Consider the following 144,179-nt stretch of genomic DNA (forward strand, 5'->3'; position numbering starts at 1 on the left):
TGTTCCAAAAAGTGAATATACATTCTTGATTTTCTATAGCAGAAATAAGATCAACCTGTAGAGTATAATTTGCTAGATAAGTCACACTTCAGGTGGCAATTCGAATTCTTATGAATCAAATGGACATTCTGTACAATTAAAAATGGTCCGAATGAGGTCACATTTGGACTAATTTTCATAAAAATATAACGAAGAATGCTATCATTCTTATATTGCATTAACAGTTGATACACGCATACATTATTCAGAACTGCTTTTTCAAAAACCTTATAACATATGCCTTGTTAATACTTTATCTTGTTCATTCTGGAAAATCCCATGTGGCTGAGAGATTCCACAAACCATAAATAATTGCACCACCATTCATAAGTATTTGGACTCTTGGTAGAACCTAATCATGTGTCTTTTATCATCATTCTAGTTTGAATGCCTCCTAATATAATTACAAGAATTAGTGCTATGGGTACTATATAAAAAATGAGACATATTACTTTGTAGTTGTAATAGTAGTTTTGCAACTGATACATATCCCAGAAAACCACTCTTTAATAATTGTATCTTTATCGTTGTCATTTCAATAGAATCTAGTCTGTCTTCATTCATTTTTACCGCAAATTCTGGCATCCTCAGACATCTAATACGTTTACTGAGTGTTCCAACATTCCTTTCCAACTTATCCTGGGCTCTGCTTATTGCTACATAAATCTTTATTCTTAAATTCAGTAACTGCATACTGCACAGTGGAATTCAGAACATTTAATTTGGCCGTCCCTCGCCAATCTTTTGTTAACATTATAGTAGAAAAACATGTTTAAAACGCTAATTATCTTTTCCAGTCATAATTCTAACCAATAGCACTGCTGAACTCATTTAATGCAGAGGAAAAGCTTGCACTATTGTAACTCTATATTTCTCACTAATAAATGACCAACCCTATCAACTGTACAACATACATATATCAAAAGCATTTGAAAACTCATGTAATTGTCCTATGACTCAAAACATCTATATAAGTACCTTTAGAAGATCGGTTTTTGTTCAATTTCAGTTATTGTTCTTCTATTTAACCACACTCGGCACAAAATATTATTCTCATCATTCAGTATTAACTGTACATGACAGTATGAGATTAAAACAAGAGGCATAGTTACACCGAAGTGAATTAGATGTAACATTAGATTACTGCAAAACTTCTGACCCTTTCAAAGGTTACGTTAAATAGCAGTTTACTTTTATTAGAGATAGTTAGTGCTCTGCGTTACACTACATTTATCAAGTAGATTTTATACTTTGTGGATAATATTTGTACACTCAGTTTATCAATGCATAGTACTTTTATGGCCGGGAGCTCCTAAGTTGCCGACGAATCACATTAGCTGGTGACAAAGTGAGCGAGCAGGACACACGAGATCAAGTGAGATAGAGCGATAACAGAGTAGTCACGTGGTAATGACGTAGTAATGACGTACACGCCCTTACAATGTTAACCATTAGCCGGTGAGATATCACTCTTTCTCCTATGCCATTCAGCTTATTGGGATTCGGCAACTTATCAGCATCCAACTATACTTCGTATTTTGCCAAGAAGTAACGGATGAAATTTATGCAGCAATCTAACAACACAGTATATACATATCTTCCAGGAAGGTGTTCAAATACTTATGGACGGCAGTGTCCGTACTCAGACTCAGACCATTGTAAATTAAGCAACAACTATTCAAAATCGCCCGCACTTTTAGGGGATGTACTGTAATTGCTTCATGTCGCTCAAAATGAACATAATGGCGGTGCGAACGAACTGGGAACGCGTCGTGAAAAATTAATATATTTACATGCACGCACGCGCACACTATGGGTACGGAGGTATTAATCTGTTATTTACAGCTCGAAAAGTTCATAAAATTCAGGTTCATCATCACAGAAAAGCTATATATATATATTGTATATACATATAATGCCTATTTACATGAATGTTTTTTTACCGAAGGCGATTGGAAAAGTAAACTGGAAAACGGCTAAAACGAGCATGCTTGCGCTCGTCATTCGATCGACCACGCTTCTTTTTATTTTCTCTTGGTTTGATCGAAAGAAAAAAAAAAATAAACTAAATACAAATATATACGCACGTGTTTAACGAAACACGCGCGTGCACGATGCGCTCAGGGCGATGAAAGTGGCAGGCACGCGATCTCCGCTTCCTCTAACACGATTAACAACAAAGTCAACAAAACGACGAAAGTAATTAAGAATATATTATTTAAAGTTACACCTCAGTGGGGTACCTCTCGTGATACGTATTTACAGTGATATCTTTGGCGTTATTTCTCGAATAACCTGTCAGATTATACGCGTAAACGGAACGTAAGCGAATTTACGCGAACAAAGGGACGCTCCAGAAAACAAAGGGAACGTGTTGACTGACGGTACAACTGAAAAATTTTAGTTCGCTCAACGCGCAAACGCACTACGCGTAAACGTTCACAAAACGTATTATTTTCAACGATCCTGAGATTCAAAATATTTTTAATGTTTAACGATCGAAGGCAGAAACGAACATTTTCTGCAAACGATGTTCAAACTCAATCACTTCGAACTAGGTAATTTCTCTTAATTCGCGTACATTATTATGAACGCGTGGACACCTTCACTCGTTAGTACATTGTAAACTAAATGGATGACTTCTCTTTCAAGTTTAACGATCGCGTTTCACGATTTCCAATGGCCTTTCTCTACATTTCCCAATTCCACTTAAAAATGGCTTTACTGCTTTGTAAAAGGGACGATGGAAAATGATATTACACCTTTTCGTAAGTGAATCGCTTCGAACGCCTTAATTAGTCTCGCACGTACCTGTAAGCTCGCTATTCTACGAAGGAACCACGAATGTTTAATTAAATGTGAAACTGGTGACTTTTATAGCGGTACGCAGGGGAAAAAAAGATGGCCGCCGCGATATTTCAAACGAACAACAGACGGCGGCGGCGAATTGCAATTCCTTCTTTTTTTTTTTCCATTGGAAGTGTTGTTTTCGTAAATTCCGTTGGATCGATAATAATATATCAAGCGTATATTTGGTACGTCGTAGGTTACAAATTATTCTCTTCCCGAATCGATCGACGGCTAATTTAAACTGTGTTCACGGTCGAAAAAGCGCTATCGGTCTCTTCTTTCTTCGATCCGTTCACGCATTTGCGACACAGGCTAATTAAAGGCATCGCCAGCAGCAGCGCTCCGCTCAGCGCGATAAAAAAGCCGGCCAGGTAAAAAGAGAGATCGTACGTCCCCGTGATATCGTATAGCCACCCTGAAACAATTAGAAAACTATGTTTGTATTTTCAGCATGTTCAAAAACATCGTTCGAGATTGCAACAACAAAACAGGATGACCTTTTCATCGAATCTTAAGGGGTTATTGCTACCTATAAATTTTCTTACAGTACATCATTTTCGAAATATTGTGTAAAAGTTTAAAATTGATCCGACCAAAATTGGAGGATTTGGAAGTTTCAGAGCAGATATAAGGTGGTAGAATCCCTTTCTAGGGGTGCGTGAGTCATGAATACTGTGCCCCAATGCAATTTATGATTGTTAGTAAATACACAAAGCTATATGTAGCCGTAATACTAAGAATAATTATATATAAAAAATTTGCATTGATTTGGTTGGAAACTGACTTGAAACTTTAAACGTGTTTTTCTCAAAACCACATTTTCAGAATCGGTGACCAAAATATCTCGAGAAACGCTGCACCAAACTGATTCAGCTTTGGTGGACTCATTCTATACATAAAAATCTAGTGCCTGATCTTTTTGTATTTCATTGCGTAGTTTTTATTTTATAGATCAAAAATGAACGATTTTTTTGGCGAAAATCGATACTTCGATTTTGAACAGCCGCCATTTTGTCGTAAATTAAATTTTCAGGATAATGAACGATCGGGCACTAGATAATTTAATATATTAACTAAATTTGCTCGGATTTTTTATTTTGGATAAACGAACTCGAAGTTACAATGGTCAACGGAAAACGCCTAATACGGCCGGGAAATCGCTGATATTTCCCCTATTTATTCATATTTAGCATTGAAGAAATTACTATAAGCGCTTTAAAATGTACACTTTCGAATACAGTGACGTATGTTTAAAAAAAGTCTTCAAGTTTCAAAATGTGTGGTGCCGGTCGGACGATATTAATTAACTCGTACAGTACCTATAGTAGTCGACGAAATGGGATTACTGCTATCTACATTGCGGTCGTAGAAAAGAGCAACGAGTGAAAAAGAAAAAGGGATTAGTTCCTCGGTATTACATCTTTTTGAAGACAATAAACGGACGCATAGAAATCTGTTTATGGCATCTACAATACAATGAATTTCCATTATAGAACGGGATTGCTTTTCTTGCTCCATTGTTACATTCATCCGATGTTTTATTATTTAGAATTTTTTTAGAATTTATTTGGAATTTATTTAGAATTTATTATTTTTAAATATTGGAAATTTTTAATTATCGTAAAGTTCAAATACGGATCTTCTGTAGCATTTACAGCTCAGTGTGCAAGTTTAAATTTCCTAAATATTGTCTTGAGTTAAACTCGTTATTCTGTATTTTAGCACAAGATTCAAGGTATGCAATAGTTTTTTTATTCATAGTATGATAGCGTTTGTTGAAACGAATTCAACGATGTTTCACATACTGTTATTGAGCGTAGTAGAAGGTCGTAATTAGTGAAGCTCGAAGGAATCTGATCAACGTAATCACAGCTCGTGTGCTACCAAACTCCACGTAACCGTGCTACGCTACGGGTCGCAGCAAAGCCGCGACTCGCATTGATCTGACTACTTAACATCTCGCTAATTTATGACCTCTTAGTAAACTCAACGACCTTATATGACACATCGTTGAACTCGTCTCAACAAACACTATAATATTTCAATTTCATTAAAAAAAAAAACTAACTTGACCTTGAAATCTCCTCCATTACTCTACCTACAAACAGTGAGATATACCAAATTATGTCTCCCTTATCACTAGAACTACCAAACAAGTCAAAATGACTTGTCAAAATACTCTTACAACGACAATTAAAATGTTATGACAATACATTTTCTCAGATCTTTTGCACCTCTTATTACGATATGAAAGTGAAGAAATTAGTGAATTTCTAAATTTTCAAAAGTTTTCACGTTTATCCACCGATCGAAGCAAATATGCGTTTATCGTCGGTAGTTCTAGTGTTAATACCAAACACTTTTTGTCAGAACATCGTTTTTTATATTTTTCGTTTATTACGAGATATTCCACTAGATTCAGTTCAAACAGGCGCCCTGCGTATGCTCCGCTATTTACCGTCATATGAATCCTACATCTAAAATAAGTAAATTTGCAAATACCGTATTTTCAATCTTTATCACGACACTTACGTGACGTCCGAAAAATGCGATGATTACTGATGATACAAAGTATCATAAACGAACACACAGTGTACTTAACCATAACTGCAACTATACAGCTTTGACCAAAAGTATTAGGCACTCCATGAAATGTGTTTTTTAAAAAGATTTTTGTACTAGGAGGAAATAAAACTGTTGAAATGTAAAACGAACCATTTTTTATTAATTTTGTCAATATTTTGCTGGGCCACTCTTTGGCCTAATGATTGACAATCACAACAATTTCTTTCTGATTTTTACCCTGTTCTTTATAGATATACAGGGTGTCTCAGCTAACACTTTATGAAAATTTTGAGGCGTGGAATTTAAATATTTTACCTTGACATTTTTTGGATGCAATGACCTATTTTTTGTACCATAGGTCGATAGAGTATCAAATTCTGAGTAAAAATGTGTTGACCTTCATGCGTCCTAAACCTAATAGTTACCGAGATATTTACAAAATAATCACTGTATTGAAGTTGAGGGACATCAGTTCGAGCATGTATAGCTTCCAGATAGTAAGTACGTATTAAAAATTATTTTATAAACATCTCGTTAACTATTAGGTTTATAACGTATGAAAGTCAACACATTTTTACTCAGAAAAAATTCCAATGTTTAATATATGTATATTATTTAAATATATAATTTTTTCGCATACTTTCTTATGTGACTAAATTTTCCGTTCAAAACATACAATTTAGAACAAAAGAACTTTTCCCCTACTCCCTCGAGTTTCCAAGATATTCGAAGAAATATATTTTCATCCCCCAAGTTTGGGGGCTGTTATCACCCCCTTCACAGGAACAACAACCGATAAAAAGAAAATACGTGTCAAATATTTTTTTGGAGAACTATCTCCCATATAAATTTCACTTAAATCTGCGTGTGCGGGTTCCGTATGTTCCCCTGTCAAGCTTGTTCCGTACGAAAACAATTAAGCGAATAAACAAGTAAATAAAAAGGAATAAGTACAAGTGTCAATTTTACATGATGTAACGTAGTACGACTTCGTTCGAATATGTAACCAACCAGATTAACATTATAACCAAGTCAATAAGCGCTCGGTGTATTGAAGGAAAAGGGACTTACTCTCCTTTGTCATGATAAGACAATTATGAGACTGAACGTGACTTACATAACACAAAAACGACACGGTAACCCGTTAAAAAGTATTCTGTGTACAGTGCCCACTATAATCGGATCAAATTCAATTGACCGCTCAAGGCCACTTCCCCGATTGTGAATCATGTCAGACACGATTCTTATTATGACGTCATGGGCTGGCTTACCTCCTTGTTTACCAGGCACACAGCGTGCGAGTCTAGATTCGCGTGAGACGATGAAGGAGGCGACACTATTCATTCGGTGGCCTTGAGCAGACAATTGTATTCCGTATGACAGACGAAATTTTGAAACATCGCGGACCAGTCGGTTTTATCGCCAGCTGTACTTTCGATACGGTCATATCTGCTGAAAAACGTATCACACAATAGAACTGTACGAACCGCACGCGTACTTTAGAGCAACACAAAAGTTAGCAATGCTTCTATATGCTTAGATATTGGTAGATATTTACAATAAGGGAGCCACCTCCGATTTCAATGATTTTTCCATATATTGTCTAGGTCATCACCCTGAGTAGTATTGTAAAGGTTTTAGTTGGAGGTCGCCGTTTATAAAAAAATTATTGCCAACAAAACTGTAGCTATATCCTTATTTTTTTTTTTTTAATTTTTAAATAGTTCCCCGGTATAAAAACAGGGCATTTATTTAAAACAATTGCAAAATAAATGGTTGAAAAATATGTTTTTCCAACTGAAATAATTTTTATTTGGTACTCTTATGTCTCCGCTGTAAGTACCCAGAAAGCTCATTTCAATCAGTTTTTTTGTTCAGTAGGTATGATTTATTGAAAAAAGGTTGACCCTAAATTTCAAACAGCTATAGAAACAACAACTTTGAAAATTTTCAAAAATCCTTCGAGATACGTTCATATATCGTTGAAGACTACAACATATCCAAAGTTGAAGAAAATCCGAAATGGTGCTCCAAAAAGTGTCCAATTTCGCGTGGAATGACCCGTATGTTCCATTCATTACATAATGAGAATTTTATAACAACGTTAGAAAGTAATTTTTCCCTTACCAGCCAGCGGAGGACCCATAAGATTAGCCACACCCTGAACCAAAAGCAGCAGGCCGTAAGCGTTCGTGAACCTCTCCAGCGTGATCAGTTCGACGAGGATGATGCTGGTGAGACTGTAGTTCGCCGCGATGAACAGCCCGAAAGCACCAGAGATTGCGCACAGTGAATAATAACTGCTGACCACCATGGGTATCAAAGCTGTCACTGCACCGCAGAGAGCCATGCACACCGCGTACACGATGGACGCGTTTACCCATGCTCTGTCGCCTGCCCAACCGAGAAGAATCTGAAACGAATCATCAAAATTCTTCTGAATTATTTGTTAGAACGAAAAATTAAAATAAAATATCTTCTGTTTTAATAATACGTTTAATTCATCGGAGAGTCCATATACAGTGAGTCATAGAAGTATTCGTACCCTCGAAAGTTTTTAATTCGAATGATTAATATTCTTTAACAATATACACTCTGGAACATTTATCGATAAGGATATGTTGTGCAATAACTAAGCTTTCGAATGATGTATCATTAATTGAAAATAAGAATATACGTAAATGGAAATTTAAGCAAATCGTCGAAAATCTAATCTCATAAAAATATTCTAACAAGGGAAGGCACGGAAGTGTCCCCCTCCAATTGTTATGAAAATTCGGATGTCTGTTAAGCAGTCAAAAATAAGGGATACGTATTTTTTTTTATCGGCTGAGACGTGACTTTAAGGGGTCAAACCACCCCTCAAAGTTTCGATCTGAAATTTTTGTGACATAAACAAGTTATATTTTATTTGTTAGTACCATATTATTCTACACAAAAAACAGCAAACCTCGTCCATTAGAAGTTTTCATATATCTCCTCTGGTTTTCGAGATAGTACTTTCGAGTCGAAACTTCGAGGGGAGGTTTCACCCCTTAAAGTCGCGTATCAGCCGATAAAAAAATATACGTATCCCTTATTTTTGACTGCTTAACAGACATACGAAGTTTCATCAAAATAGGATGGGGACACATCCGTGTCTTCCTTTGTATGTCGTACAATTTAAGGAATTTGCAAATATTTACAAATATTTTGAACTAGTATGAGTACGAATATTTTTGTGAGTTTTATTTATATTACAGAGTCCTCTCGATTATCGTCTGGCTTGTTCTAGACACTCATTGTCCAAGCGTTGTCCCCACTACGGAGGGGGGAGGGGGGTAGGACTTGTCAAGCGCATACTTTGTTGTCCCTCCGCTTTTGTTGCCGAGGCTCGGGAATTGGGCTTCAAGCAAAGAACGAATTTCCGAAGGTCCGAAACCATTATGACATGTTAAAATTGTCGTTTTTTACTTTGAATCTTATATGTTAATAATTACATTTAATCAAACAGAATTTTGTTTATTTTTATTTATAAATGTATTTCTCTTAAATGATGATTTTAATACAGAGGCTCCGTAATTGGGACACATACCCCAATACGGACGACGTTTACGGAGCTTCTCATTTTAAGGGTTGACACAGATTCAACGATGTGAAAGGTACACTTTCTTCCATAGAATCGATCGTTAACGGACAAACGTTCCGAGAATTACTTCTATGTTAATAATCCCACCCCAACACACACAATGCACACACACTGCAGATAACACTCGCGTGACGTAAGCTCAGGGTCAAAAGGAGTTTACAGTCAAATGAGATCAGAGAGTGTGAGAGGAACTCGACGATGCCGCCCGCGTCACAGGGTGCTCTAAGACGGGAGTGACGTAGGGTATGTGTCCCAATTAGGGAGGCTTTAAGTCAGTTTGCGCAATCAAGTATTTATTAAAAAAATACTGCTATATAAATTTCATATTGTGAAAATCAATGTCAGTTACTAAACAATTCCCTTTTATAAAGGAATTTTTTTGAAATAGAAAAATTAAATCTTTGTAATGTATTTAATTAAATAATGTAATGCATATATTTTTTTTCTAAGTGGAGGCGTTTCGGAGATTTGAAGGTTAACTTCGTTTTTTTAAATGGAATATTATATTTTTTATACCAAAATATCTAAGAGCGTTAAATTTTGAGTAAAAAAGTACTGACCTTTATTAGCCTAATAATGAACGAATAATTTCACTTTGTTTCTTGAAAATGGTCTGTGTGTAATGTCAAGTTGGAGATTCAATACCAGCAAAGATTTTGTGTAAGACCGCGGAGTTTACGTGACAATGTTTATCAACATGACCGATTCTGCGTATGAAGTCGTAATCGCCTATTCCGTTCATGATTCAGTATTCAAGTTATCATCAGTGTTTATACGTGACTATCTCGGTAAGATAAAAGCAAAAATAAAATTTAGTAATTGTGAAAAAGTGGATATGCTTGTAGTTTATGGTGAGTACCATAGAAATGCAACAAGAGCTATAGCTATGTATGTCGAAAGGGTCTAGCCGGGTAAGTATGGAAAACTAGCTCCAGCACCAATTTTAGTATTTATGTTTACCAAATAATGCTCTTTGCCTAAAAAACAACTGTGAGTAATTTCAAATCTCTATCCCCTCTCGGAAGGGAGATATGAGGATAACAACCCTAAACTTTACCATTTTTTTTTTCAACAACTAGTTAAGATATTTGAATGCTTCAAAATGCAAATAGTAGGTAATTTTTAGCTCTAAAACATATTTTTCCGAAATTGTAATTATTAAAAGTAGAAGTAAAAGAATTAATTTTTTGGGGGTGGTTTTTGCAAACATCCCTTCGAGTGACACCTACGAAAAAAATTAGAAGTAACGCGTCACTATTTAGTTTATTATCTATATAAGTTGCAGAAGGGTTGGTTTGGTGGAACATATTAAAAAAAAATAAGACCAATATAATACCTCTCACAAGGGGGGCCGCATGATCAATAGGAAAGCGAAAAAACATGCATCTTTAGAAATTTCTTTTAGACTTTAGACAAACCTAGAAACCACAAAATTTTAGCAATTTTTTATCCAATAGAAGTTATTCAGGGTGAACAAGTTGCGTGGACCACCCTTTATATATATATATATATATTATTATTATATATAAAATTTATTATATTATTTGAATATATATATATATATTTTTAAATAATATAATACATATATATATACATATATATTATTTAAAAAAATTCCACATAAATAATATTCATGTCGTTCCTAAATATTGTCACACTGAGAAATAATAGGTGTATCATTCTATTAACAAAAAATTATATCTATATTGGTACCATCGAAGAAAATGATCAAATGATCGTGAAAAACATTTCTGCTACATCGTGTTTCGCCCCTTGTAATTTTTACTAACACAGGAAGTTTCCCAACCTCAAAACTTGTATTTTTGGACTCTACTTGTCGAGTACTGTTAGAGACTGTAAGGATCGGTCAGAAACTTTTGATGCTCCAAAACGTAGTTCAGCCTACATTTTTCTAATATAGGTGTCACAAAAGACAAGGTTGCCTGCTTCTAATAGACCACACTGCATATTTCTGTGAATGCTTGTATTTCGCCAAAGCACCGGCAATAAAGTTGCAAAGTGTGAACAAACAGAAATACATCTTTTTTAAATCATGTCTTCAATATCACTCTACCGAAGAGTTTCGTTGTTAACTATTGAACGCTAATTGTTTCCAGTCAATTTACTCAAAATATAAGTAGAAGAGTAAACTGACAAGAGAAAGAGTTACGGTGGCGAAATTTTCAGAAATTTCATTCGCTTCGGTGAGCACACCTTTCAGACATTACGTGGCGGTGAACTGGCAGGTGGAAATAACGATTCTTCAGCGGCCGATAAACAGCAGTGAAGCGAACTAATATCGGGGCCACATAAAGGAACAAAGTCTACCACGAAGGAGAGGCCCGGTGAACAATGAACGCCCGATATTTGGAAATATCGGCCTGTCAACGAACCGACAAGCCCCAACGTTAAGTCAACGCGAGCTGTATCGTGTTTTTATTGTCAGACGTTAAGGGTGATATACGTTTCTACGAATGTTGTGGTCATTCGGGCGAAATTTATTATTCTTTTTACTAATGATATAAACAAATTAATCGATCGGCTGAAAAAATGTATATCCACTGTTTTCGAGGACTACAGTATTGTCTCGATGAGTGCCATGAATGCTCCGAAGCGGATCCAAGTACGTCGCACTCATCGAGACATTACTGTATTCTGTTTATTTATTTTCTTAAACAAAAAACAATCTTTAGAGTTGGATATATCAATTGTTGTAAATACAGAATCATATTCCTCGGTGATAAAAAATAAATAAATGAAGATACAGGTGAATCCACACTGACCCACTGAATGATAAAATTTGGCAGAAAAATCGAAATTCAATTCTAAATATCATATAGACATTATAAAATATTAGAATTAATTTACAGAAAATAAAACTAACAATTAAAATTTTTTTTTCTTTTTATTTATAAGTAATTGAAAATAAGTGATTCATTTGGTCTTTCTTGTGGATTTCTAAACACAAAGTAATTATCATTATGAAGTAGTTCTCAATGACTAAGTTATAAAAGGTCCCGAGTTACCTAAGTAGGAAAAAGTTCCATTTAAAATACATAAAACTGACTGCAGCAGTTTATTGCAGAAAATAAATAGTATCAAACTCTTAAAATGGAACAAGTAGAGGAATCGAAGAATATTAAAAACCCAGGATATGTTTTACCAAATGATAGGTATGTACTCCAAGGGTTAAGGCTCTAAAATAGTGACGGATAACATGTTACTTACGATTTAATTTACGATCACATTAAAGGCTTAAAGGTAATCCTCCTATAACACGGTTAATTCGGACCGTTTCATACGGAAATGGTATAAACCGACACGGCGGCGCAGTAACACTTTTATTATTCGTACAAACGGAATCCCCGCTTATGAAACCGTTATAAGTCGGCGTTATGAGGACTATGCATGTTTATTACGTTGTATTACATCGAGTCTGTCTTACGGATCGGTCTTATACAATTTTTCTACCGTATTATACCGAAAGCTTTTGTTTAAAACAAAAACCGTCTAAGAATACCGCATTATAGGAGGATTACCCGTATCGCTTCACCGACTACGTTCTTTAACTACAAAATTGTGTACACTAACGGTCAAAAATATGTTACGAGCCCAGGCCGTAATAACCCGGGAGGCTGGCGAGTATAGGTTTTTCAAAGAATATGGTATCAGTTTGTTAGTAAAGTCGCGGACGAATCTGACGCGGAGCCAGGGAGTCGCTAGGATGTTTGAAAGCGAGGACGAACCTCATGCAAAATCAGGGAGCCGCAGGATTGGCCAAGTTTTTTGGACGAAACCGATGCGAAATCAGAGAATCAGTGGGTTAAAAATACTCTTGGATAAATGTAATGTACGGACGAACCTGATGCGAAATCATGGAGCCGCAGGATTGGCCACGTTTCGTGGACGAACCCGATGTGAAATCGGGGAGCCACTGGGTTAAAAATACTCTTGGATAAATGTAATGTACAGACGAACCTGATGCGAAATCATGGAGCCGCAGGATTGGCCACGTTTCGCGGACGAACCCGATGCGAAATCGGGGAGCCACTGGGTTAAAAATACTCTTGGATAAATGTAATGTACGGACGAACCTGATGCGAAATCATGGAGCCGCGGGATTGGCCACGTTTCGTGGACGAACCCGATGCGAAATCGGAGAGCCACTGGGTTAAAAATACTCTTGGATAAATGTAATGTACGGACGAACCTGATGCGAAATCATGGAGCCGCAGGATTGGCCACGTTTCGTGGACGAACCCGATGCGAAATCGGGGAGCCACTGGGTTAAAAATACTCTTGGATAAATGTAATGTACGAACGAACCTGATGCGAAATCATGGAGCCGCAGGATTGGCCACGTTTCGTGGACGAACCCGATGCGAAATCGGGGAGCCACTGGGTTATAAATACTCTTGGGTAAATGTAATGCACGGATGAACCTGTTAGGAAATGTTAGTTTTACTCCCTCGTTTACTTGAGAGATAACGAAAACGTAAGGGCGTTTTCCTTTGCCGGGTGCGAGCTCAGACTATTAGAGCGAGAGGTATGAGAGAAAATTCTTCATACGTAACAAGTATAAGATCGGGTCTGATAAGTAAAAAGGGAGGCAAATATTGTTCTAAGAAGATTCGATGAAAGTAATATGCTAAAACTGAATGGAAACATTTTTGTAAATGGATTTCGTAAATGTGACTAACCCCGTGAGGCGCGCTTAAAAAAATCCTCAAAAAAAGTCACTTTTTCCTGTAATGAGGTTTGGTTTGAATTTCTTTGACTTCTATTATATCCGTCTATTAGATACTCTGTCCTCATGAACTTCAGGCATTATTATCGTCGAACTTTCTTTAAAAAAAATAGGAGGAGCACTCATTCATTTTCGTCCTTTATCGAGCACTCTAGAGTTAACCTATCCCAAAAGTCCGCAGTAATACCCACACTTACCCTAGTGTATGTGACGCAACACATACGAAATTGAAAGAGATAGTAATTTGCATAAAAAAACTTAAGATAACGTGAAAAATTCTTACCTCCCCGCCTGTATTAGTGATCCCGATGACCGATATAAGAATGGACGCATCAGTCTGGTTGAATCCCTTCTCGATTGCGTTGTCCGTCAGGTAGACGTAGGGCACGTCGTACCAGGTGTGCAGCAGAAAATTACTGATCGCGAACAACAAGAAACGGGAGTCAGCGAAGTGGGAGAAATCGAGCATGTCCACGACGAGATCCCAGAATTCCCATAATCCAGCGTACCAAACCAGTTTCGTTTTCGCTATGGTGGTCATCGAGTTTCTATAAATATCCGGACAACTGGACGCTCTCAGCCGGTAACGATTTATATTTAACATGGCACCTCTGTAGGTAAGGCTGTGTCTATGGACTCTGATGTCCTTCAGATAAGCGGTTGGCACCCTCTTGGAGTGTTCCTGAGTGCTGGACCGTCTCACCGCGCTATCCAGATTGGTCTTCTTCGACCACCACAAACGCCACGCGGCGTCCGACTGCTGTTGCTGAAAGGTCGCCTGCTCGTCGTTCGGCGAGGCCTTGTTCTTGTTCTCCTCGACCTTCAGCTCGGACAACGAGCTGGGTGTGGGCGCGAACCTCGCCGACGGGGTGCTAAGCTGATCGTGAAGCGCCCCGGAATCGCTGAAGCTTCTCGATGATATCAGCAGGCTCGGGTAATTCTGCAGCAGCACATTGTAAACATTCTTCCGTGTGCTAAGCAGCTCCAACACCTCTAGCGGGACCCTCTCGCCGTTTTTCACGAAAGTCGGCAAACTGACCAGGCTCGAGAACAACTTTTCGCCGTCCTCCTCGTCCTGTAACCGAAGATTCTCCATGATCGTCAGTGTGTTCAGGGAACTATTCGCGGAGACCGAGTCCGCGCTGGAGCTCTGTATCCTGCTCCGTTTCTTCTCTCTGTTCTTTCGCCTCTCCTCCGTTTTCGCTTTCGCCCTGATGGTCGTCCATTCCAGATCCCTCATCAGACACCCGCACACCGCTAAATTCAGAAACAGACCGGCCAGAATCAGCGTGGTCCCCCGCCAACCATACTCGGCGAGCAGATACTGGGTCACCGGTGCGAAGATGAACGTCCCGATACCGCTTCCGCACACGGACAAACCGGTCGCGAACGATCTCTTCTTGTCGAAGTAATACGCGACGATCACCACCGCCGCCACGAAACATAGGGACAAACCGAAACCGGCCAGAATACCGAACGTGAACACCAGAACCTCCATCGAATTCGCGTAGGAGCTGATTACGAAGCCGGTCGTCGCTAGAATACTTCCTGCTATGGACACCCGTCGACAGCCGTACCGATCCGTTAAAAAGCTGGCTACCGGGCCCGATAACAGGGGCATAGCCATGAACAGACTGCCGATCCAGGCGGTCTTCGATTTCCCTTCGCCGAAGTAGTTCAAGAATTCGACGTAGAGCACACCGAACGAGAACGTGATCCCGTCCGCTATGAGATTGACCATAAATGAGGCGACGACCACCACCCAGCCCCATCCTCCATCGGGCGGCGTAGCCTCGCATAGCTGGTCCAGGCTGGAATTATCATCTGTACTGCTGGTCGCCGACGTGGGTATCGAAGGACTTGGCTGTGAACGATCGTCCCGCGTGTATTGCTTCTTCGAGTCTTTATTGAACTGCACATGGTGTTGTTGCTTGTCGTCCCTGAGTGACTTTCCATTAACCAGCTTCTCGGTGCTCTTCTCGGAGGACAAGCGACTCTTCGAGGACATAATCCTCGGAGGGGAGCCGAAGATTGAATTCCTTTCCGTGAACATACTCCTGCGCTTCTGTGGGCTGGAAGCATCCTCTTTGTGCAGACTGTCCAGCCTTTTTACGGAGTTCTGCGACAGTTCGTTCAATTCCTGCCTAGCCTCGTGCCGTATCTTGGAGCCAGGCTCGTCGTAGCTGTTGTACGGTTTCTCTAAACATCGTCCATCCTCGTCATCCTCGGATTTCTCGGTCGCCGCGTCGTTCTCGAAACTCTGATCGCTCAAGGACTTCGACTGTTCCTCCGAAAGAATACCGATCTGGTCGGAATTCTTCCGAAACCGCGGCACATCCTTCACTATCAAGTTCAGATCTGTCAACGCGGCGTCGCTGCTCTTACGGTGTTCTGTTTTACGGGGATTCTCTTGCAGCGTTCGGCTCGACGAACGTTTCTTTTCGATCAACAGCTCCTCGTCGCTCTTTCGCGGCGCTATCTCGTCGTTGTTGGCGTCAACGCGCGATTCGGCGCTGTGATCAGTGTCGCCTCTGATACTTCCTCCACTTTTGATCGTTTCGTTCGATTCGGTCAGCTTCTCCTCGCCGTTGAACTTGGTCCACTCAGCCATGATGACGATGCCAAGGAGGAGGAAGAAGAGAAGGAGGAGGAGGAGATGGCTGCCCTTTTAAACACAATTGTCCGATAACCAACGTGGCGACATTGAACCCACTACTACTCCCTTTCTTTCGTTGACCGTTTAACGATCCTTTGGGATTTCTTTTTCTTACAGTATACTCGTGGACTTTCGTATTTCTTTTCTTTTTGTTTGTCGCTATCTTAATAATAATAATATAGGTTACCTATAATCTCCTTTCGTACTTTCTCTTTGCTTCCCTTCGATTCTAGATATTCTCGTAGCACTTTGTAACACGCACGCACCCCATTAGATAAAAAGTTAAATCGCACGAATAACCGCGGCGATGGCTGAACCGAACCAGAGTCGGTCTAGTTTCGTCCTTGATTTAAACAACGGTAAACACGGCCATTCGTACAGCTGTCTGGTAAACTGACGGCGTAACGGCAACAACGACGCTGGGGATTCGGACAATATATAGTTCTTTGAAGGCTGGCTGATCGCACCTGGACCGCCACCATCGCAAACGTGGCCCAGGATACGCGAAGTTTTCCTTCTTCTCGGGCCCTGGTTAATCGGGACCGCCTCCTCCTCCGCGTAACGATCGTCAACCCAGGCACCCATACGGCGAACAATATGGCTTCGGATCTTGCGGTGTATGCTGAAATTAAAATACAGAAATTTCGTCAATATGTTTCATTCATCTTAACTTCTTCAAGGGTGAATTTATTAAATCTAGGGTGACGAACGTGAGTCACCTAAAATCCAGACTTTAAGCTCATCGCTATAACGTATGCTAAAACGTTGAATGAAATGTTTAAACTGTTACGTCCCACCCGTTATAGAAAAACTTCTGATATAAGAAATTCCGTCGCCACTGCCCGGATGTTGTCCTGTACTCAGGTTGCATAGTGTCAGCGAAGACAATATCAGCGTTATACCGCGGATTACCATCAGGGCATTCAACCTCTTTACTTCCACTAACTTGTAGAAATTATATACAGGGTGTAACAAAAATTTGGGGGACCCGGAAATGGGTGACTCGTGAGGTGATATGAAACAAGTTTTTCCTTAGCAAAAATGTTATCCGAGGCTTTGTTAATGAGATATTAACGAAAAACCTGGACCAATCAGAACGTGAGTCTGCCGGTCGAGTTCCCGCGGTAACGTTGGCTACGCGCTGCGATTCGTAGCCAATATTACCGTACCAATATCATGATAATTTTTTATTCAAAGAAATTTATTCGGCGGAAAAAATATCACATTTCTAAAATTATAAATGTAGGTTCATGCTGTGAAAAAGATGTTAAAGAATATGTACATGCAATGCTGGGTCAGTTGGTTGAATATTTTTTCAGTTATTTATTTCGAAAAATTTATTTATCCGTGGTGTTTCGAATAAAGATAAATCAAGTTATTCGAAGTTAGGAATAACAGATATAGATAAATTATCTTTTATTTGAATCGTTATTTAAATAACTTTTTATCTAGATATTACCCATATCTGGTCAAAAGTGACCCAGCTTCGCTTTCCATGGGTCAGTCTTCCGTGGGTTAAGAAAAAAAATATTTTTTCTCTACTTTTCAGCTGTATTTGTTAAAAATATATTGATAAACATTGACAGCAATCAACTGGTAGGATCTTTTTTTCGTTGCAGAATTTACTAATGACTATCTAATCACAAGAATGTTCATTGTATTTTCATGATTGAAAGAGAACCTAAAGGTGCACAAATGTGCCAATATCCTTCAAAAGGTTGATGATTTACGACTTAACAAACTTAACACTTCTGACTATTATACTCACTTCAAGCATAATCTCCGTTGGGCCTGAAGCTGATAAGCACGCGACCGTATTGATAGTACATGCAATGAAGTGACAAAGTAATCTGTATCAATGAAAGGATAGTGGAGTTTATTTCTCGTTTATCGTCTATCGACTATCAGACGACTGTCCAAAATCCAGTATAGCAAATGATTAGATAATATTTAATAGAATCTTTTACTATATTTAGTATACCTGATAGAACATTTAACCGGAGTAAAATTTTTATTTTACTCCAGTGTCCCTGAATTAGCCCTTGAAAATCTATAGTTAGCTAAACAGTCGGCCTGTTGGCAAGTTATCTACAGAATCAGTACAGACTACCGTGTATTTACTTGTTCACCAATAGAAACGGATAGAAACGGACCAACCCAAAACTGAATATGCCTTGCAGAGGATATGATGGACCTGATATTGACGACCTCGAAGATATCTAATACGATCAGACCCACCCAGGACCTAATAGGCTAATACGATGCGGCCTATCAGGAATTCGATAAACTTACTGCTGTTGATACAAAAGTCATGCGGCGAGGTAGCAGTTCGTTCGAATTCGTGAAAATGATTAGAAACCGATGTCATAGATTTCAAAAAAACTCAAAGATATTGGAAAATAGATAGGTTCTAAAAATACTGAAACTATCAGAGTAATGAGGCAATATTGGATATAATGTATTATATCAATTACTATTATTGTACGTATATATGTATTATTATTCTACCGCTCACCAATTTTATTTCTCATTACATCAAATCAGCTTTCCTAAGCAAACCACAAAACATTAAGAGAAAATTACATATTAGAAGATAAGTATAGTTTATTCGTTCATCTAGTATTTGTTAAATGTAGTCCATTATATTTTCACTACAGTACTATCTCGATGAGTGCAACGTACTCAGGTCTACTTCGGAGGATACGTAGCAAGGCGGAAAGGTTTTCAGCCCCGCATAAATTTGTTTTTCTTTTTGCCCGAAGCCGAACATCTACAGGAAACGAACGAGTGAATAAAATGAGTACAGAAATTATTTATATGTATATGTGCATTGAAAGGTTGAAATGCACTGCTGAATATGAAAGAGAAAAACGGAATAAAAAAGAAACAAAACATGAAACATAGAAATTTGTTTACTAAATATAAAATAACACAATCTTCATTGGAATGTGGGAACTATATAATAATATTAATAACTTATAATATTAGAAACTTATATCACACGGTATTAAAAGATGTTTAATTTATTTAACAAAAGGTATGACAATGGGTCATTTCACGCCAAGTGGATCACTTTTGTACACGATGTCTGGGATTTTGCACAAATTGAAATATGTCATACTTCATGTGAAAGTAAGAGGGGTTTAAGTCATCGTTTTTCTGGTTTTGGAATTGCTTAAAAAATGAAAACCCTCAAAGTTGGCAACGTTCCCCGATTTTTACGAAAACTGCCATCACAACAGAATTTTTATCTCAGTAACTATTCAAGATAAGAACTTGATTCTTCTTTCATTTTGATTGTACGCGATTGGTTTTTCTAATGAATTGTTTGCTTTGTATGTAAAGTTATTTTTATAATGCAAAAGTATTAAAAAATTTTTTGTTTTGCCAATTTGAGTCTGAGATGACAAATTTTAAATTTTGAAAAAATGTGCCCGTATTCTGTGATCGTTTCTCTTTAAAATCCTTGTTTTTGATTCGCGGACATTCTAAAATTGAAGTCATTTTTGTGTCAAAATCATAGAACTTCTGATAGAAATAAAATAGAAATGATGAATCTTTTTCGAGGTTAAAGCTAAGATGTTACATTACCGCGGGAATTCGGCCGCCAGAGTCGCGCTTTGATTGGTTTGGGTTTTTCGTTAATATCTCGTTAACAAAGCCTGAGATAACATTTTTGCTAAGGAAAAACTTATTTCGAATCATCTCACGAGTCTCCTATTTCCGAGTCCTCCAACATTTTTGTTACACCCTGTATAGACGGTATCGAAATAAAAGTACTCGTATCGAATCATACTTTGTTAATAAAATACATAAAAATAATAAATAAATATTCATTAATAAAATATATCTTCGTTAAAATCAGAAATGGGAAAATTCATTATCTAGATAAAGAGTTTAAAATGGCGAATAAAATGTGAAAAAGTACTTCACTCATTATCAGTGTGTCTTTCGGCCCCTTGATGAAGCTAGCTGCAATGTTTGCAAACCGTTGGGAACACAATTTATTTCAAAAGTATACAATTTACACCCGAAAGCCTCAACAGTGAGAACTGTATGATGGCGGGCCGTGAAAGCCTGAAATCTCTGATTTTTCCTGAAGGAGTTGACATTTGGCAAACAATTTTAATTTCATTAGGGGCATTCTTAGAGACTAATTATGTATTGGTCGAATAAAATTCTGGTCAACTTCAGTTAAAATATGCTATATCAATAAAAAAGAACTTTGTATTCAATTTCCTTCGATGCAAGTAGGTCGGTATCGATACTTTTAATGCGATACTGAGTAGATATCGATACTTCTTTTCGTTACATGTTACGAGCAAAAGTATCAATACCTTGACGGTATCGGTTTATTCCTAAATACAACGAATAATTCAGATCAATACGGAAGCCGTGAAAGGCGTCGGTTCAAAGGGAAAACTCGATTGGTATCGATGCCAGAATCAGAATTCTCACGTCGTCGGTTCCAGTTCAAGGTTCGTCCGAGAAGAAGCGTCGACGTCGAGAGATCTAGAGATCTGCTTCTGGCATTTCGTAACCAGCCCGAAGTAGCTCGAGTTAGAGTCGGCGATTATAAATGAAGTTCATTGTGTATGAGTTGCTATCAATTTAACAGTGTCCAAGACGATCACGCGCGTATCTCGCGATCCCCTGGTCTTTCCTTCCGCCAGGGCTTCTTCTTTTTTATCTACTTCGTCGGCATCTTCTTCGTCTTCTGTGAGTATCGATTGCATACCGTTGATCGCCGCAAAACGTTTCCATCAAGCATACGAAATCTTCCACGCGATATCCCGATTAATAGCGATACGTGTTAACAGATTTTCAAAGTGTTCGAAATACAGATCATTATCGACAGTCCGAAATTTGCAATAACCAATTCAAATAGTCTATTATGAGAAAGTATTAAGATACATGTCGTTGCCCGAGTTCTTAATTGTTCTAACTCCATTTTATCACATAAAATTTTCAATGTTTTTCCGATCATTGTGTCAAGCATAAATACAAAGATTTATTAGATTCCTAATTTCAAGAATTGCTGCGTTATGCAAATTATATAGTGTTATACAGAAACAAAAAATGAACCTGCACATACAGAGAGGAAAAATAAAGTTAGGTTTCAAAAATTAACAAAACTACATTATTCTGCACAGCTCTTTAACCGTGTTGTCTGGATACGAATTTGGACCATCGCCTATGTTGAACCACTACTGTAACTTGTCATGCGCAAGCAATTTACGCTGTATGATAGACAATATGCGTTGTTTAAAGACGAAGTTAGTTATTGCAATCACCAGTCATACATATATCGTCTATCAGTCAACGCAAATTCGTTACACATGACAAGTTACAGTAGTGGTTCAACCTAGGCGATGCACAGTAGAGTATTTGACCCGAAAAGTTGGCCAAAACCCCAAATTTTATCATTGTTCAAAATGAATGAAACTTTGTCCCTATGTTCCTAAGAATGAATAAAAGTAAACTGCTACTTGGTTTTTCGAAAACAGCAGTATTTAGCAACAAATTGATTGTTGAATGTCAACAATTTTTGTGCTCGAAGAAAATACCAAGAAACCTATATTAAGAAAGTGATTTATTACAAGTGTAGTGTTATGGAAGTGCAATAACAACATATGTAGGGATATAGAGGAGGATATGTAGAGTAATTTGGCACCTTGTTTCCTTCACTTTTTTGTGTGGTTTTAATAAAATAACAATTTGAAAACAGTGTTTCTTTTTCGTAAAATCAAGTATAAAACATTGAATTACTTTTTTGCACCCCAAAGCACCCCTTTACTCTTGATATATTTTTATCCTTAGACATTGCTTCATATATTTCTTAAAAAATTAGGTGCTAAGAGGTACTAAAACTACAGTTCTGTTCAAAAGTATCGCCTCACTTGTGCATTAGTGAAAAATTATTGAGATTCAATGTTCCATGCCTTTGTTACTATTTGTCAGAATTTGTTTAAATGAAAGGCAAATTAAAGCTTGAACCTTCTACTTTTTTACCCTTTCGTTCGATTTTATTTAACTCGGTGCCCAAGAGGTAAAATCTTCCCGTATAAAGATGGCCTTCAAATTGTAAAATTTCGTTCATATTTGAGAACAGATGTTCCTCATAAACAACAGTGTTCGAAATTCTGCATGTATTCCAAAAATAATGATTCTTTGCCTTCAAAACAAGCCAAACTGCATCCAAAACAGATGTTTTTTAACGAAGTTATGGCCATTTATACAAACGCCTGCCTCTTTATGGTTTCATCTCTTTCGCGCATGGCACCGTTCAATGGTCTGCGTTTCTGTAAATGACTAGGGTAAACGATACTGACGTTATTGACCAGGGTACAGAAGCTGACCACTTTACATTTCTGCCGCCATAGTCTAATGAACCATCGCGTCTCCGCATTAATGATGCACCTTTATCGGGAAAGACAATACTACCTTACGTTTCAACCGACAGTCGACCATTTCAGCACAAGCGTATCACCGTAAGATCATCGTTACCTATGTATGGTTTTGATATGAATTCTTTGGAAAATAAATTCTCGGAACGGATTTAAAAAAAGAAGTTCTGAACTCCTCGTGCTTAAAAAATTATTGAGCACCACAAATTTCGACAAGGAATTACAATCAAAAATATAAAAAGTTAAGCGGCAATCGAGTGCTTTGGCGACTGAAATGTCCCCAGATAGCACATGACGCCTTGAAGACGGCTTAAAGACGCCTTAGACCTAAAATAGCCGTAAAATGGACGTCTATAAGGCGTCATGTGTTATCTGGGTTTTATCAACTCAAAAAATGGAGTTGGTCATTTCGGCTTGCGAATAGCTAAGATAGTGAGAAGCAAAGTTTTACCAGAGGAAAACGTCGTTTCCCGCGAGGGTTCGTCATTAAAATGAAGGTTTCTCGAGTTGAAGAACGTGTACTTGGACAAATTCGATTGCGGAGGCCTCGTGGCGACAAGAAGGAAAAAGCATCGCGAGGCCATGCTCTTCTTAATTCGTCGGAATAATTGCGGGCTCAGCGGCGACCCCGATCTAGACCGCAAGGAAGAGGGCAATTTTCTTTTCACGCGAAACTTAGACTCCCTAATGACCGACACACACGTGTATCAGGAAATTCCTTTTAATCCAAAGCTGTTTGTAGATTGAACCCGTTCCTCTGAACCATTACAAAGGACCATTATTGTCTGTGCAATCAGAAAAGTTACATACAAGGTGAGTCAATAAAAGTCGTTTCAATTAATTTTCATACAGCCAATTTTAAAGTGTCCATACTTTTTAACATGTGTCCATAAAGAGGGCACATAGGGCTATATCCTCATTTTTTTTCAAACTTTTAAATAGTTCCTCGGTATAAAAACAGGGTATTTATGTAAAACAATTGCAAAATACATCGTTAAAAAATATTTTTTTTTACTGAAATAATTTTTATTTGGTACTTTTATGTCTCCACTGTAAGTACCCATAAAGATCATTTAGATCAGTTTGTTAGTTCCATAGTTACAATTTATTGAAAAAAGGTTGACCCTTAATTTCAAACAGCTGTAAACTCAACAATTTTTTAAATTTTCCAAAATCCTTCGAGTTACGTTTATATATTGCTAAAGACTTAACTTATATATTGCATTTTTTTTATTAATCGCATCATTTAATAAACTAATCTTCCTAACTTTAAAAATGAACTAAAGTCACTTGGACCAATTTTAAAAAGTTATTCTGTTTTAAAAGATGTGCGAATACTTTTTTTATCCACTGTATATCTTTAGATTATAATGTGCTTAGGTTGAAGGAACGTCTACTTTCAATTCCATGTAAACGACATAGAAAATTTCGAAATTCACTTTTTTTATAACTGAAACGAGACAAAAGACCCGATGTTACTTTAATTGCATTAAAGATTACGAGAAGATGGGAAAAGTTTACGTAACGAGTCAAGTTCGTTGTTAATCACGTTTCGGAAACCCCGTAACTGTATAAGATAGAGATTAGATATTAAGAATCTTCCAATTAAAGAATTCTTTGCAAATAAATTGACAATTTATGTATACCAAAACACAAAAGAAAAAGAATTTGTTTTCAAACCAGAATTTTGTTACTCGTAAAATTTGAAAAACGTCAGAATGTCTCCTATTTTGCATAGAAGAGTTAATAGCAACTGTTCTCCTAAATTTTCTCTTATAATCTTCAATTCTTACCAATTTCTTACTTCGTTAACAGACGTCTGTTAATACTGTGTTTAACAGGCTACTTATTTCATAACGTCACACATTTAATAAACTTTCATAATTTTACTGAAGAGTCAAGAGTTTTATACATATATTAACCTCATGCTTTCTGGCTGACAGCCCTATTATTCATATTAATCCCTGCGCCACTGTATGAGACCTAACAAAGACCTGAAGTCAATGTGCGATTCTTAATTACAGTTTTTATTACAGAAATCTATAAATTAATTTGACACCGATACCTCAGATATACTGTAATCTAGCAATAGGCAAATACACTTCCTTAATCCGATTTTAATTCAAGGAATAAGTACTAATACGATAGTTTATTGGACAGTGTACGAGCATGGGCGTAGCCCGGGAGCATGGGGGTGCCACTTGCCCCCCATGGATGAAAAAAAGTGGGTTTTGCACTACTTTACAAGAAAAAAATTGAACTTTGCCCTCCTCCCCCCGCCCGTAGGAAAAAAATTACATTGCCCCCTCCCTGACTGATAACCTGGCTACGCCCATGTGCACGAGGGTTACAAAAAACATTAAAACATATATAAATACTGAAAAATATGAATTTAGTAACTTAATACGTTTTAGTTAATAATAATTTGTAACCCCTTCCGCCGTAGATTCCATTTGGAGTCATTTATAACTCATATTATGAGCCTCAAGATTCAAGATAAGCATCGTATCGTATAGTTTAATTTTGTGTCGTTAGATGGATACATTCTCGAAAATAATACTTAAGATCGGTTTAATGAATATTCATTTTAGTTTATGATCAATTTTATTTTTTATTTTTTTTTTTAATTTTCTTGTTTTCTTGACATCCAAAAAATCAATAATACATGCAAAAATATATTTTTTTTTGTGTGTGAAAGGAATAATTCAGGTTGGAAAAAGTTAATTATGCCCAAAAGAATATTTATTTATTAACATCGTCGAATGAATAAAGAAATCATCTGTTGAATAATTTTACGGTTATCAGTTAATAACCATTTATTAAAATTGTTCAAAAGAACTTTATTGTGGGAGACTAAAAAAACTAAAGGAAAAATAAAACACGCCAGAAAACACGATTTGACTTTTAAGGGTGTCTACGACATGCGACAGAAGACCACTCTCTCTGAAGCGTTTACTTTTTCGCAGGCTACAAAAGATATTTTAATACGTTCTGTTTGAGTGAACGGGGATACAAAGGAGATCAAGTGGTTGTGCCTGCATTGCAGTGGAAGGTTTCAGTCTGAGCAAATCATGAAGGCTAGCGACCCGATGAAAGATGAACAAAAAAATATTCGTTGAATTTCGTAAATTGGTTATGATCGAAAAGTCCTTGTTAAATTTCCAATTCAAATCACTTGCAGTTACGGCTGATACAATTGATCTAACTGGGTTAGGAGTCCGTACTTAAAATATTGTTATTCGTTATGGTCATCAGCTGTACGTATCACTTGCGAGCAGAATCGACATCGCCTGACGATGTTGAAATTTTAAAACACAAAGATACATATTTTTCTATAAACATAACAAAACACAAGGACAAGCTTTAACCCTTTAACGACCAGATCCTTAAATTGTTATTTCAAAATTACGAGACTAATATTATATTTGGTATCTTGTTATGTTTAAATCGAAAATATCGATATTGAACAGACCCATTTTTTTTCATTTTTCCTTTTTCCGTTATTTTTCGGGGAAAAACTTGAATTTCTCAACTAAAACCTTGGAGATCTACTTCATATTGGATGAAACTACGGATCCTTGCTGACCAAAGTTAAACATTAACCGGTAACAAAATTTAACATACTTTTAAATTAAGTGTTACACAAGTGCAACGCTTGAAGGTTTAAAGATATTTTGCGTCAAAAAAGCAGACCAAATTTCCCTAATATTTTATTTTACACATACTTTATGCGCCCTATGCCCTGCAATTTAGGCCTAGTGTCATTAAAAAGTAGCACGTTCAAAACATATCCCCACCTTTATTGATACAATAAATCGCTGAACTCTTTCTGATCCTAAAATTTCTTCAAATTTGGCATAAAAAAAATTATTTCAAACGATAACACTAGTTTACAAAATCCACAAAATTATATGTGATCGAGACTCCGCTATAAAATTAAGGATACGTTTTTAACTTACGTTTCGCTCGATTTCGCCTAAACTATTAGTCCGATTGGAAAACAATGTATAAAAAAATTGTATATAATTTAATTACCTCTAATTTAAGAGTCGTCGCGATTAAATCGGTGGACTGTAACGCGAGATGTGGCCAAACCCGTCGGGTCGTCTTTTTAAAAAATTACCAAAATATTTATCAAGCGATATCTCAAAACCATATCATTGTTTCTAATTACTCCTTCACTTTATACGATATATGTACTCACACACGCGCGCGCACCCCACTGTCGACCGCCATCTGTAACCAAAGTTCTGATCCGATTGGTGGATCGACCGAACTACTACGAGATCCTGCGTGCCCATTGGCTCACGTTGAAGTAGCGTTTCCAGGAAGAACCTATCTCAAGACTCGAGAGACCCGTACCGCTACATTAACGTGAGTCTACTGTAGTGTAGACGCAACTTTAGAATCCGCAACGTGTTTACTGTTGATGCTTCTATGCCACCTCGTAAGTCGACTCGTCTATCCAAACGATTCTAATGCCCAATGCACAGTGAATAGTTCCGCCATTTTGTCCTCAAACGTCAAAGAGACAACCGTGCCGATCACTTTACAAGAATCACCCAACCCTATTATTAACGACGGTAATCGTTCGAGCCCCATAATTTCGTTAGCTAGAACGGGGCCGTTCAGTACGAGCAATTGAAACACGTTTATAAAATTCGATGATTCACGATCGCGTTCCAGGAAGACGATGGGAGACCACCACGTGGCCCACGTGGTACATGACAGTTTAGCCGTTTATCAAACAAGCAGAGCAACGATTGACCAGGAAACTATGGACCTTCGTTATCAACGCGAAAGGAGAACGAACTCGTGGTACCACGTGCTTCGTTTAATCATCGGCTCTTATCAATACGAACTGAATATATTGCGTGAGTGTTTCGTTGGCTCGAAAGAAAGCGGATAACTATTGTGCAACCATTTAAAAACGATCGAACTACATAATGCCGTGTTTTTGTGACTCTATTCTTTCGTATAAATGTATGTATATTCCATTGTTTTACAATATTAGTAGAACGTTTTGTAGTTATAATTTCTATGAAAATTAAAAGAAATTACGTCATAACGAGAGAGAAACGTAATATATTTAAAGAAACGTAACATAAATTTCAACAATATTTCTCATGGAAATACAATTTAACATATTTACGGTGCTTGTGAATTTTTTCGGAACAGGGAATAGAACAATAGAAACGAACGATAGAGTATGTAACAAAAGAAGCTTGACACGTAAGAAGAGTTCTTATAAAAAACACTGTAAGTGTCAGGACAAAAAAATTTGGCTTTTTTTATCGATAAATGTTCTACGTGTCAATGCAAATACTGTAGTATACGATGTAAGTGCAATTTCCGTTTATAAATAGACACCAATAGTACTAAAAAATGGCATCAGTGGTACGTCCAACATCGCCTCTACAGACGACACTGTAGTGCCAATTCAAGTGTTATTTATATTTTTGGTTTTCTATACACGTAATCTGGGAACAAACAAGATTGGCATTTACACTGTTTGCAAATTTAAATAAATTACACATTGAGTTTTCAACAAATACAATTTTCTTTCTCATGGATTTGGACAATATTAATGTAGAAAATAGAAAATTTTGTGATGCATTTGGGTTATTGTATTCTTAGTCACATTTTCCAATAAAAAGAAATATACATTTGGTAAATAATTTAAGGTCAGGCAACTTTTTTTTCTTATGAAAAATTTTATTTTTAGCTACATATTCTAGTGTTTTCTACAGGTATTCTTCAACTATGGACGAAGGAACGGCAAAAATACATTTTTTCGTAGAAAATTATAAAATAACGCGATGACCCGCCATTAGGTCATTCCAGCATTTACGGCAAAATTGAGTAGGCGGTGTGACCCACCGGTGGGGCACCACATTATTTTATCATTTCCTATTAAAAAAAGACAGGTGAAACTAACCGAGAAGGTGAAAAGATTAGAATCTGAAAAATAGCTAAGTATCCGATTATAACAAACGCCGGCACTAGCAAAGGTTTCATCGTGTTAATATTTCGTTTTAGATAGACACGATATTCCCAACGTTCCTAACAGAAGAATCGTGTTTTCGAGTACAAAGTTTTTAGATCACATTATACAAGACAAATTTAAAAGATCGGACCTGACATTTAACAAATCAGTTAATGAAAAATTCTTTAATGTCAAGTGTGTAAAATTTATGTTTCGTTTAATGGTACATATTTAATATGTTACACTACTCAAACTTGAAACAGTAACCTTTAGAAAAATTAATTTTTTTTACAAACAATTCAGATTATGCTGACAAAAAATTAAATAATTCATTGATATCAAAGATGGAAAATGTTGTCACGAATGACATCTAACAGTAATACATATCTAAATAAATGGTCGATCATCCTGATAGTAACATTGATTTTTTTGTAGGTTTGTAATAACCTAACAAAAGATTATTACACAAAGTGAATCAAAAATCGCGATAGAATATATGATGTAACTTTGTACTTCATAATAATTATAATTGCATAATCGTGCAAAGATCATTGCAAAAGTAAATTTAATTCTCATTAACAGAAATATACGCATATAAAATCTTTTAATATTTGGTACAGCATTTCGTTCATTCTACACGAATACTATTGTGTGTACAATATTATTCCTATCAGATTATTATAAATTCCTTCAAGGATCACCATATATATATATATACTGTACTACATAAAACAATTAATAAACCTCACCTCTAGATTATTCAGTCGGATAAATTAAACATCAGTAACGAGAAAAAAAATATTTTATAGTCAATATACTATTTTCTTGCGAATATCCGGCTTAATTAGTGATTAATGAAATTCAACACGCGATTTTCATATTACTTTGCGTTTGTCTACTTTATAAGCTGCTTACTAGTGCTTACACGATGCAAATTAATCTCTCAGTGAAAATAGTAGGATTAATTATTCAAATTAAGTATTTATAGCTCGAAGATTCGTAATTCATTATTTCAAACAAATAATCTAAATGTTGTAGTAACTAACTAAATTAACACATGTATGTTAGGCATATTATCAATAAATACAATCTTTAACTAATAAAACCTGAACTGTCAGTCATCGAGCAATGAAAATATGATATTGATGATCACACGAGAATTAACGATCTCATGAGAGTGTGATTATTATTATTGTCGTCAGATATCAATGATAATACACTCGATGTCATAAATCCAACAATCAAATCTTCGATAACAATATGAAAATAAAAAAGTTTTACTTTGTTTAATATAACATTTATCTAATAACCCCTTCACCCATTTAATGTGAATTGTTTTTTTTTTTAAGTATGATACTGTTGATAATAATAAATGTAATAAACCACTATCGATAAAAATCAAATAAGCCACGGTTTTATAACAACGTAGACATTATCCTTTTGTAACTTACTATCTATGTAAATACTACCTTACTATAGCAAGTTGAAAATTAGTAACAAGTTGAGTGGTAAGTAAAAAGTAGTAGTAAGTTGAAAATAATAAACTAATAAGATATTAATGATAAAACTTCAATATTCAAAATTTAATACTGATCAACAAACACCGTAATCTTATACATATAGGTACGTATGTGTATGTATGCATATGAAAATAAAAATTTTCCACCGTTACTGTCATCACAATCTTGATTATGTGCAAGATAGCTAATACATACCTTTAAAATAATGATAGGATTTTTCGAAACGTTCTCTTTCTTTAATCAAATTTATATCGAAAATATTTTACGCGCTCTGATTGGTCGGGGTTTGTCGTTAATATCTCGTTAACAAAGCTTGGGATAATATTTCTGCTAAGGAAAAACTTTTTCTCAGATCTTTTGCACCTTTTATTACGATATGAATGTGAAGAAATTAGTCAATTTCTAAATTTCTAAATTTTCATAAGTTTTTCACGTTTTTCCACCGATCGAAGCAAATATGCGTTTATCGTCGGTAGTTCTAGTGTTAATATTAAATTTTCAAACATACAAGAAACATATTTAGAACAAAGAAAAAGTGATGAAAACGTAACAAAGAAATTACGGTAGTATCATTACAAATTATCAAAAAGATTAAGCAACTTCTCTTCGCATTAGTCTATAGTGCAAGTTCTATGGTTTTGTTACACTGTTGTGATCATGATGACAATGCTATTAAATTGGCAATAAAATTATATACATATTATTGAAATATTATATATATTAAACAACAGAAAGCATACCATGTCGTTAGGTTGACACCTGTCCTATAATTCCAGAATAGGTAGCCAAAAGATCAGCGAAAACATGAATACGTTCTTCTCACGTGCCAAAACATTAACCACGCACCACGCGTCACATTCAAGTTTCACAATGTCAACGTTTCAGTATTCCCGCCAACGATAGAAACAAAGCGATTCTTCAAAGATAAATTTCACCGCATTAGGGACATTCGACATTAATCTTTTCAGGAATTCTTCTATATGTTCCCCTCTAAAATCTTATTCACTCTTTGCATATAACGGTGACAAACATTCGACATAAGTATTTGAAAAGAAACCGTTAAAAAAATCGTTATTAAACCAGCACTATTGTTCGATTATTTCTGCTCAGTTTTTCGTTAATCAATAATTTGTCCATCGACAGAATTCTCGAATTCGATTTATTTCTCTCGACGATGTTTTCTAATTCCTTTGATCAACCAGATCAATCGAACATGAACGAAATTACGAATATGTTCGGCTCTTATTTAAGATCGAGTCCCGTGGAGCGACTTTTCGACGTCCTGCGAAATCTTGTCGCCAGCATGGATGCGAGAATACGACACATTTCACGGAATATCAGCTGCCACTGATCCTCGATACACACTCGTATCCGTCTTTTGTCATAGGAATCAAGCCGAGATAAGATTTCTCAAATCGTAACCCGAGATTTTCCGACTGTTCAGTCGCGATCCGCGGTTCCGCACTGTGTTAATTTCTAACCGCGTCTATACCGTTCCCCGTTCAAGTAGTTTTCCGTTACTACTGGATGACCGGTCGAGCCGAATGTTTTGTTTATGTTCCGACACGGTTACGGAAAGGAAACAAACAAGTGTGCACAACATTCGTCGGTGAGACGAAAAAGAGAGAGATAGATAGATAGATAGATAGATAGATAGATAGATAGATAGATAGATAGAGAGAAAGAGAGAGAGGCGGAAAAGTGAAATAGAAAGAACAAATGAGAGGGAGAGGGGGAGAGAGAGAGAGAGAGAGAGAGAGAGAGAGAGAGAGAGAGAGTGTCACTCGCGGTACGGCTTCTCGAATGACTTAGTTCGAATGGATTACAGCAGCTGCGTCCGGAAGAGTTACGGCGAGCGAACCTAATTTAATTCGGTTATTTATCTTTACGTAGCGTCGCGCGGCAGCACTCTACGTATTGTTCTCTTTATGTAATATTAACAGTCACTGTAAGATGAATATTCGAAAGAATCAATATTCTATTTCACAGGAAAGAATTACAGGGAATTTAGCGACCGTTGGATATCGAAAGAAATTGCACGACGATGTGTGAAAGGGGCTATTAATAGGTCGTTGGCGTCGACTCATTATTCGATAAGAAGGGCAGTAATGATACATTAAATTGCTAGAATTATATACGGCACAATGCGGCTTGAGGTATTTATATTTAAATAAATATCATCCGAATGTTACTATCACGAGTGATTCACGTCAGGATAACCTTTGCACTACCCGGCTAGCACACGAAGTAGGTTAGAAGCAAAGAGGTTATGCGCGTGTAAACACCAAGGATACGTGTTCCTTTTCCTTTAATGAAATGGCCCGTGGCGGTGCGACCGAGGAACGGCTCTGATGCACGCGTGAGGACGGCCGAACTAATACTGATAGCGGCAATGCTCTCTCGCCAATGCACGCGGGGACTGTTGCCACCAAGATACGAAGTTCTTCGGCTCCACTGTTAACTGCTTGTTCCTCTTATATGCATAGAACCGCACTTTCTACGTACTGGTTCAGTGAGGGAGGTGGCAGGCCACGTGGAGGTGTTAAAGCTCATGTTTACATACTAAATTTCTGTATGCAAGTTATTTGAAATGAAAAATAAGCAATAATATAATTAACAATACCATACTTAAGGGGTATGCCTACCTGCGAGATCGAAAAAAAACATGTACCCTCGGAATTTATTTTTAAAAAGCTTGAAAACTTTTTTAAACATACGTCATTGTATTCGAAAGTGTACATTTTAAACTGCTTGTAGTAATTTCTTCAATGCAAAATAAATAGGGGAAATATCAGCGATTTCCCGGCAGCGTTTTTATTTTAGACGTTTTGCGGTGACCACTGTAACTTTGAGTTGGTTTATCTGAAATAGTATATTAAATTATCTAGTGGCCGATCGTTCATTATCCTGAAAAATTAATTTACGACTAAATGACGGCTGTTCAAAATCGAAGTATCGATTTTCGCCAAAAAAATCGTTCATTTTAGATCTATAATATAAAATAAAAACTACGCAATGAAATACAAAAAGCCACGATCAGGCACGAGATTTTTATATATAGAATGAGTTTAAGCTGATCCGTTCGGTATAACTGTTCTCGAGATATTTCAGTCACCGATTTTGAAAATGTGGTTTTGAGAAAAACACGTTTAAAGTTTCAAATCAGATTTACAACCGAATCAATGTAAATTTTTTATATATAGTTATTCTTAGTATTACGGCTTCATATAGCCCTGTGCATTTACTAACACAACTATAAATTGCATTGGGGCACAGTATTCATGACTCACGCACCCCTAGAAAGGGATTCCCTTTGTGCGCGACACTTTATATCTACTCCGAAACTTCCTAAGCCATATACTTTAAACGAGCGTAACTCCGCCATTTCTAAAATGATGTACTGTAAAAAAATATTAAAACCCAACAATCGATTTTTTCAAAATTTATAGGTAGGCATAACCCTTAATGCCTTCTTAACGCCCTACTTTTATAAATGCCGTTTAACCGTCAGGCAGTAGTTAGGGCTTAACCTAATATTATTAGCCGTATGCAAAAGTAATGACCGTTTCTCCGTCGTAAATCTTTATTAATATTGAACAAATGGTACATCATCTTTTACTGGTAATTATTATTCTCATTATCTGCAAATTCTTTCCATTTTTTTTTTTTGAAAAAGTTGAATATCTTGTCCATAAAATGAAATGAAACCACAATACCAACTTAAATGAAACGATTATTTTTTTCATACATCTAATAGGCGCTGGCGCTGAACTTAGCATGGAAGGGGCTCTGAACTCATTGCCATTTTACTTCCCTCATAGACGTATATAATAGACTGCGTGGTCTTATGGTAGGAATGAGGTTAGCAGTAGAATGAGAGGATAATACATGAAGTCACATACTTCCCTTTCTAATGGGGCTGTTGGTGGGGGATTCTCCTACAGCTGTGTGGAGGCATTACATGCGTACAGCAGTCTTTCCCCTCATTGCCCTCCAGTCGCTCTCTCCCTTCCCTCTGCGATGTGCGAGCGAGAGAGGAATGACTCCATCGCTACTTCTGTCCTTCGGTCTAGCTTCATCTCTACCATAAGACCGGGCAGTCTATTATATATGTCTATGACTCCCCTACAGCCCTGACCATGGCAATATAGTTAGAGTCCACTGTAATCGAAAAATTGAGAATCGGTGCTCAGGCTCACGCCACTAACAATACATACTCGCACACCTCGTAGGTAGTGATGGATAGTCGTCGTGTCGGTTGAGCCGACTCGAGTCACCGAGCCGGCCTGATCAACGCTGGCAGCCCGACGAGTCCACCATAGGCAGGAAAACTCCAGGCCTCGGCGAATCGAGATGTTATTTGATACTCCTACAAACCTCCGTCGTCATGCTTGGGTTACAGTGTAAACACAGAATGGATCACACATGAATAAAAACTTGAACTTTTACTCTTTTCAATAGACTTTTATCAAAAATGTTATGAATACATTGCGATGTTTTTTCCTTGTGAAAATAAGCCCAAACACGACATAATTTGAACTATTTTTAAGTAAGGAAAAGGTGGGGTAATTGATCGCAGTTTTGCCTTTTCGTTGAAGTAAAAATAATTATTTATTTTATTTATATCTCATTATTTTCATAAAGATTCTTAGTATTGTTGCAGTATTCTAACTTGCAAGCATTCGATAATGAAAAACTACTTTTAAGTACAGTGGACTCTAACTATATTATCTATAAATCTGTGTAGTTCATTTTGAATCCATAACACGATCCAGAAATCTGTAATATTATCGATATACTAGTTTCCTCTAGTTTAGAATAATATCAAGACCTCTAAGATCCTCTAAAATGTTTTATTTTTTGTATTTTTTATCGTTTTATACGTATTTTTCCGAAAAATTCGAAAAATCACTCTTCTTTGGGGGTAATTCACCCCTGTATAAAAAAGGGCGGGGTAGTTTTATGAACTTTTAGAGGTTTATTGTCTAGTTTTAAGTCTCACGAATAGAATCCCGTTTGAATTTTTACTTAATTTTTTACAGGACGTCTGCAAAGTGTCGCACCGATTAAAACGTGGCTTTTTGGAAGACGCCCTCTACAGCGGTCGTGGTGAACTAAAAGTGCTAGAAAAAAATTTCTTTATGTTCTTAATAATATATATAATAGCGTCCAAAAGGAATTATGTTTCTAAATATAATAGTTTTTTTATAAAGAAATATTAAAAAAGTGTCTTTTTTTTTCAATTTTGAATGAGAAAGTCCCCTGAAATGAATTTACATTGTTTAGTACCTGAATGTGCATAATTATCATCGTTACATTATATAAATTCAGTATGTTGTTGAAAACTCGGCAAGTCAATAATACACTGATGACAATATAATAAATGTATTTCAGAAACTGCAAGGCTTACAACAAACGACTTGCATTTAGACACGACTAAGTACACTATACTATGGAATTGAGTTATTACTGACGATGTTGCGAGTCTCGTGTCTGAATTTGATCTGGCCTCCGCATCTTTCCGGGGAGCTTATGTACAGTAGTATTAGGAGGGAGCCGAATGACCTTAGGCCCTTAGCAAACTAAATAGGAGAAAAACCGAACTTTGTACAAAACCAGACTTTGAAATGGAAAGCGAAGCGATGACGAATAACGTATTTGAGAAACGGCAGATGCATAGAAGTCATCAGGCTATCGTTCTGTTGATTCAAGACTAACAGATGGTTAGTCATCCAACAATGTTACAAGAATTTCTAAATATATTCTATTTTCAAATAAATAATTTAAAAAGCTCACTTTACTCCCGCCAAAATCAGATCGCGTTAATAAACTGTGTTTTATTGAATATATTCATTTTTCCGCTCGACCTTCCTACAATATGGTGAAATTCAAATATGTTAACTCTAGTGTGTTATCTACAGTAAAGTTAAATGTAGTTAATGATAACACGTGTAAGTGGTAAATTAAAACAACAAAAGACCATTATGATACTTAACGTAATCTGTTACTTGACAACGAAATTATGACAATTTTTATACTGTTGGAGGTACTTCAGGACCGCACCATAATAGATAAGGGTTAAGTTTCCTTCGTTCTGAACTGATAACGTTATTACAAGTGCTTCGAAATGACGTTGCACAGAATTGTCCGTGAATATTTAGACTGGAAAACTTTCGCTGGTCACTTATAATACACGATTTGTCACCATTGGACTTGTATCTGTAGTGTCATTTACAATTCATTGTTCGTGCTGTTCCAATTCAAAATATTTATAGAACATTTAAACCAGCGATTCGTTCAAGAAGAAAGACAAATACAAATTTACTTTATCAGCTGGAGTGTCGCTTACAAGAAAATGGATTGCAATTTGAACACTTATTGCAATCGAACACGTGAACATAATATGGTGTAATTCATGTTTTCGTAAATGACCAAGTAAAGATCATATGGAAACGTGCGTCAAAAAACTAATTACACCAGATAATGCCCCCTTTGAAAACATTCACTTCTTATCTTTATACAGTAGATAGTTTTCTAGTAATTTGCATGTTTAGTTTATAGCTGGACACCCTGTATGCCGGCGTTAGGCGTTATTCGAATAGATTTTCATTTGAATAACGAGTACAGATGAAATTTTATTCATTATTCGTTCATTCCTTGCGATTAGGGCTGCCATCCGTCTGGGTTTCCCCGGATTTGTCCTCTTTTTTTAGGGCGTTCGGGGACGTCCGGGTTGATTTTCTGTAGCGATCCAGGTTTTTCGTTAAGTTAAGTTTGCATAAGTTATTTTAAGACACAAATAAATTCTTACTTTGTACAACTATATTTTATCTTTATTTCTTGATTGTGGTTACAGTCTATACTTTACAGAAATTTTTGTCTTGGAATATTATACCGAACATAAGAAATAGTTGAAAGTGTCTGGGTTTCAAGTGGAAATGTCTGGGGTTTCAATGCTCTCTGTTCTAGATTAATGATTTTATGGATGGCAGCCCTATTTGCGATAAACTAACGGCTATGTATTTAGTAGGCCATACATTGTTTCATCAGAAACACATGAAAGAATATTTTTGTCCCTGGAAGTCTCGTTGCAGTATGAGCTATTCCACGTCAAAGCGCAGAGAACTGCGGTCATAGACACCGATTTCTTTTCAAATTTACAGCATTTGCTGATAACCATGAAAAACTGTACCATGTCAAATTTTTGGCATTTTAAAATAACTTCCTCAGTTGGCATCATTAGACAAAATAAGAGAGAATTACCTAAACTTGCAAAATCAAAAAAGGACAAAATATCAATAAGAATCAACTATCACTAATTTTAATAATACAATTGAAAATTTGTATAAAACAACACAAATTTTTAACGGAAGTTTTCCAACTTTAAATAATAATTATTCAATTAGCATAAATAATAGAATTAATAATCTTGAAGTTCAGAAACAAATAAACCAACAATTTTTTATTCTAACCACTGTAATACATTCTGTTAAAGCAGAAATTTCCGATTGGATAAATGCAATTTTATTCGCGAAGCAAAATATTTTACATCTACTTATTATTACATCAACTGAACTTATTAATAAACTAAAAAATACTGTAGAGTTTCTTCAAAAAGTCATTTATTATCCATATCCACTTACAGACATTAATGCAAACAAAATTTTTAATTTAACCACATTAGAAGTAATAATAAAGTAATCACAAATCCGTATGTATCACACAATCATATAAATCCGTAAAAACAAAATTTTTTTTATTTTGTTTATAAAAAAGTTATTATTAACAAACATTACTTAAGTTTTTATTTTTTTAAGAAAGAGGAACATTAAATACATGCTTACCAAGTGTGGTTTTGATATTCCCATTCTTACACCCAATTTAAGCTTCTGAACTGCTAAATCGGCGTTCTGGACCACTGTGGCGACTAAGCGAACTTTTGTTAGTCTCTCCGTATATGCAAACTCGAAGCTCTAATTTATACTGTTCGCATCAAGCCGATGTATGAATTAGATTTATTATTTCCACATCATGAGATTCCGAAATTTTGCGATAAACGCATCGTACTAATTTATTTTAAACCGACTCGCTAAAGGATACTTTCGCCGAAATTCAGTTACTTCAATCAGTGAACGTCAGTGAGAGTGTTCAATCGATCAACTGGAGGGTCAATCATACCTTAACCCTTTCGCCTACAATATCGTGTATGAGAGCCGTGTTATGTACAATATATCGGGCCAAACATGAGAATCACGGTTGCCGATGTCTTTTTCTCTCACAATCAGTTACGTCTTCTTCTTGGCCGCATTTGCACATTCAAATATATTTCTTAAACATATTAGAAAAATACCCTTAATAATAATGCCTTTAGAAAGAAAATTTAGCATTGATGATGACAGTGAGAATTGTGCTAGCATTGCACAGAATGATTTGATAGATATTTTTAATAGTGATAGTGACAGTAGTGATATCTTATCACCTGTACGAAAACGTTGTAAGCGACTGGTTATTGAAGAACCAGAACAATGGATTTGGAAAGAAAAAAATAATAAAAAAAAAATCTGGAATTATACGGAGACTACAGGCATTAAAGAGACAACTTTATATCAGTTAGGTGCAAACAAAAAAGAAATAGACATCTTTAATATAATATTTGATAATATGTTTTGGGAAAATATTGTAACGGAGACAAATCGGTACGCAGAACAAATAATAAAAAATAAAAATAAAAGACGAAAAATAGATGAAACTTGGTTTCCTGTAGATTGTGGTGAAATAAAAATATATTTTCCATTATGTATAATAATGGCTCAAGTTAAAAAACCAACAATTCAAATGAATTGGTCTAAGAGGGCCGTTATAGAAACGCCAATATTCAGAAAAACAATGCCATTGAAAAGATTTCTGTAAATAACTAGATTTTTGCATTTCGCAAATAACAATACGGTCGACAATACAGATAAATTACGCAAAATAAGACCTGTCACAAATTTGTTTAATCAAAGATTTAAAGAAGTGTATACAATGCAAGAGGACATTGCTATCGATGAATCACTAATGAAATATAAAGGACGTCGAGGCTTCGAGCTTCGAGTGCCAGAGCATGCAGTTCTACCATTAACGTGGCAGGAGGTCATTTTTCGTCGTGTTATGGTGTCAGTAATTAGTGGAAAATTGCTCAAGTTTGAGCCAATAAGGTTTTCCGCGAGATTTTTTTACATAGTTGATGACACGCTGCTGGCAAGCGTTGTTCAGCTGGTGCGCTGGCAGGAGGTCGTTTCCTGAATGTGTAACACAAATACTGTCGAATAAAACATAAATCATCTTTGAGCAAATGAGACATGAAAATGTGTCGCTGGCTCCCGGACTATAACCGTAGAAGAGCCTGTATCGGTGGATTTAGAAACCGGGGGATGCGATCAGGAGCCGGATTCCTTCGTTTTCTCTTGATGAGGAAATACAAATCGCTGAGATCAAACATTCGGCTTTCTTCGCCGAATATAACGTTCCCCTGTCAGTCACGTCTAATTTTCTTGTTCTTATGCAAGATATAGGAAAAGAGCCCCAAGTTTTGTAAGGCTTGAAAGTTGGCCGGACAAAATGCACCCATATCATGAACAATGTTTTATGCGTTCGCGAAACTGAACGAACGATCGGGAACTAAAGGGTATGACTGGGGTTAATGAGTGAGATTCAAGGATTGTATGTGTTATTTTGTACGGAAGTAGAAGGAAATTTAGGTCTACTTATCTTAACTAAACGGTAAGTATAAAAATATTTACTAGGTTGGAGCAGTATCCAACAGCCTTTAAATGTCATGCCAACAGAAAAATCTTCTTATTAAATTTTCTAACCTGACTACCTCTGTCCATCCCAGTGATGGGTATGTAAAATACACATAGTATAATACAACATACATGTATATTACAGTGATCCGAATCATACTGTAATTTACCTATGCAAATGATAGATGGCCGTATGGTGGTGGTATTTCTCAAACGTGACTGAGATTTTTTACTATTGCAGTATGACTGTTACAAGTCACATGCCATATACTATCTACTAATTTTACCATACAAATCATATTAGCAGCATTATCTGCGATTACAATTACTCCATAAATATGTAAATTATACCTTTCTCTTGAAATAATAATACATTCATTTACCACATCACTTAAGGCCTGTGCAGTTTCACTCAGAATACAGAAGCACCATGACTTAAGAAAATATATCTTTGATTACCTAAACGTAACAATGCTACAACATTTTTAGTGATTGCTGTTCAGTTTTTCCATCCGCCCAATAAAAGAATGGCACCTTTGATTCAATACCAGCAATTGATTGTTCAAATTCTTTGTAACCAGCATCAAGTATGCTTGTTGAGAAACTTTTTCTTGTAGAGATTTTATATAACGGGTTAAATTTAGTAACAAAATTTAAAAAATGTTCAGACTTCTCAGTAACAAATGATGTGTTGCATAAAAAACAATCTTGGCCAAGAATTTATTAATTTCATCGGCATTAGAGTCACCTTGTTCTAGATTTTTTAAAGACAATGAAACAATTATAATTTTTATAATTTTACATATTTTATAGACAGAATATAAAAAATCTGTGCATAAGTGAGATTGAATTTCTGTACTACTTATCAATAATATAACTATGTAGTATTAATTAGTAAATTGAAAATTGTACCTTCCATTGTTTGCTATGGAAGTTGCAACATAAAATACACAATAATAATAACTTTAATGCTTAAAAGTAGAGAACAACTTAAAAGCACCCAAAATTTCACTTTAAAAAATTCTTTTTAATATTTTCTTTGTGTTATAATACTTTATTTAGATTACGATAGAGTGATCTTATTTTATGACTTTGGTTATGTTAAAATTTCATTACTTATGTAATTTACCAGTAATGTACTTATGGGGATTTATCCATCACTAAATAGTCCATTTTCTAATAACTTTCAAAGAATCACTGTGCTGGACATTTACGTTTATCATAACATCACGATATCGTGCATCAACACAGAAACGTAGGGAAGAAACATTTTCTTATAAATAACATGGCTTTTTCAGTAACGATGTACGATGACGTTACACATTCAGCCATGTACGAGAGTCGTGAAGTAGAGATGAAGTTTGCCTCATTACATTCGAAAAGTACGATGGACTCCACCGTGAATAATCATTGTAAACAAAATAAAGCATCGGTCGATCAGCTGATCGTGTTACCATAACCGCAATGGCTGCTATTGATCTCGCGACCAGGTTCTTTCGCACGCGCGTGCTGCGTTAAAACTCCTTCCTATCTGTTCCTACGCACGCAATTAAATCTCGCTTAACGTGTCTCATCTGACCGCGAACAAGTATATTCGCGAATTAAATGGCTGCTGTGCACTTACTCACCGGGAATCGACCTGCCAGTCTGGAGCGAATGCTAAAAAACGGCGACGCACTGCATGGTACGCGCGGGAAACAATAACTTGTACGAGTAATCGGCAACAAAAAAAAGGAACACGTAACGTCACTGAAAAATATGTAATCACAGACGAAGGAATAAATGGCACGATATAAGAAGCGACACGTACGCCGGCACGAGGGGAACGTTGACCGACACTGCGAACGGAAAACGTAAGGTTTCGAGAAGTGGGAAAAGAAAGTAATAACGCAACGAGGAGACCGATACGTGCCGATACGTGTTTTGACCGTGTTTCAAGTCCAGGGTGAATTCTGATTAGTTGCGCATGTGTATCAACGCAACCCTTCTTTCATGACTTTCATTGGTCGCTTTCAGAGACAGGGACGGCCACGAAGTGAGACGCAAATGGGGAAAAGATAAAAACCATAATATTTATTTACAAGACGAGCCCATTAATACAGTTGTAATGGCGGTCATACGAAAGTTTAAAAGATAGGTATATCAAGAAAAATGAGTACAATGTAACAGAGAATACGCGGATTTTCTACAAACAGTAAGTTAACCGTAAAAATATATGTATGTATATATTCTGTTACTATAGTATATTAAACATTGATTTGTTAAGGATTCTTGCAATAAATTTATTATTTTCCAATGTTGTCGATTTACTTTTCTCTTCATCGCATTTTCTATCACTAGAAAAATATTTATCAGAAAGAATAAATAGACTTTTTAGATAACAATACTTATACAAAAACGATGATTATGTTCTCATACTAAATAGTTCATGCGTATAAATACTAATTATGTACCTATTAAATTTTATTCTAGTTACCTTTATGCTTAAGACGTACAAAAAAAAGTTTTTAAATGAGAATTAAGTTGCAAGGAAATTAAGTTAATAGAAACGTACGGTCTTAAACTTTTCGAAAAACCTACAGCGGCAAAGAATTTTTATTGCTATTAACGGTATTATGTAAAGAGTATTATTATAGCGTTAAAACACATTCAGTTGAAGCAATTATAAAACAGTAGAAACTTTAATGGCTTTCAATAAACAACAAAGAAATATTGACGAAAATGTTTCATTTGTATAAGTTCACAAAGCATCTATAGATAATCAAAAGAATGATCATATATTGATAAAGTGGTCAGTATAACATCATAATTATTTATAACATACGATTAAAAATGATATTTCTTATACTTGTGTTAGTGACTATTATAAAAATGTAAAATTAATCAATTTTCCTTAGCAAAAAGTGGAATTGAATAACTGTACATATTTACTAGCGACATCTGTGATACTGAAGTTCTATTACAGTCAATTACAGTAAATAAACGTGAGCAAACTGTTGACATCGTATGAAAACAATGTAGAAAAATATTAATTGACTTTAATTACAACGTATTATTAAAATGTCAGACGAATCAGAATACGACGTAGAGCCAGAAGAGTTTGATGTTTATAAACGAAAGTACCAATTGCTACTAGATAGGTGTGAAGTTCTGCAGCAGGTTTACACACAATTTTTATAAACTAAACTTCTCATAATTCCTCAATGTTTTCGAGTTTTCTTGAATTGTATTCAATTGCAGGAAAATGAAAGATTGGTTTACCGAATTCAAAGAGTCAGGAAACTTCTTAAACGCACAAGAAAGGAAAAAAAGTTAGTTTGATTCCTAGGTTATGTATTAAATACCATTGTAGTGTTATTTGTTACATTTGTGACAACCAAAATTAATTTTCATTTGTTTAATGAATGACTGTACGGTATTGTTTTTATATGATCTGCTTCAATGAAATACTTCATACATTACAGATTTTTAATCAATCGTTTGGATCAGCATGGTGATCGCTGGCGAGAAGCACCCATGGGAGTCCTAGAAGAAAATAATGTATTTCAGGCACCGGCTAAACAAGAGAAGGGTTCAAAGGCGACTGTTCAGAATTCTAAAGATGAAAGGACAAAGAAAGGAACAAAAAGGAAAGGTGCAAAAACAGATCCTAATGCACCAAAAAGGCCAGCGAATCCATTTTTCCAATTCTGCCAGGAACAAAGACCTCGTGTGATGGAACGTTTAGCTGGTGAACCAGAACCAAGCAAACAAGAACTTACTAGACAACTTGCAACTACTTGGAAATCTCTTAGTTCAGAAGATAAAAAAGTATTTGTTAAAGTAGCAGTTATTTGTGTATCCATTCGAATTTTTGTAATTTTACCACTGAATTTGTTTTCAGGTATATTATGACATGTATGAACGATCCAAAGAGAAATATGTTGCTGAAATGCAAATTTATAATAAAAAGTCGGAAGATGCACCAAATCAAATGTCTTTAAATATAACGTAGTATTTGTATTTAAGTAAATATTATTTGTAAATACATAATTTATAATCAAATATTTGCACATATGCCAATATTTATGTATAGCAGTTCAAAATAAAATATTATAAATAAGATTAATAAAAATCTGTTCATGTATGCTTGTACTTGATAAGGACCAAAGTGTTATTAGGAAGAATATTCTGTATTGTTAAACAGAGTAATGTGTAAATACCACTGTCCTTTTTATAACAATAATAAACTTATGCTTTGAAATTATCTTTCTCCCTTCTAAGGAATGCCATGGTCTGGATTGGATCTCTCTGTTCAGTATGGTCCATTACAGGTTGTTCGTGTACCCGCATAAACGGATTTGTTAATTTTTCTTCCTGAATAGTACTGGGCACAGTAGGATGTAACTTTTCACGTTGTATACGAACTGATTCAATCTTTTGACGAATAGCTTCATTTAGTGGCTCTACATGCCTTCCAAATTTTAAGTTACTTTCTGTATACTCGTGGCCGCAATATACTTTCTGTGAAGTGTATCCAAGATGTTTTTGTTTTTTATAAAAATATTTCAAATATAAAAATAAATATAATTGTATGCTTACTGTTTCATTGGGTAACAATCCCAAAACCTGTATAAGCGCTTTATACATTTGATCTGCAGTACCTTCAAAGAACCTACCACAGCCACCAGCAAAAAGTGTATCTCCTATTCAGTAATAGCAGTTACTTGTTAGAATGCTCACAATTAAATGAATATGTAATTTATGCCTTTACCAGTAAATACTGCCGGAGGATCTTGATCTCCTGTAATATAGTAACAAATATGTCCTGTAGTATGACATGGTGTTGCAAGGCATTGGACTTTAAGCTCTCCAATATTGAATCTATCATCGTGTGTTACTTTATTTGTAAGTGCTTCTATTCTATCATCACCACCATATACTTGCAAATTAGCAAATTTTTTACATAACTTTGTATTTCCTCCAGCATGGTCCCAATGGTGATGGGTCGTTAAAACTTTTGTTAATTTTACATTATTTTGCTGCACAGCAGAAGCAACACTGTCAGGATCTACAGGATCCACAATTGCAGCTTCTTGTGTTGCTTCATCAATAATCTTTCAGAATTATAAAATATAGACAAATAAATAAATATGAATAAAAACGCGGAAATGTAAAAATAAGCAAAGAAATACGCACAAGATACATATAGTTGTCTTGAAGTGCAGGTAATATTTGTACCTTCATGTTGGGTTGTTGAATGAATGCAGAAACACAATGTGTCCCATAAAAACCATTTGTAGAAATACTTTTTGCTGGAAAAATAGAAGTAATATATTTATATCTAAAATAGATAAATTACAAAGTTTATCTTATACAATATACATATTAGAGTATAATAACTGAATTCCTATATAATTTGTTACAATAGTATGTTTGGATTGACCACACATAATGTTGCTGATGTCAATTCATTCAGATCAGTACCTTTAATGTTTAATATTTTAAAAATGTGCTCTTAGTCTTCTTGAAAATTGTTAAAAAAATACAGCCATCTCAAGTGAGACACGTCTGAGTACTAGTAGACATTGGTAATATAAAATGACAATGATCTTCTGATTGTCTATGTGTAATGTGAATGGAATTATATAGGTGATTTGATGAACAGAGTAAGGTTTATGTAATTAAGAAAAATCTATTAATACAGAAATAGATATTGCATAGCCCTTCCATTAAATAGTGTAATTTGTATATTTTACATTAAAAATTCTTGTTTACACTAAAAAATTTGTCACTGCAGTGAAAAAAATGTATAACAGAATAAAAGAAATAAATGCAATTTTATTCATAGCTTTTGAAAAAGGTTTCTTAAAGTACAACAGGCATTAGACCTTTTTGGGTGAATCCTCTTAACATTTTTGAATATATATATGAACCTATCATTTGTTATTTTTACTAGAAAAGCTATTTAAACTTACTTGCAAAGCTATTATAATTATCTAATAAAAGCAAACATATTCATTTTAAACTGCTAGATAGTTCTTATAATACATCAATAAAATCTGTTGAGGGAACTTGCAACCTAGTTCTATCCACATAGAAAACTACAACTTCATGACCCATTTTCTCAAAATTCAGTGTAACAACTCTTTCAGAAAAAAGGTTACATGATCTTTTACAAAGTCCTTCATTTGATATATTCATTACTTCCTTAATAATTACTACTAAGAATATGATTATATATTTGATTTTTTAGATTCTAAAAAAGTGGTTTAAATGTATGAAAAATACAATTTTACAGGAGAACCGTTTTTCTGATAAACAACAATAATTCATTTGTTCACTGATGAATTATTGTTGTTTGTCAGAAAAACGGTTCTCTTGTAAAATTGTATTTTTCAATACACTAAATATATATTGCTTATAATTACTCACTATAATTAAAAGTAAATACTAAAAGCAAAAAATTCTATTCTGTATGTCAAAGTATGAAGGGAAGATGACAGATAAACTTGTCGAAACACGTAAACAAAAGATATGCGTTAAATTGATGCATGTTAACATACTAGTAATATTAATTGAATATACTAATAATATTAGGTTTAAGGTGGATAACACTGTTAACATGCATCAACTTAAAACATATCTTTTGTTTACATGTTTTGACAAGTTTATCTTCCCTTCACACTTTAACATACAGAATAGAACTTCTTCTTTTTAATTCATTATAAGTAATATATATTTAGTGCATAATTATAGTATTATACCAATAGTTTATACAGAATACGTTTGGACTTTACTTTCCCGAACCAAAAATTATTGACTTTTTTTATATCTTCTAGTAGTATTCAACGAGTGGAATCTAGAAATACAAGTTTTAAGTTTCGGAATCCATCGATTCAAAAGTTATACGTATGTAAAATTATGTAAGTACATAAGTATTTTTAGCGTACTTTACAGGTTAGTTTAACGCCATATTGGCTTCTATTCATAATTCGTCCAATAATTGGAGTCACGGGAGTCACTGGTTGTAAAGAGATGCACGCGGATTACCGGGATTACCGGGATTACCTACCTATATTAAATAATATATAGGTCTGGGTTAGAAAAGTTAAATTCAAAGCAACTGACTGATTCTGAGTTACTACTACTTAAAGATTTTATACACGCATAACTTATAAATTGGTAGATTCCTAAACTTAAAACTTGTATTTTTTAGATTCCACTTGACGAATGCACTACTATTTTGATATAAAAAAAAGTTAATTTTTGGTTCGAGAAGGTAAAATTTAACCTAGAATAATAATGAAATCAAAAAGTATTTAAAAAAAAAAGGTTTTCACGGTGTAACAGAACGGGAAAAAATGTAGCAGACTGAACTTCTTTGTAACTAGGAAAAGAAAATTAGAACATTACGTTCCAAGAACAGGAACAAAATGACTCTGCTATAAAACAAGAATTTATTAGACAAAATGTAAATTTTTGTTATTAAAAGAAACCTTAGTACCCAAAAATGCACTATATTTTAACACAACTTGTAGAAAGTTGTATTATATTCAGAATCTACATACAATAAAAAGAAATGATTTTTTGACATTTTTTGGTTGTGAGTCCCTTTAAAAAATCTTAACGAAAAGCACGAAAGTTTTTCAACTTAATTTAAATATTTAGAAATATAATTTATATAATGACAGACAATACTAAACCAAAAATTAAAGTAACGGTAACATGATAAAAAATATGATAAAAAAACAGAATACCCTTGAAGTATAAAGATGTTAATGTATTTTCAAGCCACGGACTCGCACGAAATATTGCATTTAACATATTCACTGATATATTTAAATTTAAGCAACTTAATTTGATCTCATATAGTTTATATAAGTAATTAGTGAATATTAAACATCAGGCGAAAGGCTACTTGCCTGATAACTTACGCGTATATACCTATTCAGTACTGTTTGGAAAACTGGTCTCAACCGTCTCAACTCTCATCTGATCTCCAGCCAGAGTACATACGATGTAAGACTGGTATATATATATATGCTACTGGTCACAATCACAAGCATTGGGTTACGTGCAGCACCGTATCAATCGCTGTTGACATGGTTGACATACGAATGCATGTTATCTTATACATTATACATAGTCGGCGTTTCTACTTATTTATTAATGTACTAAGCAATTTTTTAATTTAATGTTGATCTACGTAACAATTTTGTAATTTTTTTACGATGTCTGCCAGCAGTTCGAAAGATATAATAATAAGCGATAATGAATATAAAGGTCTGTTACCGAATTTAAAACAAATATACAATTTCAACAAATAAACATGTTTGTTTTATTATATACGTTATTAATATATCATTTTCAAATCAATGTATTTATTAATGCTACTATAGCTTTCAAATATCACATTTTTAATTCAATATTTACTATTACAATGTTAAAATATTCAATATTATCTTTGTATATGTTATTATACAGTTGTTAATATTGAGGCTTTCAGGTGTAAGCTATGTCCTGTGGGAAAACATATTTCCTCAGCTTTGTAACTGACATTATCAAGGATTGAATGATGTTGATATTATTGAATATCATGTAATATTTCATTATTAATGTGTACCTTGATCATAGTCATTAGTTGGCAGCAGTGGCAGCTGACTAATTCAATAGATATCAATTACAGATTTTAATTAATCAGTGGACTACCATATAATAAAGCTAAATACCTGCATTGCTGAAGAAATGTTGCACTAATTTTTCCAAAAGGACACAGCTTATACCTGAAAACTTAAAGTTTTTATTATTGTAGATAAATAGTTATATTCGTTTCATTTTGCTTTCAGCTACTGAAGAAGAAGAGATTGCTGCTATTGATTATGAATTGAAACAGATTGAGAATGAAATGCAGAAGCTTGATGATCGTAAGAAGATTTTGACACAGCGCAAAGAAAAATTACGGGACAATGCTCTTTTAAAAAAGAGTCTATCAGTTTCAAGAAAGGATTGGAATAAAGAAGATTTTAGTTGGTCCAAGGACCTTAGGAAGGCCTTGAAGGATGTCTTTAAAATTGGAAAATTAAGAGAATTACAATTACCGACTATGAATGCAGTTATGTCAAATGAAGATGTTATTTTAGTTATGCCTACAGGAGGTGGTAAAAGTTTATGTTATCAGTTACCCGCTGTTATAAGCAAGGGAATCACAATAGTAGTTTCGCCATTAGTAGCATTAATGGAGGATCAGTTACATGGACTGCAAAACATTAATGTGAAAGCTATGATGTTGAGTGCAAAATGTGATAAAGAAAATGTAAAAGTTATAATGAATGCACTTGTAGATAAGAAGTCTGATCTCAAACTAATTTATGTTACGCCAGAATATATGGCAAAGTCTAACCGTTTCATGAGCAAGTTGCAAAAAGCTTTTGAATTAAAACGATTAGATCATTTTGCAATAGATGAAGTTCATTGCTGCAGTCAATGGGGACATGATTTCAGACCAGACTATAAATTCTTAGGAATTTTGAAATCCATGTTTCCAGGGATACCAATTCTTGGGTTAACTGCCACTGCTCCAGCTAAGATTATTGTAGATGTTCAAAAAATGTTAGATATTCAAGGTTGTTTAGTTTTAAGAGCCACATTCAACAGACCCAATCTATTTTATGAAGTTCGTCGTAAACCAACAGAAAAAAGTATATGCCTAGATATGATAGAAAATTTATTAAAAAACAGATTTAAAGACAAGTCTGGAATAATTTATACAACTACCATTAAGGATGCAGAACAATTGACAACTGATTTAAGAGCATTAAGCATAAATGTTGGATGTTATCATGCACTGCTAGAGGCAAATTATAGATCAGAAGTGTATACCAAATGGATATCTGGAAAATACCAGATTGTAGTTGCTACTATTGCCTTTGGACTAGGTATCGATAAACCAGATGTACGATTTGTTATTCATCACTGTATTTCTAAGTCAATGGAGAACTTTTACCAAGAGAGTGGACGTGCTGGTAGAGATGGGAAGAAATCAGTATGTATTGTATTATATAGGCTACCCGATGTATTCAAATTAAGCACAATGGTATTCCAAGACAAAGTTGGTTTACAAAACTTATACAAAGTATTAGCATACTGTTTAGATCAAATTTCATGCAGACGTAGCATAATTGCAACCCACTTTGAAGAGACTTGGAATAAAAGTGATTGTGGAGAAATGTGTGATCATTGTAAAAAACCTAAACAGAAAAAAGAAGTAAATATAGCACCGTATTGTAGACATTTGTACCAAATATTGACTAAAGGAGTGCAGAGTGAAACAAGACTAACTGCTTTAAAACTCATAGATGCTTGGTACGGTAAAGGTGCACCAACATTACGGGTATCTTCTGTGCCAATACCAAAGTTTCCAAGGCCATCGGGTGAAGCTGTAGTAGGGCATTTACTTGTAAATGGTTATTTGCAGGAAGATTTTCACTTTTCTGCATATTCTACAATATCGTATTTAAAACGTGGACCCAAAGCGGCATTAGCACTTGATAATAGTCATGAAATACTGTTTAATTATGAATTATAGTAATGTACATAATTACTTCAGTTAGTTTGTAATATAGTAAACTTCAATTTTACTGACGAAATACGAAAATCTGACGGATACTCAGGACTGAAAATTTGAGTACTCCTAAATATTAATAACACCACTGATTTGATTTTGAAAGTATCGCGTTTTTATGAATGCAGCAGGAAAAATTTCATGATTGTATCAATGATAATGTGTATTATAAAGAATATGTATGTTAAAAATTTGCAGAAATGCAATTACTATGATAATAACTTTGATAATATTTACGACTTTTTATACATATATCTGAAAAATACAGAAATTTCTGGCGCGCATAGCGAAGAATGCTTTCAGAAATCAATAAACATTTTTCAATATAAACTTGCGTTTTTAAATATTGTACCAGTTAATGTAAAAAATTTATTATATTTTTTATTTGCAATTTTGAAACATTTTGAGTAAATTATAAAATGGAAATGTAAGATACAGCCTTATAATTCGTATTATAGGGAATCGGGGGGGAAAAGTGATTCAAAAATTAATACGAAGAGAAAATCAATAAAAACAGTGCGTACAACGCTGAGCAACGGTATGTCGGTGGCTCGGATAGTAAGCCGACCACCAGGTTCACGATCAGATGGAAATATTGATCCTGGATAAGGGGCATCTGTTGGCAAACACGTTTTACTTCATCATTGCGAAGCAGTGTCTTAAAGTGATATTCGTACTGTAATTCATCGATTACTAAAATTTCGTTAATAAACCTAATACAGTGTTGGTGTATTACAAGTGGTCATAGCGGAAGTTTTGATTTTTTAAATGTGAATTACTTTCTTATTGATCATTCCATTGCACATACAACGGATGGTGACGTGACAAAAAAATATTTCTGTAATTCGTGGATTTATTTACATGGAAGATGATTTCGTAATGTTTCTTCAAGAATGTTAAACATAATGGAATTTTTATCATCTCTGATCTTCATCAGAATTTGACAAAAGTCCGACAATATGTTACCCTCGTAACACAAGGATAACTTTGTGCAGGTGGAGACCAGGAAGTCATCAATTGATGCATGTTTTTGCATACGTGTAGATGTTATTATCAGTTGGATGTATGTATCAAGGCTAATTGCTGCGATAACACACTTACATACTTAAACAGGCAAATGATAGCGGGAAACATGACAGGAGGAGAAATCAGTTCACTGTAACATTTCGATGCAGATCTATTCACGCGCTTCTGCGCGACAAAGTTTGACCTCTGCAGTTTCCATGTCTTGCAAAAACATTGACGAAATACCTATTTCGTAAGAATCGACGAGAGGGATCAGTGGTTCTGGCGTTTCAAACTTTCGCGCGTATACCGTACTGTCAACTGCAAATCGAGATCAGAACCGTGCAGATTCGATAATTATAACTATATATATATATATATGTATATATATATATAGCTGTAGATAATGCCTCATAATTACTGTAACAATCGTCATTCGGGTCACGTTATAATTCATGACGATTTAAAATTACATGAACTTCTGGCCTCTTATAACGGAAAATCTCTAATGATGCTTTTGCAAAATTAATTAAATGTCCTAGATGTACCGATTCGCTGCAAACTATTTAAGATGCCTTTACCAAATATCCTCAAAAAGGCAAGCAGTTATATTTTAGGCGACAACAGCCAGGACAATCGTCGTACAATATACCAGGATGGTGAGGCGTTATTTTGCAAGAATAACGTTTGTGTTCATCCACCTACGTTGATGAGACAAAACTCTGACGTGGTACATCATCCTGGATATATGGCCATAACCTGCAGATTCAACAAAAATTCGAATGTACCAACGTTGCACCTCAGTTGGATTCCTAATAGTACGCTTCGCAAGCATCCTGCAACGTTAGAAAATGTAAATGCAAAGAAGCTTGATTGTACCGCGCATCGAGACAATGAGACAGGCACTCATCCTTCACAGATATCTGAAGAAGCCTGTGATTTGAAGTGTGAGTATGAAAATACCAGTGAGAAGGTTGACGTTTGTTTAGAGGTAAAGGAACCTGTAAACTGTGGAGACTGTGAGCGCGTTTGTTCCGGTGGATTTCCTCGAAATGCAGAACCGGAAGCTGAAGATAACAAACCGAAGAATGATGACAAAGAAAATTCGTGCGACAGTCAAACTGGATTTTCATCAGAGAGTAAAGAAACGTCAGTTGCTGATGACTCCAGCGAAAGAAATCATCAGTGTGACATTTCACCAGCTACCATACAGGAAGAGAGTGATCATAGTATTAGTTTAAACCGTTTGCGTTCCGAGTCCCTCGGTGATAAACATGACGAAAGTCAAAATTGTAAGGATGAAAAGGCAGACGAAACACATGATGGCGACGGAAAAAGTGTAGACGAAGAACTTAAATACCCGTATTGTGATGATGGTAGCTTTAAAGGTCGTAGTATGTCATTAACCTCCCAATGCAGCCTATCTGTCGGTATGTCTTCAAATACTGATTATTCTGTATAGGCTGTACTTGTTACTCCATTTAATTATTTTTTCAGCTGAAGAGATGCCAACATGGATGAGGTCACCTGAACTTCTGGCTTTACAGCATAACCTTACATTTCCTGAAAGTGCTACTGCTTCTCCAGTCACTTTACGTAGAGCACACAGATGTAGAAGGTTCTCTGTAGATCTGAGTGAAATGCGGTCTTTAAGATTATTTTTTGCTGACCCAGCCTGTACCTCTGGTCAGTTAGTAGTTGCAAGTAGAGAGAGTCAATATAAAATTCTGCATTTTCATCATGGAGGTTTAAATCGATTGGCAGCAATTTTACACCAATGGCATCAATTGCTTTATCCAAGATTAAAGGAAGATACAGAAGAAGGCCTTCCATATAGGTATTAGTTATCTTTTAATATTAAATTAAATATTTTTTGACATGTTGACACTTTTGTTTTATGTTTCAGGCACTTCATGGTATGTCGACCTGAGGTGAGTCGTGATGAATTACATCCAGAAGAGGGGCAAGTACCAATGATTACTTCATTGGCATGGAAAGATCTATTGAATGAGAAAGGTCAGGTAGAAGATGACCTTACGCTTCGTAAAGGAATATTCTTTGGTGGGCTAGAACCTGCATTACGGAAAATTGTGTGGCCATTTCTTCTTCATTGTTATTCATATCAAAGTACTTATGAAGAAAGGGAACAAATGGATACCATTCTGAAACAAGAATATGAAGAAATTCAAAAGCGTAGAACAACCATGAATCCAAAGCAAGCAGAACATTTTTTGCGGAATGTTGTGTGCATTGTAGAAAAAGATGTTGTTCGTACTGACAGAGGAAATCCATACTATGCAGGAGAAAATAATCCAAACATTGAAGTAATGAAGTACGTTCACGTTTAATATACTAATGATAACAATTTTTAGTTCTATCAATAATACTGATATACATATATTCTTTTTATAGAAACATTTTACTAAATTATGCAGTTTATAACTCTCGACTGGGATATACACAAGGCATGTCTGATTTGTTGGCACCATTGTTAGCTGAATTGAATTCTGAAATAGAAGCTTTTTGGTGCTTTGCTGGCTTAATGGAAAGATCAGTAACTGTATGCACACCTACTGATGTCGATATAGATAGAAACTTGTGTTACTTAAGAGAATTAGTTAGGATAATGGTACCAGATTTTTATGCACATCTTCAGAAACATACGGATGCCTTAGAACTTCTGTTTTGTCATCGATGGATACTTCTGTAAGTAATCAATTTTATAGTTGCTGTAACATTAACTATGTACAAATTTATGTCTGATAAGTGTTACATATCCCATAGGTGTTTAAAACGGGAGTTTCCAACCGAAGTGGCATTAATGATGTGGGAAGCTTGCTGGGTAAATTATTTAACGGATCACTTTCATCTATTCCTTTGTCTTGCTGTAATATGCGTTTACGCAGATGACGTAATAGCACAAGACCTTCGGACGGATGAAATGCTATTGTATTTTAGTTCTTTAGCTATGTATATGGACGGGAATCTCATATTGAGAAAGGCTAGAGGCCTACTTCATCATTTTCGTCAGCTTATTCGTTTACCCTGTACATTAGTGGGACTTTGTCGTCCATATGGTCCAGGAATGTGGGATTGCACTCATGATCCTGTTATAGAATGTGTGGGCCATGAAGTGTCACCGTGTCCGCACTTGTTACTGCAGTCAGTATACGGCCGTACTTTTAAATGTTGTTCTTATGTAAAATAAATAAGTTACAGACACCGCAGTTGATTAAAATGTTGTAAGTAATAATAGAAGTTAATGAAAGTAACATTTGGCTTGTGTACTATTTGTATGCAGAAATTCTTAATCAGTATAATACTACAAGAAAATGAAAAGTATACACTCATATTATCATATTCTTATTTGCATATTTTCTGTATTTACAAATGCTGATATGAAGTGACCTGGCAGGTTCAACTGATTATAAATAAGGATCAGAAAGACATATCGGAAAACTCGACGTTTCACAGAGTTCATTTTTATTTAAAGTAATTTTAAAAAGTTTTAAAAAGTATACATGTATGGCTTCTACGAAACAAAAGTATTCTGTACTAAATAATTAAGTAGAATTCGTATGATAATAACGAATTCTGACCGAAAATCTGTAGTACAATTAAAGACTGATGACCAAAGAAGAATGGAGTAGTACAAGCTTTAATATCTCCAAATAAACACGAAAGCAAGAAAGCTTTTTATCGCATAAACATATTTATTTAATATAATTAACAACGTGCCATTTTGCAGCTTCGTACAGATTTTATGAGCCTTGATCTGAAAACAAAATCTAATCTGACATCAGCAAATTAATCAAATGTGAACTTGATACATAAGTACTATAAGAATATTTATTACATGTCTGTTAAAATTTCTTGGTCAATTAAAGAATACACGTGTTCACTTTGGAATATTCACTTACATGGTGTTTTCAACGTTCTTTTTATAAAACAGTTTTCAATTTATTGTTAGTTGCACATATTCATTATACATATTATATCACGTTCATTTTTACATGTATCTAATTTCTTACAGCTAGACGTTAAATAGTAAAATTATAATATTAATTTTCATAAATTTATGTAAATAACTTGCTCAACATTTTTTTTTATTCTCACAAACCAAAGTGTATTTATTCTAGTCTATTTGCTCAGAATAGATTAAGAATATAAAATAAAAGAGAAATATTCTTCTCTGTATGTTAAATAAATTCATCTTTTTTTTTTAATATACGTGTAGATGTTTTGTTGTAGTGAATGCATACGAAGATAGTTATTTCTATGATACTTTACAACTTGATGTACATGTAAATGAACTCTATATGTATAATTAACTATCTTCTGTAGAGTTGTAAAATTTCATACAAATAATTTAGTGCTTTTATTGTGCCACATTGTATTATTAGAGTGTTACAGAAGAATTTTTTTCTGTCAAAATTTGTTCCGATATCTTTTGATCAAACATATAAATACAAATAAACAAAAATATTTATATACATACAAGATTAAATTAAAAAAAGCTTACATAATTACTTATCTTTATTCATTTATTTTTAGAAAATATATATGTATACATATTTTACTTACTGTATACTATTACAGGTACACGGTATGAGAGGCATATTGTGAATACTTTATTGGCAGTTTTACACATACCATGTATCAAAATATGTTCTATGATATTCAAATTATATTTGCTTAAACAGAACATATGTGCGACAAAATTACACAATTGAATTCTCTTTTGGCTGTTTTTTAAAAGTGAAAAAAAACAGAATAAGCCATCCTTATCTTTTGACATTAAGTAGATACACTAATTACAAGTCTGTAGTTTTAAACTTTATAATGACTAATAGATGACAAAACATTAATAGTTGACCACCAAATATCACTTATTTGAAAGACATTTCTTGTACAGTAAAAACTGTATTAACAATGGCATCATACACTGAATAAAAAAATATACAAAAAATAAAGGATATATCATATAAAAGTTAACTTAAATTAAGCTTATCCATTTGGCTTGTACATGATTAATCCTGACTTGTGCCAGTGTATTGTCAGTTTGCTGTGACACATTGTGCCACAAAGTATTATTATCTTTTCTTATATGAAAAAAAGGATGATTTCTGATAATGGTGCCAAGAGTACTAAACATACAATTTACGTATTCTCCTATCAATTACATTCATTTATCTATACTAATATATTCTACAGCTAAATTACCTCATACTTTAAACAAAAAACATAAGATAATTATTTGAAGAAACTCATTGGTAACTGGCTACTAAAGACACTATTTAAATTTCCATACATGTGTGTGTAATATTATAATCAACCCAATTTTAGATTCAATGATATTTTAGATATGCGTGAGATTTTCAAAACTTTAAAAAAAAATGATTAAGTTTGCACCATTATACAATCCTTTTTCTCTTTTATACGTTTGATTTCATACCTTACATCTCTTTGTTATAAATTTACACCTGTCAATTCCAAATGTATTTGCATAAAATTGACAGACACTAAAATCATACAAGCAATGGCCCAAGCTATGACAAAAACGAGCCAACAATTACTGGAGAATGGACTTGCGAATTTATTAACAACGCCAAGGCCTATAACTTTGTTTGTTTTTCGCCTGGCGTAATACACCAACAATGTTGGAATCAAATACTGAATTCCAGCTCCAGCGTACGAGCCCGTGATTCCAACCAATATTGATAAATCTTTGGTGCTCATTGCAATTAAATATGGCGGCAGTATTGCCAATATTGGGAGGACGAATTTACGAAGACATGAATAGGATAAATCTTCATTGAGGAACAAAGATTGCAGATTATTTCTAAGAGTAATAGCTATAATGGGGAAGCTAGTGCTCAAAGTAAACACCGGAAACAGTGCCAAAAAATATTCTATGAGAATAATAAAAATATTATTACTTTTGGAACAGTCTCCAGATCCTCGAGGGCTAAAATCTAGTGTGTAAAGATCATCCAAATGGTCAAAAGCAAATGCTCCAGTTAATGCCAACAAGAGATAAAAAAAAGCTATCAGGAAGTAATCCAATGCCAAAAACCGAGTTAAAGTAGATTTGTTTGCAATTGGAGCAACCAAAGCTGGTAAAGAATGATGACACATAAAAGAATAAATACAGGCACCAAATAAACTAGGTATACCTGAAATTTATACATATACAAATGTTTTACTTATTCAAATAGTAGTAAACATATACGTGTAAATATACAATTTATTAGTTGTATAAATAAACTTACCAATAACATTTGCTGCTGGCGGATTTCCTTGTGCACCACGAAAGATTAGATTTTTTAAAGCATATACAATCATGATAGTAAATGCGAGCCATCGCATTACTGATGTTAACAATTGAAGATATTTAGTCTTCTGAATATTGAAAAACACGAAAGGCCCCAATAACAAAACAAACGTACTCTGAAAATAATATTTGCATTACAGCATAATGATACGTTCATTTTTAAGATATATACTAGTATTTTTATAATTACACATACAAGAAACATCCTATACGCATCGTGCCGATTCAGAGAAAATGTTTCCCAACAAAGCTCAGTATCTGGTATTGTGTCATTGCATGTTAAATTCATTGGTTGATAAGTGCAAGTAACATCAGCCAGGGTCTTTGCAACAGCTGCTCCGTAAATGCTCAAATCTCCATAAAGATAAATAGCAAAACACAGATAAAACAGAGTTGTGCCAAACTTGTTGAAAAAAATCGACGCCATTTGCCCCATTTCTATTTTATCACGAATTATATAATATCTATAAGTCATATTTGTTTCATCAGGACTAGTTGAGAATGGTGTAACAAGTGGGGTATCTTCAGAGTCTGAATTTGAAGGACCAGATTCTCCTAAATTTTGGAGTACCTAAAATTGAAAAATGGTGAAAAATATAATTTATTCTAGTTGAAAAATTATATTCAGACGTATTTCAAGAAAGCAACTACAGTTTACTCTATGTAAAAAGCAACATATTATTGACAGAGAAAATATGCATACAGTGCAATTCATTAAAAAAAATCTAAAAACCTCAGATTCAGATTCGTTGAAAGATGAATCTTGAGAAAAACATACACGTTTTCGATGTTGAATATGACCCCAAGTTATTATAGCATTGGCAGATGCCATTACCTCGATGACAAATGTAATTGTAATAAAGCTATAAACATGGTATAATGTATAAGTACATTTTGTTTGAATGTATTAAAGTTGATAAAATTTAACAATATACCTTATAAAGGCTAATATTAAAATAATACTTAATCCAAGAGCCCATCCTGCTTTGCTGAACACAGCGGGTAGTGTTAAAGCTCCTGTGCCAACGATTAGGTTGAAAATATATATGAGGCCAATCTGAAAGAATTTATCGGTATATGAAACTTCATGTATTTTAAAGAAAGAAGTCGTAAAATACCAATAAATTATTCAATCAACAGTTAAGAAAAACATTGTTTGCGGTCGAAGGTTATGTGATACCATATGTCAAAAACAGAATAACTCCAGATGAGATTATTGGCTTACCCATATTGAATATTGGTCGCTCGAGTTTTGTTCAGACATCTCGATTCAAGTTACAAATTGAAATGAATCAGTCTACTCGAGATGCCGTTTACTGCTTTCCTATGTGTCATTGACCCAGCTTGTATCGTTTTGTACTTTTCCAGAGATAATTGGAGAGCAACTGCTAACAACTGCACCGAGGGCACACAAAACTTCTACACAATGCCAGATTATTTCCCTTCTTTTCGATATGGAATTTGTACCATCGATGATCTAAACGGCAAAGTGCAATTTTATCATAGATTGTATGTTTAAATTCTTTATGCAGAATTGTAAAATTATATATTTATCAAAAAAGAGGATTGATCGAAATTTAAATTTAAATTCCTATCAGATGTTTCGATCCGATTATCCATAATGCACTGTGTACTGTGTCAATGTATAACCAAGATGGATTGTGCTGCCATCTAATCTTAATTCAAACCAAACACTAGCGAATCACAGTGAATGACAATTACACCTCAGCCATGCTAGGTATTCAATATTATTATATCTTCTACGAATGTGTAAGTATATGTATGTAAAATATGTATGTATTTATATTATATTTTATCCTTCCTCTGAAAATTTAACAGTTTCATTCAAATAAGATGCTTGCAATTTGTCCTTGGTTAATGATTTATATAATTTATGGGCTAATTGAAATGTATGTTTTCAATACTTGCCTGTTTTACATGATTGAAAATAAGAAATATGTTCTAAAATTTATTATAAATGAAGTCTATTGTTCAAGGACTGAATTTTAACAAACCGCCGATAGTAAAACACGCAACTGAATTAAACGTAAATTGAATTTTTCGATCATTAAATTTCTTGCAGATTTCTAGAATTCTAAAATAATGGCATTTTCATAAGAGGAGTAATAGATACCATTTCATTGAAAATAATTTTTATTCGATTGAAAATATAAACCTAGGTCTTAGAGTAATATAAATTTTTACCACAAATCTTACGTTACAATAATGGATAACGCCAAACAGTACAAAAGCTACGGTTGTGTATAAAAACTACTACGTGAATTCATGCTAAATGAAACGAGAAGTGATGATCATTCTTGTAGCGCATTTTAACTACGATATACACTGAATTGGAAATCAAGGACGCGCTATCGAGTAAAAAGGGTATTGGAATACTGTAATTTTTAAAAAAAAACACAAGAGTCAAAGCAATAATGTTTTTAAGAGTTTTATTTTATAATCCCATAAGTCTAAAGTAGTCTTTAAGATGTGTACGTGAATGGTCTTGCACAATACAATGGGAATAAATTATAATACTTTGGCTACGCTTGCGGGGTCGAAACCGTGTCTTTTTTTCATTTGTTTGAGCGAGCTTTTGGGATACTTTTCTGAGTCAGCGGTCTCCCCCATTGTTTAAAAAAAAAGAAAGAAAGGAAAGAGCCATCTTCTCCCTCAACGATTGGTAACGGTAAAAAAAAAGGCGGAAATGATTAATAAGTCGAAGGACTACCTCCGCCGGGAATGATGAATTCTTGAAAGAATGACACGAGTGTCTTAAATACCACGGAGCAGAGTAACGGAATGCATTTAATAGAATACAAAGTTAATAGAACCTATCGTACAATCAGAATCTTAAAGTAACTAAGCCATCCTGTATCGAATGATACTACGAAATAATTTACGCAATGTTTATCAGCTCGAACTCGTGGTTACAAATTGGCAAATACAGCATACGTGAGAAAAAGAAATAATTACTTTATCGATCGCAGAGTGGAAACATCGCGATGACAATAAAAAAGATGTTTTTCGTGAGGGTGGTTAGCTAAAAGCTACCGTAGGCATGTTATTTGAATATATAATACAAAGGATTCGATAGGATAGGAAGATGTTTAGGAATTCGGGGGGTACGTTTAAGATACAATAGTGTCTAATTAAATGATGAAAAATGAATGGAGCAAAGATGTTTAGGATTGCCTCTGTGCTAATTATGTCCCACGTACGTCCGAATCGAAAGAAGCTACCTTCGCCCCGGAGGAACCAAAGGACAAATATTATTGCGGAAGTTGATGTTACGTCCGCCTGCGAAATATGACAGAGGCCGCTCTCGGGGTTCGGGGAATGATAGTATGCAAGAGGAATATCAAAGATGCGCTTAGAAGCACTTCCTGTGAACAATTGAGGGTCCAGACTCGTCGTACTCTTGTTTGGAAATCCACATCTGTTGGAAGGTGGACAATGATGCAAGAATCGATCCGCCGATCCAGACGGAGTATTTCCTCTCAGGCGGGGCAATGATCTTGATCTTCATAGTAGATGGAGCTAGGGCAGTGATTTCCTTCTGCATTCTGTCCGCGATTCCAGGATACATGGTAGTACCACCAGAAAGAACAGTGTTGGCATAAAGGTCTTTACGGATGTCGACATCACACTTCATGATGGAGTTGTACGTGGTCTCATGGATACCACAGGCTTCCATACCCAGGAAGGATGGTTGGAAGAGAGCCTCGGGGCAACGGAATCTCTCGTTACCGATCGTAATGACCTGACCATCCGGAAGTTCGTAGCTCTTTTCAAGACTGGAGGATGACGCAGCGGTAGCCATCTCCTGTTCAAAGTCTAGGGCGACGTAGCAGAGCTTCTCCTTGATATCACGGACAATTTCACGCTCGGCCGTGGTGGTGAAAGAGTATCCTCTTTCCGTGAGGATCTTCATGAGGTAGTCGGTCAAATCGCGACCAGCCAAGTCCAAACGAAGGATGGCGTGAGGCAAAGCGTATCCTTCGTAGATTGGTACAGTGTGCGAAACACCGTCACCAGAGTCCAATACGATACCGGTGGTACGACCAGAAGCGTACAGTGACAGTACAGCTTGAATAGCGACGTACATGGCGGGGGTGTTGAACGTTTCGAACATAATCTGTGTCATCTTCTCGCGGTTAGCCTTGGGGTTGAGAGGAGCTTCAGTAAGGAGAACTGGATGTTCCTCAGGTGCCACTCGGAGTTCATTGTAGAACGTGTGATGCCAAATCTTCTCCATGTCATCCCAGTTGGTGACAATACCGTGTTCGATGGGGTATTTCAGAGTGAGAATACCTCTCTTCGATTGGGCCTCGTCACCAACGTAGGAGTCCTTCTGTCCCATACCAACCATGACACCTTGGTGACGTGGTCTACCGACGATAGACGGGAAAACGGCACGGGGAGCATCATCTCCCGCGAAACCGGCTTTGCACATACCGGATCCATTGTCAACTACGAGTGCAGCAACTTCTTCGTCACACATGTTTGGTTTATTGGTTTATCTGTAAGAAAAAAGATACTTTAGATAACATTAATTTGAGAGCGTAGCATTCAATTATATTTTCTAAGACTAAGTCACTGAATACTTTGCTACACAATTTCCTTACGTATATATATATATTTTATTAATTTATATTTGAGTTCAAGTAATATAGTATTTACTCATTTAACTGCGTATAATCATATTTTTGTTACCAATATTCAAATACATAAATAATATTTCTTCTACATCAAAACTTCAATTTCAATTTCATACACACTGAATGTAAATAATATTTCTTTTAGTCTGAGTGAAGTTAAATTTCAATTTGTTGCAGCTATACTATCATTACTCTACAATTTACAATTCAAATAATTCCCGTTTTGCAAGTACGAATTCAAACAAGCTCGTATAATTAATACAATCTCTCAATGAGAGTTGTGCTCCGAAAACTTATACTTTTCCACTGTAGTTACTTTATCATTAATATTTAACTGAACACATGAATAAAATTTCGGCTATCATTAAGTTATTCGTGGTAAATTGCCGTACAATCGGAGTGGCACGATTGACGAATACCATGTGCTGTATAGCCACATTTTAAATATTTTCAAGATGGCGTCCGAAGACACGTAGCACTTACTATGCTATTCAGATAATAGGTTAAATGTAAAAAATTGGTATATTGTGCAATAAGTGAAATAATTATATCTAATTTCCCGTTTAAAAGTAAACAGAAATATTTGCAGAAAAGGAATCCATTTAGAAAGTTTCTAGGTGTTCTATAAACCATCGTTACTGGAACCGCACCCTGCCCCGCCCTTCCCCGGCGTTAATCGGTCAATATCCGGCATACGCTTTCAAACAGTAAAATTGTACAAAATCTTACAGATTTAGGATTTAGTATTTCTAGAAATCGTGAGAACAAGACTCTACGCAAGTTACGTCTTTCAATTTAAACAAAATATATTCATGCAAATGTTCGATCGCACAACTCTTTGTAATACCAAAACCGGTACTAGTCCATGGATAGAATTTTTGTTCCGTCACAAGAAAGAGCGTCTCACTTGCGCAAATTTCTCTAATGTACAACGAACAAACACGATCATTTAGAGATTCAGAAAATCACAAAACACACTAAATATGGCACAAGCATATTTCAATCCTAACACCACCCACTTCTCGATTGGAAATCCACGCTTGGATGTACAAGCGGTTTGGCAGATTCAATTATCGCCCACGCACTGTCTAATCCGTTGCACTGTCCATTTAATTTCGGTACAAATCGATCCTACCGCATTGCAAGTTAAATATCACTGAACTTAAGATGCTAACTTACGTTTTTCGTTTAGTATAAAAAAATTATGTACAAGTTAGGGAGCGTGGGTCTTTGAATGACACTGCCGCACAACCGACCGATCTGGAACCAAACACAGAGTGTAGCTGACAGCCGGCTTGCAGTGTATTATATGAACAGAGTCGTTGTTCAGGCCCCCCACTACCTAGCGATCGGCCAATAAGGACAGGACACCCTCAGCCAATCCTGGCTTTCTTTACCATATATGGAAGTGCTCTGCCACGGAGGGGTTTACCCCTCCCCTCGCTGCTCTTCCCCCACGAACTCCGCCGTCCGTTCGAAGTGTGTCTCCACCACCCTTCATGAATTCATCCACCAAATTGACCAAACCGCACATTTCTGATCTTGCCAATGTTCTTTCCCCTCTTCCCCCCAATTTCACACAAGTTAGATCTGCACAGATATCTGTTCACTTGGCACGATCATGGCGATCCTATTCGAGCATCGTTGGGCGTTGATTTTTTGTACTAACAAAGCAGTTAAGAAATTTACTTCGATATTACGGACACGGAACTTTCATGATTTTTACGACGAACAACTGTGTATTTGTTGCAAAAAAAGAAATTAAGTATAGATTTTAATACTTTACGTGTTCGTTTTTTTTCGAGTAATTTAATCGTATTCTTGAAAAACCTAACAGATTTTTTAACTATTCTCTAATTTATAATATACGCAAATAGTATAGTTTGTGTCGAATTTTTTATATTTAATTCTAATAGAATAAACAATGAAACCCCATTCTGTAGTAGCGTGAAGTGAAAGAAATGGATTCTTAAACGTTACGTAAGGAATAAATATAAAATAGCAATTTCTTTAACGGCTAATGCTCAATTTCTTAATCGGTGAGACAGATTTATGCTGGTATTTCATGTACGAACAAGCATAATCGTAGGTTAGTGCTGTAACGCACTACAGCGTACTGCTATTAATAAACGACTCCGTCGCGACCACCTGGCTCGTAGCGCGTATACGTCAGGAACCACTTGACAACGACAACCTGTCGGATCGTTTCAGTCCATACTTCCTTTCCGAAATAATGTTTTCTAACATGAATTTCCTCGAACAAATGAATGCTACGTCGACAAGATTTGAAAGCACAGAGAGCAACGCCCTGCCATCATGGCTGTTCGCTAACCGGCATTTGTCCTCGATCTTTTCCCACCGTTAAAATAATGACAGATCACCGCGAAAAACGTTGAATTAACATTGAACTTGATGAAAATACATTATAATGTACAAGTACTCACCCTTTGAAGTGGAAAGCAACCGAAGGAGTATTTGATCGTTGATCGGCAAACGGGCACCGCAAGAATACTATTGGCACGACGAAGCGAGACTCGAGAGCCGCGAGTTGCAAGCACTGTGAGGGAGATCGTGGCCGGTATCGTGTTATGTGGACTCGCCCGAAGGTGTGGTCGGTATACACGTTGTTAAGCCTCGAAACGATCTCATCTATTTCCTGTTTTTTCATCGTGTTTTTCGAACTTGTACATAATATACAAATCGCCGAATGATAAACATTTAAGAAATGAAAAATTTCACAATCGTTTGTTTATTTTAATCATCATATATTTCATATTACAGTTTCGCTGGACATCCCTGTTTCAGAATGGATTCGTCCAGCCGGCTGCCCCCACCATTCGGATTCACAGCTCTTGCCATATATGGGCATAAAACGAAAGCGGCTCGGTGATTGGTCCGTTGGCCGGCTGCCGGCTAGATTCTCCAAATGCCGCTTCAAACTGTACGATACGGGGAGCATAATGCCTTCTGGAAGCGTACACTAGCGTAAGGGCTTTCCTGACTAACCGTCAGAGCTGTTTGTAGTAGTGTGCGTCAAATGTATGCGAAGATTACGACCGTTTTGTGTGTGCGCGCGTGCGAACCAGTACCGGCAGTAGGTATGAGTCAGAAAAAGTTTTGTTGCATACATACTGGTGGAATGATCAACATTTTCTTTTACTTAATGAATCCCGTGCCACTTGTCATTGGGATGCTTTGAATGTTCACTTATGGATTTTCAACAGAACTCTTTAATTTCAGATATTATAGATGTATACAACGGATCTTTTCATTGATTTTTTATTACACATAAAATGTAATCACTCTCTCTAAATAGTTAATCAGTCGTAATTTCCTACAGTTCTTACTGTTGAGGCTTTCGGGTGTAAGCGGTGTCCTTGTGGAATTGTTTTCCCAACGTTTCGCATGCATTGCAGCTATGTAGCTTCATCAGGGGGTCGAAAGACACTGATACGGGTGTGGTGCTCTTCTAATATACTCGAGCTTGCTCATGCTCCAGTTTATTGCTTACCAATCAAAAGAAATTTTAATTGTTCAGCTGACCATCGTAATTTCGTAATTCTTCATAATTTTTAAAATTATTGAAAATAAAATTTTATTATACTATTAACTATATTGTACATTGATTGCCATGAGTATTCCTGAAATGATTCCAAGAATTTCGTCTGCCCATCTGTCAGGTATACATACTCCGTTAGGTAGGATGGCATGTTTGAAGAGAGTGGACTCAAAGTAAATGCCAGATTAATAAATTTTATCTTTTAACTTTATATTTACTTTTATACATTTTTTCATACAATTCCATTTGCGAAAGGAATATGTTAAATATCTTTTACATCGAGTGAAACGAGTTTTTAACAAACCAAAGTTTTCTAATCATTATAATACGTATAACCGTACATAATATTTAAAATTCGTTTTAAGGAACTATGGTTTACAAGAGTAGGCATAAAAAGTCAGTGGGTCAGGTCTGGTTACTTATGCATATTCATCCATCAGGTTTCAGTATGCAGTAGAACAGATGACATCTGCTAATATAGTAATATAATTTCCAAAAATTGAAGAAACACCGAAATGAAATCGTCGCTTGTCCTCCCACTTAATGTGTGGTGTGTGCCATCTCGGCCGCCTTTTTCATGAAACAGAAGCTAAAAATAGACTCAAGGGCGCGGATAAGGGTGCACTGGACTAGTCCACGTCACATAAGCCCTACGCTACGATTCTACTGCTCTGTATTGGTGTCCAGTGGACACGACATGCTTTGGTGTATGTGAGTGCAGTGTCTGCTTCAAAATCGATACGTGTGTCGTATAGTCTACTGAGGCAGGCCAGACTTGTGACGAGAACCACGTGGTGACGGAAACGTCAAAGTATGCACGGTTTTTCGGGGTGTTGTTCCTTTTGCAAAATATTTTACAATTACTATATTTTTCATCAATTTCAATCACGATACAATTTCTTACTACGAAAATAAATTACCACTGATAAGTATATCAACAAAGCTTGCGCTGATATGCAGCAAATACACGATGACGTGTTTTTATGTGTATTGTGCTGATACAAAAATTGATTACGTACGAGATATTGTTTAAATCTTGATATCTTCTCTAAGTACTTATGCCACATATGGAAATTCACAAGCAATTTTTTAACGAACTTTCACCTACTAGAAATATTTGAAGAACTGCCAAAATTGGTTGAAATCTAATATTGTATGAAAATCAATTTTGTAATATGTATGTATTTGTTATTTACCAGACGAATTAACTAAATAAACAGAGATATTGCGGCGTGTGCGTTTAAAAAACAGGACAGTTTTATAAATATACATCTGTCACGCCCCTTTGATGAAATTGTGCTGTGATGACACAACCGGTGAATCATTTGTGCCTAATAAGAAGCCGTGTTCGGATCGTGCACTCGTTTCTTTAACGAAAACTTGTCAAATTATCATTTTGATGTTCTATATATGGAATTTCACGTGTAATGTTTTTATTACCGAAGTCGTTTGAAAGTAGATATTCAGTATGAATGACACGCGTGTAAAATTTAAGTGTATGCCAGTGACTAACGTGGCACATAGGTGATAGGCTGCTTCACGCAGGTCTAACCTAACCTCAAATATTCAAATCGGTGCCCAGCTGTCACATGCGTGTGATATTAGATATTATCGATAGACGCACATCAGTTTTTGCATAACTGCATATTTTTATGACTTAGTCAAACGAACTCTGTGTTGCATGGTAAATGTCGATTAAATATACAATAAAAATAATTAAATATTATTTCATTAATACATAAGCCAAACGAACTCTGTGTTACATTGTAAGTGTCGATTAAATATAAAATAAAAATAATTAAATATTATTTGATTAATAAAATGTTACAGAAATATATAGATCTAGTCAGCCAAATTTGTCCAATGCCTGTTATAAAGTTATGATTACAAGTTTGATGCAAGATTTGCTATAAACAACTTGCACGCATATTGACAGCAACATGTGCAGCAAATTGGATTACGCAAACCTTGTTCCGGTTTTGCTTTCAATTTGACATAGGTTATATTGCAAGACTTTCTGCCAATTTGCTTGACCATTTTGTCAGCTGGCGTTGCCCGCAAAACCTAAGTGAAATGCGGAAACAGATGGCTATAGTTTTTTTAGACATTTTTGTCATTTATTGTTGGCAATTTGCTCGAAACTTGTTCACAACTGGTTATCAGAACGACGTAAATAATATAAAACATAATATTTAAAGCATAATAAAATAAGAACTACGATAAAAATCAATACTCTTTTGTTATACTTTTATTCGGAAAACACTTTGAATAGATAGAAGAACTGTTTTCTAAGATCTATAGATAAAATATCCATAACCAGAACAATAATAAGCTTTTTACATCCTCCAATACATCGGAAAAATGTATTCCTAAAAAGTTCACTAGGAAATTATGCGGTCCATTGGAAGATGCACTTCATTCGTTCCCACACACTGGAATTATAATTAAGTTTAATACGAAATTTCGTAACAACGGACAAAATGATTTGTTTTACTGACATACAATGCTGTGATCGATATTGACATCAACCTTCATTGACCGAAGCAGTATCACACGGTCTGGCTGTATTTAGGGGAAAGTAGGGTAAAACAGGGTATGTAATGTATGTTTCCTGCTATCTAGTAAAAAATTAGATAGCAAAAAAAAACTTGACACCGCTAGAAAACTTAATTGAACCTCACAGAATCAGAAAATGAGAGTCCTTCTTTGAAAAAATTATTGGCCACAGGGAAACAAGATTTATCGAAGGTATCCAAGTAGGTATTCCTACCTGGTTTTATCCCATAGGTGAGGGTAAAACCAGATACCTATTAAAAAACGCGCAAAATGTAATATAATTATGAAATGTTTATTTGTATTGTTTCAAAACTGGTAAAGAAAGTTATTTGGAATGATTTTAACAAATCTTAACTTATTTTTATTTATGCTAACTTATTTTAATTTACATTAACTTGATTAATTACGTAAAAGTTGTTTCATAAATTTATTTTAGCCTTTAACTTATACATAAATTTATTATAATTTATTTAATACACAAAAATCGCAAATGAAGCGCAAATGATTTTATCGCCTTCCTCGACATTTGTAAAAATCTCAGGAGTCCAGCCATAGCACATAATACATTGAATCTATTCTTCCTGGAATTGAGAATGAGTGAAGAATTCATCACAAAATATGCAAGCCTTTGTAGACACCTCCATTTTTAATTTTTCTTTTTCTTTACTTTTACATTTATGGACTTACCTATCAATATTATAAATGTAAATAGGTGCATGTAGATGTTTTAATAGAAACCAGCTTCTATAAGAAAATTAATTTTATCAGTATAAAATAATCTAATATTAATTATATCTTGTTTAATTTATTTATTAATTAACACTATATGGAAGTTGAAGCTATTGTCGTGTTCCATTGTAAAATATGTATATTATGAAGTACTGTAATAGTATATACATTAGTTCATTATTCAAAATTTGTATAGAAATAAACAACAATTTAAATTAAACGATCGCAAACATGTTTCTACTTAGTTTCTGAAAATGCCAGCAGTGACAAGTATATACTCTTAATACATGAAAGCGGCTGTTCGATAAAGTGTTAAATTATTTTGCTTGTATTATGATTTACCAAACACTATCTAATAATATAGTAAAAAACTAAAAGACATTTATGTTATATATTATACATAATAAGTATAGTGTAGAACCGAATTAAATACTTACATTTCAGCATGCGATAAAAAATCGGGCAAAACGTTAAAATCCTGCGCAAAGACTGTAGAACATAATTGGGTATTTACTATAATAAAAAACCAATTCACTAGTACAACATCGAAACTTTTCAACTGAAAATTTGTAAACCCCTCTGGATGAAAAACTACGACGTTCTTTGCTTTCCGGTTGATCTCATATTGTCGTGAGGTCCACCTGGATGTAACATCATACGTTGGCTGCATCTTGCACCTCTTATTTTATAAAAATAATGATTTGACCTGCGTACCCGGTTTTACCCTACTTTCCCCTACTTTCGATGGAGGGCTTAATTATCCGCGGCAGGTCCGCAATAGAAGGAATTATATCCAAGTAAGGTGTAGGCGCATTGTGGCCGGCCTGAAAACCCAATGGTCCGCGAAGCCTCGACCTTGCTTACCAAATAAGGCTCCCGTTCAAGGCCTTCAAGGCCTTGCGTAAGGCTGCGACGGTGTCATCGGCATAACGATTAACCGATTATGTCGATGCTTTAGTCATCGACCGTTTTCAGTGAAAGTGGTGCGAATTTTTCCAACGTGACGGGCTTTTCCTTATGGATTATCCTCCAGTCTTGGGATCCCTGGACTGTCCTACAAGGCGGATTGGGCGTGTCTGCCCTACGCGGACACGTGCCGTAGGTAACGTCTGGCTCCAGTCGCGCAGTGCGACCGAAATCAATACGGAATGCGACGGGTAAGTTCAACGCACCCACCCAGAAGAGTGCTTAAGGCTCTTTCTCATCGGACTAGCCACGTGCGTTCGGTCCAGACAGTGAAACTATCGGGAATCGCAATAATAAGGTCAAAGACCTTGTATCGGCACACCTTTCGGGAATTTCGAACGGCGTGAAATAAAAACTGAATGGAGGTGAGACTTTGCACGTAGCGTGTTCGAATTCCTGGATTTAGTAGGAATATTTGTACGAGTATTTTCTGGGAAATAGAATGTAGTCACGAAACGATAATTTTCAGTTTAAACTTGACGCCATGCAGTGCTCTAATGAGTCTTGTCAATTGGGCCATTTAATTCTTATTGCTAATAATTCGGCGATACACTATAGCATCGTGTTTTTTTTAAATGTTAATGATCATGGGTGAAATACAAATGAATCAACAAGCAATTACTAGGGCGATAATTGGACACATTTGGATCAGATTTAATAATTTATAGAAATTATTATTTATTCTTGTCACGGTATAGTTTAATTTTTTTATTTTAATTTTAAAACAAACATGAGTGTTATATTGCTCAGTTTTTAAACTATTTTAGTCACTACGTTAACTGAAGAAAGATGATGGTAATATAAGAATAATAGTCATTGGTAGTTTACAAACAAATCAAGGGTTCATCTTAAAACTAATGTGTTTAAAGTCATATTAGATCTTTCATATCAGTAAAAGTCATACCCAGATAAAAAATTTCAAAGAGCGACATCATGAAGAAAAATCGATTAAAGTTATCACTTGATTAAAATTACGAATTAAAATGCTATACGCGTATAACATTACAACAGAGAAATTTCAGTTTTTAAATATAATTTTATGTACGTTAAAATCAATGTAGATTTTTGTTCTACGATTTATTACATTAAAAATACAATAAAAACTTTACCAGATTATTTGTTTTAGAGTTTTTTACACTCTTGCGTATTACTTCTCAAAATATCCATTCTCTATATGTACTCTATATTGTCTTCCATGCATTGTATTCTGTTATTTTGCGTTCCGCATTTATTGTTATAATTACCACGTTTCCATTCATTCATATTTCCATTGTCCTCATTATCTACAGTAATAACGAAGCTCTTTAATTAGTCTTTAATTAATATAAGCAATAATTCCACCATTTCTGCGTCGCCATTAATTTGCTTTTCCAGTCGAATTTTTTTAAACAGAATGGTTTAGGTGTTTCTCGATAGTTTGTGAAAATTCGGAGATGTTATTTTCATAAATCGTTTTGATAGCAACTCAGATATCTTTAGGAAGTCTAATGCATGTGTGCGAGTGACAAGGCTGACAAGGTGGAATACAGGGTGGGCCGGGAATCGTAGTACAACCGGGCAGGGGGTGATTCTACGTTAAAAAAGAAGAAAATATTTTGGTATAACATTTTCTCATCCGGAGCTCCGTTTTCGAGAAAATTGACTTTAAAGTTTGTTCTATTTGTAAACGATTTAATACAATTTGCTTGTCGTGTATTAGTAATAAAAAAGAATAAAAAATGAGTAATCAGTAGAAACACAAGAAAATTGTACTAAATCGTTTACAAGTTGAACAAATTTTAAAGTCGATTTTCTCGAAAACCGAGCCCCGGATGAGAGAATGTTATACCAAAATATTTTCTTCGTTTTTAACGTAGAATCACCCCTGCCCGGTTGTACTACGATTTCCGACCCACCCTGTATAGGCCTTATAAATACGTGGTAGGCAATTATCACTGATTTAAAACTCTTTACAGTAATTATACTATTGGTAGCATTTAACTGTCTGTTGCACCAAACGATAGTGTTTGTTTATCAGTGGAATACATTATAATGTAAAAATGGCCAAAAATGGATATGACTGGTTATTGCACCAAAGTCTTAATTTGTTCTAATAGTCAAAGCTGACGTGGAAAACGTTAATGTGCATAGTTTCAGTAATACAGTTAAGGTAATGGAAATTGACAAATGTTTCTCGGTAAGAGATAAGTTTCTTCACGTTTAATTTCTGGCCGTAAGTAACAGTCCTCGCAAAAGATTGTTAAGTACGCGAGGAATCCGGTCAGAGATGCGCGATAATACGCGATCACTATATTTAGTGTTGACTTACGGCTCGTCAGATCGAGAAACAGTGACGTAGCTCCCGAGCAGCTGACGATAAAGAAAACGATAATGGCCGGTGCGCGGACTGTAGACCTGTTATTCGCGAACGACTCAACAACCAACTGAGAATCCGACGATGATTCAAGGCGCAGAACTTACTCTTGGAATGAATCCAGCTGTTATTCGGAATTCGTTATTATTCATTCATTGATTACTCATAGAGAATAGAATCTGCCGTATCGAAATTAATTAGGAGACATGAATCAGCGGATAATCGAATTTTCGGATATTAGAACATTTAGGAGAAAGGTGTTTAAAACGATCCCACGGGGTAAAATGATTCTTGACTGCCCTGTGGGTATTAGTGGTGTTATATCGTAATGTCGTTCTACAATAGTTCTCCCCACACGTCACTAGTCGTTGCTCGAAGTACCATGTGAATATCAGTGCTCTGTGTGTTGTCCACAAGAAAAATTTAAAATTACTGCAATTCATCTAAGATAAGGTCTTTTTCAATGTTGTGTAACTTTTGTCATAAACGGTTTAATGTGACAGCTGCTTCTTGCGCGGATTTAACCACAATTCAATACTAAGTTAATTAATGTTTCGTTACCGTATATAATAAGTTGAGATTATATTCAACCACTCAATGTGAATTGGGTGTTTGATGTCATATGATCCCTCTCTACTAGGATAAAATGATCCCAGGAATCATTTTACCCATATGCTATATTGTTTTTTGTTTTAGTTACAACAATGCCCCGCCAGTATGAAAGAAAAACAACGCGTCAAAGCTATCTTTATTTAAATAAAATTTAATAAATGAAATGCTTTTTAATGTTCGTCTTATTTACTATCAGTAGGTATAACATGATCCCCCGGGATCATTTTATACACATACATGTACAACATTTTTTTGTATATACAGAATTATTGTTTATTAAAAATTCAACATACACATCTTATTATATGTTATTTCCTTAGTAATTTCTGAAGAATTGAGCTATATATCTGTTCACATTGTTGATCTGTATTTATTGATTGATATTTGTTGATTTTACGATATATAAATATTTTAATAATAATGAAAAAAATTCGGCCCGTAGATAGTTAATTTATCGTTCGCACAAGCATTCTGCCAAGCTCGCTTGTTATTCGAGAAAAGGCACCTGGAAATGGTTCAACTGGAATAATGACCAGGTTTGGATGTTTAGTCAGTCAAATTTCCATAGATCGAGCGCGTTCTCGTCGATTGTTACCGGTTGGTTCGATTTGAATAAGCGGAAGGACGAAATCGTCATTTTTGGTAATCCCGACGATCTCCGCGGCCGTGTTCCAAATCCTTGACTCCGGCGACGTACGTATACGCACGGACTGGGGAAAACGGAGTCAAGAACGCGAGTTGTAGCCGGTTACACGTACGAGCACATTCGTTTTACCGGTTGTCTACCTGTTCTAGGTCAGTCGCGTGTGCAAGGTCAAATCCCAAGAATCTGAAACGTCACTCGCTCGTACAGCCGAACACCGCGGAATCCTCGCGCCGCACAGTGGTACAGAACGCCGATTTAAGAGTTCAGAAGCTTAAATTTAATCTTAATATCTCGGAAACTATTGGAGATACAAAAACGATTTAAATGGCAATATTGTGAGTTTTGTTAAAAGGTATTCAGATATATTATTAGATTTCAGAAAAATTCATTTGTTTAAATAATACATTAAAAAATTCTGCTTTTCTGTTCATTTTTAGGGTCAACAACTGAATTTTGTTAAATTACAAGTTCGTTATCCAAAAGAGATATTTTGAAAGAAGTCCAGTAATTTTCGAGAATTATATAAGAGAACTTGTAACTGACAATAATTTCGTGAAAACAAATTTTTTTTTTATTTTGATTATAAAGAAATTATTATTAAAAAACATTACATATTAATTATGTATTCTTTTAATAAGTATGGATATTAAATACATGCTTACCAAGTTTCGTTTTGAAATTCCTATTTTTACACCCAAATTAAGCTTCTGAACTCCTAAATCGGCGTTCTGTACCACTATGCGTTGCTTAGAGCGGCATGAATCCACAACTTTGCCTTCAATTCGTCGACTCACCATCACGATGAATACGCTTCCTGGTCGCTCGTAACGACGTGTTATTTCCCTCTAACTCTTCGCCCTCCTTACAACGTGAAAGAAACGTAAATTCTTCACGACTGTTGCGAAATGTATGAAATGCGTTTTTCTTCGAATAAAGGGCAAAGCATTCGAAACAGTTCGATGAATTGGGATATCGTATTTTTTCAGGATTGAATCGATTTCCTTTGAATTGAGCTGTTTTTTTAATGGTGCTATAGTTCAATTTTTGAAATAAGTTAACCCTCTGTAGGTGAGCATATGTTTTTGCACTGTTTATTTTTGTTTTAGGCATTCAAAAAATTCGCAAAAATTTTAGGATTACAGTCGGTGTTAAAAGTTTTCGTACACCCTTTAAAACGGAACAACTTTTTTAAAATTGGTCCAAATGACTTGAGTGTTTTTGTGAAGTTAGAGACATTAGTTTACTAAATGATGTGTAAAAAACAAATTGAAAAAGTTGCAATTGGGTGGAATCGCGAGGAAAACAATGTCTTTTTCGGAATAACAAAGTGGTCGCCAAGGTCACTTACGGGCGGTAGCGTAGTTGCCTCTTATAGAATTGAATGAGCAAGAAGAAGCCAATAAATCTCTATTATGAAATAATGATCTTGGTACACGAAAGTACAATGCATTAATCATTCGCGAAAGTTAATATTTCTTCATGTTAATGGTTTTAAATGGCAGCGTAAACGTAAGAGAATCCGTTTGTTTTCTTATACACGAAATCTTGGCGTAATACTAGATAATACACATTCGTAATTAAACAATGGTAACATACTTAATCTATTTTTATTTCCAAATGGATATTTTCAAAATTTTATAAAAACAATATTATTCTTTACAGGATTCCTAATTATGTATAATGTTTCTAGTAGATATCTTCGGAGAAAAGTAATAAAATTATGTTATGAAATGAAACAAATAAAACGATAGTGCTATTTAAAATAATACAATTAAATGCAACGTACGCGCGTTTAAGCGACTCAAACTTTTGATTTACAAAAACAAAAAAATTGCACTAATTTTTCAATTAATATATAATTTTTTTTATACACCTTTTGAGTTTGTTTTTATGGTTTTTGCGATATTTTGCACCAGGACTACCAGCGTTGATGCTATACTAGATTATTAGTCAGGTTATCAGTGGAAGGGGGTGGGGGGGGAAGCTATTTTTTCCCTCTGAATTTAACTAATATTGGGTTCAAGGGCATAAGTATTTATTTGTGGTACTGTTTTCTTTTACTTGACACGTTCATAATATACCCAAGATTATTTAATATTGTCTTAGATATCGCTTTTCGAAAATAAAGTGAAAAATCTATCAGTTCGTAAGTTTTTGCAGACCACTGTATAACGGTTCCATCATTTTTCAACATTTCCTTTACTCTTTGTTGAACTCTGAAAATTGTTCACGCATGGATACGCACAGATCCACATCAATGTTACCTTTTTTCTTTTTTTTCTTTTCCATACGAGTTTATTTGCCCCGTGGAACGCCTTTATTCCAGCTCTTCCTCGTTACCATCAGTGTCGAGTTCTGCGGTGGAGTGATGGTCGACTTCTCGTCGCGATTGGTTTCTTCACGAGAAACTTATACGACCGGCTATACGACGCGACAAATAGTCACCGTAAAAACTTTGAAACTAGTAAACCGCTTGCACCTATGTAGCCTGGATAAAACTTTACAGAACTTCTTCTCGAAGTGTTTTCACCGACACATATTACATATTAGGTTGGTGCATATGAAATGTTGTTTTCATAAATTGAAACTTTAATCATACTTGCGTACACTCAATTCCTTTTTTACACGGAAGATACATACGTTCCTCAAAGAATCGTGTAAAAAAACCGTGCAAAAAAGATACGTTTCCTATAGTAAAATGGGAGCTACGTTGCAAGTTATTAAAAAACCGTTTAAGATGAAATAAAGAATTATATTTCGTAGAAAAAAACCGTGTAAAAAAGTGACGAAAATAAATATGTAAATACATTTAAACATTTGACAGTAAAATAAAATTCATACACATTTCAATTATATTCTAACTAAAATAAAATTATTGTCACATAAGTATTGCAAAAAGAAAAGATTAAATATTTTCACTAAAAGATATTAGAAATAAATTTACGACTAGGTGAACCAAAATCGCAATTCTCGTTAGAGAGAATCTACCACATCTACCAAGTTTGAGACCAATGAAGATTTTCGTCCGGTTATAACACTTTGAACAGATTTACTTTAATGGCAGTAGCTGAGCGACAGTCGAGCCACAGTAGAACGCCTGCGCTTGCTGCCTTTGAGTACCACTGCCAGCGTCGCAGATATTACTAAACTATTTCGCTCCTGTATTGAACACAAAACGTGTCTTATCATTTCTGTTAATGCTTTCCGGAAGAAAAATGTTTACTGTATCTACTGACGCAATCAGATTATGTTTTGCACCCTTACTTTTTGAAATGAATTGAAAAATATCTGCAAAAACTGGTGCATTTTTTAATGGTTAAGAGCCTAGGGGCACGTTTTCCCGTTACCCTATCGAGCGAAAATTTTGCCGCGAAAAAAATTAAAAAGTCGAAAATAAGAACCACTTTAGTAGGCATACATACACATTAGCCTCAACAGCACTATGTAAATCGTCCAAAAGATTTTTAAGTATAATCTTCGATAGTTATAGCTAACGTACAGTAAAACAGAATATCATTTAATTGTGTGTTTAAAAAAAATTCCGAAAAATACCTCTGTTTTTCAGGCCTTTACTCTGTACTGGTTCCTAAAGGTTAAACGCGATGGCTATTATCTTGACGTGTACCTAATATTTCGACGAATCCAACATCCACGTTGTGCATACCAGTTAATTGTCTTTTTTTATCCGGTTAATCATTTAAGCGCGCTGGAATGGAAAAGGGGAACAACGAAGCAAGCCCTTCATTCGGTAGACCCAATTTCGTGTTCCATATTGCGTCTCATGAATGTCATTCTTTCTGATGAAACTCGTAGGCGCAAAAACCGAAACAATCATCATCCGCTTTCTGTTCTCACAGCTGTATTGTGCCTGGTGTCGGATGATTCGAGGAACAGTGCAATCTCGCAAAAGAAAACTCCTGATGGACGGAAACTATTCGACGAAGTTTACGCTTGCCGTAGTTTTTCTGTTTGAATTGCTCTCGGTTGAACGTAGGCGCTTACAATTTAAATCTACAGGCTGCATCAAATAAACTGGTTGAAGCTTGGTACACAGATTTATTTCTTCTGTTATGTCGGCATAACATTTTCGCTCGATAAGTAAACGTTTACTTTCGCAGTTATCGTAGAAAGAATAAATTTACAACGAGTCCTCAAAATATACTAAATAAGACCGAGGTGAATTGAGTTACTGAGTGTTGAGTCTACATAATTTTGGATTACTTGAACATTGTTGTGTTTGTGTTTTAAGAGAACTCAGTAACAATTGAAATACAAAAATTCGTTATTTGATTAACCGTACCGAAATAGTAATTAATCAAAAAAATAATCTTTATTGCAATTTGTTATTAAATATTATATATATATAAATACAATGTGCAAAGAAAGTATGTGTGCACAGATCTTTTAAAATACACATACTAAATAAAATGAACGGTATAAAATAATATTGAACCTTTTAGATTATTTCGAAGGTTATTACAGTTAAATAAATAAAAGCTAATGGAAATTCTCACAACGTAATAGGTACAATAGTTTATAAAATTATTGATAAATATGGTTATGTGGAAATACTGTTTTTGTAAATTATTGGTAATCGAAAATTTTCATCTTTTCATACACGATTTGTCTGAAAGTTGATGTTAAAACAGCAATTTTTCATGTGATATTCACGCTGTTTATTAGTAAGTATTAAGAGTAGTTTCTTTCTGAATGATATATTGTTCATGATAATTACATAAACACTGGAAATAGATCTGACAATTTTTTGTCAAGATGGTGGAGAAATTACATACCGATCGAAGTCCTGTGAACGTCAAAATAATTTTCGATTGTCGTTTCTTTATCTTCGTTTCTAATTTAGATAACAGAACTTTGTTTGATGTAGCCTAATTATTTAGATTACCTTTCGAGACTAAAATGTTGTGTAAACTTAAAAGTTTCATCGGTCGTTCTTTCCGCCATCTTGAAGAAGAATTATTAGAGCCATTCGCAGAATTTCTATAATTATTGTAAATAGTATAATTCCTTAACAGAAAACCATTTTTAATATTTGGTGATGAGAAGCATTATACGGAAAACTGCTGTTTTAATTTTAATTCGAAAACTTGTGGGACAGACCGTGTACATGCATATGGGATACTTCTTCAAATTTTCGACCAATAATTTTTGCACACCCTGTAGACTGTAGACACACGCACGTCAGGCCAAGTGCACCGTTCTCGTTGCATATGAAAGTGGGACGACTGCACGGCTAGGGCAGTGTGTTGTCTATGTACATGGCAAGACGACTTAAATAGTGTCCTTGTTGAGAGAACCAAGGTCTTTCCTTATCTGTGCAACTTTGGAGCCTGTTAGACATTTATGTACCTGAACGAGGCCCGTCTACCGGTTATTCGCCATCAACGGGAATATTAAATGCCTCCATGCGATGACCCACAATTTCTTTCGCGAAGGCTGCTCCTTTAATATCCCTGGCGGAGACCAAGTACGGCCTTGTCTTTTTTTGGAGATCAGCAAGAACCTAATCTCGATTAACTATTTCGAACATGTCGAGTGACGAATAAAATGTAAGAAATTCTTTGTCCCATTACTTTTTACTGAATGTAGATAATAGTTATACTTATAGAAAAATATTTATTCGATTGTAAAGAAATAAACATTTAATTAATGGACTCTTTTTTTGTTTAATTCAGTATGTCTAGTTTGTTGGAGCCAGTAATTTGTGTTATTATTGTAAATTAATTGTAACACTGAATAGTGAATATTTTATTATAATTATTAATAAAAAGTATTATTTATAATAATACTTGTGTAGCCCAGTTTTGGTGAAAAAAACTGATCGGAAATACCAAATGAAAATTAATGCTTGGTGTAATGAGTTGTTCAAGTGGTTTTGTTATTTTTATCTATAAAATAACTTGAAATACTTCCGGTAGACTAGTTACACATCACTACTCAGATAGCACGTACATCCAACAGACGTCCGTTTCATGTCCTGTTTATATCCGAATATCCTACTCCTACGTCCACTTTGGACACCCCTAACTATGTTAGTTATATACATGTTGAACATTTTATCAAAGTCGGTTAACGTTGCTACGAGATACAAACGATTAAAAATGTTGAAAATCGCAGTTTTTCACGACATTTGACCTACAACTGTAGTATACACAATGAAAGTTTCAGTATGTATATAACTAACATAAATCTTCGATATGTATTTATTAAATGTTCATTATAGCCTCAGATTAAAAAGTTGTAAAAAACGACCCTTACTATTTAGTAAACTAATGTCTCTAACTTCACAAAAGAACTCAAGTCATTTGGACCAATTTAAACGAAAATTGTTTCGTTTTATAGCGTGTACGAATACTTTTGACACCGACTGTACTTAAAGCACTAGTTAAATGTACAGATTTACCAAGCAGTAGACAAGAATAAATCGACTCACCCGTTCTGTCTGTTGCTTTTTTCGCCGTTGCCACGTATTTACAAAAACCAAAGATTAGCGGCAGCGGCAGTCGCATGCTGACACACACGCTGTCACGCATGTATACGTATAGACAAAATTCAATGTAGCAGCTGAAGTTTTTCGTGAATATCTCAGAAACTAACAGAGACCGCCTATTATACACATGCATCAGAAAAAGTTGTTCAGAATGATGGCCTTGAAAACATATTTCAAGGTTATTAAAATCGGCGCTGAGGACCATGCTCTCAATAATTACCGAAGCAAAGTATCCTCAATATGGGTATATCAAGTTGAGTGTGTTCGTATTATATATTTTTAAAAAAGATACGTTGACATTACAGTTTGGCCGTAAATTTTCAACAGTCACTGTAAGCGACGTAATACGTAATTGAAGTTCTCCCGCAGGCTTAGGGCCCCGTGATTTCTATATACGAGCCTACCGCCTTTCTTCTCTGTCTGCGACTCCCTCGTCCTACTCGAGGATGCCCTGAACAGAGTATCCAGCCATTCATCCGGCAGTTTTTGCCTGTCGACTTAACGAACATGCACTCCGTTCCAGTTCCATTCAACCCGATTTTTTTGCCCCGGTGACAATCGTTCGCCGATTACGGGGGCATCTGGAATGAATGAAACACGGGCCCCGCGTATAGATATCTATGATGTATATGTATACGAGATATTAAGACGTAGAAAAAAAACCATAAATCGATCTGTCAGATTATTAATTGCACGACGTGGGAATTCATTTCAAGAATGTATTCTAACATTATACGATTTATGAATACATATTGGGAATAGGGGTGTGCGAGTACTCGTAATGTAGAAGCTGAGCCGAACTCAGTTCGATTGATCGAGTCGTGTCGAACGTTTGAATTTTCCGAGCTACTTGAAATCAACAAACTGTTTGAAAAACATTCGAGATACTTGAGAAACTCAAACGGCTCGAATATTCGAGCGCTCGTAAAGACTTCGATCTACTTAAAAATGAATTTTCAGTTCGAAAATTACTCGAATATATTCGAACAGATTTCTAACTTTCGAGTTACTCGTAAATATTCGAATTGCTCGAATTTCAGGGAACAGATGAAAGAAGAAAATTTTATCCAACGTTACGTATAGAACATTTTGAATAAAAAAAGTATTTTCTATTCGTCGGATAATTCTCATCAGTCGAAGTCATTTGGATCAATTTTAAAAAAAAGTTGTACCGTTTTAAAGGGTGTACGAATACTTTTGACATCGACTGTATGTATAGGTAAAACCGGTGACGCGGCGGCCACCAATCCAATCCATGAGGTTGAGCACCAAAATCGGTAGCGTCCATAGCCTCCATCTGTACCCAAACCCACCGAACATATGTTCGTAGATAAATATTTCCTCGCATTAGACCGCCCCCCCCCCACCCTTTACTTCCCCATTCTTCCTTTTCACGGCAAACGACCGAGCTAAATGTGTACAAAAGCGGGGGTTCGTCGTGGAACGGAAAGGTCGAGCAGGCACAAAGGTGGTCCATCGTCCACGATGACCGCATCCACTATTGGCTGTTATACATCCATTTGGAATTTTCGCAACTTTCACTCTCAGCTTTTCCACGAAGGCCTCGTTACCGCGCGGATGGAATCGCGTACAAACAATGGCAAGGAAATTACGTGCCGTATAATGAAAACCGGGAATGGTTGTAACAATTTTTAATTGACATTTTGTCTCCCTAATTATTAAATGTTTAAACATTTTCTTCATAGTAAAAGACAAAGTAGGTATTTGTGATTGATAAAAAAATAATACTAATGTTGTAATGCCAGTGTAAATACCTGTTGGCTTGGTATTAATTAGGATAATATAACATGTGATAACCAACAGTTGTTTATCACAGTTGTCGTAAATGGCAAGATTTTTATTCAAATACTTTGAAAATAAATGAATTTTTCGAAAAAAAATTTGATTTGCAAAATTAATATTGGAATATGTAGTATAATATGAGTGATTTTGCGATTCTTACGAAAATTTTGCCTATTTCGATTATATCAAAGTTAAAACTTTTTTTACACCAACTACATACTGCTTTTAGGTGTTTCTTTTCTTATCTTTCGGCATGTTTGTTTGTAGTTCTTTCTTCACAGAAGTATCTGTAAGTATAGTAGACTATACTCGTGACAAATGACACCCCACTTGTGATAAAGTAAAAACATTGATTAGAAGAAAATTCTGTCTCAAAGCATATAATATAGATTACGTTCGTATGTCAGATATTTCACAATACATAATACGCTATATATTACACGGGAAACGAAAAAGGGAGTAAGACATATTTACTCAAGTGAACAGAAGTCGAATTCTTTCATCTACCAATGACAATAAATATGGACTAAGAAATGACAATTCGTATACCAAACAGTTACTTACAAAAAGCAGTACATTTATTCCTTGTAATGAATCTGTCTGGCATTTAGTAACGAAATTATACGAAATGTGACAACTTGACAACTAGCCCCGGTTTCCCCTAACTGATCCTAATCTACGTAGGTCATTTTTAAAGTAAGAATCGTTTTGTTATAAACTGATAACAATTTGTTGTATCGCAAAATCCGTGTTTTTACCATGGAAATATATTTTTAACTATCTTTCAACATAATCCTCGTTGGCATCCAAGCATTTCTCAGATTGGGAGATGAGTTCGAAGATCCCCTCGTTGAAGAGTTCTCCGCTTGTTCTTTGAACCAGTCGGTGACAGTTTGATAGAGGTAGGAATCGGTTTGCGTGCGTTTTCCGCTAAAGAAATTCCTATACCATTATCTATTCCTATACCACATTGCGTTTGAAAACTGGAGAACAAATGTTTCAAAAGTGTATAGAAGCAGAAGAAGATCACCTTCATGGTGATCCTATAGGACTACTGTTAGGATTAATAATAAATAATTTACATTTAATCCAACGTTTCTTGAAGTTATGTCTGCATACCTATTGAAACCTCTTCTCTTCATAATTGATTCAAAACCAAAACAACTTCATTAACCTTCAAATTCCATTTAACAAATAACACTGGTCAACAAAATTTAACTTTTTATTTGTCTTTGAACATCCAGTTGCTGATTCTTACAGATTCTTCTGTGCTGAATACGAATCCGTAAACAGTCTTTTACCATCACCCTCAGTTTCCGAGAAATTTGATTTTTATAAAAAATGCAAATTTTCAAATTTGAACATTTCTTGTGTTCAAACATTAATAGTTATTCAGTTGATTGTTGTGTCAAATTATCCTGTAAACTCTCCCGAATAAAATGGTATACGTTGTTATCGCATTATCAATATTTAAACATGTTTAAACAACGATCAAAGGGAAAAGGACACCCAAAATGCACCAATTTTTACAGATATTTTTCAACCTATTTCAAAAAGTAAGGTGGCAGGACATAATCTGACTGCGTCAGCAGACACAGTAAATATTTTTCTTCCGGAAAGCATTAACAGAAATGGTAAGACACGTTTTGTGTTCAACCCAGGAGCGAAATAGTTTAGTAAAACCTGCGATGCTGGCAGTGGTACTCAAAGGCAGCAAGTGCAGGCGTTCGATTGTCGCTCGACTGGCGCCTTTGAGTACCACTGCCAGCGTCGCAGATTTTACAAAACTATTTCGCTCCTGTATTGAAGAAAGTAAAGGAGATTATACGGCAGAAAATAAAATTTGTTGATAACCATCGATAGAAAAAAAAAACTTTAAAAAGGGGAATGAAAGTTACAATACTTGTAACTTAACTCAGTATATTGTATTATCATCGAACTGAAGATTCGATGCATTCATAGTACATACAAAGGTTTAAAATATATCTCACCAAAATCGTCGATGAAATTTAATTAAATTCTCATTTTATTGGGAATCTGATACATCCTCCAAGAAAATAAATTAATTTCTCTTTCCGTTTACTGTTTATAACTTACAGTCAGATACCAATAATTTATATTTACATAAATATATACAGTCTAACCTGTCATGCATCATGTATTAATATTACAAAAAAAAATAAATTTCTTTTACGACCTTGTGCTGGTGTTATCGGTATCCTTAATATCTGTGTCACACCGAGGAAGCTCGAATTAATCGGAACCCTATACATGTGAGTGTTCTCCAACAGTGTGTTCAGCCATGGATAATATGTGGGTCGCCTCGCACAAGCAAACGTCTCTTCTTCGACGACACAAAGAGTGCTTGCGTGGACACGGACACGATTATTACAAGTATAAAATTATTTTAATTATTTATTTTACTTTATCCGATATTCCCCATAAGTCTCTTAATATATTTGACATGTTGCCCGTCTACTTCTTTATGTTAATTGTATTGTAATTAATCAATTTTTATATTAATCGTATTGTACTGAATTATATTACTTATACATATGTATATTAACAATCGTCACTTCTTATTAAAGAGCCAATTACGATCATTTAAAAAAGCAGAATTGTTACGGTATAAATAATTTCATAAAAGGGTTACTGTTAATGGCACTTAATGTATGCTTAATATAATCGGATATTTTTATAACAGAGTACACTAGAATCTCAATAACCAAAAATTTAGAAACTGTTAATACTGTTTGTCACAAGTATGAATCATTGATAAATAGGAAATCATATTTTGCACGTTAAGTGTGCCATTGTAGACTATATTCTACTTTCTCCAATATTTTCATCGCTCGTTTATAATTTCCAGGACAGCAAAGGTCCAAGTCCACCGAATTTAAATAAACCTCGGTATATGGATACGTATAGACTATTGTGGCGCAAGATATTCCTAAACTGGCCTTTCTCGCAACCTGTATATAAGAATTCAAGAAGCATTCGTGGTTATAAATAGCCATTTCCGCTTCGTCAGGTAGGCAGGATCGATTGACCTCTCGGGTTCGTCGAAGGACGAGGCCCGGTACTTCGAGGACCTTCTTTACCTCCCATGCAATTCGATTCCGACAGGATGAGCGACTAATAGAACCTCAATTGTCTGAAGTAATAGAAAAGTATAATCGAAAGAATATTGGACATGTCTTTTTATGATGAAACAGTCAATTTAGGGACTCATAACTCATAACAAGACTGCCGATTTTATGCATTTATAGCCTATAAGGCTCTGTAAAATACAATAAAAAACAAAACTTCCATCAAATCCAATAAGATACTTAAGAAGGAAAATAAATTTCTACGACTGCTCCTGTCTTTATAAATTACTTTAAATATTTTGATTTTGCATAAAAATCCGAAGTCTACTCATAACAAAATCGACCTCTATTAATTTTTTTTTTCGCAGTAGAATACAAAAAAATACCCTGACATCATTAATAATTTTAAAAATCGATCGATTTTCTTTTCAGATTAAATCAGGACATACACTCGGTGTCACAAGTATTCGTACACCTTTTAAAACGGAACAAATTTTTTAAAATTGGTCCAAATAACTTGAGTTATTTTGTGAAATTAGAGACATTAGTTTACTAAATGATGTGTAAAAAAAAATTGAAAAAGTTGCAATTGGTTAGAATCGCGAAGAAAATAGTAAAGGTCGTTTTTTACAACTTTTTAATCTGAGGCTATAATGAAAATTTAATAAATACGTATCGAAGATTTATGTTAGTTATATACATACTGAAATTTTCATTCAAATCGATTAATACAGAAACGAGTAACAGGCATCGAAAAATGTAAGAATCTTTAGATATACTACAGTTGGAGGTCAAAAGTCGCGAAATACTGCAATTTTTAACATTTTTAATCGTTTGTGACTCGTAGCAACGTTAACAAGATTTTGGTGAAATTTCCAACATGTATATAACTAACATTAATCTTCGATACGCATTTATTAAATGTTCATTATAGCCTCAGATTAAAAAGTTATAAAAACGACCTTTACTATTTTCTTCGCGATTCCAACCAATTGCAACTTTTTCAATTTGTTTTACACATCATTTAGTAAACTAATGTCTCCAACTTCACAAATGAACTGAAGTCATTTAGACCAATTATAAAAATTGTTGTTCCGTTTTAAAGGGTGTACGAATACTTTTGACACCCACTGTATGTATTTGTCACGTTTGTCCAAGGAACGGCCCTCAGTGGGAAGCATTGGACCGTAGCCAATGGTAATCGGTTTATTTTGCCATCTTTAATGCGAATGGCTTGTCAGCACGATCTGGTAAAACCGTTCGTTCAACGAGGGTATACGCATTTTGTTCCACTTCCACATAATAAAGTATTCGCCTCGACCGTATTTACCGCATTCACGAAATTCTATCTAGGATCCGGTAGTCATCGTGTTACGCTGACAACCCAACGCATTCCGTGATTATCTTCGCGCGTGAAATTCGAAGCGACGAGAAATTGCCAACCATGACAGTGGTATATAAATTATGAACAACAGATTAAGTTCATTACTAGTTCTGTAAAATCAGTCGTATTTAGTAATATTATGCACTGCGGATGTTTATATAAGTTCATATTGTTAGAGTTTAATTATAAAAAATTGCGAATGTTAAGGACATTTATGAAGGATTTCAGTTGGTTAAAAATAAGATGGATAAGTTATTAAATTATTATAAAAATTTGATTGTAATTTCTTGTATATCAATACAGCAATCTAATGTGAGTTTCTTTAATATCTGACTTGTTTTTGAAGGTAAAAAATAAATGTGAAAGGAAAATTTTATTTGGTTGGAAAGGACAAATACTGTGATAGGCAAAAAATTTTTCTCATATTTTAATATTTGTCGAAACTTCAAAGTTCTTTTGTCATATTTGGGACAGCATATTTTTATCATAATGGCGTAATAACTAATACCTGAGGTCAAGACAAATCCTGTGACCTATAATAGTGTTGATCTTCATGTGATTTTGAGTACGAAAAATCCATTTTTATTATCTGTATATTGAATATGAAAAATCATTTATCGTCTACAAAAATGTATGGAAGTTTATGGATATCACAGTGAGCATTTGTTGAGTATTAATTGGGACAACAGGTATAATAAGTAAATTATTGAAAAATCAATAAGTTAAGGGTAGGTACGATTAAATTTACGCCAAAAATTGCTTTTTATAAAGGGGAATAACAAGAACCGTCGTTCCGTCGTCTCTAACAAGAGACGTGACCTACCTTTATGGCTTCATATACATAGTTCTTTCGTTAACAATCGCGATAAATCACTGTAGTTTACAACAGAGTCGGCCAGAATTTTATTCGAATAATATACAGTGAAAAGCAGCAGTATCTAAGGGTTAGTCCTGAGCTTAGACAGTTAATGAGATTAAGTAATTATTTGACAAACGTCGATTCATTCGTAAAGAAGTATTATTTTATTATAAAAATTGAAATTACCACGTTTAAACAATTAAAAATGACGAAATACTTTTTTTTTATCTCTTATTCATTATTCGAAACTTTTTATCTAGATAATTAGTTTGTCCATCTCTGGTTTACGAAGTATAGATCGAAGGAATAGAATATGGTGTTTGTCGAGAACTCGCCCTACATATTGAACGCAGCAGATGTAGGGGTCGATATACTTATAGATCACGTATGCATACAGCACACTCTGATTCATTCACCGTGACGAAGGGTAGGTCTGCGTAGTTACCGTGAGACATTCGATAATTAGTAACACCTCATGTATTTAAATAAATTGCACGTTACATTAGAACAGGTCCGGATTAAAATTTCTGATGGCCCGTGGCTATTAAAAAGCGGGGCGGCACAAAAGTGTTGTAACGCAACAACCAAATAAAATACATTAATCTTCAAAAATTGAAATTCATTCCAAGTAAAATTACATAACATTTAATCCTAACGAACGCTTGATTATAACGAACAATGCTTCGTTATATTTTAACAACTTTCATTCGATTTATTTCTACATTTAGTAGAATTTTGAATTATTTCAAAAGGGAAATAGTAAATAAAATTTCATTCAATTATTTTTTGACATAAAGGAAAGGCTTTGATCGGGGCCCCCCTTGAAAGTGGGGCTCGGAGGTATGGCCCCCGCTATCCCCCCCTTAATCCAGCGCTGCATTAATTAGAAGTGTTTGTATAGAATGTATTACGCAAATTTCACACACTCATCGATGAATATTTGCCAATTTTTACAAAGATCTGTCGAACATACTCTTCGCACATTGATTTTTCTATATCGATTTTAATTTTTTTTTCTCTCATGAATGTTCCAACCAATCAGAACTCAATGTGCCGATTGAAATAAAATGTAATTCATTGACTCAATTTAATTGTTTTATGTAGTAATTTAAATACTTCTATGTATCTATAATACAATCGTTATTGTACTAGATAAATAATGTTTAATTTAATAAATACGTTATTTTTGCATACAAATTAAGTGCAGTTCTTAGCCAAAGATAACATGAAAGATGCAAAATGCTTAACTTGATTTGTGAAAAAAGTCAACTTTACAAGGTTAATGCTGTTTTATTAATATGTAAAATTTAGTAGTATTGCTATTTTTTTAATTTTCCAGTTGACATTTTTCTTTTTCTCTGAACGTTTTTCATAAGGAATTGATAGTCTGCTTATGCAAAATTTTTTTCTTGCTTGTACCCATCTTATTGGTAAAGAGATTTATGGTGTACTCAGTGTATTAAATGTAACGATCGATATTTCTATAAAGGGAAGTGATTATACGTGGAAACTTTCTATAGGACTTTCAAGGAAGAAAAAATATAATAAATTTAAAAAAAAGATTGATACTCTTAATTGAGGATCATTTTTTAATACATTTCAGTATGAAGATTGTTTGCTTCTGTAAGAAAATTCGAAAAATGTTTCGTGTAATTTAGAAACATTTAGGTTTCTATTATAAATAACTTAAAAAGCAAAATGTTAACCATTTTATAATGGATATTTTGGTCATTAAAACAAAAATACTGCAAGGTATGGTACAATTAAATATTCTCACCAATTATGTATGTAGATTGTTCATTTATTTTGTTCATCGCAAAATATATGGATGGAACATTAATATATTTTTTTGTCATACTTTCACAGTGGTCAAGAAAATGATAGTACTAAATACTACGTGAAGACTTCTATCTGTACATAATATACTCAATCTCCAATTACTTTTTGCATCTTTTTTTATTTTTAAGAATTATGTTTAATATATCTTTCTATTTTTAGTTTTAGTGTTAAATAAATATGTAAATAATTATTATAAAATGTGCAACTTTATTATGTGCAACCCACGTATATTGTATAAAATACATACATGTGCCTGATGGGGAGTGTTATGGGCGAAAGTCAGGGGACCTGGCCTCCCTCAGACAAAAATCCTAGTTACGCCACTGCTGCTTTGGTAGTTCCTGGTGTTAAGTAATGTGCGTTTCGAACCTATGTAATAAAATACACTTGTCAGCATGAGTAGAATATCATATATTGTAGTCAGTGTGCTCGTTATTATACTCCTTAGAATTCCTAGAAAGATTGTTAATAAAAATATAACCAGGTGTAGGTTAGGTATTACAGAAAAAAATCCTAAAATATATCATAGTCCCTTTAAAATGACCTGATACAATTCAGGGTGAACGAAAGCAAAATTACCGAATAGGTACCGAGAAACATTTTTTACCTTCAAATTCTATTCGAGCTTCGAAATACGGGAGGTCCGCCGACAGAGCTGCCATTACATAGATCGCAACTGATTAATTATAGCGCGCACATCCGCCCTTCCCACACCGTGAGTCCCGGGAGACCGAAGTGAATTCCCAGGCGATTTCCTCTATCGTCTTTCCAGGGACCTCCTCCGGCGTGACTTCTAAATGAACTTGAACTTGGAAAAATGTGGAGCGACGCGTACTTATAGATATACCACATGCAGTCGCATCCGGACTACCAAGCGACGTGAAACCACTGGGACTAAATACATCATATAAGGTAAATGTCCCAGTGGTTGAACGTTTCAGGCGAAGATTACGGCTGCCAAGACTTTTTGTATATTAACACTAGGTTTACGGGCACTTATCGTGTAGGTATCTCCACGGCACGCATCAACGAACCCGCAGATTTTCTTTAAAAAACAACTTATTTTATATAATACACAATTTATGATCTCTGAAATTAATGCATAGCTATAGAGATAGGTATACCACATAGAGAATTTCGAGGTTAGAAAGCATTCGAAATGCGTCAAAATGACGCGTCCCGTAAACCTAGTGTTAAAGTAATATACAGGGTGAACCACGAATCGTGATCAGTAGAGATTACTCTGTTACTAGCTATAATTCTTTTATGCCTATCTGTTAGAGGATTTCAAGGCGAATTCGGTAAGTATCATAACATAACATGTGTTACTTTTTTTTCATCTGGGTCGAGAAAAGATTAAAGAAATATTCGAACTGTAATATTACAAAGAGTATCGTATGCTACGCCATTGTACGCGTTCCGATGTTGAGCTCTTGCCTACTGTTTGTAAACATTTCGTTCTGTACATTGGAACACATCTAATGATATCTACTGATCACGATTCGTGGTTCACCCTATATATTAAAATAATGTAGATTGGCAACATGTAATATCGTAATTCTAATGATAGTTGTGAAGCAAAAAAGTTTGTAAATAATGCACCAATTATGATATCCACCATGACAAACAATTTTTTACTCTTTTTCGATCAAAATTTTTTTAAAAATCTGAATGTTTTAAGGAAGTTTACGTGCAGTGGTGGGCCGCGGCGCGGTTTGGACAGCCCTGGCTTAGACGGTCCGTTAAATTCCATAAAGCATTGATGGCATCAGGTTAGAGGGATACGAGAATTTTTAAGTTAAGGTCAGAAAAATATTAAAGCAAAATATTATTAAACTTTGTTGGTCTATACAAAATAAAAACAGTTATTAGGAATATTAAGTAGGATATGATTAAAATCTGTTTATTCATAAAAGTAAAAGTAACTTTTGATTTAAAATATTCTCCAAAAAAGTACCACAGAATTGTGTTCGAAGTTAAAAATAGATTAACTTCATAATCAATGTACTTTCAATTAATTTTACAACTGTAGTTCGAATGCTTTTGTGACGTATAATTTGTCTTGTTATCAAACAAAAATTTATATTCCGAGTCGAATTAAAATTAACTTTAAATATTTACATTTGCGATTAAGAAACAATCCAAATAAAATAGTTGAATTATTTATAAGAATGGGAAAGTTGGATAAGTATGTATACTTAAACATCGAGTGGTTAAAAAAAGTAGTACAATTTTTTATTCGTACAATGGATGCATATTTTCTATCTGTTTTTATTACATTCTGTGCTTGACATGTAAGAAACAGCGGCAATGAAAAGATCTGTTTAAAAGACTTAAAGTTTATCGACCTTATATTACTGTCTTAATACATGCACATATTATTACAATCAACGCTGTTTATTCATTACAAGTTAATACAAGACAGTGGTATGAATGAAGATCACTGTACGTGATCGCTTTACTTGATCTAATTGCATCTCGTCAACTATTACTTTCTCTATCAGCCATTACATTTTCAATATGCTTCATTATACTTTCTTTGTCCTTTTCATTATACTGTGCGAAATATGTATTTTTACACCAACCTGTATCTTCAAAATTCTACTTTACGATTATATCCAAAATTGTTGAAACGAATTATTGTATTTAATTAGATTAATGTATAATTCTCTACAGTTTTGCTGTAGTAATTTATTGAACATCTTGAAGATACAATATTTATATAGATCATTTGTAATGTAAAACATTAAGATAAATTACAGAGCAAAATGTATAACGAGAATTAAATTATTCATTAATTAGTTTCAGCTAATTAATATACATATAAAGTGTTTCGTTCATACGTTCCGTTGGCCTCTCTTGTACGTTGTTTGTGAAAAAATGGGGTAGTAAAGTAAATAGTATTTATAAAATTTTTGAAAATACCAGTGCTTGAGGTCATAAATCAATTATAAAAAATACAATTATTATAGATTTCTAGCAATACAATTTTACTTTATTTTGAATTTATTAAAAATACTAAGAAAGGAAATAAATTTCGATTTTCTAAATTAATCCAAAAACTTTAGCATAAAAGTGGTCTAATTCTTAATGGATTGCGAATTTTATTTCTTTAACGTATATATGTATAGTACACATATATAATATACATACGTAAAATTGTACATATATGTATATATAAGTATAATTTTATAGAAAAAAATAATATTTGAAAAACAGTTGTACTTTGTTCCTTAGTTGCTTGATTAATAATTTTGTTACTTAGTTATATGATTAATAATTTTAAAAAAGAAGTAAGTATTTATTATTGCTTGAGTATAAGTCTGCACAAATTAAAAATTCCCATCAAATGTGACATGGTTTTTATTTTATACTTATTTAATTGTATAAGATCATAGAGAAGAAATATATTTCTATTCATTTCCAGATGAAAAAAAGTTTACTATATGCATAAATATAAGTTTATGTAAAGATTCGCAAAAAATGTGCAATTGACTAAGCTAAAGGAAACTTGTTCTATCTTTACAATTTAAGTATTACATTCGTCTGAAACAGTAGGTACTGTAAGAAGCCTGAAGAATAAATAAATAAAAAAATATATGGAAATCCATAGTTTAATTATGAAGTACAGGTAGAAACTCCTTGTTAAGTATTCTCCATATTACTTATGGTTACGTAAAAGCAGTGAAATTTGCAATTTAATTATCTCGTCCTTGCAATTAACATTTATCTTTATTTATAATATATGGAACACGTGTACGATTACTTCGTGATGAAATCATTTTTAATAAACTAATTCAATCTGTACGGGAGGAAGTATTTCACGTTCATTGATGTAATGAACGTAACAGATGTGCGATCTAGTGGATCGCACGGTAGAATTCATGCGGGCCTAGAAATCATCTGCTCGTAACTGTATCACCGTAACAGTATTATTAATCAAACGTAGAGGCGTGCTTATTATAGTAATTGCATAAAATTATTTTCCTCCGCGTAATTCAAATTTTACCAATGAATGTCGAAATACTAGGTTAGGTCACTGTAACAATTGTGACCAAATCCTTTTTTTTGTTATTTCACATTATAGGTCATTAGTGACTTCTATTTAAATTAAGTTAGTTCTAAGATGAAATTTAATTTTTATCAATTGGATAATTCAGCACTTTCTTAGAAGTCACCTTCGTTATAATCAAGTATTGACGACTAAGTATTACATGTACATATGCATAGATAGTAGTCATCTTTCTATTTTAAATATAACATTGCAACAAATACCATTTGTTACAATCAAATTTTTACAAGAAATCACGTTCTTATGGGTAATCTAAAGGAATTACATAGAAACTGCTTTCTTTTGTTAAGAAGTTTTATGCATTAAGAGTGTCACTAAAAATAGATTTCTTATTTTATTCCGTTCAATACATTTTTATTAAGTTTCACTCATGTTACGTATTGTACACGTACAATATTGTATTATAATAAATTGAAAATTACTGCCATTATAGTGTAAAAAGTAAATGCAAATAAAAATACATTTCCTTTTAGACACGTGATAAGAATAATTACAAGTTTAATAATCATGATAAGAATTTCTCTTTAGTTTATAATGGTAATGAGGCGTGCAAATGAGGAAAAAAATAAGTGTAGAGGTTAAAGTCCAATATGCAGTTGTAGCTACTGTTATTAACAATAGAAGAAGCGGTTCGGTCAGTTTCCTAAGCATTTTGTCCGTTTTTACTATGCATATACCGGTTACAATTCTTATTTTCGTGTTTCTATAAATTCAGAATGCATATAGGCAAGCGCAATATATTTTTGAGGATAAGTATTACATTGTACTACATGAAATAGTAAATTAAATATCGTGACCTTAATAAGTAAACCTCGTAACTCTACTTTTGGGCTAATTTTGCATTTTAGTGTCACAAACAAATCTTTATCTTCACAGTAGACAAATCTTTCTAACTTGAGAAAAAAAAACTCAAGTCACTTAGTCCAATTTTGAAAAACTTGTTTTCTTTTGAAGGGTGTGCGAATACTTCTTTTAGGTACTGTACACGTGGGCCAACGTGGCGCACGCGGACCATTTGGGTAGAGATTTTCGCTTTTCTCGTGTTAAATATTACAAGAACAACACGACGACACGAATGATTTGATGAAAATTGAATGTCATACTCGTCTCGCATTTTAGTATTCCCTCGTAAGTTTTTCTTCATTGCTCAAGTGTGTGTCTGTATCGCCACTACTCGGATTATCGGGTACATTGCACTTCTGCGCACGGAATGGGACGGGACCCCGTGTATCGCTTGGGGCAACGTCGAGGGAGCACGGAAACGGGTCTTGAGGGACAGTGTCCAGGACCGTATCGTCATATCGAAACTCCCTACGCGTGAATTACCACTAGAACCACCTAAATGCTAATTCCGTCAAAATAGGTACACGGAATTCCGATTTGTTAGTTTAAAATTACTGATATTATTAAGATGCTTTCGTGGGTGTTCAGGTCGATCGTTAATTTATTATACAGAACATGTTATTTAAATCGATTCCTTCGAATATATCTTCGAAACCCTTGATGATACCGAAAATGTTTGAAGTAAAAGTTGAACTATTTCGAGGAGGAAATAATTTGATGCGAATAATGTTTTTGTAGGTGGACGCGTAGGAACATATGAAGATCAAAATCGTGTTTTTAAATGGAATTATTTATTGTTCAATGCATTATTCGATGTATCGACTAATGCATTGAACAATAAATGCTTCTATTTAATAAAACAATTTTAACCTTTATATGTTCTGTACACGACCAGCTAAAAAAGCCTACTCACATCAATTTATTCCCTCCTCGAAACCAGTCAACTTTTATCTGCAACATTTTTCGGTATCATCAACGATTTCGAAGACATTCGAGGAGATTGATTTAAATAAATCACCCCATATATTTTTACGTTTACTATACAGAGTGATTCTTATAAAGTGACCGATTGAGTTTTCTTCGAAATTTATAGACATACGAAAAATTGATTGAACAGAAAATGTTCTGTTTCAAGAGGGACATCTTCTGATCTATACATCGGCGTTCTAGGTGGGGACGCCTAAGTGATCTCAAGGTCAATTTAATTTTTTTAAATGGTACCCTATAGTGTGATAGTGTCCTGTGTGACGAGTTCGTTAACCACGGCACAAGGTCATCCAAGGTCATGCTAGATCACACGGACCAAACAACTTCAACTACTATGCTTGGGGAAAATAACGTGTTTATAATGCGTTATTACATCAAATGCTAAAAATTATTACCCTCCGCTTGTTTGCAAAGATGAATCCTGCTCGAGAAATTGTCTGCAGCTCTCATAATAATTCTCTAAATAACACTGTTCCACCCCAAAAATTTGTGCATTTTTTAATAAGCCTCTCTGATAGATCTTCATGGGCTGAAGAGGAATCTGCAAGCCGTTTCTTTCCAGCACGTCTAGTTTTTGAAAAAATCAATTTTAAAAAAAATTGTAAATGTTCAAATTTGGAACTGTGTTGTGCTTTTACAGTAATAGATGTGCAATTTCTTTTGACACGAAATAATTCTCTGGATTCTTCCGAACAAAATGATATAAATTATAAATTATTATTATATCATTGACATCTAAATATGTTTAAATAATGTTTAAAGTGAAAAGGACACCAAAAATGCACCACTTTTTGCTGATATTCTTCAATTTATTTCAAAAACTAAAGGTCTAGGAGAAAATCTAACCATAGCACATGAACATTATTAATACCATTATTTTCATTGAATTTCCCAATTTAAGGGATGGTATAAATCTATAAACATCCGGAGTCTAGTTGGAACATTTGTAAATGTTACGTTGTAAATAGTCTATACATGTACTCGTGAATGGAAATGCAGGCGAATAAATGAAATCAAATGAATTTTATTTTAGGATACGCATGTATTCAACCTAAAAAATAAACGATAGAAACTGATTTGTTTAGTATATCCGATCTGATCTCAACACCAATTACGACCGGCGTACTGGCAATTATAACAGAAAAAATAATTAATTTCGAGATACGTGAGGTAGGTATGTCTCTCTTATGCACTGATACGTGTCATGTAAAACGATGCGTACAGGACGATTCAAAATTACTGGCAAGACATACAAGCACGAATAATCTCACAAATATAATATACACTTTATGTATAAAAAAATCCTGTTAAAATATATGCACTAAAATCATTTCCTTTTAAAATTTAGTTGCTTTCAGTTTAAAAGAAAAAACATTTTCTAATGTATTAGCACTGTTTAATTTAGGCTGAGATTTATCATATTTGACAAAGAAAATAATTTTATATTACGTTTCAATTATAACAAAATAAAGTATGCAACTGATTTCAGGGTAGATTTAAATTGTCCGTAAAAGAAATTTATAATTTGAATTGTTTTTTAATTTCATTTTATATAAATTTAAAATGGTGTAACTAATTTTAATTAATGTAAGAGACTTATATTAATATAAAAATGATATTAATTAGAAAATTTACATTAATATAAAAAAAAAAGCTAAATTGGATATTAAAATTAATGTTTTCGAAAAAGTGCTTACAATGCTGCAATGGTTTTTCTAACGTTCTGAGAGTTATTTAAATGGTACGACCGCTGGCGAAAACTGTTCAATCGAATAAAGAGAAACACTTCTAGGAAAAACTATTCGCATCTCGTACATAAAAAATATTTTCACAAATGATGAAAGAAACAGAACTAATGAGTTTTTTGTGTTCACGTACACTGTTCATATAAAGCCATAGAATATCTTTGTATATTTATAAAATACGAATTACACAGTGGCACAACGATCGAGAAAAGTGTTTACTTATCTCCTGACGTCGAAGAAAGTTTCTGATTAATGTTATCATCATTTCTTTTGTTCGAACAATGAAAAATATTTTACCACATTGTTGACGGTACACATATGTACTGGGAAACGAATCAAGCCTAAGTTCCCCAACATTTTCGGCATATATGTATGTTAGCGTCGATTCCTTTATGAAGGGAGATGCACGTGGCGTCGGCTTCTTGAGAGGAGATTGTATCGCCAATAGCCGGAACCTTAAACATAACATCGGGTATTTAGGTTCTGTAGCGGCTCGAGTGGCGATACTTTATTGATTCCTCGCGGCTTCGACGTTCGGGTATTGCGTGACGGCAAAGGTCCCGGACGCCCTGTTTCCGGTCGCTAACGAAGCGCGTGCGATAAAAGATTTGGAATAAAGGATCTGGCCACGGAGTGGGAAGAGTCGGGGGACTCTCTGGCAAGAGGACTGTGTCAAGAGACACGGCACTTACCCCAGAATCTTTGAGGAATACAGATTTCCTTTAAAAAATCGAGGCATAAATACAAAGTTTCTAACATCAGAAGTGGGATAAAGTAGCTTTCGCGTCCACAACGAAGTGAATAAGGTTTATCTTATTGAATATCGGTCTGGTGTGTGCGCGTTTGTAAACGTGTTACAGTGTGTTCTTTTTGTGTGGTTATTATTAATAAAAATAATAATGGCGGCAAATGAGGCATCCCCTTTTGATGAGCTGGTTCGTCAGGTATTGGAAAAAATTGGAGCGAGTGTGACTGCGTGTACTGCACCTCCTGTTAATTCATCTACTCCTGTTCCTGTGGGAGCGATGCCGCAATTTAGTGGGGCCGATTTGGGCGACGACGCAAATCTGTGGTGTACCAGGGTGGAGGAGTTGACAAAAGATGTGCCGCATCAGAGATTAAGTCTCGCAACTCATGCGCTTGTTGGTCCAGCGAAGAAGTGGTATCAGGGATGGGAAGCACAACCGTGTACGTGGGAAAAATTCCGAGAAGATTTGTGCGCAATGTTTGTGTCCGAGAGGAAGTTACACGATCGTCTTTTGCGTGCATTACAATACGCTAGTGAGGGAGTAGTCAGTTATGCTGAATACGCACGTACAAAACTGACGTATTTAAAACAAACGAGGGTTTCATTTTCTACCGCCGAATTCATCGAACTTATTGTGACTACAATTACCGATCCAAATGTGCGGCAGGCGATGTTGAACGCACGATATAATACCACGTCGGATTTACTTGTGGGGATATCCGAATGCAAGAAGATTCCTCGAGAAAAGGAGGAACAACACGAAGCAGAGAGAGCACGTCCTTTATATCGAAAGCGTTGTTACACCTGTGACATTGTGGGCCATACGTCTAGACAGTGTACCAAGAAACCGCGGTTGGTTAGGGAACGTAGCCCTTTGAGACGGAATTCGCCGAAACGTCACTCCCCAAAACGAAGTCCACCAAGACGAGTTGTTACCTGCACTTATTGTTCCAAGCGGGGACACGAGGAGGTAAACTGCTGGGCGAAAAGACGTGCAACCCGTGAGGGCCAGGTAGCGAAGAAGCCGGATATGAATGACGGAAAGCACCAGATGAATGTCTGTTATTCCGTCGACCATAAATTGACACCTGTTGTGATACGCGATATTCTGGTTCGCGATAGTTTAATAGACAGTGGAGCAACGTGTTCTTTAATTAAAGAACGAGTAGCCAGACGAGCTAATTGCAAAATAAACTCGTATACAACAACGATACGGGGCATTTCGGACTCTACTGTAAAGACAGTCGGTAGTACGACTGTTGTGATAGAAGTGGATGGACTGTCGTTGGAGGTTGATTTATTTGTTGTGCCGGATGAGTTTGTTCCATACGACCTTATCGTTGGAAAAAATGTTTTGAGTTGTGGTGGGTTGCGGATGGTAACCGATTCGGACGGGACAACAAAACTTGAACGCGTGTCGGAGAAAAATCGGAACGGTGGAGGACCATCCGATCCGATGTGCTGTGTCCTGGGGGAGGTAGCCGAGGAGGCTCGTAGCGGCTTAAGAGAACTGCTGGAACGACATAAGGATATGATTGCAGTAGGGAGTGAAGTGCGATGAGTGAGTACAGGGCAAATAAAAATTGCTACAAAAGAGGACCGAGCAGTGAGTTACCATCCTTATCGTTTGTCTATTTCGGAGCGAGAGAAGGTTCGTGAAATAATTTCTGAATTAACGACGAACGGGATTATTCGTGAGAGTACGTCTTCATATGCGAGTCCCATTATTCTTGTTAAAAAGAAGAACGGTGAGGATCGTATGTGTATTGATTTTAGGGCGTTAAACAGGATTACAATAAAGGTATGTATGCATGTGAAATATAAATGCACCTATTCAAAGCAACGTAAATATTTTATTAAACGAAATTTTTTATTAAAAATTGATTTTGCACGTACAAAATATCCGTCGACAATGTGTGTACTCCGTAATACCACTTACACAGTTTTCTGTAATGTTCACACTAAATATTTCATAAACTAATGGCCATATGCGATTGAAACGAATATTATTGGCTTCAGAATTCCAAACTTTATCATTGTGCTAAACCTCATTACAAAAGTCAGCGTTACGCCTGGAGACCACTTTTTGTCAGTGCCGAGGAGCCTTCGAACACTCATCGAGGATTTACTGTACCACCGAACCTAACAAGGAAAAAGCAAATTGCGATTTCCCAAATCGAAATTTGACATACAAAAATAACGCTTTCGCATTTACTCTTGAAAAATAATGCCCTAATTTCTGGCAAATTTAACGGACAAATATAACAACCACTTAATTACAGACTGTAGTAAATATTGTTGGATACCGCTCTAAGCTAGAGCATATTTTTATATTTACCGCTTAATTTAAAATAAGCAGCCCCAAATTTCTTCCTACCTTCAGTACATAATTACGCATACGACCCTTGAAGCAACCCTGAGTCACGCCTGAACCTCTTATTCACCAATCCCAAAATCATACCCTTTAGCCTCTTACTCATCAACACCTAGTAACATCCAAGACTTCCTATTGGACCTTTCCTCACTCCCACTACCTCTTAAATCAGATCTCCGAATACTACTTAAGGGCGCGTTAAGAATTAACAAGGTTGATTATTGTCTAAGATCCTGAGTGAGACATATAGAAGAATCACTACAACCTAACAGTTTTTAGAAACTATAGCCTAAATACTTTAGAAAACTTGTAAGATTTCGTGTTCAAAAGTTTAGTAGAATAAAAATTATTATTTTTAAATATTTTAAACATCGGAATCTAACAATATTCGATATTACGACAGAAAAGTGTGCAATTGAGAAATTAAAATAGATTTTAGTCAACCTAAGTATTTTATTTCACTGGAAAAAACCAGTCACCATCACCTTTTAAAGGCATAGTGAAGTCGAGTTTGCCTATATAAGGAAATATCTACTCATTTAAGATTACCTCGAACAGATAACAATAACCAACACGATATCGCTACGATTACGATGCAGCTTTTTGGTTGCTCGATATCAAAATATATTTATCTCGTTTACTTTCACGTAAAAACATTACCTACGTAGTTTATACGTCTCGCCGAAATGAAAATTATTTTCACGAATATCTTTTTCCATTCTCGTGCGATATTTAACAAGACTATTTTTTGGATAATAGGTATTACGGAAACGTTTAATTGAAATGTGAAATTTTTGTTCCCATTAATTTAAATTTGACTTTTTAAAAAGTGAATTTTAATGAAAATTCTTTTCTAAATTTGATGTCCTTGTTTGTTTTATCAAAACATTTTTATAAATTAAAGTGCTTTTGCGTTACAAAATACATTTAAAAATGTGTTAATTCTTATTGCTACAAAATTTTTAATTTCCATCATTATAAAATTTCTTAAGCTCTTCCTACTACAAAACTTGTTCATTTCTATTCTAAATCATTCTATTCACCTAAACAAATTATTCTTTATTAGCCTCAATTACAGTGAATTTATATTTCGCTAATACTCACCCTTTACACTGCATTATATTGCAACCTAGTTCATTCTTTTCTTGGGGAATTTTTATTTTTTGAAAATTCTGTATATTGCATGTATTGCATGCTCAGAAAGTTTATTGCGTTTCTAAAGTGGAGTTGGCGATAATGGTACGATAGATAACTTAAAAATAAGTTTTTAAATCCGTAAAGTACATATATATGTTGTGATTGGATACTTCTATGAGTAACTGTATGTATAGGTACGCACATAAGTTGTGTTGAAAAGAATGAGACTGAACTTATAAAATCTCTTCTAAACAATATTTTTAACAATTAAGTGAGGTGCTCTCAGAAGCAGCACATCGATGCAAATATGTATTCCTCTTATTCTTTGACGTAGTTGCGGAAGATTTTACCTCTCAAGGTGTTCATAGATGTTTAGCTGCAGTTAAATGTAAAGGCCTTGTCACGTCTTACAATCAAAATTCCAGCAGCTTAAATTCTTCAGATCTTATCTCCCGTATTTGTTTTTATGAATGAAAATTAAAGATCATTTTAAATAACATTATTTCCATTTGGTTGAAAATATTAAAAATAACAGTAACCAAACTGGTAAATATTGTGAGAGATAAAGACCAGGACAGTTGCAATCAGTGAGAAAAACATCTCTATCGGTGTGTTGGTACTCAATGGAACAACGAGAGAAGTATTTAAAAATACAGTTTCATTAGTCATTACTCGACTGCGGATTTTATGCGTTTATAGCCTACATAAGCTCTGTGAAAAAACATTAAAAGAACAAACTTTCATCAGATGCGGCGAATTTTCTATTTTATTCTTAATTCAATAAGGTACTTAATGACTTTTATTCTTAATTCAATAAGGTACTGAACACTAGAACTACCAAAGATAAACGCATATATTTTGCGATCGATAAATACGGCAAACTTTTGAAAATGTACAAGTTTATAAATTCACTAATTTTTTTAATGTCGTATCGTAATAAAAGTGTTGAACACAGTAAAACATGTCATACGTGTGATGTAAGCGGAAGTTTCGGTGAGTAACAGTAGGCGCTCTAATAATAACGGGAAGATGACTGATAATTTTTACCGATACAAGTTTCCAGACTATCGAACAAATATTTTCGGGGCTGCATCGAGTGTCTCGTTACAGGGGCAGGGGAGAGAGACTCATATGTATGTATAGTATTAAAGAGACCACCTTGGCGAGCCGCTTCGGTCCTATGGTGTTTCACGGCCGTGGGGAAATCGATGAGAAACGTCTGCAGCGGCCACCACGCCCAAACCGGGAGGGAGCGCCATGACTCACCCCATACAGAGAACGATGAGGCGGGTGGGGACTGGGGACACCCCCGTGGTTCTGCTGCGTGGCATTGAAAGTGACGAGCCGCCGTGCAAATTCACCCTAACCTAACCCCTCTACCCGCTCCCCCCTTCTACGCCCCCCGCCGCCCATCTCTAGGTTCGACGAACGTATCACGCGTCACGCGACGCCTTGGCTAGGGACACACACGGGACAACGGCTGGGAACACGTGCGTCGACCTAACCCAACAACGTACGTAGGCCAATTTAGACCCCCTTGGTCAGCCTTGATTTTCGTGGGTATGGGCACCGACGAGGTATAAGAATAGACCTTTCATTTTATGTATTGGAGTTGGTGACCCACGTAAATTATAGTACCGACACCTTCAAAAGACTGCGATTTTAGTGACCTCTACGTTGTGAGAACGGTAAATTTACGGTGGGAAGTAGCACTAAAATGAAAATGGGGTAAGGTAACCCCAGAAAAGTGGGCCGCAAAAATAGATTTGATGAAACGTCTAGTTCTGTACCTTGTCTGTGGTAGGGGGATGGTTATTTTCGATTACTCATCAGCTCCTACCCACGCTGTTGGTATCCTGTTGTCGCCGAGTGCAATCGGAATCGCGTTGTGTGATCAATAAACGTCATCGACCTAACTTCGTTCGATTCTGCTCGTTCTCGCGGGAATGTTGTACACCGACGAGCAAACTCGGCTTCCGTTAGGGGAAAAGTGGCGTAGAAGAAAATCTTTTACCCCTTGGTAAATTTATTCCAGGTAGTGCAATAAATGGTAAATCGAATATTAATTTAGCATACATTTCAGTAATTCCAAATACCAAATGATAGGAGGTGCTTTCCCTAATACCTATTGTACCCTCGCGGATAAACTCGGATTTTGCTGAGGGAAAAAGTGGCGTAGAAGAAAATTCTGCCAGCACTTACTAAATTTATTTCAAGTACAGAAATAAATGTTGAATCGAATGTTATTTTGACATATATTTCAATAATTCTCGATACCAAATAGCAGGAGGTTCTTCCCTACGTCACTTTTTACCCTAGTGGAAGCCGAGTTTGCTCCTAAGTGTGTGTACATTGGGTAACGCTAATGCCGCCGGCACGTAAACTTTGAGTGTTAATAACTCGACAAAATATTGCGACAAATACAGGTGTATCTAGTGTTTTGAATACACCTCGAGGTTAGCTATTGGAATATATGATAAAAAATGTAGGGTTCTATTCAAAAATTCAGAGGTGACCTTCACAGCACATTCCAAGGTTACCTCAAGGACAAACAATTAATTCTTCAAAATACGTTTCCCTCGATACCATATGACTTTCATCTGAAACATTCTTTCGTATTTCTGATACCTACAGAAATAATCAAGTGTAGACACTTAAAACGGACATACTGTATATGTATATTTTTCGTTTACAAAGAGATACGAAGGTACATTAATAAAACGCGTGTACAATAAGTGGAAACAGTACCGCCATGTACACAATAAGATTTACAACGGCAATTAAGAATGGACCTCGCCCATACGCCATTGTTTAGCCAGCTCTTCTATGGACGCTATTAGTGTATAATTCGTATTACATAGTTTATTCATGACGCAATAAAGTCGATATTGGTATTATTCCTGCCGGTCACTAATTCATTTTGCAATTATTCATTAACTGTTTTATTTATAATTGAATTCTTTCATTTATCGGCATGCATGTCAGAATTCTATAATTAATGTTGGGACTTTTAACGTAAACATTGAATAGAGCCGACCGAACGCCCAGATGATTGCTGCAATGTTTACACTAAGGCGAACGGACCTTTGAAGAGTTTTCCGTTGACGACGACGACGAAGGGATCTCCCGTCGAAACTTTCGAGTCAGTCTGTTCAATGAAAGTAGAGTTGCCAGTCGTTTGTCGTGTGTTGTAATTTAGTCCCTTATGTTATAGTTTTATGTTAAATATAGTCGTTATTATTGTTATTTCAGTTATTTGTCGTGTGTCAACTGTTACATCCAAATTCCTTCCGACATTTTGTATAACCCTTTCGAAGCTGGAGTCACACTTGTTTAGTCTATCTGGCGGCAGCCGCGGGGACATGGGAGAGTCATGATTTCTTAGAAGAAAACTCTCCTGCAGGGTAGAGTTGATTTCCTAGAAGGATCTCTCTCCTGCAGAGAATTGTTCATGCCCATGTATGAAACTGGAACATCAGTCTCACCACTTTTCCATCCTAATTTTTAGATATCAAAAGGGCTGCTGAATCAGGCTCCACGGATTAGTCTTGAGCAAAGTCTAACAGCAATTCAAATAACCGATCTTCGGCTATAATAACAGCCAGAGGCCTCTTTAGCTCTCGGCTCGTGACAACATGCTGAAACTTCCACTGAAATCGGTTCATACAAAAACGAGCGACAGGCATCGAAAAATGTAAAAATCTTTAGATTTACTACTACAGTCAGTGTCAAAAATATTCGTACACCGTTTAAAACGGATCAACTTTTTTAAAATTGGTCCAAATGACTTGAGTTCTTTTGTGAAGATAGAGACATTAGTTTACTAAATGATGTGTAGAAAACAAATTGAAAAAGTTGCAATTGGTTGGAATCGCGAAGAAAATAGTAAAGGTCGTTTTTTCAAATTTTTAATCTGAGGCTATAATGAAAATTTAATAAATACGTATCGAAGATTTATGATAGTTATGTACATACTGAAACTTTCATTGAAATCGGTTAATACAGAAACGAACGACATTCATCGAAAGATGTAAGAATCTTTAGATATACTACAGTTGTAGGTCAAAAGTTTCGAAATACTGCGATTTTCAACATTTTTAATCGTCTTGTATCTCGTAGCAACGTTAACCAATTTTGATGAAATTTTCAACATGTATATAACTAACATAAATCTTCGATATGTATTTATAAAATTTTCATTATAACCTCAGATTAAAAAGTTGTAAAAAACGACCTTACTATTTTCTTCGCGATTCCAACCAATTGCAACTTTTCCAAATTTTATTTACACATCATTTAGTAAACTAATATTTCAAACTTCACAAAGAAATTCGAGTCACTTGGTCCAATTGAAAAAAAAATTTTGTTCTGTTTTGAAAGGTGTGCGAATACTTTTCTTACCCACTACTGTATGGCCCCGCCCAGATGCTGGAACCACCCTGTGTACTGTAAATTCATCACCATGTACACATCGAAAAAGTCAATACGGATGGATACTCGGAAATCTGATCGCAAAATGACCGTGTGGAGATTAAACGAATGCGAAACCGAGAACAGTACAAGAATTATTCTCGACGCGAATCTTTTTGGGACGCGCTACATTACAAGACTGTCGAGGAGAAATTGGCCGTGCGCCTAAAGTCAACGACTTCGTGGCTTGGTTTAATTGACCCAACGACGGGTATCTTTTCACGGCTTCGGGAATCAAGGCCACCGCGCCGGTTCGACGTATCGTGTCGTGTAGTACATACATACAGATGTATGTGTACATATACGAGTATATGTATACGCGCTAGACGCGACCGATCGACTATAAAAGTCTACCCGCTGAATACAAGTCTGCCACCTACCGGGTGAGTCATTTAGATCGATCCCCGTGAATATCTTCGAAACCGTGGGTGATACCGAAAAATGTTTCAAATAAAAGTTGCATGATTTCGCGAGGGAAATAATTTGATATGACTAGTTTTTTTTAGGGGGACGGGTAGAGAGCATACGAAGGTCAAATTTGCTTTTTTAAACGGGATCGTATGGTTTTCAATACATCAGTTGATGCTACTCGTCATTTCCTATAAAAAAAAGTATGAAGTTATTTATATTGGGAAATGATTAATTTACAAGATATTTGATTTTTTATATTGCGAGGTGGTACTAGTAATACGATATTTACCTTGTTGAAGTTGGCGTTAAAAGTATATACGTCCTTTAACCTGAATGCAGAGATTTATTCAATCATTAAATGACATATCAATACTTCCTAACGTTTTTTCTTTGAAATTTCTTGACATGCCATTCATACAAGCATAAGATGTTAGATCATATGACAGATGTATAGCTATACCAACCGAAATCGAGTACCACTTCGCAGTATTAAAATTGAAACATCTCCTAAACTGATCGTTTCTCGGCATAAATAGGTTAATGCTTTTTTAAAGGAAATTATAAACTGCATTGATTAATGGATCAAAACATACATATGATTTCGTTCAAAAAAAAAACTAAAATTACACCTTAATGCATATTATTATGTCCTTCAAGCGTTCATCTACAAAATTTGCATCAAATTATTTCCTCCTCGAAACCATTTCAACTTTTATCTGAAACGTTTTTCCTTGTCATCAACGGTTTCGAAGATATTCGAGGGGATAGATTTAAATGACTCACCCTGTATATGTCCCGATTCTTTTATTTAATACCACGGTTACAGAATCATCGGCATGATGGCGATTGTGAAAATTAAAAGAGGGACCATTGGTTGCCTACATTTCCCATAAACCTGACCAGTTGGTTCTAATTTGCTATGGATGAATGTAAATTTGGTCCGATGATCGTTTCGCTTTCTGTTTCTTGACGAGATCAGTGTTCATTTTTGTAGAAATCTAAGTTTCTATACTATCATTTATATTAAATAATTATTTTCCAACATTTAGCGCCATGTTTAGTGAGCTGAAGGTCAAAAAGACAGTTTCAGTTCCAAATATATCGCCTCGTAATTAAAGAATACTGAATTACATACTATGTACTTGCTTGGCGCACCTGATAAATCCCTTATTGAATATAACAGATTTCCTTATTTTGATATTTGTAAAACAATCTATAAAGTAGGTAATTTATGTAGATATTCGCAGTCTAAAGCCAATATAAAGCTGTCTGTCTATTTGTTTGTTAATTTTAACAAATAAGTAGTTGTTAATTAAGTACAAGAAAAAGAAGTTGTAATTAAGATACAGCTTAATTTGTTTAAATAGTTACATTTGCTAATACTTTCTTAATAACATGGCTACAGCCTAAATAGCACCAGAATGTCCTATGTACGTCTGGAGAACGTATATATTTCAAAATAATGGGAGTATGGAAAGGCACATAAAAGAGAGAATAAAAAGAGCAAATATAGTTTTGGGCCAGATATGGGGTATAGGGGAACGTAAGTTTAGGGAAAGTTATAATTTGAGGAAGGCCTGAGAGGAGGGATTGAGACCAAAAATTGTGTTCGAATATCTAAAGGAAAAGAAAAAGAGCAAAGAAGTAGCCAGGAGTATGAAAGAGTGGGAGGAGTATGTTAAAAGAAATGGGTTGAGTCAGGAAGGTGTGGAGCAACTAAGAGGGGGGGATGTTCAGAAACAGAGATATAGAAGTACAACAACTAAAGAAAGGTAACCAGATAGCACAGTCTCGATACAATCCGAGGTACAGATATATTAGAATAGTAAGCCTACCGAATACTTATACAAAGAGGACGTAGGCGGGAGTCAGCGTTTGGTAGCAACGTCTGGGTTAGGAAGTCTAGAGTCTAGAGCACGGGTTCCCAAAGTTTTACCTAGTTGGGCCAAATTGTAGATTCCAAAATATTTGGCGGACCAAAAAGAAAGTGTTATGGAAAAATACATTCAAATCGAAAGAAATCAAATCTCGGTAATCCGACTGAGACTATCTTGTAACGATATAATAAAAAGTATAAAAATTATATTTCTCTTCATCTAGTAATTCGATATCAGCTGAGTCACGCCGATGTAGATGATAGATAACGCCTTATTTTTTTGTAAAACTGTAAATTATCTCTATAAATTCAAGATCGCGGGTCGCGTTTCTAGTGTTTGCGGGCCATACTTTGGGAACCCCTGGTTTAGAATCTAGAGAGGTGGAATAGATATTGGGAGGAAGAAGACGGAAGGAATTGTGATTCGTTCGGAGATAAGTTCGGAACTTTAGAACATCTGTTAAGAGATTGCAAAGAAATAGAAAGAGGCTCAGTATATGTAGAGGAAGTGGCAAGCGGAAGAAAGGAAGAGAAGGTACAAGAATGGCTGAGCAAATTGGGCAAGAGGAAAAAAAGAGGGGGTAAAGGAGTACAGAATTAGGATAAGAAATTTGAAACACCAAAGAGAAGACAAGTGCGCAATACCGAAAATGAAATGAGAAAGAAGAGAAAATGAAATAGATATATAGGCACATATACATATGAATACGTGCATGTATATAGATATAGATATATATTTATACGGATGCAATGTAATAGTAGGATAAAAAGACGCAAGTAGAGAGTCAACAGTAGTACTAATTGTAAGTGATAGTAATAGAAATAGGTTAGTAAAATAGTGTCAGTAAGGAGAATGAATGAGCAGAGTGTATGGGAGGAGTGTAAGAGTAGTGATGTAAAATTTAGGTAATGTAAACCAAGTCAATTTCTTATCCGTGAGGCTGAAACAAAGATTATTGTTATTATTACATTTTAGTTAACTGTTTCGAATAAAGTAATAGGTAATTTTCAGTTTTGTACACCGCGCCTCGTCCACGTTTGACACAGAAAGGATAATATAATTAAGTGTAATCTCTCTTAGGATTACTTTGATTTCAAATGTTTCGTGTAAGCAGCGATCGTATTGCAGTAAGTGTAACGCTGTGGCACATGGAAACAGTCGCTTTAGAAGAGCCAATGATAGCAGTACAGTATTATAGTCAACAAAAACTTTGCTCCCGTTTATGCAATCAGAAAGCGTTCACAATTCTCAGCGGAAATAGTTAAGGTATCCTACAAAGAAGAAAGAAAAAATTACAGTTGGATGAAATCTACATACTTACTGCATGTGTATAAGAAAGAATATTCGTAAGTACGTGCATAATAATACCTCAGTTTTTTATTCAAAATCGAAAGCACTTGCTGCATTATTTCAAGAGGCACCGGTACATAAACCATACAAAGTAATAAATTATTTCGTTACAAATCGCGCAAAGCAATTTATACGAAAATTAATTGTTTGATCAAATAAAATAATATACAAGTATTTAAACATAACTGATAATTGAAAGATAACAAAAAAATACCATTTTGTCTAAATATAAAAAGAACTCAAACGTAGATTTCGAATTCAACGTGATTTCGAAAAAATATCGAAATTAATATTATATTCTACAAAATTAGTATGTTGACCGTATTGTAAATATTAAATTATTGTGCATTTACATAGCGCCGGATCAAGGGAGGCTAGAGGGGGTGGGTGGGGAGCTGTAGCCCCGGACCCCCTCGTTTCAAGAGGGCCACGTTATGAACCTTCCATTTCGTTATAATTAAATGTTATTTAATTCCATTTAAAATAAATTTCAATTTTTTAAGATTTATGTAATTTATTGAGTTGTATTACAAAAAATCCCCCGTTTTTCAATCAAGAGGGCCCCCGAAAAATTTGATAGCCTTGAGTCATACAAAATCTTAATTCGAGCCTATATTTTACATTTAATACCCAACTCACAACTTGTCAGACATTTGTTTCATTTAAGTATTTATATCGTTGATCTAATCCCCAACTGTTTTAATCGCACGAAATTCTGACGATTAGCAATTAATATATTAATTATCACAAATATTGACGCTGAGGTGAAAATTCGATTAAACATACAATATATTCTCCTGCCTGATCTGTATTTAATTCCCTAAGCCCTGAACAATGTCAAGTACACAAAAGAATGCATTAACATTCATATTTTTCATCGCAGTTTTTTTCAATCACATGAAAAAAATAACTATTAAAGCTGGGAACATTTACAATAAAAATAAAATGTTAATACATGAAGTTAACATAAAACAGAAGGGAAACGATTTAAAAGTGAAAAAATGTTCAGTTAACCTTTGTGCATAAAATTCATTCGAGTTTTAGTAATTCATAAGATTGAAACAGTCGGCTATAAAAACACAATGGGACGACAAATTTTTGGGAAATGGGTGGAGCGGGGATAACGTAAGCAGCGGACGGTCCACGAGGATACGTGTCCCCTTCCTGTGGTAAGACACTCGTTATCCTACGGATGTCGGTATCCTACGCGATAAACGTTTCCCAGACGACAAACGCTCTCAACTTCCTAAAATCGTCTCGCCTCTTTCACTTGGCACGCAGGGAAATCTTCTGTAATCAATTAAGCTCGTCAACTTGCGTATCGCGTTGTAATTGGAGCGACTCAGTCAGAGCAACAACTGCTAGGGTGCATTCACACCCACGTGACAAGTGGAGCATGTATACATTCGCCAAATATGGACAGTTCGTACAAAGCTTTGAATCTTTTACTATAAATGGCCCCGATCTGCTGATCGGCTCGAAGCGCGTAATTTCTTGACGATCTCGCGCGCATTCTTAGCTAACTAGACAAGACTTTTGCAGAGCCACGAATTTATCATTAAAAATAGAATAGGGCAATGTTAAAGTTAATGTTTTTCGTTTTTAAATTGATTTCAGTGGGTTTTATTTTCATAAATATGCGTTACAATAACGCATATTTACTCATACTAACGAAGTAATAATTATATAAGTGTAAACGTTGTTTTCTAATTCCTATGTTTGTATCTCTTGTTATTCATACTTCTGGTATTGTTTTGTGATAAAAATTTCGTGATTCTAAAAGAATTGCGATTTTATACGGAATTTGTTTATATAAATATAACAATGGGACAAATGTATTCGTATATCTTGTATAATGTACACTCATATTATGTAATTTACTTTTATTCCTTCATATTTGATATTGTTAATGTCTGTACACATGCATAGTATACAAATATATATATATTTGCGTGTAATTAAAAATATGTATACAATGTACATTGTACCCCGTTTGATCCTTTATGCGCAATAACTTCTGAATTATTTGTTACTCGAAAAAATTTTTCGAACAGAACTTACTTTGTTTCGAGGGGAACATTTTGTGATGGTTATAAATCTTGTCTAGGTAGACGTGCTTCCAAGATTCCAAGGTTATCCAAAAAGATGTTTACGACCGAATGATGAAATACATTCTTCGACAAAAAAAATCTTGGGAACATTGAACAATTGTAAATCTTGAGCGGTAATAAATAACCTTAAATGACCTTGAAAGACCAACATATTATAGGTTAATGAATTTGTCACGGAAGGGGCTATACGTCTAACTAAAGGAAAACATATAAGTCCATTTACAAACACAAAGGTCACTTTGAAATCGCAAAGGCATGTTCATCTAGATAAGATATGTAACCATTATAAAATGTCCTCCTAGAAAAAAAATAATTTCTATTTGAGACATTTTTTAGAATAACGAAAAGTCCGAGAAATAATTTGCGTGTTAAGATGCAAATAGGACACCCTGTATGTATATACGCCGTGTAGTGTTCTTAAATTGCTATAATTCCTTACATAAGGTGTTTGTATGAATTTATATATTATCTACATACTTTTCGCTTGTAATATATCTTTACATTTGAATTACACAGTATGATAATATAATTCAAAGCGAGCGAAAAACTATAGAAGAATGTACGCGGTAAATTCAAAAATAAAAACTGGTTCATAGCATTATTCAATTATCTTGTTATATTTAACAGTAAATATGATTCTGTATATTAAATTGCCGATGCTAATAAATAACAGTTATGTCAGTAAATTTCAAAATTAACCAAATTGTATGAAAAAGTTTCTTAATTTGGATTTATTCGACGTTTTAAAAATGTTAATGTAGAAACACAATCAAGTGAAACTTTGAATTCACATTGTAAGTAAAAATGAAGATTATTGATCATCAGTTTGTTTGTATTGTTAAAAGAAATACGGAGTCTATATTTTCATTCCATCACCCCAATTCTGTAAATTACGCTATGATTCACGAAAGTAGTTAAAACCCTAAAACAATTGAAATATAAAACACTATTGTGATTTTCAGTAATAAATTACGGTAATATTTACATGTAAATAAAAAATAGAAGTCACCTTTATCAAGAATATTCTATAACACCATTTCATGCGCATTAAATGTATGTATATATGCGTATGCTACTTTCGAAGAGTAACTGAATGATACATGATTGTACTATGAGTCACAAAATACTAGTAATAGCAAGTAATAACAATTGTCAGTAAAGTGCGTAAGATTCTAGGAAATTATAAATCTCGTTCACAGAGAAATGAATCATGATTAGGTGTATAATGGAAAAGTAAAATTTTATTGATACATCCTGATCTAAGATTTCTACTGTTTTTCGTTTCACTTTACAACTTCTGTTTTACTTTAAAAAATTTCAGTACAATGATTCATACATTACTACACATTGCAACTACAATCATAAACATACAAATAATCTTCTTCGTTTATCATGAAATAAAATTAATAACGTCAAAAATATGTAACGTTTTTGACAAACGAATGTAATCACGTGAAAGCAAATAAAAATTTTTTTTTACTAAATTTTTTAAATGCTTTAATAATAATTTTTTTTTATTTCTCCTATTTTTATCTTGTACCGTCATTATAAATAAGAATTATACAACGTTGCAACATTCAATGCGATCTACATTTCCTCCGAAACATATCACTAACGCACTCTACAATTGACGAGAGAACTATTATTGCGTGAGAATATCAAAGTATATTGCCAATTCGCCTAACGAGCTTTGTTTTCTTGACAGACGTGTATGTTCGTAGTTTGCATGGTGTGCTACGTTAATTATTTAAAAACTAATACGAATATCATAATATGAACTGGTTAAAAATATATTCACAGTGAAACTTCCTGCTGGAAGATCAAGCTAATTCAATGATGACTCGTGATAACAGGTTAGTTTTTGTTTATATATTTTGGAATGACATAACTCTTTTACTTCTTCTTAGTATATAGATGGTAATGTTGTGTTTTAATTGATATGTATTTATACAATTTAGGAAACGAGGGCGTAATGCAGAAGAGGAATTTAGTGAATTTATGCCATTAAGCAAAAGAATTAACAACCTGCACATTAATAACTTATCGGGTATGCAAGACAATGTCAATGAAACCATGGACACAGATTGGAGCAACAAAAACTTTTTACCATCACCGAATTATTCGGACCTTTCACAAGGATCACCTTTGTACGAAGGATGTGGTTCTAGCCAAAGTAGCTATACAACTGAATATAAACCAGATATGGATGCTAATGAAAATCCATTTTATTATGAAAGTAATAAGTTATTATTCTCCTTATACATGGAACGTACACAAAGAACATCTGATACATTTTGATATCCATATTTTCAGATTATAATTATTAATTATAAAGCTTTTTTTACATTGTCATTTCTTCATTCCTTTTCAATGTATTTTTATTAGTACTAAATCATTTAGCATCTTGGCAGGTATGTCATTTGGGAAATCTTTAGTGACGACAGGAATGTAGTTATTTATTATATGAATGTAATTATGTAACTAATTTGTATATGCAAACACGAAAAATATATATTTAAAATCTTGTGTGAACTAAGAGCTCAACCAGAGAGATGTAGATTAAAACTATGTATAATTACAATTATTCCTTGGAGTACGAACCGTAAAAAAAAAACGGCTGGGTTAATTGTGACCCATAGCAACATTTCGAAATGTTCGCTTCGTCTGTCATATAAACAGTACGATGACTATGGTTTTCGATGGGTCGCCGGTGATCCGGCTATAGAAAAGTGAAGGTTAATGAATTTATAATTTTAATAGTTACTGATAATTTATATTACATTATTATAACGATATACAAACATTATATCGATATATAAATGCATACGTTTTATTTGAAACATGTACCACATTGCAAAGTATTCTGAAATTGTAAACTGTGTAAAATAATTGATCTTTACCGGAACAGAGACTGCAAAATAAAGGAAGTACGTTTAATTTATTTCATTTGCCTTTATTGTTTTTATATTAGATGATAATATGTATTACTTGTTAAAAAAGGAATAGAAGGAATAAAGGCTAGGTTTCTCTGTCATCAGCACCCAGTAAGCAATTCATATTGAGCGCGCAATATATCGAAACATGACGATTACCAAACTAGTCTCGCTATATCGATTCTCGACCTAACCTCACTTCAGTCTCCGCTAGGTGCGCACAGAGTTAGTGTCGACGGAAGTGACGAAGTGTCTGGGAGTAAGATAAAGCAACAGACAGGTGTTTCTTTACGCTGATATAAAAATTTTTTCAAATGTTAGTGATTCTGGTAAAACTAGAGAGATTTCTGTCGTACCTGTGAATACAACGGACAGGATAAGAATTGACTGTTTAATCGACAAGCGCGCAAGCGCGGCTTTCCCCTCGCTCTCACAATATACTCGCGTGTAAACGCCGCCATAGTTGATATTTCTCCGATAGAATATTAATAGTGGCATAAGTTTTCGCGGTTAAAAGTATTTTTATTTATTGACTGAAAAACAAGAATGCGTCCTACAAGCACGTGAGACGAGGTCATTCAAGATAAACCTGGGATCCGTAGGAAGAAGGAGGGTGTCTACTTTCACAGCTCGTGGTTTTCAGGAGAGTGGCCTGGCATCGCGGCGCTTCGAGTTAACGTGTGACCACCGTCGGGTGGCTATGTACCGTTAGCTCGAATTCATTCCCCGTTGGTCGGCTCAAGACCCACGCTTACCTACCGACCGGGGCCATACTCGATCGAACTCGACTGTCGTAAACCCGGAAATGAGTGCGCGTCGCGGCTTGCCGTTACCGCAGAAAAGCTGCCAGTAGTGCGTGAATTTATCACGAGTCACAGCTCGTCCATTGCCAAAGACCCGTTCGTTTCAATGTACGTCTCGTATGACGTGTGCGCCGTAAGCACTAGTCGCGGCTAGCCAAAAGAGCCGTGGCACGGCGAACGTGTACGTAGAAATGAGAAAGTTGCTGCCGCCGCGGTGAAGATTGAGAACGACGCAGACGAGCCAGCCAGGCGGACAGTCGCTGTACTACGTGAAGGTGTTCCGACACAACGTTCATCAGACGTAGCAGTACGTTGAAAGGAGTGCACAAGGGAGTCACAGTTGCGCGTGGGTAAGTAGGACACGCATTTCCTCGTGGATGATGATTATCTTGTACGTAGGGAACTCGCGTGCACCTATCGTCCGAACGATTAAACTGGCGCGACCTGACGGATTCCACGAACGGGGGCCGCCCCGCGTTTTCTTACGCGCTTTACTCCTAATGCGAAACGTGCACACGAGAACCGCGAAACAGTGGCCACAGAGCACCCACCCCAAGACACTAAAATCGTCGCGGGGCCCTCGTCGTGGCTCACGGCTTGGCTCGGGCTGGCTTTGGTGGGGTGGTTGGAGGTGCGGACAGTGGTTGAGAGGCTGGTGGGGTTGGAAATTGCGTGGTGGTGGGTGCCCGCCGAGGTCTCGGAGGCCCCTCCGTGGCATCTCGCTGCCTCTAACCCGTCGAGGTGGGGGTGTAAACAACAGCCCTGCCTGTGCCTCTGTTGGCTCTACTCTGTCCTCTGTTTCGCCTCTGCCCTGCTCTCGCCTCTGCCAACTCGCCCGATCTTTTCCCTACTTCCTCTCCATGTAACGTCTCCCGATGTGCGATCGAAAGAGCACCAAAGGAAGGGAGGGAGCAGGGCAAAAGGGAGAGAGGGAATTGAGAGAACAAAGCACCAGCGTCTCGGACCTGTGCTATTTTCTCGCGTCTCCATACTTGATTCTCATCATGGCTGATGCATCACCAAACCTGCTGACGTGGGTAACCTCGCCTGCACTCGAGTCTTCTATACGCTAGCGCATCCGTGTTTATGTAAACCACAATGTCGCTTTTTTTAACCCCGTACTCGTTCAGCGTTATATAGTCCCATTCAGGATAAAAATTATAATAATCTTTCGAAACGCTTTATTCTATCTCATCACGTTTATTTTTTTTTATGTGCTGTGTACGTGTAAAAAATACGTGATTGCACAATGCCCCAGAGCTATTCCGTTGTGCGTACGCTGCCCGCGTGATATCAGAGCCAAGCCTGTGCAGTTATGCGAGACATCTGGATAGAATTTCTGTAGAAACCGCGAATGTTGTCCAGACATGCTATCTTCGATGCGTGTACGCGATAGAGACAATCATATAGAGTGTACATATGAGAGGAAGAGAGAGCGAGAGAGTGGGATGTGTTGAACCTTGAGAGAATCGGCGCCATTACGACATGCGCGTCTTGCAACGGTACGTCGGCGAGGCTGACCGGTCAGTCGTACACGCCATTCCGCGAAAGTCGAAAAACACATCCGCGGTGTATGTTTGTTTATGGGTGTTCGAGTTCCGGCAGTTTTTTCTGTTAAGTCGTGCAACCACCCGCAACGACTTGCAGCCGCGGAGTAATCGTCCGTTCGACACGGCACCCTCCTCGGTGCGTCGAAAGGAGGAGAAGTGCACGGGTAACCTAACCTCTCTCTTTCATTCTCTCTCTCCCCCGTTTTCTGTTCCTTCCCTACCACGGGTGGATCAAGGGCGAGAGTCATCGGTGTGTCCCACTTCGTCTGCCACGATGTCTGCTTCGTATGTTCTCTCCCGATATTTCACGTTCCCCTCTCCGGGGAGTTCCCAGTATGTCGAGGTTCGTCTCCCTTCTTTCTTGACATGCCCCTACCCCATCGAGCTTACGGCACACGCTTACGCACCTACACACCGAACTATCGTTCCTTCCCGTCCTATTCTCGCGGTGTTCCGTGTGCTGCTGTTGGTGCGAGAGAAATAGAACCAGTCTCTGGGTATATTTCGCGGTGGGTTCCCGTTTTCCCACCTATGGGTTCCCCCCTACCCTCATCGTGTTCCTACCCCCGTGGGGACACCATCATAGTGGAGTGGGGTGCAATCCTGGGCCACTTCGACGACTATCCTCCCTGCTCCCGGATCCCTTTGAGGTGGGGGAGGGGGTGAAGTGGGGGATCCCTCACCCCCCACGCCCACATACCAACACATGGTCAAGAGGTCTGAAGTTAAGACTTGGACGGTAGAGATGGCAAGACGACGGCGGCGGTGGTGGCTCGAGCTTAAACTTCATCGCTTTCGCGAATAAGCGCCTTTGCTGCGACAGAGAGTGAACCGTTTCATCGACGGAGAGGATAAGGGGTGATGGTGGCGGCGGTGGTTGCGTGGAGGGGTGGGGAAAGCCGGTACAAGTACCGACACTTGTATCTTCTGAGCAAATGGAAGGCTGATGTGCCGACGAGGTCAACCTTGATCTTGACGTATTTATTATGATATATGGCGTAGCAGTCAGCACATGGAAAACTATGTATTTACGTGTGGGGAAGGGGGGAGAGTCGGGAGTCTCCTGTTTGAAGACGTACGGTAGGCTTTTGGAGCACGTATTTTCCCACGGCAATTATACATGAACTTTCTCGCCACGTGTAGGATATACTAAATACTATTAGAGGGGCGAACGAATACATACGCAACGTGTGGAGCATTCGACTGAGGACACCCAAATATTTTCGTTGTTAGTAGACGTGAACAAATTGTTTAGGACAAAGATAAATTGTTTTAAGGGATGAATATACCGATCGAAAGAATAATTCTCTCTAGATCATTTTTTTCCTGAAATTTCAAGGTCTTCTGGGTTACGTGGCTTTTTTATGAATTGATATATTTTCTTCTATCTTTTAAGCCGAAGTTAATATCTCGTTAAGGCACTATACATACATTCGTACTCTAACATAACTTTAAGGAATATTAATTATCGTCATACTAAAATTTGTTTAGATCACATGACCATTGTATTAGTCTACAGTACGTTGTTGCTGATTTTTTCATCCTCAGTAAGGGTGTACAAAATAATATACGATTCCGTTTAAAGAAAGAAGAAAATTACCATGACGGGAATATTTTTGTAATGATTTTATTTACCCCATCGATGAATTTTATTATGGCTCAAACATTCTTGTTCATGTGTATATAAATACTGGATATATCTAAGGACACTATGTAAATGCTTTACCATGTATAGAATGCTCGTGTTATTATAGAGGGTGTCCCACGTAAGTGTCGCCACGAAATTTCAGGATTTTCCTTGAACTTTACAGAAAATTGTGTTAGGCCAAAGTTTGACAGAGTTTCTTTATTTGCATAGTTTTTCAGCGATATGGATGTCATCTTTTTTTAAAATGAAATTAACATTTTTTAAATATGTTTTACTAGAATGAATCCTGAAATGTTACAAAAAAGGTACAAATAAGGGTATAAAAAGTCAGCAGCAGTTATACAACATCGCGGTACGTTTGTACTTTTGAGCGTTCAATTGTTTTTTAAGTGAACGCGTTAATATAGTACATACCGCGACGTTGCACAGTTTTTGTTGCTTTTCTTACGTTATTTGTATATATTTTTTTTGTAACTTAATATTTATAGTGGTTGTATTTATTATGATTTGTTTTAAAAATGCTGATAAAGCATTGAATATTGTATCTTCAAGCTCATTTTATGGGCTACAACTGCTAAGTAGATTAATGATTCCAAATGGAATCTTACGGTCGGAAACGGTTAATACAATAAATTCGGTCGTAAATGAAAGCCAGAAAAAAGTATTTAAGAGTTCAGAATTTAGTATTAAATTATATTATGCAGTTATTAGATTATACCCTTGAATTTTACTTGTACGCCCATAAGTTCATAAATGTCCAAAATCTATTGTGGTATTAATTAACAAATATTCATTCACAATATATTTTTCGTATTTAGCAAACATGATCGTGTATAAACGTCGTGAACTTGCTTTACTTCGAGCACAATGTCCGCCGAAGATTATACATATTAATGGATTAGAGAGTAACTGTGAGTTCTATGAAACACGGATTCTGTGTTGAAACGGTTCGAAGTTACGAAGGTCGATGCACTTCGATAGCCAGCACTCATGCGTCAAAGTGAGTGCAACTGTGTAATACGTATATACATATACTGTGTATACTTACTATCCAACTATTCAGTATCCTACTTTTGTTTCTTTCGTGGCATTCGTAAACACGTTTCGTTTGAAGTATATTCACTAATCCTTTCATAAGCGCACCGAAATGATTTGAATTTGCGAATATTATTATTTGCTGTTTGTTATTCGCACATTCGTTAAGGGTAATTAATTTATATACTCCTAACGACGCTGTACGTTCTGTTTCTTTTTAGTTGTTGTTGTTGTTGAAATAATTTTTTATCTTGTTCAGTTTACGAACAAAATGTTACTTATTTAACTCTAGAACTATCGACGAATAAACGCATATTTGCTTTGATCGGTGGATAAACGTGAAAAACTTTTGAAAATTTAGAAATTGACTAATTTCTTCACTTTCATATCGCAATAAAAGGTACAAAAGATCTGAGAAAATATATTGTCACAACATTTTAATCGTCGTTGTAAGAGTGTATTGACAAGTCATTTTGACTTGTTTGGTAGTTCTAGTGTTAATAACAATACAAAAGAAAAAATCTCCCCTTCGGCGCATATTTCTACAAAATGGTTTTCTGTTTGGTTTTCAGATTTAATTATCGTGGAAGATGAATTTCACACCCTTTCCCGGCTTTCCGGCAGGCTCGCTACCGACGGGCACGGTTCACCAGTTCGCGACCGCTAAGTTCGCCCAGAATCTGCCAACTGGGGGACAGGTGGTCGGCGTCTTATCGGGCGGCGAAGGTGGTGTTCATTATCTGAGGCCGGTCGATCCGAACGGTTTCGCCGTGGCTCAAGGGGGTAACAACCAGCAGCAGCAGATTATCACGCTGCCCATCACCGTACCCGGAAAAGATGGCACGCAGCAGCAGCAAACCGTTCAAATCCAGGTGGTCAATCCCAGCGTGTCGCAGAGCGGGAACAGCGGTGACCAGCCGAAATATCACTTGGCCCCGATTTCGTTGGGACAGTTCCCCCAGGGTGCCGCGACAGTGCTCACTGTCGCGTACAGTCAACAAGGCGCGGATGGGGTGCAGATTCAAGTACAGCCACAGAACACCGTGGCCACAACGCAAACGTAAGGGCTGCCGTTTTCGTTTCAAACGGCCATTATAATTCGTTAGATAGGATATAATTAACATATCCGGTCCCGATTGCAATACTGCCATATGTCAAAAATGTATAATTTTACAAAACAAATACCTATGAACTATCCTCTATTGGAGGAAGATAGAAAGTACCGTTGTGCCAATGATGCACCATACAGAAGTCTGTATTTACAATCTTGCTACACATAAAACTAGAAATTCATATTTCTTTGAGTTATGGCGGCGTTGCAACCAGAGTGCGATACGATACGATACGATACGATACGATACGATACGATACGATACGATATTAATCCCTTGAGGCCGACACCTATTGGTGAGGAAAGATTCAAAAGGGCCTCATACTGAACCTGGTCAGAACTCGGGTCTTTACACCTCATACACCAAGTATGACACTTTGACTGCTTAGTTTATTTCTGGCAAGATCCCTATGAGATCCAGAATCATAAAACTGTATGGAGTGAAATTACAAAATATTTTGTATAAGGGAAGGATAATGGAATGTAGTTGTACATCTATGTGTAGAACCTGTATCTCGTCACAAAATAGCATTAACCATGAGATGAACTTAATGCTAGACGATTATGGGTATATTCCTTCATTAGTGAAAGAAGTGACAGTATATAAATAGCTTGCATGTTGTACAAAGCTGTAAAGCTTGTGTTCCCTTGATAGAAAAACGTGGTAGACAGGGAAGTACTACATAAACTAAAGTACAATTATGCTTGAATTCCTTTCCAGAATCTCGTGTAAAATTAATATAAATTTCAGATAACTCTGTTTTCAATACGTTTATTATATTGGAGTAATGATATTTCATTATATGTATTCAAATTCTTACCATTGAAAGTGTATCAAAAATTTATTTCAACTATCTGAAAACTAACTTAACTGTTTATTATTCTTCTATTATCAGTAAAAGTACTGTAGTTTTTGTGCTCTGGTACACTGAAGTAATATGAGCAACTCGAATTTATTACGTTATGATTATACAAACGATGAGGAGAGCATAACACCTGTAATTTTTAATTCAACAGAGGGTTCCTTCTGTCTTTGTTTCTTCAAATTTTGATAGCTCATTTCTTTCATAATTTTATATCATTCTGTGCATACCGGTCTAAATGAAAATATTTAATTAAATCATTCCTTATCAAGTTAATAATATCATCACCCAAATTAAGTACTGTAGCAGTCAAAGTGTTAGTACATGCTAAACAGGGTGTTTAGTGAATCACAAATACATTAAACATAAGCCTTCAATAGTGCAGTTTTAACTAAGCGTAAATATAATTTAATATACTTTTTAAATAATAACACGACTCTTCTGCAACATGAAGTACAGTAGAATTATTTTATGAGAACAGACAACCTGTCGTAACAGTTGCTTACTCTATGCACCTAAAATGTATTACGTGTTTGTAGTAAATCGGGCAGTCTTATGATTTAGGTAATTTTTCTTGCCAGTAGTGTAATCAATTAAAACAGTTTGTATATTTTGTTTATTGTACCATGATTTATTGGATACCCTATATAGAGTAATAGTTTCCGAGTAGTTCAGAGTACTTATGTACTTGAATCAGTTACTAGTACAGGATATGCCAAGAATGACAGAGAAAATGTGAGTCACTCTCAACCCACTTGGTGCCGGTCACTGGCACTCAAGAAGGTGAACAAGTTGGATGAGTCATTCGCTAGAAAAACTACACTTTATTCTATTTTTTATGAAATCTATTTGTACTTGTTATCGATAAACTTGACACCAAACATGATTTTATGTGGGCAACACTGAAGTTAAACCGTCGAGTACAGACCAATTTTATGTGTCTTACTAACTGTGCCTTTCTAAACTGACATGTTTCAATAATTATAGTACATCCGAAAGTATATCTTATTACAAAATAAAATTATTTAAAAACTTTACAGTACACTTGTTACTTTGCATCACTATTACAGCACTAATAGAACTGAAAACTTATCGTGTACTTCCATTTATTTGACGCAAGCGTTTTAACTCATTTTCGTACATAAAGGTAACACATGACCCACAGGGCGCAACTAGCAAGTTATCAAATGGTTATTGGTGATATCCAAGATGTTTAGTGTATTACTAATAAATTATATTAAGTAGCGTATATTACTAATTTTCGCTTGGAAAATCTATCCAGTATATTATAAATGCTTTCATACAAGTAAATAAAAGATTATTAAAGTATTATTTTTCATTAGAGCATGACTCTTTCAAAATAAAAAGAATTTCTAAAAAACATTGGAAGAATAATGATAGCTTAACAGAGTGGTCTAATAAATGGATTAACAGTGAGACATTACTGTAGTTGATAATGATCTAGCATGTATCTTATTTCATTTTAAAATTGGACAATCATTTTTTTTTTCAATTTTAGATCGGATCAAACTACCCAAAGCACATCCACAGCAGTCACCACTACATCCCAACAGACTATTCAGCAGACTGTGCAGCTTCCTGGTGCACCAGAAGGTTTAACTGTGGTAGCACAAATTCCACAGGATTTGATTTTACGTGAGGGTATGGAAGAATCGAAGGAGGATGTAAAGGAGGGAACAACACCGGTAGCCCTTATAAAAAGAGGTAGCATTAAGAGCCAAGGAAATCAGAGTGGAGAAGAATTTATTACTTCTATGCCCGCTAGTTGGCAGAGCCTTGCAACTCCAGGATCAACTGTCGCAGATTATCTATCCAGGTTGCCTGCCAGTACCTTGCCTATTAGTTTACAGCACTTCCTAAAATTTTCGGCGGAGACAATAAAAAGAGAAGCCACTATTGAATCAAGTCCTTTAGGGGCTGATGGTTTAGATGTGTCTGGAAATGCTACATCAGGAGAACAAGCTGTACAGATTACAGTCGCTGGCGGGGAAACGGCAATCATTCCTGATGTTGTCGAGGAACAGGAGCCTGGAGCAAAACCCAAGAGGAAAAAGAAATACAAGAAAAAGCCTCCAAAACCAAAAAAGCCAAAACCAGGACAAGTGAGCATAGTAACTGCCCTTGATGGTACAACACTATTCTGTTGTCCACAGTGTAACATGGCTTATCCTGAGAAAGAACTTTTGGAACAGCATCTTATCGGGCATAAGATAGAAAGGAGGTTCATATGTGACATTTGTGGTGCAGGTTTAAAGCGTAAAGAACACTTAGAACGACATAAATTAGGCCACAATCCAGATAGGCCTTTTATCTGTTCTGTTTGCATGAAGGGTTTCAAACGAAAAGAACACTTGAATCTTCATTTTGTTATACATTCTGGACACAAGACCGAAGTTTGTACCGAATGCGGTAAAGCATTTTACCGCAAGGACCATTTGAGGAAGCATGCCAGGTCTCATTTGGCGAAACGTATTAAAGAGGATCCTTTAAATACGACTGATGCTTCCCAGAATCCCCAACAGCAAACAGAACAACAACAGCAGGCTGAACAGTTGCAACAGCAGGCTGAACAGTTACAACAGCAGGCTGAGCAGTTGCAACAGCAGGCAGACCAATTACAGCAACAATCATCGGTATCCGAATTGCAACAAATACAAATACAAGTAGGCCAAGGATCTCAGGCTCAGATCCATCAAATAGCCGTCAGCGAACAGTCTACTGTTGTTCTTCCGACTGCAGCCGAAACTGGTGCAATGGCTATACTTCATCATCAACAGCAGCAGCAACAACAACAGCAACAACAACAGCAACAACAACAGCAACAGCAGCAACAACAACAGCATTAGCAGCAGCATACCGCCCCGAATCAACCTGGGCGGTACTTCCGATTTAATCACCAGCAGGCTAGAGGTCGTGCAAGGCAAGGCGTACTTGCCGATTGAATTCTGTAATCTCATAGTCCAATTGGTATCATGTAAAGAAAAATTTCGTTGATGGTGGTTATCGTTGCCTAGTAGTGGTGTTGCAAAGATAAAAGAATGAGATCTTTCTCTGTATCTTCGAATAAAGATACTTTTACTGACGACCTGTCGAATTTGAAACTTTGTACACCATCAGCTTCTTTGGAGGAAGTCGTAGGTCAGATTAATGTATGATTATAATTATTCTGCAAAACGCACTGAGCTGACTGACGAACGAAGTTCGTACATATACGATGTTTCTTTTTTGCGTACACGTTATAGCGTACGTGTAAGGAAAAAAATGTGTAGACGAGTTTGTCTTAACTCGTACTAATTCAAAATGTTTTTGTCGCTAATCCAGTTCCATGACGCAAGTTAGAATTAATAAAAAAGTTTATATATACACACACACACGCGCGCGCGCGCATATATATATATCTATATACATATATGTATATATATATATCATATATATGCAGTGTCTCAGCTAACTTGATCACCTCGAATAATTACTTAACGGTACACTTTATGAAAATTTTGAGGCGTGGAACTTAAATGGCATCAAGGGGCACATCTTATAAGGTACGTGCTTCTTTTGTAGGTGGATCTGCATCCATCCACAAAAAATGCACGTATCTTATAAGATGTGATACCTTAACTATGCCCTTAATTATGCCACTCTTCAAAATTTTCATAAAGTGTACCGTTAAGTCATTATTCGAAGTGATCAAGTTACCTGAGACACCCTGTATATAAATATAAAAATATATTTTTGAAAGCGCGAACTGGATTCGCCAGACAGAAGGCAATCGAGTTTTCGGCCGAAGTTAATTTTTCTTCGATGATAAATATTAACGAGAGGGAAGACGAGAAAGAGAGATAAAAGATACGTAATGTGGAAGGTAACGAGTAATTTGCAAAGCAGGGCTGTAAATACAACCAGTTTACCGTACACAAGAAAGAATAAGATTGTCGTGCAAATATGAAGTGAATCTATTTATTCCACTTATTCTAGACGATCGAGACACAGAAAGAGAGTGTATATGTTAACCGATGATATTCGACTAATATTTGAACAAAAATGCTACATTGTACGAGACAAATGTAAAATTCTACATTTATAATTACATAACTAATTATTTCATGTTTAATTTTTACGAAAGGAAAAACGTTTTATTGATTTACTGACCATATATAAATCTGTAAAGATAGACTTGCGTTTACAAAAGTTAAAAAGAATGATCATTTGACATAGGCAAATCTTTATAGTATTGTTATACACGTACAGCGTATTTTTCTTAACTGGAAACGCATGAATATCTATTTAGTAGATCGTTGAAGATGGGAAAATATTATTATTATTACGTGAGTTGTTTGGTATGGAGAGGGACATTGTGTGATGTAAATAGTTTTTTTTATATATGAAATTGTAAAAGAGATTTCAAGATTTTTTTTTTTAAATAGAATACCTTACATTTTCATTCATGATATGGTAGCGTTTGTTATAACGAGCTCAATGGTGTGCCACGTATGGTCATTTAATTTAGTAAGAGGTTGTAAATTAGTGAGATGTTAAATAATCAGATCAGTGCGATTCACGGGTCTGATGTCACTTGGTAGCACAGTTATGTAGGATTTGTTAGTACACTACCTGCGATTCACGTTGATCTGACTCCTTTGAATCTCACTGGTATATAAGCTTTTACTACATTGAATGACCTTACGTGACATACCATTGAACTCGTCTTAACAAACGCTATCGTATTATGAATGAAGATGTATAGTGTTACGTTTAAGAAAATGAAGTTGACCTTGAAGTCAGTCTTACAATTTCATACACAAAAGAACTATTTACGGCGTATAATGCGCCCCTTCATATAAAATAACTCTTATAAAAAGTTTGTTCGTATATTCAATGGTGTGCGAGATATTACTGTGTTTCCAGTTGAAAGAAATACACTATATACAACAAATATCAGTTTGCATATCGTAAAGTTAAAGTTCTTATACACGATCGATGAACGAACGATATTGTGTGCATTTAATTTTCGGTGGTTCGCAGAAGGGAAGCATTTCTAGAATCAACCAATATTTTTATAATTCTGATAAGTTAGTGTAACTTAATTTGTATAGTATTTAATTCGTTTTATTTACTAAACTGATTATCCTTTTGTAAGAAGACTGTGCAATCTTCTTCTTTGTGTTGATCGTAACTGACAGACATATTTTGTATTATCATAAATTGCACGACGAAAGTACAGCAAAAATAATTTTTTGGGATCGAGTCGTCTGATTTATTGATCGATCTTAAATACACTCAAATTTATTTGAATAAATGATGTATGTATACAAAAAAAAAGAATACTGTTTATTGTAAGTATCATTACTAAAGGCAGTGGGTATAGCTGTACAAGAAATATAATTATTATTTTATTATCATATTATTATAGCTATTATTATCATAATCAGTATGGATAGTCCATAAGTCATTTTCATTGTTACTTACATAAATATTGGAGAAAAAAGCTAAAATAAAACATACATTTAATATAAACAAATTTTTATTAATTAACCAACTATAAGAATTATTTTTTCTTTCTGTATTATATATTCGTATATATTTAATTTGTGTAATTATTAAGCATGGAATGTTTCTGAAAACTAAAATACACCTAATATATTTTAATCGAACGAGTTAACTATTAATTTGTACAAAGAGAATTAATCGACATTATCAACTTCATAATTTGTATATTCATATATAACGCGATTTACGACATAAAAACACTATATACATACTACTATATTACGTACTATATTTTACATTTTATTAATAAAATCATTTTAAAACAGCTCGTATCTTCCATTGCAAACATTTTCGCGGATTCGTCTAGAAATTTTGTAAGTTTATGTTTCAGTGCAATTGTGTAATCAATAATCAACATTAATTGTTAATTACAAGAGTACACAATTACGAGAGAATAGCAATGCATTGGTTGTTCAGGTTTACATTATATTTTTTTTCCTCCTATTGATGATACTCCTTCATTTCCATGGTATACATATATGTATACGTATCGCCGATTTCCATTGACTGTAATGCGCTCAGAGAGAAAATAATGGCAGGTCGCCGGGAGCGATTCGAAGTTAAAACCCCGATGGATTCGGGCATTTTCGCCGGCGCGGTTGGCGTGGAGGGCCGCCGGGAGAGAGAAAAAATAGTTAAGAGGCTGGCACAGTAGAGGGCGGACGGATGGGGTGGGGGCGCCGACTTGAGGGACAGGTGTCAACGGCACACACATAGAGCGGGGGATTTTTTTTCGGAGATTCTCAGCTTCGTGAAAATTGTGACCAGGCGAGCGCGGGCTGCTAAGTACTAAATGGTAAGTTGATTTTTTCACGAATTTTCGAATGTAGTAAACCGAGATTCGTCATGTCCACGGTGTTTGGTACGGCCATTTTCTGCTGAATTTCGTGCGAATTCGGCCCCCGCGTATCGACTAGGTGCCGTGAGGGGAAAGTCTCGGGATCTCTCCCCTCGCACTTCATCCCACTGTGCGCACGCTACCCATCCCTCTGGCCAGATCATCCCCCCTACGTCTCCCTCCTCCTGTTCTCTCCTTCATTCTTCCCGTCCTCCGATCCCGTTCTCCGCGCTGCCCGTCCCTCTACGGCCACCCTTCCCCCGCATCGCGACGATCCTGGCCGCGTACAATGTTCGTTTTTTAACGTCTTTTTTCCGTGTTGTACCCCCTTTCTATAGCCGTCTAAACTGGCCGTGATCCTCGTTATACGAACGCGAACGGTTATTCAGTGATCTCTGTGAATAATTGCGTTTCGAAAGAATCGAACGGTTTTAAGAAGGGAAAAACTACTGTATCCCGTGTGTATCTTCATCGTGACAGACGACTGACGCAGCGGTGGCGATAGTAGCGTGGTGTTCGGTGTTTCTATTGTGCTTATCTTGTGCTGCAAAAATCTGCCCCTACACTCGCACTTACACCTCTCGGAGACCCCCCCGTCCGAGGAAAGGATTTGATTCTACGGCAAAGAAACATGGGGAGAGGGACGTCGCTGTGAGTAAATACTCGGGCGTCGTTTAAGCAGGACGCGTTAGATATCTTGACGCGGTGTATCATGAATACGCGTGAATGTCTTCATTATTACCGCCGATGTTGCTGAGAATTTACCCACGCATCCCTGATCTCCTCATTCGGACGATACCACGATCTTTGTCTAAGCGGTAGCGATGCACCTTTCGAGCACATGTCAACGGCTGACATCTACAATTTGTTCAATTGTCGTTAGTGTATGTTACATACGTAGTAATAATAGAACGTACTTACAAATTGTTGGCAAAATGGTGAAGGATGTTGATTAATGGACGAATCATTACTTTCGGGACTATCCCAGAAAATTGCAGTGGATAAAGTATTGCTGCCGCATGTAATTATGCCAACCCTGATTTTTTTTTTTCGATTTTTCAGGTATTTGATTGACGGTTTGCAATGAATTTCCCGCCGTTCGGAGGCCACTTTCCCGGTACTATTCCGAGTATCCACCAGTTCGCGACCGACGGCTCCGGCGGTGCGGGTGGGCGCTACGCTAATCATTTCCCCAACCAGCCTCCTATTGGAGTGCCGGTTATGGGAAAGTATCGTCCTGAGAGCAACGGTGTACAGTCTGCTCAGTCGCAAGTAATGATGAATAATAAAGCGAGCTATCCCAACAGCAATGTTCATCATTATCCAAATGTACCATACTCTCAAGCTCAACCGGTTCAACAGCGGCCCTCAAATTCGCCTGGAATGCAAGAAAAGCGTTCATATCATCAGGTAAGTGGTGAGCGCTGAGAGTACTTGTGAACATTTATAGCACATAGACATTACTGTAACTAAAACTTTTCAGCAAGCAACAGAAACGATAAATCAACAAGACGTTTGCAATCTCCTACAGGATAAAGACAAAAATAAGGACAAGAAAACAGATGAACAACAGCGCAATGGAGAAAGCACAACTAATGGAAGCCAACAAGATTATACGATGCATCAACATCATCAACAGCATGCTCATACTCAAACTCCCGCAACTATGCCTGCTACTTGGCAATCTTTGGCTACCCCTGGATCCACAGTGGCGGATTACCTCAGTCACTTACCGGCTAGTACTTTACCACTCAGTTTGCATCATTTTTTAAAGTATTCTGCAGAAAGTATTAAAAAAGAGTCAGAAATGGCTCAGACAACATCGGTGGCTGTAGCAACTACAACAACACCTAATATCATGATGTCACCTAATAATAAGAAGAAAAAAAAGAAGAAGGCTCCAAAGGAAAAGAAACCGCGTCCAAAACCTGGTGAAATTCGTTTAACAACAGCTTTAGATGGTTCTACATTGTATTGCTGTCCAGAATGTCACATGGCATACCCTGAACGTGAATTATTGGAACAGCATCTACTAGGCCATACTTTGGAACGAAGATTTGTGTGCGATATTTGTGGCGCAGGTCTAAAAAGGAAGGATCATCTTACACGTCACAAACAGAGTCATAATCCAGAACGACCGTATGTGTGTACTGTTTGCTTGAAAGCATTCAAAAGAAAAGAACAATTAACTTTACATTTTGTTATACATTCTGGAGAAAAGCGACATGTATGCACAGAATGCGGAAAAGGATTCTATCGCAAGGATCATTTAAGGAAACATACCAGAAGCCACATTGCAAGAAGAGTGAAAGCCGAGCTTAGTCAGAATGCTGGTAAGTTATAAAATCTTGTATTGACTACCCCTATTTACATTTCTAAGAATTCGAAGATAATATTTTATCTGTACACTTATACAACTTTCTTATTTATTAGGTACACAGCAAAGTCAGCAACAAAACAGTGTTTCGAATATGCAGACTACAGCTGTTACCGCATCGTCTGTCCTGTCTGGTGGACATCCAGGTCCTCTCCTGTCCTGAGCCCCGCCACCAGGGAACTTTCAAGTTCCCCATCCAAATAACATCCTTCATACACATACTTCTCATCATTCACTGCATCACCATCATTTGACGGCGGTCAACGTGGCGCATCAATCAAGCGTTACACCACTCGCTACGTCCAGCCATTATCAAACGCACGAGCTCAGTTTTTTGGGACACGTTAAAGATTTCTGAGATCAGGGAAAGACCTCAGTCAAGAGGTAACACTGAAAAAATTATACGAGCGCTGTTAGCAGTGAATCCTTCACTGCTTTTCATGATTTTGGGCTTCAATGAGTTTTCTACAAGCATGACAATTATTCATGATGCCGCCGACTCTCTATGTCCTAGTACAATAGTGCAAAAGCTGTGACGTTTTACATAAGATTTCAACCGTATTCACAGTTTTATTCCTACCTACATTTTGGGTATGGTTTTGACATGTCTACACGTAGATCTTATCTCAAAAGTGTGCCATATATATAATACATATAATGTACATGATCAAAAATAGAAAAAGGACATGGAGGGTATTTTCATGCACACACGAAAGGAAACCATAATTTTCTCTAGAAGCGTTTAGAATAGAGCCTGATATAAGAGTCTTGCCATACTGTATGTGTGGAAAACAAAACATATTTTTATGAAGGCTTAGTGTTAAACACGAAGAAGCTAAGTAAGCTATTGAAGCTTATTGACAAATACAATATGATGGAAGATATTTTACACTTTTTTTTATTACATTGAAATGAATCACAATTACGTCGTTCAGATTTCTGTAAGTTTATTTTTTTATTGTTTACCTTTAACACCGTTGTATACAAGTAACACTATAAATTTTTATAAATTGTGCGAAGGGAGGTCCGTACATAAGGATGCAAATGACATCCCACCGATTAATGTGTAATATCTATCTGTGTTGACTGTGTTGAACATTTTCAAAAATATTAATCGTGTGGTTATTTAGAAACAAAATACTAAATTAATCGAAAATTTTATGTTAGTTGGATTTAATTAATGTTGTAGCAAATCATTGCAAAACAGCTGAAAATGTGGCAATAATTTAGTCCATAAAAGTTTTTATTTCGCGATTTTTATAATTTCGCTAATAATATAAAAAGTTGACAGTATTTTATATTTTACGATACGTTTTTTTATATTTCGTTTTTTACATTGTTTTTATACATATTTTTTCGTTAAATCTTTTTAACCTTCGTTGAGCACTGATTACGTTGATAAGGATTTTCGTTAGAACACAAAACGTACTTCTGATATTGTCCTCGTTTATTTTTTTTTTTTTTTCATATTGTACGTACATGTACGGTCATGTTCAAACAATCGTGCAATTGAAGGTACTATTTTTTTTCCTCGTGTTTATTCACACCTGGAAAGTTATCCTCGCGGACTGTGATCGTTTCGGGCAAATGACATTTGTCTATCGATTGTCTAACTTGTCTGACCCTATTTTCTTTTTTCTTTTATTTTTTTAACCTCATACAACATTTAGTATTATTTATCGTGCCATTTTGTTCGAGCTCCTTTCGCCGATACCATTTCTTGCCATAAGTGACATAAACATTTAACTGTTGTACGTAACAACACAACAAGACAACGTTGAATATATGTATTCGCGTGATATAAAATAAAAGAGTAAAGAAAGCAAAACATATACACGTAGTTAGGAATGTGATGCGCTAATACTAGAGGGAGAGAAAGACAGAGTAAGAGAAAAGAAAGGAGAAATGGAATCCTTCATATTCGTTGGGAGAACGACGCGTTCCAGAGATCCATCGCTATTTATTACAAAAATAAATAAAGTATTTTGTAATGAGAAAAAAAAATAATAACATAGGAAATATATAAAAATCTATTGTCGATATATTTTTCATTACTAGTTGAAGCGTGAATGTTTGTACAGTATGTTCATCGCAACGGTATACAAACTTGTTTTACGTACTTGTTACAGTCTTAATGGAAGGAGTGTACTGTATTCGGAAGTGTGCATGTTTAGAATTGCGAACAGATTATAGGAAAAGAACACCGAACGTGTTTATTCTTCTTTCATGGAACGTTCAAAATCACCTTGAGTTTACAATTGATACAAGAATGAGATCAATAATCTATAAATTATGACCTTAAAACGACTGAACCTCAGTATTCACACTGATAATGTACTGATAATATATAGTCAATCTTAGTAATTACTGTACTGGACAAGACTATAATAACTTCGGTAGAACAAATTTCTTTCATGTGCAAACTTGGGTAATACTATAGATATACATAGTAGTTATTGAGTACAGTGATGTTCGCGTATATGTTCACCGCTCGGGCCACAGCCTGGACATATATGTGGAGAGAGGTGGAGTTTCAAGAATTGGTCGTTGTTATCTGATACCGGTTCATTCTGCCGTGCCTGCGTCACAGGTAGGAGCGAGTAAGACAGAATAGGTAGAGTGTAGAATAGTGTAGACTAGATCATTCATCAGTCATAAAAATTATTTGTTTAGTTTAGTTCTTATTAAAAAATGGTTAGAAGAATACAACTGTGAGAAAATTCAATCAATTTGCGACCAGGTTTTGGTATTATTGGAATAAAATATTTTATAAATATTATTTAAACTCGACAGAAAATACAGTTGTATACTTTTTGAATGTCATTTCTATAATAAAACTAAAGTATCACAATCTGAATAAAGAGGAAATAACGGAGTTGGTTATGGAATGCGAAAGGGCAGAATCCAGTGTAAACGATAGTATAGGATCAACAGACGAAACAGAGGATATATGGGTAACTTAAACGTGGTACATAGAGTGGATGAAGAGATAGACAATATGTTTCGTAATCTGGAATAGGGGGCTAACACAACCTGAATATATTAAATTTCATACAAAAGTTCTGATAGATGATTTCAATCAAAAATAATTTCGTTAGTATATATTATATCTATTGCTTTTTAATTTCTTTTTCTCATTTTTTTTATTGCTAATTTTGTTTTGTAATTTCTTTCTCACGCTTTTTATCCTTAATTTTATTTTCGTTATTATATTAGAACAAATGAAATTTTTCTAATATTACTATTTTATTATTATTTCTTATTCTTATTTTTATTGTTATTATTATTATTAAACGCTTTAAATATATTCTAATTTAAGATGTACATAAGAACTATATCATTTATATCAAAACCTTCGACTTCGTCAATTAAATATTACCCGTTTAGCTTAAAATTAATACAAAGTTAATAGAAATATAGTCATGTTTGGTATCATTTTCATCGTACGAATCTCAATAATCCGACTAAAGCCATTTGGTAACAATATAATAAAAATATAAAAATATATATCTTTCTTATTCCGGTAATTCAATACCAGTTGAATCACGTTGTTGCGGATTGTTGGGGATAACGCCCGGACATATACTCGGACATCACTGTATTGTGTTCTTTCTTGAAGAGAATTTCTTAAAAAAATCGTACTTTTATTACAACCAACATAAATATCAAGAAATAAGAATACCAGATAATTGTTACAATCGAATATTTACAATTTTGTCCAGCACTGTATATACATATGTTTGTATACTATAATTACATGTTTACCTTCAGTGCAAATAGTACAAATAGATAGTAGTCAGCTCTAACGCTATACAATTGCAAATACTATGTCTCATGTAAAGAACTCAAGGTGACAAGTAACATTTCTTCAGAAGAAGGATTATAAACCTTTTTCACTAGAATTTATCATTCTAAACAGAAGTTCAAGTACAACCCTTTTCTTGTTTTACTAAACAATCAGAAATACTTAAAACCATATAAAATGTATACTATTACGACGAGCATCCTGTATAAATGTGTCTGTTTTCTTTTATAACTAAAATCTCAGTTGTTTCCCCAACCTATTACATCTGTTTCAAGCTATGATACTAGTCTTCTTCCATAGAATCCTCATTATGTATCTCTTCCGCATCATGTTTCTAGCGTCATACGTTCTAGCAAGTAATATGAAAAATTCAGGATCCGCCAGACCTCAAGTATAAGGATGTACTAAAAATATATTATATATATATATATATATATATATATACATAAAAATATATATATATATAAAAGAATGAGCTGTATTATTATATAAAAAAAAAAAGAAATACTCCACCGCCATGTACTTGTAACCGTAAAGAGGAAAGAACAGAGAGTACACCATAGGTTATACGTTTAGCGAGTAAGTTTGTATACAAGAAAAATAAGAAATTACTACGTCGGCGAAGAAAGCATAAAAAACCGTGTGCCAGATGGTGAAGAATGCGTCCGAGTGTGTGTATGCCTGCCTCTGTGTGTGCTATGCACGTGTATGCTCATCCGTGCGTATATAATGCGAGTGAAAGGTTAAGGTGGACATGGAATGCTAGAGAGAGAAAGAGCCTGTGAAAGATAACAAAAAGGAAGCATTTACATGTGAAGAGCGTAGGTTCCATGTATACCGTGAGAGAAAGATATCAAATGTTCTTGGGAACATGGGAATGGACTACACGATGAGATTATTGACAAATAGCTTTACGATTTATAAGAAATGAACATAAGGAAGCGAGAGTGATTTTTCAAAAGTTCGGCGTACGATTTTTTGAGTGATTAAACAGATGAGAGGCTCAAGAAGCGGTCTATTTTGAAGTGTAGCCAAGAGAACCTGATGATATTTCCACTCTCGGCGAGACGGTCAGTTTGAGGGCTCCTTTGATATTAAGCAAAATCGACCGTCTTGTTGGAGTGTGTAGGCGTAGTTGGTGTTCCTAGAGAATAAAAGATGAAATAAATAGAGAAAGAGAGAAACGGGAAGAATAAACAGTTAAACGCGTCTCTAAAGAATGAGGAAAAAACAATTCTCCGGTGCCTTGGCATAGCGCTGGACTGTTTCCGCACCTGCATACATACTTTTTTCCAACCCGAGTCGAGTATAAAGAATGGCCTCGTGAGTAGCTCTTTTTCGAGACACCCTGTATGGCTCCTTTCCTCTTTCGTCCCCCGTTCCGAGACTTTTTCGTCGTTTTTTCGCCATCCAGCTCTTTTTGTGTCACGAAACAAGCTAAAGAACGAAACAAAAAGAGGGTTAACGGGCGCTGAAGAGAGGAACAAAATGAAATATTTCTTAATAACGCGCAAATGATCGATGGGAAACGTATGTTTTTATGGCTCCAGACGTTTTCGATGGCGACAGGGGGCAGAGGGAGTATTAGTATACAAAGAACGAACAAACAAACATTTTTGTACTGTTCTTTACTTGACGCTCACAAATTTGTATCGATTAGTTTTGGCATTTCCATTCATATACAACACATTTTTTTAAGAAACGTTTCTTCCAAAAATAAAAATATTTTTTGCGTCGACGTATACCTATATAATTTCGTAGTTATTTCACTTGAAAGTTACTCGGTTTACGGATCCAGTGGACTTTTCTTTTTCAAATGTACATGGGTTGAAAGATACACAGAGTTGATCTAAGAAATATCGAGGGGAAACCCTGACTGAAGAAAACCTATTTTCAATCGAACCGTTCAGTTTCCATCCTGTTTTCGACGTTAGTAGTCAGGAAGCTTTCTGTTTTTGTAATCAACAGTAGTCTAGTTAAACAATAAGTGTCGCGTTTTATAGAGCATAAGTAGTAATAAGGGATAGGCCTTTATTGACTAAGTTGCACGAGCTAAGCGAGCGAGAGAAAGGAAGGTTGTGAGCGAACGAGCGTGAGTGAACGATTGCGTTTTGTGTACGTCTGTCTCATTTTACAATCGAAACCGTAAGACGGAGAATAAGAAATCGAAAAGGAATCGTGCAGAAATTTACGCGATACTTTCCGTTTCGTGGAATGTTTCACGATCATGTTTATTTAATCTTCTATGGATAATCTTCTTATAAACATTTGTGGTGAAACTTTTCAAGCTTTGTGATACTTTGAACAAAACAAAAAGAATCCAATTTTTCTAAACCAAATATTGCTTTTCTATGACAATATTTCCATCCGTGGAGGATTAATTGCGCGAAAGTTCGTTACGATTATCATTATTGCTTTTTCTGTATCATTTTAATTATCGATCACCGGGATACGATTAGACATATAAACTGTAAGTATTTCTCTATTAAGTTCTGAAATGATCATTGCTTGAAACGCTATGTTCGATTTTTTGCTACACCTGATCGATCATTGTTCAATTCTTCGAATTTGTCCTTCGCCGCGACGAACTTGAACAACACCAAGGAAGATCGTGCAATGAATTTCGAGCATTGATTCCCATACTGAAATGGTTGTTACCGTAAAGTAACAACAGAATAACTGACTGTCTCAATAACCGATCGGACGTAAAGGAAAAAAAAAAAGTAATTGCTCGAACAAGGAAGAGGAAAAAGAAACCTTAAAAGAGTTAAAAATACACTCTGTTGTAAATCAAACACGATTCTCTGAGAGATATGAGGGTGAACAATTGAGAACCATATTTTTCTACGCAATGTCGAAACTCTTAATCGTATTAATCGATAGAGCCGAAAGCGGAAATACGATCGACGGCGCCAGCGATTACTTCGCGTGCTCACGCGAGCTACAAGGTTATGTATTGGTTCATGTAAAAGGGAAGAAAATTACTACTGGGGGTGGGGAAGTAGGGGGGGAGCAGAGTACAATAACAAACTTCAAATATGCACTATTATACATGGTTCTAGCATAAATTTTATTCTAAGTATATTGGATTATTGTAAATGAAAAGAAAAAAAAAACATTTTCACGTAATCGGAATCTAAATTTCCAATCAAAAACCAGGGAAAAATAATGGTATTATTCGAATTGGCCACCTTGTACTTGCAAACGGTCGACCAATCCGGTACCACGACGCATAATATTTTTAGAGTTGCCTTTGTCATGTATTTCTTCAGGCTATCAAACTTTCTGCGAGAGGTTTTGCTATGTTCCTAATTTCTAATTACAGTTTATAATCATGTGGATTAAATTTAGACTATTAGAAGGTAAGAATGAGTAAAATATATCCGAATAAAACCAATTTATAATCCTGTCTAGAGCAAAATTGTGAACATTTTAGCGTACCTGTATTCGTCAGTTGTGTAGTTATGACATCTTTTTATTCAATTTTTATTCTGGAATAAAGGGTAGAAACGGTTTTCGTAATCATTTCTTCAATAGGTATCGACTATACCATTAATATTTCAGAGTCAGTAATAATTATAGTAAAAGGCAGGTTCAGATACGTGCAACAGCGAGCACGAAAACGCGCAGCCAAAAACCCGTATAATTCGGGCCTTCCTTGCGTATAGACAGACCCATTAAAGTCGACCCTCCGCGCGTTGTAGTCTAAGAACTGGCTGCAAAAAATCTAACGTCATTTCCAAATGCAAATATTTTACGTCAAATGATACAGGCAGTGATACCAATCACAAAACCGCCAGTCTGGCTGGTTGGAAATCTTGCGTTTGGCGGGAGCGTGCGCCTAAAAGGTGTAAAATTTTCAAGGGCAAAAACGTCATATCCAAATGCCTGCAAATTTTTTTGCTAATACTATATTGTGCTACAAAACTCAAGGTACCATTGCCAGACTATTTGATCCTTGGAGAAGTACTGCCACTCTGGGTTAAAGTGCACGGTGCGAACGTTTACGCGCCTTCCAAGCGGTCGGGACACAATTATTTCGGTAGTACAAACTATTATCGTTGTCCGTCATTTCCAAATGTCTGAATTTTTGTTTATTAGTCGTATACTACATTATTAGTAATGTATATAGTCTACGACAAACAAAAATTTCGTTATCAAACCGCACCTGGGCGGCCGCAGATCGTTTATTATATGCAAAACATGGACTATTAAGAATAATAATCATCAGTTTTCTGATGATTATGCAAATTTTAGTCCAACTGAATTTAATCAAATTAATTGTATATGTAATCTTTATAACAGTACTCGTATTTAAGAAGGAACTATCTTTATGGACAGCTCAAAATAGCATATGATATCTAGCCATATTTAGTGGATTAAATTCGTGTATCTAATGGTCGCTATTTATCAACCATAACATCATTATTACAAACATTATACGTTAATTTCGTACTTATATATGAAATAAAATATTCATTTTAAATAAAACCATTCATTTTTTAAGGATCTGTGTTTTATTTCATGAAAATAAAAAGTATTTGATAATTTTAATTAAAATCAATGGTTTTATTTAAAAATATATATATAATCCCTTGCCCTATAATATCGAGTCAGACTCGTGTTGATGATTTGAAAATCGATTTAGCAAAGAAGAATATTATTCGGTTTTCTTTTAGACAAAGTCAAGTACCGTATTGCTGGTATTAATATTTAACTTTCAAATAAAAGTACAGTTGCGACAAGTACAGAATTCCTTTCGTTTCTGGGAAACTCTCAATAACAATGTAATCCGGGAGACTGCAGACGTCAACAAAATCATAGAGCAAGGGGTTAAGTTGAAGACAAAAAATTTGCATTTAGAAATGACGTTAGAATTTTTGCAACCAGCTCTCTGTCTATTATTCGCGACCTTATGTTCTTTTCTAAAGCAGCACTTGGTATATTACAGTAAATCGTCGAAGAGTGTTCGAACGCTCCCTGGCTCTGAACATTAAATATTTCATAAACCAATGGCCATATGCGGTTGAAATAAATAGGATTGGCTTCAAAAATTGAAACTCTATCACCATTGGCGTAACTAGAATTGTTTCTGGGGGGGGGGGGTCAGGTCCCCTGATTTTCGCCCATAACATTCCCCATCAGGCATCTGTACGTAATTTATACCACGTCTGTGGGTTGCACAAAATAAACTTACACATTTTACAATAATTATTTACAAATTTGTTTAACACCAAAAGTAAGAATAGGACATAAATATATTCTTAAAAATAAAAGAAATTTGAGATCGATTAAAATCAAGAGTATATTATGTGCAGATACCTGTAATTAAAATCTATTATATATAAGCTTCAATTTGCTGTTTTTTTTTCTGCAAAAATATTTTTCACATTCTCGAGCGCTAGTTCCCTTAATTGTACCCGACCTTTCAATTGATATTGCAGGATTATTAGTTAAGTAGAATGTACAAATTAAATAGCTATTTAATTTCTAATACAATTAATAGCTATTAAATTCTAATACAATTTTACTTAATACTTTAATGTAATGAGGATAATATTGTATCTTTTGTACTTAATTGCGTTGCGTATTGCATTCGGCTATTGTATTAATTTTTTATAACTGGACGTCACATAATACTTTCTATATTTTCCAGGCGATCTAGTGAATTTTCGATTTCAATTTCGGCCGTAAAAAATTACATTTTTCTTAAGTTCCGTTCGATTTCGTCTAAACTATTGATCCGATTGGAAAACAATGTATGAAAGAATTGTATGTAATTTCATTACCTTTAATTTAAGAGTCGTCGTGATCAAATCGATCGTTATCATAAGTACCAAAATATTCATCGGGCGATATCTCAAAAACGTATCCTTAGGATTTCGTCACATGTCGATTTTTGAGTTTAGAGGGCCACCTTACATAAGAATTTCATAGTGGAGTCTCGATCACCAAATGACTATAAACTAGCGTTATCACCTCTGCTTGAATTGACTACATTATCGTACCGGAGGGTTAAGACAATACTATATCGTACAATGTAGTCTGTGTAACGGACTACGCAGAAATTTGGGTAACCCGAATATGACACTGACAAGAATCACTTCTAAAATCGTATGCTCTAATGTAGCCCGTTGGCTGCATCGTTTCCAAGCTGCACAAGGTGACCATTTTGAATCACATCATTATTTTTTCATCTTCCTCTCAACTATACGTATAAATTCTGATTGGACATGGTAACGCTTTTCTGTTTTGTTTACAACAGCCCAATGTACTTGTAATAGAACTAATGGTAGGACTTAAGTACTTATGTGTAGATTAGTCGTGAGGTTCTCATTGCGCTTCTCTCCTTGTAAATAATGAACTGAGAAGGAATGATAGGCTTAAGGCGAACACCAAGTATAAATATATCGTGTAAGAACATTATTAGAAAGCTTCCGGATAAAATTAGTTCTCTTCAGGGATATATACATACATGTATACTTTCTTCTTATAGAGTTCACGGAATAGTCCTTTTGGTTGTTAGCCACTTTTAGATGTAAGTTGCAGCTAACTGGATACGCAACCCTTTATGGTCTTCGTACTTAATTATTTTAATAATACGAAAATAAAAAAGAAAAGACTTTGTAAATCTTTTATATTTATACAAGCTGCCCATACGAGTATGAGTTCTTACTAGACTCCGGATGTTTATACAACTGCTATAGTTTTTCTAGACTAATGAGAATTTCATTCATGAGTTTTATTGAATTATGTTGCATATATATTTGCACATTATCTACATATGCAAAAAATCCACAATGTATTTATTAACCCTTTCGGACCGTCGGATTCCATTTCGAATTATTAACTCACTTGGCATTTATAATTCGAGCCAGAAAATTCACTATGACATATTTGTAGCGAATAGTTTAACTTTTTAGACGATCTTAGACGATTTACGCTTTTAGACGATCGTGTGTGCCGTAAATGCATAAAATACACAATCTGGTAAGAAATACTGGAAAACAATATTTCAATTTAATCAAACGTAACTCATAAAGAGTGGTCGTGTGCGGGATCGTAGGGGGTTGTAAGGGCGGTAAGGTAGTTTTGCATGAATCAACGGGCGCCTGTTTTTCTTACAGGTGTGTCCTATTTTATCGTGAGGCTCCAGCAGCCGCAGTTATGATTTCTCGGCTTGTTCAGACTTCGGACAATGTGCTGTATGTGTATTGAGGTTACTTTTGCTGTTTTTCGCGTGATTACTGTGTTTTTTCAAACGGAGACGTCCTCACAATACAGTAGGCTAGAGAGTCGAACGGAGATGGAAATGGAAAATATGGAAAGATATACGACAAATTCCTTGACATAGTACAAATCATATAAACTCTTCGTTTTTCCAATAGCCTAGAGGAACTATAAGTACGCATAACGGATAAATCATTACACGTATAAAATAGGCATCTATCGATAAGCTGGAGAGTCCGCGATAAAACGGGCCGATGCCTTTTATTTTCGGGCAAACGAAACTCACGATTCAAAGTCGCTCTGAAATATAGACACCGCGCGCGCTCACACACATATATACACACACAAGTTTTTTTTTAACTGCCACACAATCACAGAGGCAAACATACAGGGGTTTTATTGCACGTTCTAAGCAATTCGCGATTTTGTTTTCGTTGTGAAGCGATTGATTTACTAGATTTAACTATTATCGAACAATATTAATATTCGTAATCATAAAGAGACCAATAGTATTATTAAATTCGAAGTAAGATCGCGGTACAATAATAGAAAAATCTATAGAGGTTATATTTATTATATACCAAATTCAATAGGTTATTCCGCAATTAAACGCTATTATTGCGAATGTGCGAATGGTAACCGTACCGTCCGGTGCTGTTCACTCGTAGATGCAATAATTTATTATTTATCGCATGCTCGGTATCTTTAAATAATTTTAAGGCCTGCAGAAATTCTCAGTAAGCTATTTAATGCCGAACAGGTGACACTAGTAATTAACGAGGAAAGTGACGAAGATTGAAGGCATTATACAGGATTTGTACTGCATTTTATCAACAACTGTTAAAGGTAAGAGATTTAAAAACCAGTTTGATATATTAATACGATATAAGAAATGTCGAACAATACCGTAATTGACAGAATACTTGACAAGAGAAACGATGACATAAAATCATTTGTACGTATATGTCCGGTTAAAATATTTATTAAATATTCTTAAAACATTTCTAAATACATATTAATTTGTCGTATAGTCAGGAATTGAAAAAATACATAATTAGTAATGAAAAAAAATGAGCTCGAGGAGAGCTGGAACCTACATTAAAAAATTTCGCAGCAATTAGAGGAGAGTGGGGTAAGCACGAACGCTTTTATTTTTTTTTTACGGGGTGAAAACCTTCAAAAGGTGTACCGTCTCCGTTGGGGGCGGAGACGGCATGTGTGGAAGTTTTACCCACTAAAAACCCCGCGGTGACCCTCTCGGGTGTGAGGGCCGGGCACGGGAACGCCGAAGCACACTTCCGCGACCGGCCCCGCCCATACCCCCCCTTAGTTGAGGGAGGGGCTCTTCTCTGGGACGGCTGTTTTGCCTTCCCGCCTCCTCCTACCTACAGCGTCGAGGGGTCGACACTCGAGGCTGTTTTCTCGTGGACCGACCGCGAAAGGAGGTGGTACCCCCAATACCTCCCTCTCGGCCCTGGTTGCCCCGCGGGCGGCGCGAGGGGTCACCGCGGCAATGACCCTATGAACTCGCGCACCCGCGGGGAAAGAACATCGATTATACTGTATTAACCCTTTGACTGCGGCGCAATATGCGCATAAATTGAAAATTACATTGCATGTTAGGTCTATTCATATATCTCGTCTGTGCCCATGCTTCAAAGGCGTCAGCCCCCTTACTATTTTAGTGTCAATACCCGATGTTACCGATAAAGCATGAATTCAGAGTATTATTAGCACAAATGAAGTGTTATATATTCCATTCATATTGCGTGTATCTATATGATTTGACGGGAATAAAAATATTCGATGCTTCAGTTTAAGATTAAGGGATAAATATGACAGTCATGAAACATGAAACGGAAATGTATATATTTTTTCACTTAACTACAGGACAATTTATTCTAAATGCATCGTTAATGGACATTTTATTAATGTTACTTTTTACATGTGGGGGAATATATACACCGCTTTTATTAACATTTACATATTTATAATTTATATAGGAGTATGAATAGTTTTACTGCCTATTGTAAGAATCTTAATACGCACGAACAATTACTTTCTGGCAATTGGTAAATTTTTACATATGAATTTACTTACACGTTATTTACTTACAAAAATTTTATTCATTGCGAGTAATTAAATAATGAACGTATGTTAATATTCAGCTACGTGTCTCTCAAATTAAGCGAAATACAGAAGTTTTATTTTCTTGAAAATTGGTATCAAAGAATGCAGCAACTGGTCAGATTAATTTCGTAAATAAATCGAAACCCTGTACCGGCACACTGTTTTTTAGGCTATTAAATATCACACGGAGTCTTTTAGGAAGTAGTAAAATCTTTTACACAAATTCAATGAAATACTTTCAGGTACCCAGTTTAGGGCTATGAAATTAGAATGTTCAAGAAGAGGTAAAGAAGTTTCATATTTGCAATTATTTTGTGATACTGTAATAGAAATCGGTATCCTGTGAGAAAAATCGTATTTAACGACATAAAATGAATAATATATAACGGTCTTAGGGATTTGTACTGGAGAGCTAAATCTTTAAAAGGAACATGTCGCTTAAACAAATTAGTTAAAAATGATATTTATTTGTAA

General features: G+C 35.4%; 9 protein-coding genes across 25 annotated transcripts; 5 read left to right on the top strand and 4 right to left on the bottom strand.

Moving 5' to 3' along the window:
* Positions 1-2,726: 2,726 nt before the first annotated feature.
* LOC107189796 lies at positions 2,727-31,371 on the bottom strand. Of its 3 annotated transcripts, none has more exons than XM_015578456.1 (4): positions 31,139-31,371; positions 14,113-17,107; positions 7,582-7,867; positions 2,727-3,304 (listed from the first exon to the last, which is right to left on the bottom strand). In XM_015578456.1, exons 2-4 carry the CDS (start codon positions 16,438-16,440, stop codon positions 3,126-3,128), a joined length of 2,793 nt encoding a protein of 930 aa, XP_015433942.1. In that variant the 5' UTR covers positions 16,441-17,107; positions 31,139-31,371; the 3' UTR covers positions 2,727-3,125. The 3 variants fall into 3 exon arrangements, with proteins under 3 accessions (XP_015433942.1, XP_015433945.1, XP_015433943.1); XM_015578459.1 differs by having other exon boundaries at positions 3,259-3,321; XM_015578457.1 differs by lacking the exon at positions 2,727-3,304 and adding an exon at positions 6,757-6,906.
* Positions 31,372-43,163: 11,792 nt separating this feature from the next.
* On the top strand, positions 43,164-44,247 carry LOC107189788 (high mobility group B protein 6). The gene is made up of 4 exons (XM_015578427.1): positions 43,164-43,342; positions 43,424-43,494; positions 43,648-43,993; positions 44,067-44,247. Exons 1-4 carry the CDS (start codon positions 43,244-43,246, stop codon positions 44,175-44,177), a joined length of 627 nt encoding a protein of 208 aa, XP_015433913.1. The 5' UTR covers positions 43,164-43,243; the 3' UTR covers positions 44,178-44,247.
* Positions 43,608-53,207, bottom strand: LOC107189786 (hydroxyacylglutathione hydrolase, mitochondrial). 13 transcript variants are annotated; one of them, XM_015578414.1, is made up of 7 exons: positions 53,152-53,158; positions 52,497-52,627; positions 45,362-45,477; positions 44,937-45,279; positions 44,765-44,868; positions 44,386-44,686; positions 43,608-43,708 (listed from the first exon to the last, which is right to left on the bottom strand). In XM_015578414.1, exons 2-6 carry the CDS (start codon positions 52,624-52,626, stop codon positions 44,414-44,416), a joined length of 966 nt encoding a protein of 321 aa, XP_015433900.1. In that variant the 5' UTR covers position 52,627; positions 53,152-53,158; the 3' UTR covers positions 43,608-43,708; positions 44,386-44,413. The 13 variants fall into 13 exon arrangements, with proteins under 13 accessions (XP_015433900.1, XP_015433899.1, XP_015433901.1 ...); XM_015578413.1 differs by lacking the exon at positions 43,608-43,708 and having other exon boundaries at positions 44,247-44,686; XM_015578420.1 differs by lacking the exons at positions 43,608-43,708; positions 52,497-52,627; positions 53,152-53,158 and adding exons at positions 46,963-47,024; positions 47,116-47,212 and having other exon boundaries at positions 44,249-44,686.
* Positions 48,382-50,869, top strand: LOC107189784 (ATP-dependent DNA helicase Q1-like). The gene is made up of 2 exons (XM_015578409.1): positions 48,382-48,448; positions 49,012-50,869. The coding sequence occupies exons 1-2, from the start codon at positions 48,397-48,399 to the stop codon at positions 50,748-50,750; spliced, it is 1,791 nt and encodes a 596-aa protein (XP_015433895.1). The 5' UTR covers positions 48,382-48,396; the 3' UTR covers positions 50,751-50,869.
* LOC107189661 (TBC1 domain family member 16-like) lies at positions 52,649-55,011 on the top strand. The gene is made up of 6 exons (XM_015578245.1): positions 52,649-52,666; positions 52,711-53,153; positions 53,203-53,628; positions 53,698-54,123; positions 54,204-54,497; positions 54,576-55,011. The coding sequence occupies exons 1-6, from the start codon at positions 52,649-52,651 to the stop codon at positions 54,997-54,999; spliced, it is 2,031 nt and encodes a 676-aa protein (XP_015433731.1). The 3' UTR covers positions 55,000-55,011.
* A 2,155-nt stretch (positions 55,012-57,166) lies between these two features.
* LOC107189785 (transmembrane protein 104 homolog) lies at positions 57,167-59,612 on the bottom strand. 3 transcript variants are annotated; one of them, XM_015578411.1, is made up of 6 exons: positions 59,351-59,612; positions 59,061-59,182; positions 58,904-58,988; positions 58,322-58,696; positions 58,064-58,241; positions 57,167-57,967 (listed from the first exon to the last, which is right to left on the bottom strand). In XM_015578411.1, exons 1-6 carry the CDS (start codon positions 59,387-59,389, stop codon positions 57,261-57,263), a joined length of 1,506 nt encoding a protein of 501 aa, XP_015433897.1. In that variant the 5' UTR covers positions 59,390-59,612; the 3' UTR covers positions 57,167-57,260. The 3 variants fall into 3 exon arrangements, with proteins under 3 accessions (XP_015433897.1, XP_015433896.1, XP_015433898.1); XM_015578410.1 differs by having other exon boundaries at positions 58,859-58,988; XM_015578412.1 differs by lacking the exons at positions 58,904-58,988; positions 59,061-59,182; positions 59,351-59,612 and adding an exon at positions 58,829-58,856.
* A 946-nt stretch (positions 59,613-60,558) lies between these two features.
* Positions 60,559-65,323, bottom strand: LOC107189753 (actin-5C). The gene is made up of 2 exons (XM_015578366.1): positions 65,231-65,323; positions 60,559-62,648 (listed from the first exon to the last, which is right to left on the bottom strand). The coding sequence occupies exon 2, from the start codon at positions 62,627-62,629 to the stop codon at positions 61,499-61,501; it is 1,131 nt and encodes a 376-aa protein (XP_015433852.1). The 5' UTR covers positions 62,630-62,648; positions 65,231-65,323; the 3' UTR covers positions 60,559-61,498.
* Positions 65,324-113,504: 48,181 nt separating this feature from the next.
* Positions 113,505-114,112, top strand: LOC107189770. The gene is made up of 2 exons (XM_015578385.1): positions 113,505-113,667; positions 113,773-114,112. Exons 1-2 carry the CDS (start codon positions 113,648-113,650, stop codon positions 114,110-114,112), a joined length of 360 nt encoding a protein of 119 aa, XP_015433871.1. The 5' UTR covers positions 113,505-113,647.
* A 1,081-nt stretch (positions 114,113-115,193) lies between these two features.
* Positions 115,194-131,255, top strand: LOC107189662. The gene is given in 6 exon segments (XM_015578246.1): positions 115,194-115,900; positions 120,356-120,843; positions 123,277-124,705; positions 129,241-129,573; positions 129,647-130,496; positions 130,597-131,255. Coding segments are annotated over 5 exon segments (3,189 nt in total). The 5' UTR covers positions 115,194-115,900; positions 120,356-120,373; the 3' UTR covers positions 130,704-131,255.
* The last annotated feature ends 12,924 nt before the right edge of the window (positions 131,256-144,179 follow it).

The sequence above is a fragment of the Dufourea novaeangliae genome, unplaced genomic scaffold (genome assembly GCF_001272555.1).
Source record: "Dufourea novaeangliae isolate 0120121106 unplaced genomic scaffold, ASM127255v1 scaffold162, whole genome shotgun sequence".
In the NCBI taxonomy this organism is placed as follows: domain Eukaryota; kingdom Metazoa; phylum Arthropoda; class Insecta; order Hymenoptera; family Halictidae; genus Dufourea; species Dufourea novaeangliae.

Excerpts from the sequence above, each read along its gene's own strand:
- LOC107189796 (XM_015578456.1), bottom strand. The coding sequence starts at position 16,440 with ATGGCTGAGTGGACCAAGTTCAACGGCGAGGAGAAGCTGACCGAATCG. Across the intron at positions 7,868-14,112 it reads TCACTAATACAGGCGGGGAG|ATTCTTCTCGGTTGGGCAGG; the intron begins GTAAGAATTTTT and ends GATTCGTTTCAG. Across the intron at positions 3,305-7,581 it reads TATGGGTCCTCCGCTGGCTG|GGTGGCTATACGATATCACG; the intron begins GTAAGGGAAAAA and ends TAATTGTTTCAG.
- LOC107189788 (XM_015578427.1), top strand. The coding sequence starts at position 43,244 with ATGTCAGACGAATCAGAATACGACGTAGAGCCAGAAGAGTTTGATGTT. Across the intron at positions 43,495-43,647 it reads CGCACAAGAAAGGAAAAAAA|ATTTTTAATCAATCGTTTGG; the intron begins GTTAGTTTGATT and ends CATACATTACAG. Across the intron at positions 43,994-44,066 it reads TTAGTTCAGAAGATAAAAAA|GTATATTATGACATGTATGA; the intron begins GTATTTGTTAAA and ends ATTTGTTTTCAG.
- LOC107189784 (XM_015578409.1), top strand. The coding sequence starts at position 48,397 with ATGTCTGCCAGCAGTTCGAAAGATATAATAATAAGCGATAATGAATAT. Across the intron at positions 48,449-49,011 it reads AAGCGATAATGAATATAAAG|CTACTGAAGAAGAAGAGATT; the intron begins GTCTGTTACCGA and ends TTTTGCTTTCAG.
- LOC107189786 (XM_015578414.1), bottom strand. The coding sequence starts at position 52,626 with ATGCTTGCGAAGCGTACTATTAGGAATCCAACTGAGGTGCAACGTTGG. Across the intron at positions 45,478-52,496 it reads CAGAGTTTTGTCTCATCAAC|CAAAAAGTATTTCTACAAAT; the intron begins GTAGGTGGATGA and ends CTATTTTTCCAG. Across the intron at positions 45,280-45,361 it reads AAGACAACTATATGTATCTT|ATTATTGATGAAGCAACACA; the intron begins GTGCGTATTTCT and ends TAATTCTGAAAG.
- LOC107189661 (XM_015578245.1), top strand. Across the intron at positions 53,629-53,697 it reads GAAGAAGGCCTTCCATATAG|GCACTTCATGGTATGTCGAC; the intron begins GTATTAGTTATC and ends TTTATGTTTCAG. Across the intron at positions 54,498-54,575 it reads TGTCATCGATGGATACTTCT|GTGTTTAAAACGGGAGTTTC; the intron begins GTAAGTAATCAA and ends CATATCCCATAG.
- LOC107189785 (XM_015578410.1), bottom strand. The coding sequence starts at position 59,389 with ATGTCTGAACAAAACTCGAGCGACCAATATTCAATATGG. Across the intron at positions 59,183-59,350 it reads GCGACCAATATTCAATATGG|ATTGGCCTCATATATATTTT; the intron begins GTAAGCCAATAA and ends AAATTCTTTCAG. Across the intron at positions 58,242-58,321 it reads ATGCGTATAGGATGTTTCTT|AGTACGTTTGTTTTGTTATT; the intron begins GTATGTGTAATT and ends TATTATTTTCAG.
- LOC107189753 (XM_015578366.1), bottom strand. The coding sequence starts at position 62,629 with ATGTGTGACGAAGAAGTTGCTGCACTCGTAGTTGACAATGGATCCGGT.
- LOC107189770 (XM_015578385.1), top strand. The coding sequence starts at position 113,648 with ATGATGACTCGTGATAACAG. Across the intron at positions 113,668-113,772 it reads ATGATGACTCGTGATAACAG|GAAACGAGGGCGTAATGCAG; the intron begins GTTAGTTTTTGT and ends TATACAATTTAG.